The sequence below is a fragment of the Rhea pennata genome, chromosome 11 (assembly GCF_028389875.1).
Source record: "Rhea pennata isolate bPtePen1 chromosome 11, bPtePen1.pri, whole genome shotgun sequence".
Classification (NCBI taxonomy): domain Eukaryota; kingdom Metazoa; phylum Chordata; class Aves; order Rheiformes; family Rheidae; genus Rhea; species Rhea pennata.
The window spans coordinates 23,947,941-24,074,222 of record NC_084673.1 but is presented as its reverse complement, the minus strand read 5'-3'; the positions used below and the strand labels follow the sequence as shown (position 1 = coordinate 24,074,222).

Below are 126,282 nucleotides of genomic sequence, written 5' to 3'. Positions count from 1 at the left end.
AATTCCGGCCCTGCTGTCCACATCTTGTCGCTGCCATCCGCATTCCAGCCCTGCTGTCTATACCTTGACCCTGACATCCACACCTCTGCCCTGATGCCCACATCCTGGCCCTGCCATCCACATCCCAGACCTGCCACCCACACCTTCATAGAATCACAGAATTACAGAATGGTTGAGGTTGGAAGGGACCTCTGGAGATCATCTAGTTCAACCACCCTGCTCAAGCAGGGTCACCTAGAGCATGTTAGACAGGATCATATCCAGGTGGGTTTTGAATATCTCCTGAGAAAGAGATGCCACAACCCTTCTGGGCAACCTGTTCTAGTGCTTTGTCACTCTCACAGGAAAGATGTTCTTCCTCATGTTCCAGTGGAACGTCCTGTGTTTCAGTTTGTGCCCATTACCTCTTGTCCTGTTGCATGGCACCACTGAAAAGAGTTTGCCCCCATGCCCTTGACACCACCCCTTAAGATATTTGTATACATTGATAAGGTCTTCTCTCAGTCTTCTCTTCTCCAGGCTAACCAGGCCCAGCTCTCACAGCCCTTCCTCATAAGAGGGATGCTCCAGTTCTCTGATCGTTTTTGTAGCCCTACACTGGACTCTCTCCAGTAGCTCCATGTCTCTTTTGTGAGCACTGTCATGAGCACAGTGCTCTCTTCCATGAGCACTGTCATATAAGCTTTCCTAAACCCATTACCCCTCTGCTGCCTCTGTCCACCTATGCCCTGTCAGATAGTGATCTCAGAGCTCCATCAGCTAAACCTCAGCTTGCTTTCATCCCCAGCTGCCTCAGGGCTCAGCTATACTTGCCAGCTGCCCACTCAAACTCAGCTCCAGGGGACAGGCTGCCTTTCTGGCTCCCTTCCTTCCTCTCTCAGCCTGCTCTGGGACAGTCTTTGCTCCCTGTAATCCTCCTCTGCCCTGTGCCAATCTGGATTACCTGCTGGAGCTGAGCATACTCCAAAAGTCCCAGAATGCCTTGGTGTCATGGCATTGGTAAGTCCCTGCCTCTTCTGATATATCCTAGGGCTGTGCTTACCCTTTTGATGCCTTCGTCTTACTTCCAGTGTTGCCCCAGGTCAGCCAGCTCTCAGCTGTGGGCCAGATGAGCTCCCAGGAGAGCAGTGCCTCCCATGGCTCGGGGTCCTTGGTCCATGTCTGAGGCCACTGAGTCTCTCTGCTCCTCCTCAGTGAGATCCCAGTAGGCCAGGTCTTTGGAGGCTAACACCATGGCTCTTACGGGGACCAAGCTTGTGCAGGGTCTAGATATAGGAAAGGGAAGGATAGCAATTCTGGGCTGTTTCAGATCCTTGGCCAAGGATCGGGGTTGCAGGCTTGGTACTCTCAGAGTCGAGTGGACCAAACCACTCTTCTGACCACAGGTACTGAGCTGTTGTGTGACCTAGTGCATCAGGGAGAGCGATGGTGCCTCAGTTTCCCTTCTCCCCGCCTGTCTCTGTGAGCTGAGCACTCAGTGTAGGGGAAGTTTCCTACCTACCAGCAGCTGCAATGCAAAGAGCTGCAACAGCAGTTTCCACACAAGTTTTCCCCTAAGCCCCTCCTATTCACCCTCAGCATACTATCTTTAACACTCTTAAGCTCTTTGGAGCAGCAGTTGAGGATGGTTATGTATCGTACCTAGTACAAGTCATTCCTGGCCAGGGTCTCTGGACTCTTGTGTGATACAGGCTTGAACCAGTGTTTCCTGATGCAGTGCAGCAGTTCTTTGCTACCAGAGCCCACATCCCAGCACACTACCAATAGTGCCAGTCTGGCTAGGACTGGCACCAGTATGGATTCTGGCAGCACTAGAGGGCAGCAATGGTGCAGATATGAGCTGTCCAGCTAAGTGCGGCCTGTGAATGGCAGCAAGCACCTTGCTTGAGCTCCCTGTAATCTCCACTGAGAAACTTTAAATTCTGGCTGGCTGCCCACTCCAGAAGTCACACTACATTGCATAACTCCCTTGGAGCACAGAATGGTCAGAAGACTGCATGTCTGTGTCCTCAGATGCTGCTTTTCTTCCTCAGATGCTTTTTTTCTTCCCCCATGAAAACTGGCTGAAAACCCAGCAGGTTTCTGGAAATGTGGCTCGTTGCTGCTGGGAAACATCACAGAATAACACAAAGCTGTGATCAGGACACAGCAGGGTATTGGTGCTGGAACTGGAACAAAAACCTGTCTCATTCCCAGCAAGGGGCTAAACCCTGCAGCAGACTGCTCTGCAGGCTCCGTGGGTGTGAGAACCAGCAGTCAGGATCATTTGACCCTGGAACAGAGATCTGCATTGATCCTTGAGGATCACCTTGAGGTGATCCCAGCCCTGTCACAGGACGGAGAGCAGTTCCCTTGCTGTGTAGATGTGTTTGCTTCCCCAAAGGACATCTGCTCAATCCCTTCTGCTCCAATGGCACATAAAATGCCCTAAGGCTCTAATTTGAAAAACCTCCCACTCAGTGCCCAAGGTTTCCCAAGTCACATCAGGACGGGTAGCAGAGAGAGTGAATGTCGTAGTAGGGCTGGCAATGTTTCCATTTCAGGGCCATGGGAGAAGTCACACTTTGGTTTTAGCATACAAGGTGAATCAACATCATGCTGTGTAAGTAGAAGTTCTTTAGAAGAGGAAGGCCCTATCACGCTTCCTTAAGGGTGGAACCTCTGGATTTATCTGATCTTCTCCATGATAATGCAGGTTGGTCAGATTCCCCTGTAAGGGGAAGAAGGCTGGGTAATTAGTATCAAGAAACAAATACGACCTCCTCTGGTCTCAGTCCCAGGCCACTCTCTCAAATGCACACAGCCCTACTACATCCTTGCACAACCCTGCTGAACAAGTATAGCATGGTGGATGTTGTTGCCATCATCTTTGAAAGGTCTTGGAGAGCTGGACAACTGTCTGAGAATTTGAAGAAAGTCAGTGTCACTCCAGCCTTCAAAAAGGGCAAGAAGGAGGACCCAGGCAACTATAGGCCAGTCAGCCTCACCTCCATCCCTGGAAAGGTGATGGAACAGCTCATTCTGGATGTCATCTCCAAGCATATAGAGGAAAAGAAGTTGGCCAGCGGTAGTCAGCATGGAGGGGAAATCCTGCTTAACCAATCTGATAGCCTTCTAGGATGGAATGACTGGCTGGGTAGATGAGGGGAGAGCAGTGGAGGCTGGGTACCTTGACTTCAGCAAGGCTTTTGACACTGGCTCCCATAACATCCTCCTAGGTAAGCTCAGGAAGTGTGGGTTAGACGAGTGGACAGTGAGGTGGATTAAGAACTGGCTGAATGGCAGAGCTCAGAGGGTTGTCATCAGTGGTGTGGAGTCTAGTTGGAGGCCTGTGGCTAGTGGAGTTCCCCAGGGCTCAGTACTAGGTCCCATCCTGTTCAACTTACTCATCAATGAGCTGGATGAGGGGACAGAGGGCCTCCTCAGCAAGTTTGCCGATGATACCAGGCTGGGAGGAGTGGCTGACACACCTGAGGGCTGTGCTGCCATTCAGAGAGACCTGGCCAGGCTGGAGAGCTGGAAGGAGAGGAACCTCCTGAGGTTCAACAAGGGCAAGTGCAGAGTCCTACACCTAGGGAAAGATAACCCTAAGCACCAGTACAAGCTGGGAGCTGACCTGCTGGAGAGCAGCTCTGCAGAGAAGGTCCTGGGAGTGCTGGTGGATGACAAGCTGACCATGAGCCAGCAATGTGCCCTTGTGGCCAGGAAGGCCAATGGTAACCTGAGGTGCATTAGGAAAACTGTTGCCAGCAAGTCGAGGGAGGTGATCCTGCCCTTCTACTCAGCCCTGAGGAGGCCTCATCTCAAGTACTGTGTCCAGTTCTGGGCTTCCCAGTACAAGAGAGACATGGAGCTATTGGAGAGAGTCCAGCGTGGGGCTATGAAGATGATCAGAGGGCTGGAGCATCTGCCCTACATGGAATGGGTGCAAGAGCTGGGCCTCTTCAGCCTGGGGAAGATAAGAGCCTGGGGGATCTTATCAATGTGTATAAGTACCTGAACGGAGGGTGTCAAGGGGACGGGGACGAACTCTTTTCAGTTGTCCAGTGTGACAGGACAAGAGGCAATGGGCAGAAATTGAGGCACAGGAAGTTCCGTCTGAATGTGAGGGGGAATTTCTTCACTGTGAGAGTCACGGAGCACTGGCACAGGTTGCCCAGAGAGGTTGTGGAGTCTCCTCCTCTGGAGATATTCAAAGCCTGCCTGGATGCAACCCTGTCTAACATGCTCTAGGTGACCCTGCTGAGCGGAGAGGTTGGACTAGATGATCTCCAGAGGTCCCTTCTAACATTACTGATTCTATGATTCTATGGTAAACTGGATCATTTCCTCTTTATGTATATGCAGAGCTAATGCATACTCTCAGCTGCCTGCTCTGCACTGCCTGCTTCCCTGGGAGCAAGGGCTGCTGGATTTGGCCTTCTGCCTTCTTCCGTTCATGCTCAGTGCATCAGGACTGATGGAGAAGGGCAGACAGGCAGCAGGTCCCCTGGCCTCAGTGGATGGCTGGATTGGAGAAGGCAGCAGTACCTATGCTCTGCCCAAAGTCCTAGTACAAGCAACAGTGAAAAGGTCACTCCTGTCCTGTTTGCTGTTTTGGTCCTCTCCTCACAGTCTGAATTACTGTCCCCAGGCTTGTGGACATCCCAGGTGCTTTACAAAGGAAATTCTTGCCATCAGCACTCTTGAGAGCAGTCCCTTGTGCAGCTCCCTATGGGAATGATGGCCATGACATGCGGCACTCTGCACTCCTCCCATCACCAAGTGCCCAAAGAATGACTTCATAAAAAACATGACCCCTGAGCCAGACAAGGCCTTTGTATTCTGCGTAACAGTGTGGATCTTCTCCAGAATTTAAGGACCTCATCCTATTACCGTTACTGCAGTCCCAGCCTCTTGCCTTCAACAGACCAGTGAGTGTTCCGCCATCCTAGTGGATGTTCAGCCAATCCCTTCCCAAACCACTTGATGGGGAGATAACTTGCTTTCCTGGATATCTCTCCCAGTGCTTTGTCAACTTCCCTCTTCGCAAGTTACCACCCATGGCTCAGGAGAACATCTCCAGCTGTCTGCCAGGAGGCTCCTTGACATCCAGCCTGGGTAGCAGGGATCCTGAGGCAGGCTGAAAATCTCCCATTAGTATGGTTTCCAGGTGAGAAAAGAGTTTTCCATTAAATGAACATCTTTCTTTCTTCTTCTTTCTTTCTTCTTTTCTTTTTCTTCTCTTCTTCTCCTTTTCTTTCTTTCTTTCCTTTCTTTCTTGCTTTCCTTCCTTCCTTTCTCTCTCTCTCTCTCTTTCTTTCTTTCTCCTAGAAGCCAGTGGTTTCCACAAATACAGAATTTATTTTCTCATTTATGTAGCATGCAAAAAACCTGGAACAACTAGAGACAAATGGGTCAGGGAGATGAAACTTGGCAGCCTAGGCCGGAAATAGACTTCCTGCAAAGCAATAGTCTCTGAGAGGGAGGAGCAGGTATGTGGAGCCATAGAAGAGAGGAAAGGAGAGGGTCTGCTCTGGCATGTCACTGTCCTGCTCATCTCAGCAGAGACAAAGACTTCTGCAGTGACAGCACTAGGGGGGAATTGCAATAACAGAAATCCAGACCTTAAGCCCGGAGAGAGAAACACACACACACACAAGCCAGGAGAGGGGAAGGCAGTCTTTTTCACCCTTTTTCCTGTCCATTGTTTTGTACACTACTCGCCCAAGAGCTTCACCACAGGAAAAAATTCCTCTGGCTGAATGTGAACGTCAGTTCTATCACGTGAGGAGAGTGACAGCCTGCAGTTGCCTATTTTGTCCCCCTTGTGCTGGGAAGCTGCTAGGTTTAGGGAAATAGGAAGCCCTGAAATAGCAGAAGCTGGAAACACGTGGCTGGCTGGGGCAGAAAGGGAGGCAGGGAGCAGAGCTGGGAGCATCCAGCCTCCCACCACCTCCTGTGCGCAGCACACAATTTACCCCATGGCATCATTTTGTGATGAGCCTCCTGCCCCTTCCCACTCCTGCCATCACATTTTCCTCATTTCCCATCTACCCTGTCTGATACAGGCATCTGTCCAAAGCACCACCTTCTCCAAGATGAACTTCTGCCATGCTAGGAGCCACACTTGATCTGAAATCTGCCTCAGAGAGCACATCCAGAGAGACGTATCTCTGAAGGGTACAGCCTGTTACTGCGACCTGCAAAAGGCATGACCTTGTCCTGTTGTCTAACAGAGCTCAGCTCCATTTCCTTGAGGTGGGGATAAATGGAGATGATCCTCAAAAAGTAAGCAACCAGCTTCTTGCCTGTCCCCACAAGGACCCTGTTGATAGACAGAGCTGCTGACCCGGTGTAGTGACCTGGAGAAAGCAGAAGGGAACCTGGATTCAGGGCAAGCTAACCATGCAGAGAATGATCAGGAAAGAGCCAGTGCTCTGGACCACACAAGGCTGCAGGGAGGATGCTGCAGTACCTCCTGCTGCGTTGTCCACCTGATAATTGCATGCAGTGGACAGTTTGACCAACAGCCACTGCATAGCTGGGAGGCGAGACCAAGGAACACATTCAAAAAATATCCCACAAGTTTCACAACAAAATGTGAAAAGAATTGAATTTTAAAATCTAAACATGCCCTACAGGGAGTAAAAAAAGACAAAGTAAAAGGACACAAAAACTCACATGATACAGTCAGAAAAGGAGTGTGGAGATGGTCCTTATAATCTTTAAATCATAAACAAGTACAGGAAGAAAACATATATCAAGTCCAAAGATCACTGTAAAGGATATGAGTAGCCTAGCCTCTAAGTGCAAAAAAATCTTAGGTAATTGTGTTGAAAACCCCAGCAAGGAGAGTTTTGAGTATTGACAGACTTAGTTCTCTTTCTAAATGTAGGCTCGGTGCCAGAGGAATGGTGACATGGTGCCGGACTCTCCTGGTATGAGTTTGATTAGTTTAATTATATGATTAATGCCAACTAAGCCAGCAGGGAGCCCCAGCCAGGACCAATTCTGTTCCAGTCTCTTCTTGCTGGTTGTAACCAATGGGCTTTGACTAGGATGGAAATCAGGCTCCTGCCCCGTGCTCTAGGGGCTGGCTGACATTGTCTTTGGCTGGGATTGCAGAAGAACAGCTCCTAAAGAAGTAGAGGGAAAGGTGGCAGGAACCAGTGGAGGAACAGGGTGACCTTTCCCTGCTGTTGTCTCTTGCCCCAGACATGCTCTGCTTTTGAGAGTAATTCCACCAGCTGAGAGGCATGCTGCATTCATCTGTCCCCAGGGATGGCCAGCAGCCAGCGCCTGTCCTAGCAGGGCAGAACAATCCAGGGAAATGACCCAGCAAGATGAGAGGACAGGATGCTGTGCTGGCCACCACCACCTGCATTGTGTCTTTGGATACCTCGGTGATGAAGTCAGCTCCAGGCTGCTACAGAGGAACATGGGGTGGGGGTTGCAAGGAGAACAGCTGCCAGGAGAAAGAAGCACAAAATCCCTGTGATTGCCGGCAATCAGTTACCTCTCCATCACAGAATCACAGAATGGTTGAGGTTGGAAGGGACCTCTGGAGATCATCTAGTTCAACCACCCTGCTCAAGCAGGGTCACTTAGAGCATGTTAGACAGGATTGCATCCAGGCAGGTTTTGAATGTCTCCAGAGAAGGAAACTCCACAACTTCTCTGGGCAACCTGTTCCAGGGCTCTGTTACTCTCACAGTAGAGAAGTTCTTCCTTATATTCAGACGGAATTTGCTGTATTTCAGTTTGTGCCCATTGCCTCTTGTCCTGTTGCACGGCACCACTGAAAAGAGTTTGCTCCCATGCCCTTGACACCACCCCTTAAGATATTTGTATACATTGATAAGGTCTTCTCTCAGTCTTCTCTTCTCCAGGCTAACCAGGCCCAGCTCTCACAGCTGTTCCTCATAACGCAGATGCTGCAGTCCTCTAATCATCTTTGTAGCCCTACTCTGGACTCTCTCCAGTAGCTCTATATCTCTCTTGTACTGGGGAGCCCAGATCTGGACACAGTGCTCCAGGTTTGGCCTCACCAGGGCTGAGGAGAGGGGGAGGATCATCTCCCTCAACCTGCTGACAGTCCTCTTCCTAATGCACCCCAGGATAGCATTGGCCTTCTTGGTTACAAGAGCATATTGCTCATGTTTAACTTGTCCACCAGCACTCCCAGGTCCTTCTCTGCAGAGCTGCTTCCCAGCAGGTCAGCCCCCAGCCTGTACTGGTGCATGGGGTCATTTCTCTCTAGGTACAGGACCCTGCACTTAATTCCTTCAGATTTACTAGCTGAAACCTTAGAGAGGCCCTGGAGAAGATCATCTTCTCTTGTTCAGGGACATTGATGTTCCCTGGAGGAAACGCGCCCACACCACACTGTCAGTTGCTGTTAATCTGACATCGTAGTGATCACCAGGCCTCCAGGCAATGTAGCAAAGAAATTCAATGGGGATATTTTCACGGGTCAGAAAGAGCAGTTCCATCATGGCTAGGGAAACCTCCCAGCCCTGTCCCAGAACCTAAGAGTGATGATACAAGCCTCCAGGCCATCCCATACAAACCTGGCCTACCATCTGTCTTTGCAGCCCTTAAGTATACCATGTTGTCTCCAGATACTGCATGGAGGTTTGCTGCTGACCCTCTCTAGGGCACTTGGAGATGAGGAGAGTCCTTGGGATGTCTTTGAGGCACTGGTGATGAAAATCAGGGCTGCGGATGTAAACTAGGATCAAAATTCTGAGCTCCAGCTGATAGCAGGACTGCAGGACTGATAGCAGTCTGGACACAGAGGGATTGCAGCCAGTCCTCCACTGTTCACTACATAGGGGAATTTGGGTACTCAAGGGGTTCAAATTAGGAAAGCCCTTCAGGCTCTGGATAGAGTAGGGACATAGCTCATATGCCCTAAAGCATCCTCACAGAGAAAGGTGGTCGAGGAGAGACCCACTGTTCATTGGCCAACATCTTGATGTGTTCTGGTAGAATGGCTCTGGGGACATCTCTGTGAGCCATAAAGGTCACTGTGACATGCTCAGCCTGGTTTTCTGAACACTCTGTGTGTGATGGAGACTCCCCTCCTCCCCCGCTGCCCATTCCAGCTTTGGTAGCCTCATCCTTGTGCACCTCTTCCTCACAGGTAGGTGAACCCATTATGGCAGTTGAAGCCTCTGATTTCTTGCCTTGCCCATAAGAGACCTGAAGCCATGTTCCTTTCACTTCTGGCCCAGATCCGAAAGTGTTCATCCTAAACTGCAGCTCCCTTTGAAACTCTGCACTGACCAACCAACCTTCATCCTGTGAGCCTTTCTTACTGAGCAGCTAGGCTGGCTGCTCTAGGGAATCTCCAGCACAGGGCACCTTGTGAAATCCCAAATCTTCTGCGTCCCTGCTGAGCCTCTCCATGGTTTCACTTTCCTCTATGGTCATGTTTTGCACCATGGCTGCTGAGATATGCTGTCTTGATGGCAGAAGCTGTGGTCAAGGACAGCAGAGAGAGGATGGGACTAGGGACTCCAGGCTACATTGTCCCTTTCAGTTCTGTGGAGGAAGTCAATTTATGATGAATAGTTTCAACATGAAGAAACAGTTAAAGACTGCCCTCATTCCTCCCCTTGCCTAAGCACAGGTTTCCTTGGAGGAGGCAAAGCCCACCAATCCACCTCATCCAGCACAGCAGCATGTCCACAGTATGAAAAGATTAGGGCCCTTGTCTCAAGAGCTGAGGATAGTTGGATTCATTATATCTGGAGACAGGTAGGCTCACCATGTCCATCCTCCATTGGTCTCCCAAAACAACACGTGTCCTGGAGTCCAGTTCTGGTTACATTGAAGAAGTGGTGAAGGTCAACTAAGGGAAGCAAGTCCACATTTGGGGCACTGGGGATCTGCATTCCCTGTGAAAAACATCTAGGAGTCTGCAAATAGGCAGGGGCCAGGAAGTAGCTAAGCAGGTACAGGTAGGACCAGCAAGTACTAGCCCTGCCTTGCCAAGGCAAGGCAGTTGACAGGTGTCTGCAGTCCTGCCAGTCCTTGACCTCTCAGCAGAGATTACCAGGGAAAGGGATCAGGTAGGGATTTGCATAATGAAGATCACAAGCAGATTCAGCCAAGAGTCCAGATCATCAGGCAAGATCATGGTGACAAGGCAGGCCCAAGGTCAGTCCATGGCTGGACATGGCTGTAGCTGAGCAAGAGACTGGCACTTCTGCAGCACAGCTGGGGCAGAGACTGATGGCCCAGAGCTGAGCTTAAATAGGCTCCTGGGCCCAAAGACAGGATGTGTTTGGAGGCCCCAGGTGAGGTTGCTCAGGGCCATTAAGGCCTGTTAGTGTCCTCTGGGCCCTGATACCTTGGTTTATAGGCAAAAGACCCTCGTAGGTTTGTAGCTCAGGCCCCAGGTTGGGGCAGATGAGATAACACCATGGCTGGCACTGCAAAGTGGCTGAAGCTTTGGTGACTGTACCCTCATACACAAGGACACAGTTTGGGGACACAGCATAGCTCAGCCTGCAGCAACAGGGAGCTGAGCTGCATGACACTGCACCACATGGAACATGTTTGCTGCAGGCTGAGCACAGACATGCAGATGGCTGCTCTGGCCCAGCTGATGTGTGGCAATGTCATTCACAGCCCTTGATCATGGATTGCTGGTGTTGCCATAGGTACATCCTGGAGCTTCATCTGTTGCTGTCAGGAACACATGAGTTTAAGTCACTGTTTGAGAACTGAACTGCTACAATGCAGCTGCATGTTGTTTCAGATAAAAACTCTTGTTATGAGGAGGAAACGGCTGATGGGGATCTGGAGCCTGAGTCATGCTGTGATCAAAGTCCACAAGCCAGTGCTCCTTCCCGCTCCCTCAGAGCAAGAGCACAGCAATATGCACTTGCTTGTCTGTTACAGATCTGTTCAGCTCCAAAGAGGAATTCAGGTCATAAAATCAACACAGGATAAACTGGGGTCTTGGGAAGTAAGTAATGATGAGCCGTTCTTTTGAAGGGGAAATATGTGAAATACAAAGAGATTACTTCCTGCCCTCTTGTACCTCTCTAGCTCCAGTCAAAAAGCATGCTAGAAAATATGTTTTTAATTCAGGATCTAAAAGGGCCCTCCTTCCTTCTCCCCTTCCTGTAAGGGTGGGAAAATTCCCCTAAACCACACAAGAAGGCTTATCAGAAAAGAAAGGAAGCAGCAAACTGCATCCCCAGGACTAGGTTATTTTCCAAAAGTAGTAACAGCATTTGCATAATCAAGGCCAGCCTGAGCGTCTGGGCAGCCAGATACTTCCCTCTCCTAAAAGGATGTGGCTACTTCCCGAAACAGCATGGCATAGAAATCCCCAAGCCAGAAAGTGCATGCAGCCCAGACAGCACCATGCAAATGTCCTCACTGGGTTGCAGCTGTGTTGGCTCCTGCTAACCCTGCTCCCTGCACCTGTGTGGGCCACAGTGCAGCCCACTCACGTCTGGCTCCCTGGCCAAAGCAGAGCAGGTCTGCATCTGTCAGTCCCCACTGAGAAAAACGCTTCAAAGGAGGTGCAATGACACATGCGGAGATGTCACTGCAGTAGGGCTGCTGGATGAGAATGCACCCGCCACAGCTGGCAGTGATGCTGTCTGCCCAGTGGGAGCTGAATCAGAGCAGGTCTACGCAGTCTCACTGCTGGAAAGGAACAAAGAGCTACAGTCACGTGTGGACGAGGGAGAAGTTTTGGTGAGACTGAGCTTCCATCCCAAATCTTTCTATAGTTAGACAGTGAGCTTCTCTTGCCACTTGATGTTAAGCTCAACAAGAGCTCAACAGTGCTTTGCCTCAGTGTCTTGGGGGAGAAATTCCTCCTCCTATGTTCCTTTCTCAGGGTCTATCCAGCAGGGTGTGAAGGAGGAAATTCAGCCCATAGTATAATGTTTTAGGGGATACAGCACTCAGTTCACCTCTGAAAGCTGTCTTCACCCTCGCAGAGGCTGAGGAGGTCCTTGCAAATGGGATCAACTTCATCGAGAAATGTCAGATTTGAAATGTGTTGAAAGGAGTATGCCCCCGTCTATCAGCCTCTGTGCTCAGACATGAGGCTGACATCTGCATGCCACCTTCCTCCCGCCACATGAGCCTGAAGAGTGGCCTTATTCTAGTTGCAGGGCTGCCAAGGAGTTTTCTGGCAGCTGTGCAGCTAGGGAGGGAGTTAGCTCACTCATCTGTAGCCAGCACACATGCGGCTACAGGCCATCTCTGCTAAATCTCACCCCTATGCCATAGCCAAGCTGTTCAGGTGTGGGATCCCAGCACATCAGCTCCTCTGGGGCCTGGCCCTGTGGTCAGAGCTGGATGCCCCCAGCTCAGTGGGACTCACCAAAGACCCTAAGGAAAGCGGGTGTGGGTCCTGCAACCAGAGCAATGCCTGCTCTGTTAGTAAATAAACACCATATTCTCTGGAAAGGCTGGGTTTGCACCTGGACTTGTAGAAGCTGGCACAGCTAGGAGGCCTGTGTGATTACCTCAGTTCTAGTGAGCCACATCCTGTCCTCTGGTAGCCCAGCACACGCTATTACTGCTTCTAAGAAAATGAGAAAACAGTTACCAGGCAGCAGACCACACCATAGCAAACATGTGGCTGGAAGCAGTGCTAGCAGTGCACGTGGCCCTGCGTAGACACCACATGGCTGCTCTGATCTGGCTAGGGCTGAGTTTCTCCTCAGCCAGCTACAACTGGACAGGGGTCTACAGCATGCTCTCCCTGTCCTCCACTATTCATGCCCCAGCTCAGTGTGGAGGACAAGTGGAAATGGCACCCCAGGAACCCTGAGAACTCCAATTTGCTCTCTGCCAGACTACTAGCCTCTCTTCTTGGTGGGGGGAAGAGTCTCTCCCCATTTTGGGTCAGACTAGGACCAGGATACAGTATCTTCAGTCCCATCTGGCTGGGCTGGTAGGCCCCAGTTTGTGCCATAGCACCCAGCCTCTGTTGAGTGCAAAATGACACACAGCAGGGTTGCTCTGGGGCTGACTGTGACCAGCTTCTCCAGCACCCTAAGCTCTTGATGCCTCAGGCCCCACAGAGCATGAATCCCTGTCCAGCCTAATACAGCTCTGGGGACCTTCTGCAGAGCTCCACACAGAGTACAGCTCAGCCTTGCTGCTCCCAGGACTTGTTGGCGCTGGTCCAGTCTCCTCTGAGCTGGCCAGAGGGAGGAAGTAATGCATCTCTACATCTGATTATTTTTGTAGCATCCCCACCACAAACACAAAAGGGACATCTGATTTTCTCCTCTGATTGCCTCTGTCAACCTCAACCTCTCTCTGCTCTTATATTTTAAGCTACTTAGGTGACTGGAAGGCAGCAGCCCTTTCAGGCTCATGTTCCTTCAGGTCAGCAGATGCCGTAGCCCCTCTCTCAGTGCCTCCCCATGCTCTGTCATGCAAGTGACCCCTAAAACCCTATCCAGGAAAGTCTCCCCTGCCATCCTGTTGGAGGAGCTGCTGGAAGGACCATGCCTGTAGAGCTCAGAGCACAGCAGGAAGGCCAGCCCACTGAGCCCTTAGCAGCATGCTGGGGCACATTACCACCAAACTGGTGGCAGCTGGCAGCGATGTCTTTTGAGCATGCCCAAGGGACCCCACACAATGGCTGTTTTTCCCAGTGCAGATTTGGCAGGAATGTGCTGGCATTAGCTCTATGCTACCCTGTTCTGATGGAGGAGGCAAGAGATGCCCATTAGGCTCCTGGATGCAGGGCAAGAGTTGCTCCTCTTGGACCAGTATCTCCTTTTAGTCTGACCTAGATGGGGATTTGCTTAGGATAGCTGCAGAGGTCAAGCTGCACAACGATTAACAAAGTCCATCACTGGGGCTGGACATTTCACACAGCATTACACCTCCTTAACACCACTAGCACTTGATGGTGCTTTATGCTGCTGGGCCAACGATACAAACAGGAGCCAGCCATACCATCCCGAGAATCATATGTGGCACCAGCGCTGTGGGTTGCCCATTGCTGCCCCTGGCTCTACCTTCCTTCTGGCATCTGTGGCCTTTTCCTGAGCAGGCATTGGTGAGCATGTCACAGACCCTGGAGGTACCACAAGCTCTGGAAAGGATCCTGCAGTTGTTGGGATAGTTGGCCTTGCAGCATGGGCTACACTGATGTGGTCCACATGACTCAAGAGACTGGCCAACCCCTGAAATCCCAAGTGCAAACCAAGCCTCTCTCCCAGCAACATGCTAAACAAACAACCCATCCGGTACATCACTGGGTCTGTTACTTTGCTGCAGGGGTGTATCAGGCACAGCAGAGTTTGAATTTAGAGTTTGAATGTATTTATATATGTAGTTGCTTGGTAACATTTTCAGTCATCCTGCTGGGGCAGGAGCTGGCAAATGGCCTCCACAGAAGGCAACCGCATGTGGTTCCCACAACAGGAAGTGAATGATTCCCATGTTGTGCATCACAACAACTCAGACAGAAAGCTGGTTGTCAACTGGGCTGGAGGGGGAGGGCTTCTAAAAACCACCACCCTATACATTGCAGTACCTCAGCTCATGATGCCCAAAGAGGTAAAGTGACTGTGGGTGGAATAAATACGAGACTCAGACTGCAAGGGTGAAACCTTTGTGCAATGACTCACAGGGGAAAGAAGTCCCAAGTGACATTAGAGTTGCCTTGGTCACCAGCCACCTACTACATGCAGGACAGACAGTCCCAGCAGCTTTTGCTGCCCTGACTCCTTTGATGTCAGATTATTCTTTCCACAGAGTAGGGTGCTCTGGTCTGGCCTGATCACTCAAGTGAGCATCATGGAGCAACACCTCCACTCCCAGCCCTAGTGCATCACCATCACCCCCATCTTTCAGCTGCCCTCTGAAGGCTTAAGGGCCTGCTTGGGAGGTATATCAGCACCCACATCTGCAGCACAAAGAGTGATGCCGCCAGTGTGGCTTGCTGTACCCAGGGCTCATCTAGGACTGCTTAGAAATGCCAGCTGAGCTCTAGAGTCCTGCAGTTTCCAAGGACAGTACCTATCCAGGAGGACCAAAAGCAGAAAAGCACAATCTCATCCCATCCTGGGCTGTCTTACCTCCTGAGCACTCAAGTTTGCATCATTAACATCCATTCAGCTGACTTGGGGTCACAGGCCCAAGTTGATAGATCATATGACCAGCATCCTCACAGACAGCACACCTCATCAACCAAGTGGTGGGGGAGAGGCAAAGTCCACCTCATTTCCTGCTTAGGCATTTGCAACAGCAGTGCACATTGTATTGCTCCACAAGGAAGTCATAGGGAAGGAAATGTAGCATCACGAGACAAGAAGCAAGCAGGATCTCTCCACCCTCCCTCCATGAGTTCCTCCTGCTCATCAAACATTCAAGATGCAGTTTCTATGGGAGGGGGGAACCTCTTTCAGGTGGACTGAGCATCCCTCATGACTGCCAAATCTTATCAAGCCAGAGGGCTGCAAACATATGTCCCCTAAACTTTTGTTGCCAAGGTTGTTGCAAGTGGCAAGCGACCAACAAAACATCCCCAGGGCACATCCTTCACCAAGTGAAGTCTGTGGAGCAACATCTGTATATGGTGTCACTCACAGACATCTCAGCCTTTCCACTGGGAATAAAACCATGGCTGTCAAGGAGTTCAACTATTCTCTTATTTCTTTAGGTCAGTCAAGAAATACTGTGATATATCTTTAGAGCAAAGCAGGTGGCTTTCAAGAAGAGAATCAGGCCTACAGATGTTACTCCCAAAGCTGGGGGATGTGAAACACACACAAGCCATGCTATAAAACAGCACAGCAGCCAAACTAGCCTGACAACTTCAGGCCTCCCAACACACAAGAGTCAAGCCTAGAGATGCTGCAGAGTACATCCCTCCACAGAGCCCCCACAGCCACCCCAGGTGCCCTGCAAAGGTTCAGCCATATCTAGGAGAAGGTCCTTGGGAGCCATCCCAACCAGACAACCAATACATATTGTCATTACAGGCTTGTAGACACCAAGCACCTTCCTTAGACACTTCAGCATACCCTGAGGGATAGGGCATAAGCAGCCATCAACTGGTGTGAGACCTGACCCATTGGCATGTGCAGAGAGGGAGTGGGGACACTTCCGCCTGGAAGTGGTCCAGGCTCCACAGCACTCCAGGGTATCCTTCCACTAGGACTGGGTGGAGGGGCTCTTGGCCAGCTGATGTACCAAAGAGACCAGTGTCTTGCCTCCCCCAGCAGAGGTTGAAAGGAAGTCCATGCTCAAGAAAACATCCACTCAGCCCACCCCACACCCTGACTGGCTTCCCCATCCTGCTCCAGAGCCAGAGCCCATACAAAGGGACATCTGAGCAGCTGCACTGGTCATTTACCCACCCTGTTCCCTTCCTGCAGCTCCTGATGAGCCTTCCAGCGGTTTAGCTCCAGCCTTCCTCTCCCCTGCCTTTCCAGCAGGATCAGGACTAAGGTAGGGTAGATCCAGCCCCACTAGAACAGCATGGCTCTTCATTTCCTGAGTTTCCCTAGGGAACCCAAGCTCAGCAGAACTAGGGCTTTGTCACTCTGTTCATGCATCCACTTCTGAGGACAGAGCTCAGATCAAGTCAGGTGGAGAGCAACAGCTTAGGGACAAATTAACCTAGCCTCTCCCAAATTCTGCCCCAGCCATATGCAGGCAGCTTGACCACAAACATTGGGCTCTGGTCCTTCTCTCTGCCATTCTCCTTTTATCTCCCTTATCTTCAGGCAGAGAAAAGCTGTTTAATGTCATCTTCCAAAATCTTTCCCCGAAAGATCCCATCTCATCCCACACTGGATGTCAGCCACTAGAGGGGTCAGCCCTCCCATCTCAGCAGCCTGTGGCTGCCCTGTGCTGCACAGGCATCCCTTCTCCCACTGCCTGCCTCCTCATATCAGCATTGCTCCCACCCCTGTGCCTGCCCCACAGCTCTAAGCAGATCAGGAGAGAAGGTGATGCATAGGAACAAGCTGGACAAAAAGAGACCAGTGCAGAGACTTAAATTTCTATTCATAACATACAACATCTGTACACTGTTAAATGCCATTTTTACACTATTTACAGCAACAGTCAGGGCAGAGGCACTTAGCATCCAGGCAGAGCAAAGGGCCAGCAGTGGATGTCATTGCCTGCAACTAATACCACCATAAGCATAAGGTACACAGCTCTCCTGAAACAGGAGAGGACACCAAGGTTTCCAGTGAAGTGCTGCAAGCAGTTCTTCCCCAATCTCAGCCATAGTTTCTCCCTTTGGCTTCAGAGGCAAATACCTCCGAAGTCCACTGAGTCACAGCAGTTGGCCAGCCCTTGTAGGGCAAAGCTTTGCACCATCACCAAGAACTATTCAGATCTCATGGCTGGCCAAGTCCTGCCCTACCCATGGAAGCAGAGGCTTAGCTAAGTTTCAGCACAGTCACCTATGCCATTTCCAGTGGTCAGCAGCCAGCAAACACCAGCAGATCTCCTGGCACTCCCAAGGCAGTTTTGAGGACAAGGCTGCTCTGTGGCTGCATCCACACCACCAGAGAGGAGCAGTATGGCACCCTCAGCCTCCCACCACTCCAGCTGGCAGCCTGCCCAGCACAGACACAAGGGTCTGGGAGCTGTACTCCTGCTCCTTTGGGCCCTGGCATCCTGTCTGGAAGCCATGAACCCTGCAGCAGGGGATGCCTACAAAGCATTGGGAGCCCTCCTAGAAATCAGCTGGAGTAGTAAAACAGAATAGTGACCATCCAGCTCAGTCAGTTTACTACCTAGCACTTGCTGTTCAGCTTATGCTCACCAAGACCCACCATCACCACATGCACACCACCCTCTTGAAGATGAAAGTTCTCTGGCTAGTGGTCAGACAAACTCTGAATACATGAAGCTGCCACAGATCAAACTCCATCACTGCCAAAAGGCTAGTACAAACAGATACTCTAGAACTCACACCCCAGAAACCCAGATATAGCATCCCTGTTCTCTTGCCACCAGTCAAGGAGGCAACTGTAAAAGCAGGTTGGAAAAGGCTGGTCAGCTCAGACAAGATCAGTCTATACTTGTAGTTGAGGCTATGCCAGAAGATGGTGTCTGGTGCTAGGCAGGCTCTTTCCCAGCACGGAGTAAGACCATGTGGCATGAAGTGCTGTCCTCTGCACAGACAGTGAGAATAAGGAGGCCCAGAAACAAGGTACATCATGGAGGCTCTAGGCTCATCTGCTGTGGATACTGCTCTCCAAACTCTGCACCAAAACCATGGCTCACATCTCTGCAGGACAAAGAAGGGGATAAAGAAAAACAGTGAGACCACTGCAGAGTTGCAAGGGGCTGCACAACACAGTGAAAATCCTGTTCCAATATGACTAGCAGTGAGTGCTGGAACAGAAACCTGGATCAGGTCTTTGGCTCTTGCTTGTAGCAACTTTCAGTATGACTCAGGGCCCACAAATGCAACATTTCCCCACCAGTCAACTCATTTTGGACACTCAGTAGGGAAAAAAAAGGATACTGAGAGTCAACTCATTGTTACCTGCACAGCTTATGTGGGGGAAGGGGAGTTCTTACTGCCTCTAGCTTGCTACCCAGAGCCCCTTCGGAGTGGGATTATGGCCACCTTGCCTCAGGTTCCCCAACTGTGAGGCTATGGGGACTACCCAATCTAACAAGGCTGCAGAGCTGCCTGGGTAAACTTTCTGTGGTTCAGCTACTATCTTCCCAATGGTCCCTGCTACCAAGCCCTTTGTCAGGAGGAAAAAAAAAAAAAAAAAAAAAAAAAAAAAATTTGCAGAATGAGGTCAGTTTGCCTGTGCTTTCAAAGGACCAGGATCCCATAAGCAGATTGTTCCAAGGGTGGGAAACCTAGGCTGGGCCACATCACCAGGGAATGAGTCTTTCCCTCAGCTCTTCTTGCTGCTCAAAGGCTTTTCTTTGCAGTCAGAGATATTCAAGGCAGAGCCACAGCAACACTTGTAGGTCTTCCTACAAATGCCAGCCTAATAGCTCTGTATAATTCACTGTCTAGCCATCTTTACTTCAGCCCCTCATTGTTATGCCCAGGCTGGGCTTCACAACCCCAGTCCCCTCTGGCAGGGCAGTACTGCCCTCCCCCACCTCAAATTGGTGCAACTAAGGTACAAGCAAAGGAAGATGCTCAAGCAGGTGGATTTTCTTCGCCAAATGAAAAAGCTTGAAGGTACACAGGCCTGACAATTGGATAGGGCCCAGAACCAAAGTTTACTATGGGACTAGGATGCCACCCCTGCTAACTCTTCTGCAGTAGGAATCTCAACTATGAATAATGCTAGGCAAGGCTCTTCTGAGCAAGATGAAGCTGGCGCAACACCAGTCCAGGGGCTGTGCCATGCTGGATGCAGCCTGCCAGCTCCCAGTGTTCCTGGGACAGGAGAAGGGTAGTAGAATATAGCCAGACCTGCCATGTGGCCAGGCATCCAGACACGAGTTCAGAGATAGAAGGGATGATTTGTGCCCTGACTCAACACCAGTGTCACAGCAGTTAGCTCCAGAGAAACTTTACTGAGATCACAGGCTGTCCCATGCCTGTGCCAAGTCATGGTGATCAGGGCTGTATACGTACCCTCTAACACTTTGTCCAGATTTGCAATGAACTCTTCCAACTCTTGTGTGTCTCCAAGCTTAGCTAGAGGACAGAAAAACACTGTCAGACCTTTCATTCTCCTCCTGCTTTAGTTTGGGTTTAAAAAGGGTCCTTGCCCCTTATTTTGATGAAAATTGCTCAAGCTACCTACTGTTTTTTTTTTTTTTTTTTTTTTTTTTTTTAAAAAACAGTGAGTCATGCGCACATCTCTGCAGGCCACTCAGGAACATGTGGGATGGCTGTTATGTAACAGCTGCATGTGGAAGGGAAACCAAACACTGCACAGCTCTTCAATAAACCCAGGCAAATGCCTGTGAGCACAGCATCAATGTGGGTCAATGCATCTTTCCATGGGATTAAAGCTCATATTTGTATCAGGACACTGAGGGCAGCACAGATATGCAATATTTAATCTTTCAAAGCAGTTCAGCACTGCCAGGTTCTGGACTCTTGCATTCACAAGGGGCTTAATACCTTATCTTGCAGGAAATTTATCAGTGTGTTCCCTTCCACATATGCACAGGGGTTCCTGATCAGAGCTGGGAGTTACAGGTAAGAAGCAAACTTACATAGAACCTTGCCCAAGAGCACCATGGAAATGAAATCACTAGGACTAATTCTGACCTAAAGACAAAACATCACCCCCACCACCAGAACTAGATTTCCTCAGAAGGAGCTTCACTCCCCTCCCCTCATCCCCTTTAGCTCCAGACTCTGGAGGCTGGGACATTCTCAGAAGGTATCATCCAGATCAGCACCCTGAAACCCAGCCAAGGGCAATTCAGGCTGAATATCAGGGAAAACAAAGGCAGGGCCACATCCTCCCACTCACATGAGTTAAGGCAGCAAGGTTAGAGTTAGATCAGTGTATAGTAGAAAGAAAACTAAGACTTAAATTCCCTACATTGTCTAATCCCTGCAAGATGCTGCCCTACTTGGGATCCCCTGAATGGGATGCTAGGTCACTCTAGTCTTCATTGATAACATGCCAGCCCAGTTTCACATCTGTTGCAGGAACCAACCACGGCCTCAGATCCCCTTACTTCTTCAGATCCTGCAATGCACCACAGGCATGCACACACAGCCCTTCACAGGGCAGGTGAATGCCTATTGCTACTGAATGAGGAGGTGATTTCAGGTGCTAGGTACCGGACTTCCCTTATTCATTTAAGCACTTCTCACACAAAGCAGACATCGCCAAGGAAACTCTGGCAAACCACCTTCCAGACATATTTCAGCCTTACCTTTAGAAGGGTAAGCATTAGCAGGATCATTGAGATCCTCCTCACTGGAGCTTAGACTGCTTCCTGGGGATATGCTGGTACCTGTGGATGCAAAGCATCAGTCACTGGCTAAGTCACAGGGGCCTAGCTTGTACATGGAAGACGACCCCCAGCTCACCCACACTCTTGGCCAGTCTAACTGCACTTTCGCTACAAGGAATGCTTCGAAAAGGGAACTGTGCTTTTCTACCAGGCCTCAAAGCATCAGAAGTTCCCTGTGCATAGCCACAGGGAATCCCTGGGGTTATTACAGAGAACAGGGAAGATTAGAGGGAAACAGTTATCTCAAGCCTGGTGCAGTTTTGTAGCAGCCAAGCCAGCAGAAAAAGTGCCAGATGCTGACAGGCACTGGCCAAGGAAACTAGATCCAATGGTCATTGCAGCCCCCCCAAACAAAGCCCAGTATTATTCATACAACCCTCTAAGAGATGAGTCAGACAGCTCAAAGGCTGAATCAGCAGTAAGCTTAGTGGTTTACCACAGAACCACCCCAGAGCTCTCAAAGTCATGCCATCCTGACAGCAAATCTATCCTCCCCCACAGCAACTTGCTGCTCAGCCCCAGACTCACTCTCCAGCTCATCAATGCCACTGTCGTACACAGTGTGGCCTGCTTTCCTCTTCAGATCCTCCAGATGCTGCTCATACTGACATGCAGGGCCCCTGTCAAATTCCTCAATCACCACATCAAATTCCCGCAACAGGTCACTTAAATCGTCCAGTAGTGCTGTGGGACAAGAAAAAAAAGCAGACTCAGGTGTTTTGGACAGGAACCAGGCAAACAACCCCAGCCAGAACTTTTCAGAAGCAATAACAGGCTGCTGGCAGAACAGGCCCAGGCTCTGGACCACAGGTCAGCTGAGCTGCTCCAACAGCCTTGCAGAGGCAGGGCAGAAACTCTTGTTTGGTGCAGTAAGCTTGGGCTTGGCATTTCCTCTCACTTTTCCAGTAGAGCTCTCAGCACATCCAAATCCTTAGAAAGCTCAGTAGTCATTCCAGCTCATCCCACTGCTGAGCAGGGACATCCCAGTAATAGCTAATCCTGAGCCGGCAGCAGGCAGTTCCTGCCTACTTATTCCCCTATTCCACTCCCAGCCAGGTGGATGGGGCAAGGCCAGAGAATAAACAACAGACCAGAGAGCCTTGTTTTCAGGAAGCTTCTATCCCCCTAGTACAAGGAACAATCCTTCTAGGCCAGAGACCCATAGACAACAGCTTTGGTCCTGGACCCAGCTTCTCCTTGTGACTTCAGGCAAGGCTACAGCAGTGCTGAACAAGGGCCCTGACATATTTTGGGCACAGCTCATCAGCTTAAATATACTATAGCCTGTAACAAGGCATCAGGGCCATGAAAGGACCTTTTGGGATCTGGTGGCTGCTCCATAGTGATGTATCACAAGAATTTTCCCAAGGCAGACAGCATTTACTCCATCCCTACCTGAAAGCAGGGAGACTCCAGCATGCACAAGGAGAGCCCACCTCACCAGACTCCCCTGGCCAGATTGGCCTGGCTGGAAAAACCAGACAGTTCCCACCTGTATCTCCACTCCACCTGTGTTACACCTGTTTTACCTCCATCTGTTTTACACCACAGAGCCAGCCTGGGCAGTGCCACTGCACAGAGCTGAGAACAACAGTGCCTTCAAAGGAGAACTAGGCAACAACCAGCCCTGATCTCTGGGCACCTTCAGAAAGGATCTCTTAGACAAGGGCCATCAGAAACACACTCACAGCCCAGGCATGCTGACAGAGCACTACAGGAAGAGCTGGTGTGGCCTCAGGTGGCACATGCAAGGCCAAAAGGCCCAGCTAGATCAAGGTAAGGCCAAGGTGGAAAGCCAGCTGGGGAGAGAAGGTTTGATCTTTGCTTTACAGCTTTCAAATCACATCCTTCCCATAGGGCAAACAATAGGCATTGTGCTGGGCTTTTATTGACAGGAGTCATTGCAAGATATATAAGAAAGTAGATGCATATGCCAGCCTCCTTCAAGGGCGAGGTGCACGGGGCACTCAGGTGGCACAGGCACTATGCAGAGGACCACCGGCATACCATCCACCGAGGGCACCTACCCAGCACAGACGGGGCAAGGGGCGAGCTGACGGCGCGGCCAGCCTCGTGGCACTGGCAGCCAAGCGAGCGGCGGCACTCACCGGGGGTGGACTCGGCGGCCATGGTCTCGGCGGCAGCAAGAGAAGGAAAAGACGCTGCTGCGGTGGTGGCGGCGGCGGCGGCGCCCGCTCCTCGCCACACCTCGGGCAGCAAAGCGGCGCGACACAGCGTGGCGGAGCGCGGCAAGTTTTATAGCAGCGGTCCCGCCCCGCGCGCCGCTTCAGGCCAATCAGCGGTGGCAGCCGGGGCGGGGCGGGGCCGCGCTCTGGGCCGGGTGGAAAGGAAAGGCCGCGCCCTCGGGGCGGCCGAGGCGGCGTGTGGCCGCTCGGCAGCGCCCGGCTGTCAAGGCGGTCCCGCAACGGCCGGGTCCCGGTTGGATCAGCTCCGCCCTGCTCCTTTTCCCCTCAGGTTGCCCCTTGCCTTTCCGCTCAGTCCACCCTCAGCCGAGGGGCCTCTTTACGCACTCTCCTCAGCTGCCCTGAGAACAGCCGAGCAGAGGGCCAGGGCCAGCGTTCTCCACCTTACTTCCTAGTCTGGAAGTAACTTACCTTCTTCAGATCCTCAGATTTCCTCTTAGGTACTCTGTTTCTCCATACATCACACTCAAGCGCTTGAAGTCTCTTAAAATACAGGTTGAGTTCTCCATGTTGTATTCCCTTGTTTTCAGCCAAGCTTCACCTCCTTCACTTGGGGCTAGTATTTGTGAGTTGTCACAAAGATGCAGGTAGGACCATATGCTTGGAATTTTGCCATAACTTTAGGAAACTGACCTACAACAAGACTGAAGGGATATGCTCACACACTACAGGAGTGCATCTGCTTCTCTGCACTCCTGATTTGTATGTACATCTTCTTCTACTGTGAATGACCAGCCATCAATACATTCTGACCTTGTGTTTGCCTTGGGGAATGCGGGCAGTGTGCTCCCTAGCTCTAGTCTGCTGGTTTGGGAATGGTGAGTTTAGGCTATGATTGCTTTTTACAGAGTTGCATTCCCCTAACTACTTAAAATCTCTTTAGACTCTCTCAGTAGATCTTTTCTGTGGAGGGATACCTGTGTTAAAGATAACTTTATTGGAAATCCTAAGTATTTTAAGGCTGAATCCAAATTTAAAGACCACCGTTTAATATAGGGGAGGGAGCTGAAAGCTGGTTTGTCCTCTCTAGGTTTAAGATGATCAGTGGTTTTGACTTGGTACATGGTTTCAATCCCCACGCTGCTTTGGTGGATTCTGGAGTCGGTCAAGAGCTGTGAAATGCTTTTCGTCAGTCCTGAATCATCAAACTGAACACCCTTCACTTCGGGAGGGTGAGCATATCACAGGGGGAGACTGTAGTCTGCAGAGACCAAGCAAGTTTGCCTAGAGCACATTGCTCAGGACCCTGTCCAGATGGCTTTTGAATATCTCCAAGGATGGAAACTCCACAACCTCGCTGGGTAACCTGTTCCAGTGCTCAGTCACCCTCATAGTAAAAAAAGATGTCTTCCTTATGCTCAGGTGGAACTTCCTGCATGCAGTACTTGTGTGTTTTGTAGCTGTACTGTTTTTGTAGTTTTAGCTCTTACTCCTTCTGTACATAACCGTCAGCTGATGCTGACACCTTTGCAGCTCTGGATTTAAAGCTAGAAAGGAGAGGTTCTCTCCTTCTGTTTTACTTGTGTTTTTTCTGACTTGAGAGGTCTGCTTCTGGATGACACTCTGGAACAAATTGCCATTAACAACAGCTGCAGCAAATACCACTGTTCAGCTCAGTGCTGAGTAATTTCAGCAGCAACAACTGGCGAATAGAAGAAATCCTCAACCATTAACCTGTGGTTTGTTGCTTGTTTAAGTGACACCAAAAAATACTAGAACATCATCCAGAGATGTTTACCTTGTGACTGTTTCCTCGTGGTGTCAGGGACCCTTCAGTTTACTGGTCTCAGTAAATATGCACCTGAGAGCAGAGCAGGGGATTCACTGCCCATTACTGATAATTGCTGATTGTAGATGGGGACAGTACTCTGTCATTGTGGATCAATTTCTGCAAAACTTAGCCACTTTGATGGGTTCCAGTAGGTATAAAAGACAGTTGTTTGCCATCTTGATGGCTGTAGGAGCTCAAGTGTTACATGGTAGTAGAGTCTAGTTCATTGTTGCAGCTGGAGGTTATTTTTATTGTTTATTTCCATTTTTTAATGTTTGGCTAAACATACCAATAAACTGCTGATGTCAGTGGCATTTTTTGGTGTCTCTAGTTCTTTTGACTGCAAGGTTCGGCAGAATATGATTTCAGACCTCACTATACATAACCTACATTTAAAAGAAATTGCTTTTTGTCATTTGAGATGATTATGGGAAGCAGTATTAGAGTGAAGTCACCAACTATGATGGAAGTGACCAAACTCTGATCCGCTATGCCCCGGTAATCCCCTGTTCTGGGATTTTTACTGTGAATGATGCAACCATGTTAGGAGCTGGAAACATCCTCCACCTTCCCCACCTCCCCTCTGACATTTCTTCTCTTGCTGTGTAGTGACAGGCACTGGCACTCAGCTAGCTTTGGATTGTTCTAGATCTTTTGCTCATACTATAAAACCAAGAAAAAATAACAAAATTAATTTGTGTTCCACACTGCTCCTGTTGCCAGTTAGTCCCCTTGAACTGATGGCTCTTTTCAGCTTCAGATGTACTCTCACTGACTTTTTAGGTCCTCTTGAATGTGTTCAGGTATTGATCCCTCAGTACTCAGCACTGCTTAGAAAGTTTGAGGCACTGTTACTTGCCACATGAGTGTGACCCCTTTCCCCTCTAGATTTAAACCTTCGCATAGTTTCACTGACCTCAAAAATACAGAAAAAGCAATACTTTTCTTAAAATTGGAGGAACTGTCTTTAAGTTCTTTCCATTTACTATGGGAACTGGACTTGAAGTGTTAAGTGATGCTGTACACTATGCTTAATTACATGTGTATCCTTATCAGCTGTGTAAGGAAGATGCATAGCTTAAAGAAAAAGAAAAAAGATCCTCATTTTTGCTGGTGGCTATACTACCATATACTTGTTTGTGAATCGTAGTAACTTGTTGCAAGATATTCCCTGTTTTTCCTCTGTTGCTGGTGGTGTTTGTGGGACCTTGTCCTATAAATGGTGGTAAAAGAGTATTCTTATAAAGCTGCTAAACAGGAACTAGATCATGAAAATTGTGTAGGGAGTTCCTACTTTTGCTTACCTCCCTGGTAACTATTGTCGATTATATCTTCAAGTCTTGAGTCAAGTATATGTCTTGCCTCTAATGCTTCCCTTTAAAGCAGATGTCAAATGCTTTCAAACACACATTGGCTAAGTTATAGCATGGCTTGAATTCAAATGTTGTCATTAATAAAACAGATTCCCTAAAAGACTCCTAAACTTGACTAGCTGTAAAAACCCCTCCAGTGATGAGTGATCTGGACAGAAACTCCCAGATTATTTTAAAAGATGAAACTATGGAGGCTTTCAAATTTGAGCTATTTTTTTTAGCTGGGGGCATGGGATGGGGGGAGGAGAGGAAAAGAAGCCAATGATAACTAAATCTGAAGCCTAACAAAAAAGCTGACCAGATTTGCCAGAGATTTACATTTATCCTTAAATCTTGTATCTATGTAATTTCTAAAGGCAGGCCTACTTGGCCAGTACCTGAGCAGGTACAGAGCAGTGTCAATGCTTGGTGAACAATGGCTCTTTGCTACTGACTTGTAAAGTGCTATTTATTTTGTGAGGCTGAAATAAAGCAAGTTATAAACGAAGGTTTGTGCATGGCAGTTGGTGAGAGTTGGTGCACTTTTGAGGGAGAAAAAGAAGTGTATGTGTTGCTCTTTAGAAAAACATTTGCAAGATTGGCCATGGTATTTATAACGGAATGATTAAGGACTCAACAACAATAACTAGTCAGCGGTGTGGTGTTGCCCTCAAGTGGAGATTTTTGTAATATCCTAATTTTCTATGTTGTCCTGCCCTGAGCATTTCTGAAGTTTTGTGATGGGCTTCAAGGAAAGCCCTTAAAACCACAGTGATTTTTCCCCTTTTTTTCAGTTTATTAAATAAATAGAAATTGAAAGGCAGATTTGTTTGAAGTGACTGGTAAGATGGTATGTTACCTGATGAACCCTCAGTAACTGCCATTTCCCATTCCATGTTACAAAGTTTGGAAAACAAACTTTAAAAGAAATATTCTTGCTAAGCAATGAAAATAGCAACCTAGAGTTTCAGCATACCTTCATGTTTGGATTATCATGCCTCTTGGACTGAATGGTATAAACAGTATCTTCAGGTGTACCTGCTGGGCACAGCCACATGAATTCTTTTCATCTAAATTTTTGTCTCCTTTACTTTGGAAGCTCTGTTAAGCAAGTCAGGTTATGATTTTCACATTTTCCCAAATCCTTCACCATCACTTGGAGAGCACTGGAAATAGCAAGCAGGAGTTACAGGTTGGGATTTTATACTACCCATTCAGTCTTTTGATTGGAAAACTTTCCTCACTACACCAATACTAGCAAGGATACCAGTTTCCTATAGATCAGGATCATTTGAGATGTCTCCATTCAAAGCATCATTATCACCATCAGCCAAAGTCTACCAGTCTGCAGACACAAATAAGCCATCCCTTACTACTGAGGATATCTGAGCATTTTTGAGTTGTTTCTGTAGCGCACAAATTCACAAATCACTTGTGATCCCTTCTCATCCTCTCCAGTTCCCTAAAGTGATGAACCCTTGTGATACACCCACTTGCTCCTCCTATTCCCTGTACTCTGATGACTCCTGTGTAGTTGTGACTGCACAAGCTTACAAATCTGGCATATGATCTTGCAGTCCATCAATAAGAAGCTGCAGCTTTTGGTTGTTCTATTGTTGATGTTGTTCATCTGTTTGACTTACGTCTGCTAACAATCAAGTATTCTCCCCTATGTGACTTGATTTTTCCAATTTTTAGAAGGCGTGCCAGAGGCACTGCACAGCAGGTGCCACCATTTCTCTTCTTCCTCTTCATACAATGTACAATAGTTGTTAAAGGCATCCTCTAAATCAGACACGTTATCTGGCAAAGTTCTCTCAATCCAGGACTAGGTCTCTGATCTTTCTGATCTATGTCCGAATCAGGCTATAAATCTCCACCACCAGTTCCTTTACCTGATTTCCTCTTCAAAATACTTCTTATGAATAAATCCTACAGAACCTGTCAATACATTTCCAAATGCAGCCTTTTGCTAGGCTCAACTGGCATCCAAGTGGTATACACTTAATCAAGATCCCACAGATTTCAAAATTCTCAGCTGCAATCACTCGCAAAGATCCTACACACTGCGTATTCACAAATAAAGCAGATGTCAGGCCTTCTGGCCCCCCTACTACTCCAGACAACTGTAAAAACTCCCTAACAACTCCCTAAGGAGCCACCCAGTTACTATTTCCAGAACAAGTTTATGAACCCTACTTGACAAAACCTCTTACATTCTCCACTATTTAAATGTAGGGAAATTTGTGTAATAAAACCCAATGAGAAATTTTATGGAAAGGGAAGATTATATTTGTTTACAAAAGCTCTAAACCATGTCCTGAGACCAGTGTCCTCCTTTATCAATATAGGCCATTCTTTTATCCTTTTGCTTTATTGTTTCTTCCTGTGCTTTCACACACATCTCCATTATACTTCGATCATACCAACCTCAGTATTTCTGTTACAGATGTCTGCACTAGGAGCTGCTCACTGCTTTTCTGTTCCACACATCTCTCAAGGCTTTGCTTACAGATGCTCGTGCCACATGGCTTTTTCTCTAATGAACACCCTGCTGTTAAGAGCAGTCTCTGCACGCCCAGGGCTCAGCTCCCCTCCACATTAGCCTGCCATGGTTCAGCCACAGCTGAGCACTGCCTTGCCCCTGACATGTGCTGAAGGGACTAGGTGCTCTCCAGCCAGCCTTGTGGGATGAATCCCCCCTTACCTGTTCTGGTGGCACAGTGACTGTATACATACCAGCACCCACAGCTTTGCTCCAGCAGGCAATTGCCTCTGACAGTCTCCACGCATTACAAAGCGGACAGAGGAGTGAGAGGGGTCCTCAGCTTCTCCCAAGCCAAGGATCCATCTCCATACTCCCCCTCAGGGAGGCACAGGAGGGGAATCCAAGTGTTGTACATTCCCTTTTCCCTCATAGAGGCTCAACTCAGAGCCAAAATTTATTGGAACATCTTTTCCTCGTTAGGGTGTTACTACTAACAGACTCCAGCTGCTATTACCAACAGGAGATAACTAGGCTCAGAACACACTCACTCACTCATATGGGTCATGCAGTTGCCCTCAGAGCTATGCAGGGACAGCAAGGCCCAGGAGGCTGACCCTGGCAGTCTGAGGAACGAAGAGTTGCATCAATGCGCCAGAGGCTTCTAGGAAGGCATTCAGAAAGTCCCTCAGGATCTGCTTTTCCACCAGGTGCAGGTATGATCCCATAGTCTGTCTGCACAGAGCCGTCACTGCCTCCTTGGATGTGGTCTGGGTTATGCAGCAGCTGTGCTAATGGTCTTAGACTGATTCAGCAGACTCATGCTGTCCTGAGTTTATCAATTCTTGCAGATTCCACAGCACTGCTAGTCCCCAGAGTTTATCAATTCTTGAGAGACTTCCACCCGCTATCTCCTAGCGCATACTTTTCCTCTCTTCAGACTGTTGTTTTCTGAGAACTGTTTCTCCATCCACCCTGACCATACCCATTCACAGAGAAGGGGCATCTAGAACACAAGATTTCATCCCTGAGCAGCACAGCTACAGCTGTGAAGGTGCAGTACCTTGTGACAGTTCCCAGGTACCAACTGCTGGACGCATGGCTGAGGCTGGTAGCAAAGAAAAGCTCGTGTACTTGCAGATAATCCTCTTGATGCTATGAGGGGTGGCCAAAGCCACGGAACTGTGAGGGCAGCATGGAGCACACTAGACGAGCCATGGACTCCCTGCTCACAGACAGAGCTGGACACTAGGTGCATTGTTGGAGCATGTGTCTGAAAAGTGATTCCCTCTCAGCATGGCTGTTGGACAAACCAGCCCAGCTCTCCTTAGACTGGTCCCTGGCTGCTCCAGGCAGGAGACCCTGAGGAAACAGGGCTGCAGAAGGGCAAGTCCTAACACATGGGACCACAGCTGGACCCTGCTAGCCTTGGTGGTTCTTACCTTGAGACTTGACTCTGTACTCTTACTTCCAGCTGCCTTCACTTAGTTTGATATGGGGCCATTTCCTTTCAAGTAGACTCTTCTTCAGACTGCACGAGCTGGTTACCTTGGGCTAGGAAGACCCTCTGTCCATGAGGACTCAGTCCTCACGCAGGACTTACTCTGAGCTCCCGCACCCTTGAGAGGACAGAGCAATGGGATGGACAGTGCTCTGGCATCAGCAGGTTAGTGCAAGGCTGCCAAGCAACCCACCACCAGTCCCAACCCCCTGCCTTCCTCTCTCCAGCCCCTCCTTGGGGAAAGGGCACCTTGATCCCTGCCATGGGGCCGCCCCACACCTCTACCAGCTCTTGTAGGGTGGTGCTGGGCCACCCCTGCCTATCTCCTTCCCTCCCTCCTTGCCTCCTCTGGGGTGGTGGGGATTCCTAGCACTGGGGAGACAGAGACAGTGGCCCCACATGACAACCCCTGCCATGGGACTTGACTTCCCCCACTATCGCTCGCAGGCCTCCATCCTTTCCTGGGTCCCCTCACCAGGATCCCCCTTCCCTGGAATACTGCTCTCCAAGGTCCCTTCTGGGCTAGGGGGTCCCCTTCACCCCACAATAAAAAGTCAGGCCCAGTTGTTCTCAATTTATTTTAGTTGGAGGGGAGCAGCAAGGATCCAGCTTATGGGAGGTGGCCCCTGGGGGCAACATGTGGTGGGTTTTAGGGTACATATGGGCCACAGTGGTCTCCTGTGCCCTCAGGTGAAGTACCGGTGGTACAACAATTTTGGATGCACCTGGATCCCAGATAATGCTGAGTTGCTTCCCAGCTTTCCAGGTGGAGTAGAACTCCTAGGGAATCCTGCTCTGGAGGCCTGCACAGCCTTACTCAAATCTGTCCTAAACGCAATCAGAGTAAAGTGTGAACCATCTCAGCTCCCAGTGCATGCATGTCTGTGTGAGAAAGCTCATGCACTGACCCTAGACTTAACCCCAAATCCTACCCTTATCTCAGTGTAATCCTCTTTTAACCTTAGTCCTAACTATAGACCTAATTTTTCTGTCTGAAACACCTCTCCAGCATCATAGTTTGAACCTGAGTGTGTGCTGTGCTCCAGAACAGCAAAGAAGTTTAACTATAACATGAAAAGTGTCCCTAATCTGGAAGGCTGAGTAACATCAAAGAACTTTCCCTAGGTCCCAAAGTCACCCGAGTACAGAAGATTATGGACCAGGCAAGCCCTAGCCATACTGAAGCCCTGAACCCTAAGCAAAACCCTCAGCCTAATCTTGAACCTTATTCATAAGCCAAAACTTAAACTAACTCTTAATGGAAACCTACTCTGAGGGTATGGTGATCCCAAAATATTTCCCTGTGGTTACAGACTCCATCTGAGCATGCTGAGGGCACCTAAACTATTTGTGAGAGAGCAGGCCCAAACACTTATTTTGTCCCACTCTGTCCTTAGCCCTTACAGTCACCCTATTCTCAGTGCCAGCCATAGCCCTAACCTACAGCACAGACTGTAATATGTTGAACTGCATTTTCTACCCTCATTATCCTGCTTACAGTCTCCATCCAGTGCTCCTGCCTCAGTCCTGTCCCTGTAAGCCGCAGAAAGGCAGGGGAAGCTCCACCGAGCCCAGGTGCACCTATCCCAGCAAACTCCTGCAAGTGCAATAGGTGAGGGCTATTTTGGACTCTGTGTCCCATCTGCTGGGTAGACATGGAGCTTATGTGCAGCCCTCCACTTCAGAGATCCCCTCTGCTGCTCCTCAATCTGCTCCAGTTGGCTGCCCTATTGCATTGGCCTGGCAGTCATTTGGAGGGTGAGAGGCTGTTCTCCCCAGGCAGGAATGTGGTGAAGCCACCTGGCAGTCTGCCACCCTGTCTGTTGCTAAACCTGAAATGCGAGCTCATGCACAAATGTGTTTACATATTTCTCACACAATTCCCTATATCAGCTGAGTGCCCTCTTCAAGTGGCCTGGATGTGTGAGCTTCCAGTTGCGTAGGGCAGGAGAAAGTCAAGTGGCCCAGCTCTGGGAAGTGAAGTCTCAGACACTTATGAGGCAAACCACAGACCACAGAGGCTCTGCTGTGCTGAAGGCACTGCAACATTTCAGACTTGCAAATAAGCTACGGCATGTGCCAATGGCTTTTTGGCCTGCTGGCAGGGCACGCTCACCTACAGCTATGAAGCCACGCATGCACAGCCACAGTTTTTGCCACACAAGCATGCAGTTCTTTGTTGTCATATAGCAACAAACCCATGCTCTGGAGCCCAAGCCTACTGTTGCAAACCTGCAAACACATCTCCCACTGTAAGGCTGCTACTAGAACAATTTGTCACATTTACTGTTAGCAAAGATGTTCCCACAGAGATTCATACTTCCTGCCCTTCTCTACTCCTTTGAAGTGGGATAGAGGACTTATTTTTGTGGCAGAAAGCTTGCCCAGTTCTGTCCATGGAAAGTAGCACTGGGGGCTATCCCAAGCTTGCTACATGCCAACATCCAGGTTTAGGAATGAGACACTGCTGTAAAACTCTGATGAGACCTGGTTTCTTTCCAGGGTGCAAGACTGACTGGGCAGCAGGGATGGTGGACTCTCCTCTGTCAAAGACTCGCTCTCTGTGTTCCTGAGAAAGGAAAGAAAATACAGATGCTATTTGTAGACTGCTTCTATTGCTACCCTCCCTTCCAAATGGGCTGCAGCAGTGACCCCAAATATTGGCCATATCTTTGTACAATTTCAAAAGGGACATGAAGTAAGATTGTCTGCAGTTTGACGTTATCTTAACTTCTCTCACAGATTAAACAGTTAATTTCACTGGGCTGGAGTTTAGGAGTTCTATTATGATTTCTTGTACTGACTTTTCCCTATACTGTTTGTGGTGTAAACACATAAAAGTCCTCAAAAGTAGTTCCATATACCCAGCAAATGGATGGATCACAGACAACCTCACAAACTGTTTTGTTTTCATCATTACATAATGGTATTTCATCAAAATGTACATCAAAATTTATCTTACCATGACATATATTATCTAATATCCAAGAGTCTCACTCCAGCCTTTTTTCAGTCTTGGCAAAAATGTTCCTGTCTGCTTCCTGACACTGAGAGCTTGAAACTATTTTATTATGACTTTCCTTTTTTGTGATTATGGTATTTTGATATTTTTGACCAAAAGATATCTTTAACCTTCTTTTCCTTCCCATTTTCCCCCATTTTTGGGGGCGTGGAAGAGCTATACATTGATGTGTGGCTGTACCATCACTGCTTTGGGAAATTCTCTGCATGAAGCCAAGGAGCATCTCTAAGTGTCACAGTAAGAAAATAGGAAAGCAGAATACTGAAATGAACTTAGTGTCTAGTATTACTTTGGTTGAATCACAGAAGGCTGAAGATTTCAGGGTTCAGATGCCCTCAATGAATGACCACGAAAACTATGATCTGCCATGACCCATACAGCAAGATGCAAAGTGATCTTAGGCAAAGGGCAAGCTCTAGGCACACTGTGTCTTTAGGGGCTGGCATGCACACTTCATAGGGAACTGGCAGAGTCCTAAGGTGGCTCTGCTCCTCCCTGAACTGTTGTGGTTCTCTAGGCTGAGACGAGTAACCAGCTCCTGGCTTGAACACCAAGCTCAGGAAAACAGAGTGCCAGAAGGATGGAAGGGACTCTCACCTTCAACTGCTCTCCCGGCAGTCAACCCCCCCCCCCCCCCAACACACACACATGCTCACGCCGATTCAGATGCACAAAGGAAGGGTAAAAAGTGCACAAGAATGCAGACAACACCACGGGTGAAGAAAATTTGGAGACTGATAATGGAGCTGAAAGTAGAGCAGGCAATGGTGTATGACTCCGAGAAGCTGGGGCAGTGAAGAGGACTGGGAAGCTGGCAGGACAAGAGCTTTTTAGATACACATATGAAAAGAGGTGTGCAATGGAGGAATTCTTGTGTAAGGCAGATTTGGGAGAAGGAGAGAGTATGACACAGGCTGGGGAGAAAGGGGAATAGGAAGTTCCAAGAGAGAGAAAAGATCTGGGATATTTCAGCTGATGGAAGGCTCTAGCGCAAAAATGAAGAATTTTAGATAGGGAGTTCATAAATGAAAGTGATAAAAGGAATAGGAAATATTGGTGGTAAGAAGAGCACATGAAAGACAAGGAGGATTTGTCTGTAACTTGCCAGCAGTGTTACTGTATGAGCCATGAGTGTTGCTGTATGAAGGCTTTGCCCCTGCACAGCAAGGCACCCTCCAGCAGCACTGCACAGTGTGTCTCCAGGAAGACTTACAGCACGGTTTTGAACTTCCTGCGCAACAGGTACTTGATAACATCGGGGTCTGTCTGAAAGAGTCTCCTTAAGATGTCATGTTGCATTTCTGGAGAGACCTAGGAAAGAAACACAGATACACATGACACCTCCTCCTCTCTGAGGGAAAACAAGCAGTGATAATCAAGGCAATAAGCTGCAGGGCCAAAAGGACTCCATAGCAATACTTGCTCACAAACACTCTATATTGATGTCTCCTAGGGAGTCTGTATAGAATCCTATCCCATGCTCTTCCCACACTAACTCCCAGTTCTCTGTAGACATGGGAGAATTGGTTCAAGGCTTTTCAGGGGCCTGAGAGGTCACATTCCCATAGATCTACAGAAAATGGCCATTTCTGATATTTCTGTGAAATTTCCCAGGTCCTCTTGAAAACCGAGGCCAGAAGTGCTTAGTGTATATGCTGCTTATCCAGAATATTTCTTCTGGGGTTTAGAAACAGCTACACAGTCTCAATTAGGTTGTTCCCAAGGAGAATAGACTCTGCAGAAGCACTATAGTGCAGCATCCAACTGCATCACATCCTTTGGGGCCTGCTTCAGCATGCCTGAGCCCATGCAAAGCACCCCATGAGACCTCTTTGGCTGCAGGCCTCAGTGCATACCCTGTAGAGCCACTTGTGCTTGTCTGCTGCTTCCACCTCATAATCTACGCTAAAAGTGACCCATCTAGTGTTCATGCATGGCATTACACTCTTCCTGACCTGCATGAGCATCACCAGGAAGGTGAGGAGAAGCACTGAGCCTACAGGGGGGATCCCAGCCTATCATGCCTCCCCAGTACCTGCTCTGGACAAGGGCAGAGCAGAAAGTGCTACGATGAATGCTTAAAGTCCAGCTGAACAACCGGCTAGAGCCGGACTTCCCTGGGCCAAAACTAACAGTCACAGGCTATCCAGCATCTGTGCCATGACTGCTCCAGGAACCTTTTCCTCAGAGGGACATGCCTATGTGAGCTCAAAAGAGCCTCACTCACCAGCCCTTGAGCACAACATGGGCTTGAAGAAGACAGTTGGGAAAGTGGGTGGATTAGAAGAGAAGGGCGGTTGTCCCCTGCTCCAAACCAGGCACTTGGTAGGCAGTCAGGTCTGGCTGTTTGGGCCCCATCAGATCTATAACAGAGCCACAGTGCTGGAGTCCCATCTGCATCCATTACCCTGGCATTGCTAGCTCTACTTCCTGAACAGCTGATCTCCCAGGTAAAAGTTGTGTGTGCCATCAGTGACGTAAAATCATTTTGTTCAGCAATGGTAAGGCCATATCTAGTCACTGAGTTCAGTTTAGGGCTCCCAATACAAAATACATTGCCATTGCCAATGGTTGAAGGCTGGAACACAGGTGGTACAAGGAGAGGCCAAAGGCACTTGGTCTCTTCTGGCCAGAGAAGACACAGGAGGATCTTACTGCTGCCTGCTACTGTCTAATGGCAGAGGGTGAGAGAGAGTGGAGCCAGATACTTCCCAGAGGTGTCCAGGGACAGGATGAGAGGCCATGGCATAAACTGAAGCAGGAGAAATTCTGATAAGGGAAAAATTCTTCCCTGAAAGATGGCACAGCCCTGAGACAGGACCCAGTCAGGTCAGGGATCTCCTCAACTAGAAATGGCACTGATCTAGCTTCAGAGTGAGCCTTGCTCTGGTTGGGCTAGAGGCTGCCCACATGTCTATCTGAACCTTAGTGCCTTAAAGAAAGCTATGCTGATGCATCCTAAAGTGTCTCTCTCACACACACACTGCCTCTCCCCACTGTTACTTCCTCCCCCCTCATCAGTCTAAGGCTGCACTGCCTGCTCCCCATGCTACACGCTATCACCTTTCAGATCCCTTCTTCTAGGATATCCCATTCCCCCCATCACCACCACCAACAGGGACATTGGAGGTCAAGTGCTCCTGCAGCTGTTGCTAGTTAGCCATTTCCTGTCCCAAACTAGCTCAGTCAGATATCACAAGGATGGAAGATGTGAGAGGAGAGAGGAAAGAGGAGAGCGGACATGTTCATGGCATGACCCAGCATTTTAGGGGCCAGTAACAAGCCATCTCAAATTAATATTTACACTTGACATGAGGAATGGATCATATCTTTGCAAACTAGCTCCAGTTACCTGCTACTAAGTGCAGCTAGAATACATCCTCATTTGTACTGCCATTAGAAAAGACTTCAAAGTGGAAGAAGAGGCTAGAAAGGCCTGCTCTGAGAAAACCTCACCTACCATGAACAAGGCCTGGTAGTGCTCAATCAACCTCTGGAGCACCAGTATGACAGCAGTGCTATCTTCAATGTTCATGGCACCAGACTCCTTCTCTCCAGGCTTCTCTTTCTGCAGGATGTTGGGGCCAAAGATTGTGGCCAGGTTTGAGACTGTCATTTTATTCCCAGGAATCTAGCAAGCAAGCACAAACAGAAATTGCAGATTACAGATGCAGTGGCATGAAACATCCTTGGATACCCCAACCCACCACTGGTCAGGGACATGAGCTACAACATAAGGAAGGGATGTTGATCTAGGTTCAATCTGGCTACAGGGCCAGCACAAAAGGTTTGTGGTGCTGAAGCACCACTGTCTCCCTTTCCTTGCATCAGGGCCTCCATTCCCATCTAACTCACTTTCATAACCCATATCAGAAAATAATCAGCATCTTTATATCAGGTGGAGGGATAGTGTAGTGGTTATCACATCTGCTTTATGTACTGAAAGTCCTGGGTTCAAGCCCTAGTGGAACCAGCACCAGGAAATGTTTGGGAGGTTGGACTAGATGATCTTCAGAGGTCCCTTTCAACCTTTGTGATTCTGTGCCATACAGATCTTGTGTGCACAAAGTATGTTTGCAAATGTTTTGGTGACTTAGGTTTAGCTCAGTTGGTTAGTGCATGGTGGTAATAATGCCAAGGTTGTGGGTTTGATCCCCGTACAGGCCACTTATTTGAGGGTTGGACTAGATGATCTCCAGAGGTCCCTTCTAACCTTACTGATTCTATGATTTTATAATATAGGACAAAGCCTTTGTATCATGCTGAGACTTAGAGCTCTGATTGTCCAAAGAAACTAAAATCAGCCTCAGTACATGATAAATTACTAATGAAAGTTGGAGGTGGAAAAAAAAAAGGCCACAAAAAAAGCCTTTTGTGCTGCCTGAGCAGACACACAGCCAGGTCTCTCTGGGGTTACTACAACCCAGAAAATCACTTAGCTGAACTGAGAGCAACCCAAAAGACAAGACTCATCATAAAGGAGGAGATTTAGTAACAATTTTGGTTTTGTTTTTATCTCTAATTCTCTCTCTCTTTTTTTTTTTCTTCTATGTTTTAAAATGCTGCATGTACCAGTTTCTGTAAAACAAAACTCAACCCTGAACAACTTTCCTTAGCTCTTTCAGGGGCATTCACTGTTAGGACAAGGCCTAGCACCTGAGGACTCTGATTTAGAGCTCTGGTTTATGTAGGGTCCCATCACACTCCTGGTTTAAAGAAGTCTTTCTTATTCCAAACTGCATTTTCTGCAATTGCTATAATCCAGGTCCAGAAAATGTAGCTGAGCATTTTCTGATGCCTCAGGCAGCTTTTAGTTGAGGTTAATCTGGACTCTTCATTCTCTAATTTCAATTTTTCAAATACAACCCAGCACCACAGGCAGTTGCCATATTTTCAATCTCTGCTATTCTTTCACCTTGAGTTTGGGAGCATTTGCCATGTTGGTTTGTTAGGGAAGTGGAGTTGCATCTCATACATGAAATTGCTGGAAGCAACTCCAGCCTGTGTCAGTATTTTTGGAGGACAAAATTTCCTCTGTGTGCTGACAGGCCTCACTATCCTGGAAAATGCCCCCTATATGTGACTCCATGAGCTGTGATATCCCCAGAACTTCAGCACAGTGATAGACCTTTCCCAGGGCTCAAAATGTACATGAACAAACACCAGGAGTCTGAGCTGCCAAAGGACCAAGCCAACCTGGGCTTGTGAAAAGCTCTCATTTCCCACAGATGCAGGCAGGATGAGCATAGGAACCCAGCTCAATAACCTTTAGGAATTCCTGGCACTTGTACATTGTTTCAGCTAAGAAAAAAAAGAGTGCTAAAAAAACTTCCTGAAAATTTGAAACAAAGGGTTTCTGGCTTTTTTTTTTTTTTTTCCTTAATAAAACATTGTTGTTTCTCTAGTCAGTGTGATACTTCCTTCCAGTGCCTTTCATTTTAGTGAGGAATAGTAAAGTGTTCAAAACCAAGGCCGGATATGCCTTTTCCTATCAAAAAACGTATTTCCCTGAACTGGTTTTTCGTTTTCTTGAGAGTTGCCCTAGAACATTTTTTAGTCCTGTTTGGTTTTGGCCAACAATGCGAAACAACTCCTTCTTTATGCTGTTGACCTTTCGGGCCAGCCTTACCTCTTGGCCATCAGGGCCCTGGGAGCTCTCAGCATGCTGGGCCACCTTGTTGAGGAACTGTAGAAGCCGGTGCAGCGTGTCGCTGTGGCAGGGGGGTAGTAGGAAGAGCAGTAACTGGAGTGTGGCAAGTTGCACTGGACCCTCCATTGCTAGGTAGAGAGCAGCCTGTTACTTAGTGCAGATCCTCTCCTGCCCAGTACCCATCTCCAGCTGGACAGGCTTAGACACATCTTGCCCATTCTTTGAATCCACAAGATCTGGAGGGAGTCAGACTATGTCCCACTCTTTAGCTAAAAACATGTGATCCTGGCCAGTATGTCATCCTGAACATCTAGGACACTCTAGAAAGGGCTGCGACATGATTGCGTTTGGTACCATACAGCCCAAGACTGTCCTGGGCTGGAGGGACTGGAGGGATTATAATGCAGTTACAAAACAAAGAGAGCAGAGACTGCAACAACCACACACGGCAATACCATCAGATCAGTCAAGGCAGTTACTCTTCCAGTGACTTGGTATAGCAGCTCTTCCTCAGATTTACATTTCATGTTTCCTGCCTGTTCTCCACATATGCTGTTTACTCATAGCTCAACTCACGCATATACACCTGCTTTTGTTTAAGACATACAAGAACAATTTGTTTTTTTTTTTTCATTTTCATATGTGGAAACTTTTGATTTATATGGGTTTTCTGGAAATAAATACCACTGGCTTTTATTTTTTGACAAACTTTGCACACAACAGAGCAAGAGGAGAAACTACCTTTCTTTTCACAAACCTAACGTGTTTTGCACACCTTATTTGACATTCATTCATCATAGGGGTTCATCATGTGTGCTCAGAGAACTCACAAACCATGATATTTCTGAGAAACAGTGATCTACTGCAGCCTAGGTGTAGCTTGCTTAAAGTGGAGGTGAAATGAGCTTCAAATATGATATCTTTTTATTCCACTTCCAGCTCTTTTATTGACTCTTACCTGCTCCTGGTGCGCTGACCAAGAAGTTTGGAATTAGGCCATTTACACAGTTTATAGCCAAGATGCTAGGGTTGTTTCAGGCAGAGCTCTGAATCCATCCTCAACCTCTCTGGCATTGCTTGTTTCCCTAACTCAGGGATTCAGACACTGAGGCTGTCAGAAGCAACTGCCTTCACCGTGGTTAAGAGGAGAGGCTAGACAGGGCAAGCATGCCACATAGCTGCTTCCTGGGCTCCAACCCCAAAGCAGACCTCAGAGGGATCATTCTAGCCCAGTCATTTTCTGATCTCTTACTCATTTTGAGTGCACCTACATCTTGTACTGTGGGGTTGGGTGAGTAAGATTTCTTCATTCATCTAATTCCTTTGCAGTTTTGTAATCTTGTTCACATCCTCCTCAGCCTTCTCCTCTCCAGAGTGAAGAGGCTCAGCCTTGTAAGGCAGTTTCTCCACCCCTCAGTTATTTCAGTTGCTTTCCTTCACTACCTCTCCGAAGAGATGGGGCATCCAAAACTGTGCACAACTCTCCAGGTGTGGGTGCCCCAAGATTTGATGTAGCAGCTAAATGGCTAAAAACACTCAGTTTTGTTCTCAATATCCTCTCAGATGATGTCCAACCTTTTACTGCTTTTTCTGGCTGCACACTGAGCTGATGATTTCAGAGCACTGCCAGTGATGGCTACACAGACTTTTCTGTGCTGTAACTGCCTATTCCAAGCTCAGTACTGCATAGGCCCAATTCAGTTTGGTTTTCCCTTGATGCATTGCGCCACCTTTATCTACAGTGATGCTCACCTGCTGCCTATTTTTTGCTTACTGATTTGGTGAGGTCTTTCTGGGACTCCTCAGGATTAGTACAATACCTGGCTACTCAGCAAAGCTCTGTATCATCCACAGACATGGAGACAACACTACAAGCTCCCTGGTCACGGGTGGAGACGTTGAATAAAGCTGGCCCCAGCACCAATCTTTCTGGGACCCCACTGCTCATTCTTCTCCATCCTAAATAGTGGCCACTGAAGCCTGTTGTGGCCTCTCCTCTAACTCAGCTCGCTGACCACAAAAGGACCTTCCCTCCTATCCTATGTCAACTTAATTTTTTTTTAATAAGCTGTCAAGGGACACTTGTCAAAGGCTTTTTGAAAATACATTGACCACTGGATCTCTTTTATCCCCATGTTACTAGTGCCCTTATAGAGTCCAGCAGGGCAGGATGGTGGGATTTCCCTTTGCAGAAGCCATGCTGACTCTTTTCCAGCAGACTATGTTTATCTCTGTGCTCCCTGATCTCATTGTTCATTGCAGACTCAGCCTTCTTGTCAGAGATGGGCATGGCTGGTCCGTAGCTTCCCAGATACACTCTACAGCCTTTCTGTAGTTGGGTCTTACAAAATCCTGAAGGAGCTAGCAGCTCAAATTATTGCAGATTTGCAAAAGACCTGATCAGCAAGCTCAGATCAAATACAATGTATGAGTTCACATATAACTTTGCAAATTCTACATCTAGGACTTCAAATAAAAGACTATAAACTAGAGACAGCACAGCCACCTCCAGTGAGGATGCTGTACTGGTCTGCTTTTTATTTGGGAATCTATTTGCTGTTTTTTTTCCTTTGATATAGGTTTCCCCTCTCACCTGCTGAGACACAGACCACTACTGCTTGTTGTTCAAAGTACAGCACTGCACAAACAGAAAAGATGGGCACTGCAGTCAGCCTTCCATCTTCATCACTATCCAGGCTTTTCCGAGCTCATTGAGAAGATCCCATGTTGAGACATGCCTCAGCCTCAGGATACATTTACCCTGAAGGAACTCAACAGTACATACCCATGACAACTAGCAGACATACCTCTAGCCCTATGCCTTTGCTCTGGTGGTGATTTCAACAAAGACAGCTTTAATTGTATACCTGCTTTGCAGTGTAGGTGTGCTGTATGCTTAGGTACTTCTGCTGGAGAAGGGAAAATTGCCTCATACAGTCTCCCAAGCCCCTGTACACATCTGTTCCCTCCACCATGTACCCTGTCTTGCTCTCTGACATTGCACAGTGCCTGAAGCAAGTCCATTGGTATTCAGCTGCTCAGTTTTGATGTGGAAGCAGGAATTCAAGGATTTGAGAAATCAAGTCTGAGGAGATAAGAATGAAAAAGGGGAAGCAAAGAAGTGATGAAGGGACCCAAGAAAGACTGAGGATGGGAGCTGTGGAATCTGCCTAAAAACTCAGTCACCTGAAACGAAGACGGTGGCCAGACCTAAGTAGAGCATTTGCAAGGACGCCTTTGCAGATAGTGCAAACATGCAAAGGAATGCCAGCACAGCCGGGCTGAGCTCCCACATAGCACAGACTGAATTGTGCTGGGGCCTAGGACTGAGCCAGGCAATTGCACAAGAACTAAGTTTCCTCAAAGATCTTTTTCCTTACAAAATCAAGACTGCCAAGTGCACTATGCAGAATGGGAGCAATACATCCTGGGTACTTACATGCTGTGCTGAGAAAGGCTTCATAGAGCTCTCTGGGAATCAGTGAATCTGGCATGTCACGAAGAAACTCTTTGAGCAGCGCGGCCACATCATGGACGCTTTGGTGCTCATCCAGAAAAACATCCAGTCCTTGGTCAAACTCTTCCCTCAGCTTGAAGATGGACAAAATGAGAATAATAAAAGCAACCATTAATTATTCCTTTTTATATGAGCTATGATCAGTACATGAGCTGGCTGGCTACATTCCTGGTTGGCCGGGCTGCACTCCCCTGATGCAAGAATGTCTAGAGAAGGCAATCCTACCAGAACCTAATAGTCTGCTTCTGCCACAAGGAGGACTAGGGGACCAGGAGCTCCTGGGTGGTGAATGGACCCCACAGGAAGCTCTGAAATGCCCACGAGGGGACACAGGCTTATCTGCTTAAGGCAGCTTGGAGACAAAAAGCAGAATGAAGCCTTCTCTCTATGGCTTGGAAAAGTCTCCAGTAGCTGGCAGCTGGGCCACTGTGTCTCCCTGTACTACCTGAGCAGCAGTTTGCAGCCTGTCAGTGCTCCAGACATGCCTGTGATATTTTAGACTTCCATATGCCAGTCTGCTTTATTCATTCCCCTGTCATACAAGCGTCTGTCCTCTGAATGAAGTACTGCTACAGAAGGTGCAGTAGGTGTTTTGCTTTACCTGCTGAACTCTTTTCTTGGAGCTCCCAACTCGGAAGATGCCCACTGTCTGGAGACCTGGGAAATAAACGGATTAATGCTCTGCATACACACAACTCCCCACAGTGCTGGCTGGCCCTCAGAGCACCCCAGGTAGGTTAGCATCATGGAAACAGGTCTGTTTTACTGCATGTGGGGCAGTCCGTCCTTCCTTGCTTCCAGTAGAAAGGATAAAAATAAAAGTTTCAGAGCCATGAGATTTACCTGGGATTAACAACCTGTGGGTCAGGGACAAGAACTCACCTTTAGTCATTTTGAGCTTTAAACTGAATTCACAGGGGAATAAAGGCCAGAGGACACCAGGAGAAGGTCACTGTATGGGTGACATTTACTTCTCTGTCCAGAGGCTGCATCTAGCTGAGAACTCTCCCTGAGGGGCAGGAGATGGCAGTGCAATCCTCCACAAAATCAGCTACCTCCTCTGCTCTCTAGAAACTGTGAGGCCAGATTGCCCCAACTGAGCGCTTGCTGCATGTCTATTCTGGGACTGGCCATTTGGCTGGAGAGAAATGCTTCTTTACCATGCATTTCAATGTGTTGGCAACATCTGTCCACAATCCTTGGGACCTGCCAAGTGATAGGGTTGAGGCTCAACATCTTTTTCTTGCCCCGGCTTCTCTGCAGATCCAGCTCATGGGGATGTGACAACTGCAGCGCCTCCAACAGTTTGGAAGTGTTGTCACTCAGGTCAGTGATGGAGTCCACGGACATTGCCCCCTGAGATAAAGAACAGAGGCAATTTGCAGGGTGGCAGAAACTACCCCATGAGATCCCAATACACCATAATTACTGTCACTGCAGAAGTCTGTGGGAAAGGCAAGAATCACTTCTGAACAAATGCAGAGGACTACAAAGAGCCTATCTTGAGTTGCAAGAGAACCAGAGAAAGAGACCTTTCATCTCCCAAGTATCCATTTATACACACTGCTCCTAGCTGACATGTTTCTAAACATAGCTTTTTTAATGAGGCACAGTCTATGTTACAAGATGACACAGGGAAAGAGGAAACATCTCCACATCTTTCTTCTTTGACTGTGCAACATGCTGGATTTAGTTACCCGTACTAGAGCTGCTCTACACCAAGTGTTATAGGCGCTTAGCAAGAAGCAGGCCTAGGTCTCTGCTCCAAAGAGATGAGTCAAACGAAACCTGAGCTATTACCCATTTCCCCTCACAAAAAACCAAGATTAATATCAAGAAGAAGGTGGCCAAGGCCAACCAGCTGCCCTGTCTTCCTTGTCCTTTGATGCAAAGGGAATCACTAGTGAAAGCATAGCAGTTCAGAGACATAGTCCCCCCACAGTAGTGAGGGACACACACAGCTCCCTGCTGTGAGGCCAGGGAGCCAACATGACCCACCATCAGTGACCGCAACTTCTGATGAGAATTCAGCCAAAGAAACAACTGTTCTGTGGAGAATTCATACCTGTTCATAGTGTTGCTTGCCAAGTCTTGATGCAATGGATGAGCAGAAAAATCCACACTACTGATGATGGATCTATACTCATCTCCAACAACTTTTGGCACCACAGCCAGGTCTTTTGGTAACCTTAGCTTTCTTCAGCTCTCAGGCTTGATAAGAGCTGAGCTATCAGACAGTGGTGTACCTTCCATCAACCATCTTTTGGATGGAAGTGGCCCCTGAGTGTGTGAACCCTGTCCATCCCATTTCCTCCAAAGCAGACAAGGACCAACCCAGCGTGCAGCATGAATAATTCACATTCATAGAGACTAGATCCTGGGAAAATAGGTTAATTGCTGAAGTCAGGGCCTTCCTCAACTTGCGGTGCCATCATAGCATGAGATTGCCCCACAGTTTAATTCATTTTTTCAGTCATACCCTTCTCTGGCTCCAGGAGCTGTTGTCACGAAAAGTAGGGGAAAGCGGCTCCTCAGAGAATATCTTGCAGGGCACCAGCCCACAGCTTCTGTCCAGCGGAGACCTCTTCTGGATCTGAGCCCGAAATCTTATCACTGTCGCTTCCACCTCCAAGCAGAGCCGACGACTGCTCTTCACTTCTTCCTGCAGTTGCTTATACATGCGATCATTGTCAATGACTTGGAATAGTGGGATCCCAAAAGTCTGAGGAGAGCCATCTAGGGAGAAGCACAGGATAAATGGAAAAGTATTGCTAGCAGCAGAAACAAAAGGGAGCTGCAATAGCATAGGACAGCTGCCAAGAACACATGTGCATGCCTGGCTAAAATAAGCTGCATCAGCTGTGTCTGTTTGAGGGTGATAGTCTTGATATTCATGGCATTTTTCCCAAATAACCTTTCCCCCTGCTGCACCTCCTTGTAGATTAAAGGAAACCCCTGTCTTACTTCCAACCCCCACTTCCACCCTGGGTCAAGGGCCTTGCAACTAAAGCATGAGACATGTGAAAAAGGAATTCCTTTTGTAAAATATCAGTCTGCTGCTTAATAATGTCCTTCAGTAGACTTTTCTTCATATGAATATAACTGGTGACTGTTAATTCCCACCAGACCATGCTCTATGCTTCCATTTTCCCTGGGTTTGTGGCTGGCATCCTTCAAGGGACAATAAAACCAGAACCAGTGAGACCGAGGGGTGGAATACACAGGTAGAAATAAGTATTATACCTACGTATGTGAACATCTATATAAATGCATCAGTGCATACACGCGCATGCATCTTTTTCATATGCTCTCACATATTTGTATACATATCATTACTCTGGAGAAAAGCAAGACAACACGGGACAATGTATCTTATTGAATTTATGCAGGCTGGGCTTTGCAGTTCAGCTCCATCACAAATCACGAATTCTGACATCAAGGCCCCAAAAATCTAGGTAAAAGGGAAACTACTCACCTTTCTTCTCCTTGGAAAAGCTCTCCAGTTTCTGGCGGATGGACTTACTACCTTTAGGGCCAGCTGTGGGGAGAAAAGAAAGCAAAGGTTATGTGACATATGTGACAGTGGTATAGCTGCTTATTAAGTACACTTGACCTGCACCCTCAGCATAGCTACAGGCATCTCACTAGGTCAAAGAGATGATGCATGCCTGGGAGGGCCCTAGCCATCATCCAGAGGGGAAGCACAGGGCCATGTAGGATGGTGTGGTGGACATCAGCTACCCAGGGGATACAGCCCCAGAGAGGAGCCACCTCCCTCCTGAGGAGAAGAGGGGACTCTTTCTGCACTCCGACATCCAGATAGCAGGATCTCATGGTGCCTTGCGTTAAAGACATTCCGCAGTGTGGGATTCACACCATCTGGCCCAGACTTCAGTCCTATAAAACTCTCTCCATCAGGGCTAGCAGCAACAATAGGGACTTGCAAAGTGCCTGTTTTGCTGTCACTCCAATGCCTCCCAACCATGTGCCCGGGAAGACTTTCATTGCCATGGGGCACATCCCTGAGGATTATTGAGGTGCACATCAGCAGGGAGAGAGGGGCTCCTTGATGCAAGCATGACTGAGACCCATCACTATTTCTGAGGTGCAAGTTTGCTCCCTGCCTGCAGGTACCCAGCAGTGAGATAACCCCAAACAAGTACCACAGCATCTCCCATGAGTCATCTCCTAATACCACAGCTCTCCAACACTCCCACAAGCTTCTACCTCTTCTGCAATGATGCCAGGCCCCCTTGGGTCCACACGTAACATGACAGACAAGGGCAACACCCCCCCACCAACATCCCATCCTCTACATCTCCCCATTGCACTCACAGCAATTTCTCTAGCCCCCCCCCCATCATGCCTTACTATCACCTTCTTAGACACTAACCTGAAGGAGTAATCCAGCAATGCACAACAACTACAAGTTAGGGTGAATTACCGAGGAACCATCAGACAGCCAGCAAATTAACTGGCACTACTCAGCAGAGTCAAAGTGAGCCACAGTTGATCTTTCAGGTGGCACTCTAGCTTCCTACACTCAGCTGGAGGAAACTCCTGATGCTAGAGTAGCTACAAATGTAGTCTCTGTACAAGACATGCTCTGGACGACTGTGGTGGGCAGGACACAAAATGTAGCTGAGAACAGCAGCCATCAAATGAGTTCTCACACACCAAAGGACAGAGCTGTCTTAGCTGTCCAAATCTTAGCTGTCCAAAGGTTGTAGCTTAAAACTGTTCTGGTCACCTTTATATTCTGTCTCCATGTTATACATGACCCTATATTAATGGTGATGGTCTAAGAATTATTTAATGACTTGGAAAGATAAATCAGTTCAGTCTCACTACTGGAAAAAAAATACAGCCCTGGAAAAATGTTTGTGAATTATTTATAGAGCATAGACAAGTGAAGTTAGACAAAATAACATACCATCCAGAATCCCATACTTGTCCTAGTCATACCCCACTTCTAAGTATTCCTCAATTTGTACAACCAAGGATTGCAGTCAGCATTTTTTGCCACAGCAATGAACTGAAAATTCATTCCTTATACACTTTGCAGGATGCATCATACCATTCTGGCTTGTGTTCGTTAGTCTAAAGAATTCTCTTCTTAGATACAGCTTATATAAATGTTTGGGTTATTTAGTAAGATTTGGAAGAGAACTGTTAAAGTTGGTTGAACAGTATGTGCATAAAAGAATAGCACAGTTTAACTATTACACAGCATCATATGTGTTGTTTCATTCAAATGACCAGATAGCAAGAAGATAGAGTACAACTTGGTGCCATAAAATACCCAGATAAGGAAACAAAAGGCCAGCAAAATTCAACAATTCCAGCACAGAGCCAGGAGGGGTAACGCAAGGCATTGAGGCAGAACATCACAGTAACTCTCTGCTCCTAAAGAGTGGAAAAGGCCTATCCAAAAAAAAGAGGTTGCCATCTCCAGTCATGAGGGAAGAGAGAAAGCCAGCTGAAAGCCTAGAAAATCATATCCTGAGTGCAGGGCACATGCACCTGGCCACCTGCAATGTGGATTCGCTGTCTGAAGGGGAAGACTGTGTTTCAGGATGCTTCATCTCTTAAGAGTTTGAGTTCTTAACAGAAACAAACCAGGAGACAACAAATATTAAATAAATATTAAATAAACTGTTATGATCGCCTTCTCCAGAAAGCCTGAACTGGCATCTCCAAGACAGAGTAATGCATATGACCCACTACAGCCTCCAAAGATTTCATCTTTCTGATTGAACCACAGACTTGTTCCTGCAGGAGTGGCAGGATGAGATGTAGTGTCCATTCCGTGTTTCCTCTATAGCTGAAAAGAGCCATCCTGAAAAGCTATTTGTTATTAAGGTCTCAGATGCTGCAGAAGTTTGTTGCGACAGAATGAGGCAAGGACCATGGGAAGGAGAAGAGCAGTGGCAAGGGTATCAAAACTGAAGGCTACCCTGAAGGATGGTTCACAGGGGGCTGCACACCTTGTGTTCCTGGTAGTCTAGGCCCTCCCTGGAAAAGTGAGGGTTAAAAGAGGTGCAGAATACCTTTTCCTTTATGAAAATAATAACAGCTACTCAATAGCTGTCTATTAAGGCAGGAATTTCACATTGGCAGCTGTTGGAGAACAAGTACAAGTACAGGTCAGTACATGGACCAAACAGGCATTTCCTGATTTTGTAAACTTATCTGTAAAACACTGAGATGGAAATGCAATGTTTTGGGTGCAATATTTTCATACCTAATCTTCAGCTGGAATCTTACACTGACCCCAGCCAACTGCAAAAAAGCAATAGCAGATAGAGATCTAAGGGCTACAAAGATGGACCAAAGGGTAGAGGAATTCACCAGGCAGCAATTGCTTCCTTCAGAGATCAGCTGAAGGTGGTGCCCAAGCACACACAAGGATGAAGATCAGGATTCTTCAATGCCCTGTGCTTATCCTGCAGGAAGAGAGGAGCCCAATGAACAAAATGCAGCACATGTAAAAACAAGGAAGGGAATTTTATTTATTTATTTATTTATTTATTGCACTGCACTATTCCCTAGAGAAGTTACTGCTGTTGCATATCACTGAAACCAAAATCAAAATGGCTCAAATAAAATAAAATAAAAATAAAAATAAAAATAAAAATAAAAATAAAAGGAAAGGAAAGGAAAGGAAAGGAAAGGAAAGGAAAGGAAAGGAAAGGAAAGGAAAGGAAAGGAAAGGAAAGGAAAAGAAAAGAAAAGAAAAGAAAAGAAAAGAAAAGAAAAGAAAAGAAAAGAAAAGAAAAGAAAAGAAAAGAAAAGAAAAGAAAAGAAAAAACATATGTGGCCAGAGCCCCCTCAGAGACTGTAATATGGCCTGTGGTGGGTGGTCCTGCGGCCCTGGGTCAGTCGAGCATTCTGGGAATAGTGGGGGGGGGGTGAGGGGAGAGCAGTCTCTCATTTTCTCTTCTTGAAGCTATTTCATTGCACAAAATCTTTGAAATATTAATTAAAACATGAAAAACTCAACTCTTGCCCTTACTACATAGATGCAGTTATGCTCTGGTATCTATTCACTGATGAGTGTGAGGTTGACGTTGGGCATTAGTAAAAGTGCCTTCCCTAGACGAGTGGCACGGTACTGGGACAGGTCCCTGGAGAAGTTAGGAGGCTCTATCCTTGCGGGGGTCTCAGCCCCAGAGACCCTGGGCATGTGCTGATGGCAGCCCTGCTGTGAGCACATAGTCAAGCTGGCAACCCCTGAGTCCCTTTGTCCATGAACTGCTGAGAATATGCAACTGTACAACTAGCGAGCTATAGTCATCTTCTGCCCTGCCTTGATACCAAAGTGTGTCCCAGGGAGGAAGCATTTGAAGCTGGTCTCCTGTCAACTCTTGCGTAACAAGTACAATTTGGAAGAAGTCATCCAGTCCCTTGCTAGCTACACTTGCTTGATTAGATGTGTGGACATCTGAGCATATATCCCAGCCATCACAGGGGACGGAGGTAGCTATGGGAACACAGAAAATGACTGTATTTCTATATAGGTCAAGATAGAGGATCACAGTCCCTATGGAGCTTCTATGTTTATCTGACCATTAATTTCAGTAGCCTATTTTCTAGTCTTGTATAAGCCCTATCTCAGCATCAGGACTTCATGCTGAACATTAATCCACAAATCAAAGCAAAGCTTCCCAGCCCAGTAGCATTAATATGGCCCCATTGGAAGACCTTGCCAAATCCTGTTGCATCTGTTTTGGATTAGGAGACTCAAAAGCAGACAACAGGCAAGGTCACATTCTCACACTCCTACAGATGCAAAAAGCCTCCTTCAGAAGGCTGATGAGACCTAAGAGGCTCAGAACAAAGCAAGGAAAAAAATGAATCATAAGTAAGGGTCACAAATATCATCCCATAAATATCATCATAAGTATCATGTTATGAAGTGCAGGAGTGTGGGGCTCAGAGGCCAGCCCTCCCTCAGCAGGAGCTGTTTTCTCTCATTTTCTACCTTTAGTCAGGCTGAGATCTCCAACAAGCAGCTTTTCCTGCAGATGGTAGAGGGCAAGCTCTTGCAGACAGGCTCTTTCCAACTCTGAAAGGCTGTGCAGGGGCACGGGTTGCATTTTGGTGCTATGTCCTGGCAGAAGAGCTGAGCTACAGTTCCTCTGAAAAGCAAATATGTGAAAATTCTTTAAAAAAAAGAGTCAGAAGCACATCATTGACACATTTATTCTGCGAGAAAAGCTGCTGATAATGCCATGCAGCATCTTCCCCGTGTGCAAAAGACACTTGCTCCTTCTTCTTCCTCTCTAAAGAGTCTGCTGAACTTCAGGCATCCCCAGCCACATTGTCTCAGCTGGAGCTTCTAAGTGAAGGACTTGGAGTAATTGGAGAGGGCACAGGAGATCTTAGCCCTGGCTCCCAAGACACCACAAGCTCCTTGAGGCACTTCATTCCTTGCTAGAGAGTTTCCTGGCCAATTCTGGTCACATCTTCTTCCACATGAAGCCCAAGACCAGCAGGTCTTGGACTTGCTCATGTACATTAAATGGGTCATGTCCTGATTAGCACATCCTGGAATATAGTTCCTGGCTAAAGTAAGCCCCTGGAGCATGCTTCATGGGAGCAAAGTCAGGACAGAGGCAAGTCAAACGATCTGCTTACCAAACCCAGATGGGTAACACGGTTCCAAAGCTCAACAAAAACTCATGTGAGAGAAATACAAGTAAGCAGCACTTAGCCCTATCTGATTAACATTATCTGTTAGACCTAACAGTCTAACATCATGTCTAACATGCTTCTCTTTCCCTCTCTCCATCCAAGAGATGCTCAGCAAATATACACAGTCAGGGGTTGGCCCTCTATCCCAATGCATCCTCACACTGCACTTGCAGCCTGAACCCTGAGCTGCATAGGTTTGTGGTCATTGGGATTGGCCCTAGGTTTGTTCAAATTCAGACCTTCTTCACTCCCCTCCTGGAGCAGTGGCATTTAATGAAAAGTTTCTGGCTACGGCGGCAACCTGAGCGTTTCCCAGTTCACTTCACTCTTGCCCTCCAACGCACCCCCTGAATCTGCATCTTCAGGGGTCTGAATCTTGCAGGGATCTTCTCATACGTGAATGCTACATTAACAAAAATCAGCAGCAGCAATCAATCTTAATACAAAACCAGCTGAATGCTACTCCTGATTCAACACAAGCATAACCAGCTGCTCTGAGCAGGAGTTGGGATGTGTTACTAGGCTCAGACTAGTCTTTTTAGGATACTTTATGGGCACAGGTTACTCCTCTCATTCATCCAAGTCTTCAGTTCCTGTCACACACTAGATCCTCAGGTACAAAGAGTAACTGAGAACTGGCAAATTCCCAAGAGCAACTGCAGAACGGCTCTGACTCATGCTCATTTGTAGTGGCTATTTAACCTGGGAACATCTGGGCAGCATGCACACCACCACTCCCTCTCACCTCTTACAATATATTGCCTAAGTCAGAGAGAGACTAAATAGATATTTTCCACTCTGCAAAAATGTAGATTTAGCAATTTGCCATTAGGGTGATTAAAAGACTAGAGCATGGGGGAGTTTTCAGTCACATAAAACTTCTAAAACCTGAAAATCAAGGGACACTCCATTAAATATGACTTAAGGTCTTATTTTGTTTAAGCTGTTCTTCTCTATTGTTTTCCCCTATTTTAAATTTTTATTTTTTTTTATTTCAGCACTTAGCACTGAATGTCATTTCTTCTAAATCATTCACTTCCAGTATTGACCCATGCATCCAAAGCCTTATCATTACAGCCCTTACTCTCACACAGAAAGAACTACAGCTAACAGCAAATAGCCCTGGGCAGTTTTCAGTTGAAAACCCAGCTGCCCTATCTCCAGCAAGGAGGAGTTTCATCAGCTTTGAGGCAGTGATCACTGTTGAGCTTTTCTCTCTAGCTAATCTTTTCTTCTCCCTGCTGTTTCCAATGTCCTTGAAAGGCCAAGGACAGATTCACACCGTCTTCCCCAATCCTTTCCTGTACTAACCTCTGTGCCTGTTCTGAGATGGTCACAGCAACTGCCTGGGAGTGTTGCTCCTCCTGCTGCAAGAGCTCAGGAGCCTGCCAGCAGCCCTGGTCCTGCTAGCATGCCTCTTCCGGTGCCTGGTGAACCAGAGGCACAGTCCATGGAGCAAAAAGCAGTAGTAAATGGAAGAAAGAAACCAGGTTATCAGCATGTATGCAGCAAAGACAAGTGGTCTAAGTACAGAATACAGAAGGAGACTTTGTAAGGAGGGCTTTAAAGCAATAGCAAAAAAAAAAAAGGAAAGAAAAGAAAGGAGGGAAAAGAAAGAAAGGAAAAAGAAGAAAGAAGAAGAAAGAAGAAAACAGCTGGAAGTCTCTCCTAGGGCCAGTGACCAGTGATAAGGTTGAAAACACCCAGGAGTACTAGTCCAGGCAGCGCAACAGAAAGCAGTCTGCACAAGTTCTTGTATTAGCCTCAGCATGGTATGAATGGAGCACCTCTGTCTGTCCCCTCTGCCTGGAGGAAGAACTTTGTGGCAGTGTTTGATTTGGCCAGATTTTCAATTTTTAAGGAGATTTAGAAAATTATGTAAGTTCAAAAAAAAAAAAAAGAAAAAAGAAAAAAAAAGAATGAAAAGAAAAGAGAAAGTTATGAGGCTCCACAGAAGGGCAAGCCATAAAGGGAATTCAGCCAAAACCAAAGATATTCTTGAATTATTTCAAGTTTATTGAAAAATTATGAGCTTCTGCATGGATGTGGTGACAAAAATGAGATGCAACATAGCCACAGTTTTTTGGTTGCAGCTTGATGCCTTTGTACGCTTAAAACTTGCCACTGAGGTACACAGGTGCCAATGACTGTCTAGTACAACTAGACTCATGGCTAAATACCCAAGAAGAGCTGTGACATGCTATTAATATAGCAGCTAATCTTCCAAGCCACTGGATTTAGTACTGACTCCTGTATGAAGTTTGCAGCTCAGGGGTCAGAAAGTCGTAATACCTGATTTTGAGATATTTAGCTTCTAGCTCAAGTTCAGTCCATGGGGACCTGCCTAAAAAGCGACTTCTTCATCATTAAATTATTAAACAACAACAAAAATATGTTGTTTAGTCATGCAGCTTTCTTCCACCCCTTTAGTTTAATCCAAAGTGATGCCTCCCTGTCGAGGCCTGGCGGAGGCCCATTGTCTTGAACTCCACACATTGCTTTCTGTAACATTTGACTATCAGAAAAAAAAAAAAAAAAGAGAGATGGGGAGAATTTGTGCCTAAGCAGGGGGATGATGTGGGGCTTCCCAGCAGGCCATGAAGTGATCCATTACCAGCAGATGCAGCAGATGGGGCAGAAAAGCCCTCAAGCCAGGCAGCCCAAAGGAAATTACCTTTCTGCAGCTGAGGCTCACAGCTCCATACAGAGCCACCAGATGCCATGTTCACAGCCACTCTCTGAGCTACAGGGTAGGTAAAGCAAGAGGGAATCTGATTAGAGAAGGGAGAAGAACAGAGAGAAAGCAGGAAGGAGAAGTGAGGACACACAGCTGCTTATCTGGCCCCTAAGCCCTGCAAGAATAGCCCTGCAAAATGACACCATCGCCAGTTCGCTGCTAAGCTTTCATAGAGAGCGTTAACACAGAGGTTTTTCTCCGTACTAACTCTCCATGCTTATTTTTAGGACTAGGACATTTTAAAGCTAAGTCTCACGGGAAAAGCTCAGCTCAGCTGCCCCCCTCTATTCCCGTAGAGCTACATTTGCTCTCCCATTTTCAGCAGCAGTTGCCCTCTTTTTGGCTGGAGCAAAGGAATTGTATTTACCTTCCTCGCTTCCTTGGCGCAGTGTGACCAGTGATGGCCAGGCCCCTTTCTCTTTCTTCAAGACGATGACTTTGAAAGCAGCATCTTGGCAGTGTCCTGCCCCATATAGAGGGTGAGGGGAGCCTTTCCTGCCTGCTAGGAGGATAAGGAGCAAAGAAGTGGTGGAGAGGAGAAGGCTGCAGCTGAATGCAGCCACAGGGATGAGAGGAGTGATGAGAAAATGAATTTCCTGCCAAGAGAACTGAGAGCCAGAAACAGCATAGAGATAGAGGGCAGGGTTAGATGGAAAGGAATGGCACTTCCCACGCCCGACAATGTTTATTTCCTAGCAGAAAGGCTTGTTGCTCAATCACTGCTACCCCTATACTTTCCCTACCCCTAGCTCTAAACAATTAAGTCATCTACCAAAGCACTAGACACTCCAGTAGGGGAAATCTGAAAGGGAAATTTGCTGCTCAAGTGCTAGTCGATGAAGGGATATTGCCATGGCTCTCCGTGCAGCCCTCTGCACTGCTCCATCTCAACATCTTTGAAATGCCCGAGTCTCCAAAGTGGTTCAGCCTGAGCGTGCTGGGCCAGGCATGCATGGCAGAGGGCTGCCCTCTGCATCCATGGTGGGCCCAAGAGGTTGCTTGTGCTTCAACAAAACCTTCATTTTGAAGAGCTGGCAGAGTTGATGTGCATTTAGCATGGTGCATGACATGTCATAAGTGGTGGGTTACAGATGCTGGAAGGCCTTACAATCCAACAGCAACCCACAAGATGTGTATGTTCACACCAAGAATTGGTACCTCCTGCACCACAGGCCAGGCTCCCAGTCTGTGACCTGCTGATGTGGGTGCAATGGCACATTCCCTTAGCCAAGCTATGCTGCTTTAGTTCTCTCAGGAGCTTGTGGTCCTGCTGTAGCAGTGGCCACCACTGCACATGGCTGGGGAGAAGCTGAGCCGAGCTGGCCCTCCCCATCCCATCCTGCCCCGCCATGGCGCAGTGTCCTGGGGCTATGGGTTACTGCTCTGGGCAAAGGAGAAGCCAGCTGGCAGATGCACTGCATGAGTCTCCTTGCAGTGTGGAAATCAGTGACTACCAGCACAAGGTTTAATGGAAGAGCGACTCTGCTCCCGCCCCAGAAAAGAGGGGTGACATTTGCAGCCCCTGCCTTTGCTCCAAGCTTGCCCACAGAGCTGCATGGCAGGTCAAGCACTGACCTGTTTTTTGTCTCACAGCTGACAACAATGCTAATAGAGCAGCTTTCGCCCATGCAAAGGGACACTCCCCTCTGTCCTGGCACCATCAAGGCCTCTGCTGTTCCTCTACAACTGGAGCTGCTCTCCTGGTGACAGGAATGCCAGGTGGGGTCCCAAACAGGATGTCCCACCACATTCAGCATCTGCTCACTGGCGGTCTTCCTGTTACCAGCAGGATTGCTAGAGCAACTTTCCATGTAGCAATTCAAGCTATATGAAGCTCAGATGTGCTCTTGGGTCCACCTCCTGCATGAATGCAAGGTGACTTTTAGCTTCTACAGTCCATGGGGCTATCCTTACACAGTTTAGGCCAACTTACTTCCTTGCTCCAAGTGGATTTGTATTTACTCAAACCATTTTTTCCTAAACTTGACTTCTGTCATATCTTTTCTCTAGACCACGCTTTTTACTTTGCCCTCAGTATGCACATCAGCCCCGAGTGCATGCCTTTGTGTTGCAGTCCTTATTTTTAGTTTTTAAATCCTCCTGTGCTGATAGCCTGGTTGCATTTTGGTATAGGCAAACCTATGTCCTGCCCAGCCATTCTCTATCTGGCTTCTCTATCTAGCTTTGTGTCAGCTACGAGATAACCCTAAACCTCTCCTCTCCTACATTAGTTTGCCACCAGAAGCAGATTTTTGCTCTGCTCAGCTGTGGTTGCACCCCTGCCTGAAAGGAGCTGGATTTTTTGAAGATTCTGGTTCAGAGGCCTTGTGCTGAGGAAAGACAGACCTGAACCCCAACACCTCTATCGGTCAATACATGTGGCTTTCCAGAGTGGGTAACCTTGCACCTAAAACAGTCCCAGGCCACAGGACTTTCATTCTGGATGTCATCTCCAAGCATATGGAAGAAAAGAAAGTGATCAGGAGTAGTCAGCATGGATTCACCAAGGGGAAATCCTGCTTAACCAATCTGATAGCCTTCTAGGATGGAATGACTGGCTGGGTAGATGAAGGGAGAGCAGTGGAGGCTGGGTACCTTGACTTCAGCAAGGCTTTTGACACTGGCTCCCATAACATCCTCCTAGGTAAGCTCAGGAAGTGTGAGGTACATGAGTGGACAGTGAGGTGGACTGAGAAGTGGCTGAATGGCAGAGCTCAGAGGGTTGTCATCAGTGGTGTGGAGTCTAGTTGGAGGCCTGTGGCTAGTGGAGTTCCCCAGGGCTCAGTACTGGGTCCCATCCTGTTCAACTTACTCATCAATGAGCTGGATGAGGGGACAGAGGGCCTCCTCAGCAAGTTTGCTGATGATACCAAGCTGGGAGGAGTGGCTGACACACCTGAGGGCTGTGCTGCCATTCAGAGAGACCTGGCCAGGCTGGAGAGTTGGGCAGAGAGGAACCTCCTGAGGTTCAACAAGGGCAAGTGCAGAGTCCTTCACCTAGGGAAAAATAACCCCAGGCACCAGTACAAGCTGGGGGCCAACCTTCTGGAGAGTAGCTCCGCAGAGAAGGACCTGAGAGTGCTGGTGGATGACAACTTGACTATGAGCCAGCAATGCGCCCTTGTAGCCAGGAAGACCAAAGATATCCTTGGGTGCATTGGGAAGACTGTTGCCAGCAGGTTGAGGGAGGTGATCCTGGCCCTCTACTCAGCCCTGGTGAGGCCTCATCTTGAGTACTGCGTCCAGTTCTGGGCTCCCCAGTACAAGAGAGACATGGAGCTACTGGAGAGAGTCCAGCGTGGAGCTACGAAGATGATCAGAGGGCTGGAGCACCTGCCCTATGAGGAACAGCTGCGAGTGCTGGGCCTCCTTAGCTTGGAGGAGGGAAGACTGAGGGGGAATTTTACCAATAAGTACGTGAAAGGAGGGTGTCAAGGGGATGGGGACAAACTCTTTTCAGTAGTGCCATGCGACAGGACAAGAAGCAACAGGCACAAACTGGACCACAGGGACTTCTGCCTGAATATGAGAAGGAATTTCTTCTCTGTGAGAGTGACAGAGCACTGGAACAGGTTGCCCAGAGAGGTTGTGGAGTCTCCTTCTCTGGAGATATTCAAGGCCCGCCTGGATGCAACCCTGTGACATGCTCCAGGTGACCCTGCTTGAGCAGGGGGGTTGGACTAGATGATCTCCAGAGATCCCTTCCAACCTTACTGATTCTATGATTCTATGACTTAAAGGTGATGAACTCAACTCTGGTCTTGTCAAGGAGTAGCAGGTGAAGACATGCAGAGCATGAAATCTGACATCTAGACAAGCCATAGGGTAGAGACCCAAAAGTAGATGTCTGCCACAAGGACAGTGAAGCTCCAGGCTTTCAGAGACCTTGGTCTCACATTACCGATTGAGTTACCCTCCTTCCCAACAGCAGGCAACGCAACTTACATGAGTGAAAGGAAGCAGCAAGGATAAGACCTGAACATTAAAAGAAAAAAAGTTTATTGCTTAAAAATACAATGTCCAGCTGCAGTGACACAAATATTCGCAGAGGATTTCTTTAAAAGGGTTTTCAGCTGCTTCCAGTGTAGCAATCCTTCCATTTCAGAAGCAGGCAACCAGCCAAGTACCACACAAAAGGTTCATTTCACCTGTTCCTGCTGCCTGTGCTGGAAAAAAACTGTGCACAGGTCCCTTACTAGCTGCTCCAACTCCAGGAGGCATCTATTCCCAGAGCCCTCTGAATTCAGAGAGAGGGTTTTTTTTTTTCTTTTTTTCTTTCTTTCTTTCTTTCTTTTTTTTTTTTTTTTTTTGTTTCTTTTTTTTTAAAGCATTTTAGCCTATATCTTACTAACACAGAATTGAAGAGTCTGGAGTTTAGTAAGAACGTAAGGAATAGCCTTTGGGAGATTCAGGAGGCAAAAAGCCCGTGTTGTCTCAGACACTTTTAGAAGACCAGTCTCAAAAGCAAAGTGGGTGGAAAAATTTGATGGTAAGCCAGAAGAAACCATTAGCAAAATACAGATCTGAAGTAGGCCCTCTACCCCACGCAGATCAGTAGAAAATTAAATACCCTTCCCATGTAAAAGATTATTTACAGACTGATTCTGCAATGCACAGACCCAGAGGCACTGCCATTATCCCATGCTGCTCCTAGTGACACTGTCTTCCTATTAACTTAACTGTTAAATCATTAGTAGAGAAAATAGTGTGAAAAAGAACCGACTGTTAGGCTCAGAGAGACTCTGAGTCACCTACATCTCTTTTTTCTGTTTAAACAGAGCTCAGTTTTCAATCATATAAACGTCTAAAAGAAAAAAAAATGTTTTTCTCCTTTTGGTGGTTCTAGAAATCAGGAAACTTCTCTTTGTTGTTCTTTGGAGAACAGTCTATGGTTGTTCTTACTAGTAAAAACAAGGTACAAGAGGAGAGATTTGGGCATGTAAAACATACACATTGGCAAAACATATAGTTAATATTCTGTGCTTAAAAACATCAGATGTGAACTTTGTCCACAAAATATATCAGACAGCACTTGTTCGTTACCAAAATAACTGATCGGAGAAGCTACAGCACTTGAAGTTTTTTCCAGGTGCTGCTCTGGACTTGTGAGTTCACTTACATATTATTCCACCCGAGTCTGTGACGCGTGCAAGGTAATCATCATGAACAGAGGTTAGAGGCATCCTACATTTTCTTGATCCACATGTTCTGCTGTTGTTTTCAGTGTTAAATCAGTTAGGCTGAAGCTCAAGTCATTTTCAATCCATCAAAGCCACAAAACTTCCATCTTTTCTCTAGACTAGCCCCAACCCCACTCAGCTCCTGTTTGAAGGTATGTTGAAGGCGGGTCATGAGAACTTCCACTTCTGTGGTGCAGATCTGTGAAAAGGAAGGGAAAATTTCATTGAACGTTAACAGGCTCTTGGTCAGAGAAGCTTTGTAATCACTGGCTATATTCAAGCTCAACACACATTTCATTCACTAAGCATATTTAGGCTTTCCCTAGATACCCATCCAAATACTAATGGTGATAGGCTTGGGTGCAGCATGTGCTGTGTTGTTGTCAAACTGTATCTGCAGCCAACTTGCTCCCAAAACAGTACTAGAAATAAGGTGAAAAGGACTATCCTAATTTTTTACATTTTGAAATGCAAGATAATGGATTAAAAACTCCCAAATATTTAAATAATTGAATAGTGAGTACTTTTACCACTGATTTAACAATAGAGCTCTCAGCTAGTGGGGTACAGAAACCAGGTACATGAGGAATTTTGATTCATATCCTGAACAGTTACATATGCTCTTCTACAAGGTGGCTACCATGCCCATAACAGCAGGCAAGTTGCTCGGAGAAAAGAGATATCAAATCCAGAATTTATAGTGGTGCAGAAAAGTAATGTAAACATGAAAGAAGTCTAGAATTGCTAGAGCAGGTCAGACCAAAGATTTGTCAAGCCCAGAGTCTTGTTTCAGATAGCGACCACCAGTGGAGAAATCCTCCTCCCAATTCCTGCCCCTAACAGGTCCCTGGGGCTGTGCCAGAGCTCTGGTCATCACCTTGCCCTGTTTTGAAGGTGACTGTTGGAAGCTTTCTTCAGTAACCACCTTCTGCAGTAGCTTTTTACACTTTTGTAATGCTGCAGCTGGTAGGAAGTGTAACGTCTATTATATGGTTTCACATACCATTGAAGCTCACTTGTGAAAACACTCTGGCAAAGTCTGAGTGTTTCCTCCTTGGCACCATCTCCAGTAAGTGCTGGAGAACCTCTGTATCATTTTCACCAGGGTTGAAGGAGGATGTCTACCCGCTAGCACCTTTACCTCAGACAGAGAGGTGTGCATGTGTATGTAGCACAGCAGGCATAAACTGTGTTCAAAGCCATAATCAGATTGGCAGGAAGACCCAGAAATGTCACTATTCAAGCACTTACTAGATGTAATCAAATTTCAGCAAGTGAAAAAAGCTAAGGTGCTGCAAGTTAACAGATTCAGGACTTAGCAAGACTGGAGAGGCAGCGCACACCTGCAGTTCAGGTGCATACAACTGTTTAACTGCAACAGGAAAACTGAAAATTTGTTTTTATTCACTAGAATTGAAAATTGCCTCTGCTATGTATTTCAGACTACTCTGACACACAGTCAGAGCTATCACTGCACAATAACTTCATACACCTGCAGCTCAGGCAAAGCATTAAGACATAGTTTGGGGGAAAAATAAGGATATATTCCAAGATTGCACAGCATTTCAATATCATTTGTACATGTTCCGTTGATGTACCACAGCTAGAGTCTCTAGTTTTCATTTTCTTTACATTTTATGGAGTTTGTGGCTCTGTAATTGCAGTACTATGATTTTCCAGGCATTGTGGAGCTAGGTTCACATCAACTGCATGCCTCAGCAGTGCTTCCTGTTGCTGACATTCATATTCATCTCTGTCACAGTGGATTGAATCATTCTGTAACTTCAGGTCTGATCCCACTGCATGCTCTCTAAAGCATAACTGGATTTTCAAAGAGATAATCTTGGGTTCTTTCTCCTACCATCCTTCCAAACTCATGTTTGACTCTAGCCTTCTCCAATAAGCAAAACTCTTTCCAGGACACGCTAAAACATGTCATGAAGATCATCAGCCTTGCAAAATGGATTTGAGTTTGGCAGTTACACTTTTGTGATCACTTTTTTTTGAAATCAGGTAGAAATGACAGTCCAGGTGTTATGAGAGACAGAAAAACAGCACAAGCTCAGGTTGGCAATGGGTTTGGTAAGGCAGGAACAGCCTAAGGCACCAACCACAGGGTGGACAACCCAGGAGGTGCACTTCCACACCTGTATTATCCAGCAGCTGCAAGGCTCACACCTGTGTTATCCAGCGGCTGCAAGGCTTAGAGCACTACACAGAAGTTTTATTGGTATTGCTTCATGACTTCAAACTGATTTGGAGGCAGGATCTTAGCTTTTGCACTGTCTGCTGACCTGCTGGGCTTCTTGGTGAGATTGATGGGCAGGGAACAAGGGAAATGTATTCTTATTTTCTTCTTTCTTCCCTACTGGCAGCTTCAAGAAACCAAGTTCTGCCCATAAGTGGAGAGGCACATGCACAGACACACCACTTTCTCAAGCCTAAAGTTCTGCTAGACTTTAAAAACAAATGTCCTCCACTAACACCTAGCTCTCATGGTAATAAAACGTAAGACAAGAAAGCTAAGACGTAACTTGAAGAACAAACAGCAGGACCTCCTTTCAAGCAACCATGTGCAAAAGACCATTGAAAGATAGCAAGCTGAGGAGTTTACCAGAGTGGCAGGGAAAAATAAGAGATTTGCGACATTCCACAGAGGTTAAATAACATGTTTTTCAGAGTGCTCCTCTCTGATTTGCTCCTGAGCCTCATGTAGAAACTTCTGGTAACATGAAGCGCTTTTCTAAGCTGCAGATCCCAACGAGGAAGTGTCAGAAGTGAGATGAAATACAAGCTGGCAATTCTTTAAGAGCTCCAAAGAAAAACATAGGCAGCTGTTTGCCTCTTAGACTAATTCAGAACAAATATGAAAAGAAAATATTACACTCATCTTCAAACTAAAGGGCTAGAGTGATCCTGGGAAAATACAAGCCAGCAAGTCTTGCTTTCTTAGAATGGGGAAAATTAAACAGTAAGCTATAAACAAAAGCAGCTGAAAAAGCTCCAGTCACAACAGATGATTCCTATAATGGCAAATCTCCTATTCTTGAAGCACTTTAAGGAAGACAACAGAAGAACAGTAGAGCAGAAGATCACGAAGGAATCTGTCTTCAGAACCCTTTGCAAATTCCCTATCTATTCTCATAAGCAGTCTGAAGCCATCAGGACACAGAAGTACTGCATGGAATAGCAGCTCCTCATTGTACTAAGGAAAATGCCTGAGTGCTCTTTTTACTATCACCTCCTTGATTCCCTGCACCAAGCACTTGATCCCTCCACTTGGCCTGCTCTACAGCCCAGCCCTCTGTGGCAGGGACTGCAGTTCAGTGCTTATGCTTCTGTAGTATAAAGATGCTTGCACAGCATCCTTCTAAAAACAACTTCACTTACAATATCAAAACAGAGGCAGAAAAGGCTATGTTACAAGAAACATAAAAAAACTGTTGTGCATAGAGGCAAAAAAACCATGGTGACTGTTCAGTTTGGAGAGAAGATACATAAACAGTGGCATAGCAGATGTTATAAAATAACAAACAGTATAAATGAGGTTAAAATTAAGCTGTGTAAGGGCCAAGACAGAAGCTGAAAGGAAAGTTCAGTCTCCTCCTTGCAAAGACAACCTCCTTCTTCCAGTAAATTCTTCCACAGTTAAGACCAATTCTTACTTTGCAAACCCACATAAATATGGAAGCAATGATCCCCTTTACCCGAACCACACAGACCTTAACAATCAGACTCAAGAGTACAAACATCCTGCCCCGGTTTGCTTGAGGAGATGTAAATATCCGTACCCCTACCTTGCTGTCCAGGCGCTGCAGGTAGGAACAGATATACTCTATGCTGGCTCCAAATGGGTGCACGTGAAGAAATGTTGAAATTATTCCTGGGGAAAGAATACCACAAGCGTTATTCTCACGAGATAAGAGCCAGCTGGGAACATCAGCATTCTCCTACTCCTGCCACAGCACATGAAGATGTTTTGCAGGGGGCTTGGGGGGTGTTGGTTTTAAATACAGTGCAGTTTGGCCCAACGGCTGCAAAGTAAAGAACAGCTACCAACGCTGCTAGTTAGCTCTTAAAACAGGCCTCACCATTTCTCACTCCTTCGAAAGCGCTGGTAACATGCCCACAGACAAACCATGCTGAGATTCAACAAGGGGTTACCATCAACATGGGGATACAGAGCTCAAGGAGAAGAAAAGCGTGCAAGGTCCTGGGTTCAGTCTCCCCCATCTCCACATGATCTTTGCCCTGAACTTCCTGAAGTCATGAGGAGAAAGGGGATGGCAGCAGTGGTATGTGTGCCCCATTTCAAAAGTACTGCAGCACTCAGATTAAAAAAAAGCAACCTAAGTTTTATTGGTCTCATACAGAGGCTCCTTTCCAGCTCATAACCAGTTCTGTGCATCAAAAAGATTGACTTGTATTTCTTACCATCATCTGCAGGAAAAGATAGTGCCTATGATCTTTCTCCAAAGCTTCCCTCTTCCAGCCCAGGAACTGGCACAAACAGATCCACTGGACAGCAGTAAATGATTTACTGTTACTCTCAAATCAAATGTAGAGGGATGACTAAGGGGAACTAAGCTGAGTGACAAGAAATCAAAGAAACTGTCTCTTCTGCAAGACAAGAATTTCTCCTCCCCTTTTTCAGTGTTCCAAAAAATCTATCCACTGCCAAAACTTTGGGCTAAAAACCCCTTCAACTTTAGACCCTGTGGGGACTAACTTTAACAACATGTTGCCTAAATAAAAGGTCAGGGTCAATGTATACAGTTCTGGGGACAGGACATGCCCCAGAATGACTGGGCTAATAGCTGGTCAACAGCATTCACCTCTTGGTTTATGCTGCTTGTTCTGAAACTTTGCACAATTTGTTGCACACAGTGTGAGGCTATTTTTCATCATTACTAGAAATAACAAAGGGGAAAAGAGATGAAAAGGGTAGTATATACGCCTACACTGTAAATCAGAGGTCACCAATCCCTTTGTAGCTAAGCATCACGTGAAAGTGCAGGCAATGTTTCACATTTCACTGAGCCAGGCCCTCCTGTCTGTGCCACCTTTCTCTATCCTTTCTTCTCCTTCTGACTACAGCTTCTAAAGTCAGGAGAGCTTATTCGCTGCGGGTACGTGGCACAATGTGCCTCATCTAATGGGGTGCCTCACTGCTGTCTAGGGTCCATAAACATCGTCCGCAAACTAGAAGGTGCTGCAATGCCCAGGCTGGTTAAAGTCTCACAGTCCACGACACTGTTTAGGATCCTGCAAAGTGGATCTAGCCCTAACTGAATGCAGAGAGACCCTGCTCCATAACTTACCTTCAGTGACAACTTTCAGCAGAGCTACTTGCACTCTGGTACATGCTAAACTGTCACTAAACACAAGTCTACTTTACATGTGTGTGTCATTGAGTGAAAGGTGCATGGCACAAGGTTTCCACATGAGCAACGTACAAGATGAAACCCTGACCCTACCCAAAGTCAGCAGTTTTCCTTGATTCTAGGATTCCCTTCTCTGTTGGTATAACCAAAAGAAAGAACACAGATGGTGGGAGCTGCTACATCATCTTCAAGTAATTCCTGTGCAGTTCAAATCCCTAGCAGTGTCACTAAGCTCATCAAAAAACCCACTGTCCTCTTGGTCTTACCAACTAATAGAGCTTCTCGTTCAGATTTTACAGGACTATTGCTCAGTGTTTTCTCAGCTGGACATTCCTTTTCCTGGCTGCATGCACAAATCCTGGATGTACTGCTCTCCTGCAAAAAACAACAGGGTCCATTCTCCATACTAACAATACAGCAGGCATTCTTACACACCAAACAGCACTTCAGCAATACTTGACAGAGTCTATATTTTTGTTCCCCTGTTTCTGTGAGTCACTGCATTCATTGCATTGCTCCATCTATTATTATTTTGCAAAATGCCTCTGGCAAAGCACCATGGACATTCATGTTGCTGTTGGAATATTTCTGAATACCATGCTACATGAAAGCCCAAGAAGTTAAGTAAGATGCCACAACATGCACTTCACCATTCCTGCCTCACTGGTATGATGTCTGCTCTACAAGGGCCTATCTTTCTGTTTTACCAGTTTATAAAGAAAGCTTTGCAGTGACTAATTGAGACACAGATGTTTATTTTCCAGAATTCTAAATTGAAGTGATATGATTAATTCAGTGCTCGTTGATTGAAAAAGGGTTTGGAATCTGACTGTCTTTGACTTGAGTTTGCAGTACTATATTAAAACAGAATTTTGCCTAATTTACTAACCCCCAAATAAACTGGTGATTCAAAGACTTTGTCCTTGCACTAAAAGCGTGATTTTTTTTTTATTCCTAAGCTGTATCCTGAATTCCAAGGGTCTGAGAGCTATAGACAACTATAATTGGAAATAGCCTCCAGTCACTAGTGAAATGGACTGGAGTTGAGCCAGTAACAAAGACAGAATGCAATGGTCCCCTGGGTTTGCTTTGCTTCTTGTGCCAGTACAATTTTGAATTACACAGTACTGAAAATGTGTAGTCCTGGACTAAGTAGGCTATAGCTTGCTTCTACAGGAGAAAACAAGGTTCTGCACTCTGAGGAAGCAGAGCTAGCTTCAAACAGACACAAGGACTGCAATTCAGCCAGCAGCATTTTCAGAAATGCATGAGCCACTTCTTCTTGGCAATCCAACAACTACATTTGAAGGCTAGATGAAATAAAAGTGCAACAAGTTATCTGCCACACCAGAGGCCATTTCTACATCAGAGGTGTAAACATTTACTGTTCTTCCAGCCAGAAGCTGGTAGTAATGGATAACTGAATGATTTCAGTTTGTAAAATTACACATGGTCTGTATGTACCATGCTTATACACTTCACAAGAAATCAGACTAAGGAGTTACTCATTTTACCATGAGCCGTCACTACTTCCCTTAACAAGATGTTTCAACCGAAGTAGCAGAAAAGAAACTTTTTGACTTACGTTTCCTTGACAATCAATTGCATCTCTCTCCTTGTCTTCTTCATCTGCTAGGCTTTGCTATGACAGTTGAAGAAAAGTGAAGGATTACTGACGATAACCAACTATTTCTGTTCTTTGATATTAGGCGTTGAAGTTCCTAGGCTGGAAATTACTGGGACTCAAATCCTCCTTTAATTAGTATAAAGGTAAGTATTTATATTCCACAGCACATGGCACAAAACAGTGAGGGTAAAGTTTGAAAACCAGAGGAGAGCCCATCTGTTTCCTAGCAGAGGTTCTACAGTCACTAGAGAGAAGTGGTGTTCTGTCATGTCTCCTTTCCATCTTGAGGTATATAAATAACTGAGTATGCACTACAGAGGAGACTATTAACAAGCAAGTGGATGTTCCCGTGTGGGTCTATAAACAAAATACAGAGCAGATCACAGCTGACCAGAAACAGTATCTATTCATGGCACCAATGTCTGCTAACATCTCAACTTTTTCCACTCTGACTGCAAAGCTCTGAGTTCTGTGCCACATGGATTCAAGTTATCAGCAAGAAGACATTAACAAAAAAAAATAAAGCAACAGAAGAAGATACAGAATCTGCTAATGTAAAAACTTTAATTCTAAATGTTTTTATCAGTTCCCACATTAAATCCAGCAAGTATATTATAATACCACTACAAACTTTAAATTCATTAGAGCTTTATGGATGTCAGATTAAAATGTCTTTAAAACGCAAATCTAAAAATCAATGCCTGGTAACTGAGACTTTTGCTAAAAAATGAACTAATCTGTTATTTATATAATTGCTTATGTAGCCTGTCTCACTGTAATAATGAAGCAATCAGCAAGTTCACTATTCATATAAATCCTCCAATTAAGCATGCAAATTTGTCTTACTTTATAAGATCACTGCTTCTAAGCCAAGACTATGTATCTTCTACACTTCTGTCCTTCACTACACTCATGATGAACTATGAAATCCAAGGACTGCATTTAGTACCGAGAATAACAATGCACTGAGATTGCACATACCTGCTCCTTAAGGGTTTCTAATAATTTTTCTATTTTCAGTTTGTCTTCTCTCACTTTTTCTAGCTCAGCTTCTCTCTTTTTATATTCATCTTGCACTTTCAAAAGATGCTGGAAGAGAAAAGTTAAACACAATTCACATCCCATCTATCTCATTCCACTATTTAAAGAATACAAATTGAATTACCACTCTTCCATGAAGACCAGATAGATCATATTCAAAACAATTAAAGGTTATGTATATATAAGGAACAAATCTTTTCCACAAACCACCTTGAGATATTCTTTGCTTGGTAGTTTATGTAAAAAAACACAACTTTGGTAAACACAAGGCAGTAATTCCATAATCACCAAACCACTGCTATCCATGAAATAAAGTACATGTTGTGGACCAATCCATATTAAAGCAAGATATTCCTCTCCTGCAGTCTGGTTCACTGTATGGCTGCACACAGTCAAACAGGAAGAAGTAGCATAGACACAAACAAGTGACCTGGCGGAGCTGCCTTAAGGTCTTCCTAGAACTCTGGTGCCATGTTAGGACCAAACTGTCTTGCAATTTAGCAAAATATTCCAAAATATCTAGTAGATGGAGAGACTTGTGCTGCTACTTGCATAATTCTGCTTAACAGAAAAAAGTGATGACTGCTCCCACATCCCAGGCATCAGCCTCCTGACACAGGATGCTTGCAACACACACCACAACCAGCTGTGCACACCCTTGCTAGCAAAGTTAAGAAAGACTGGGTAGTGAATCACCAACATCATCTTAGAGGTAAGCAGAAGAAATTTCTCAAGCCCAACCTCATGTCTATCAAAACGACCCAAATGGTGGTTGTGGGTTGTGGGAATCCCATGGGTTAAGGCTCTAGAAGGAAGGGAAGTCCAGGAGAGCTGGCTAACAGTCAAACATCACTTCCTCCAAGATCAAGAGCGGTGCTTCCCAAGGAGAAAGAAGTAAGTTCAGCAAAGGGGGCAGGAGACCTGCATGGGTGAGCAAGGAGCTGTTGGCCAAATTCAGACAGAAGAAGAAAATACAGAGAATGTGGAAGAGGGGACAGGCTACTAGGAGGAATTATCGGAATGCAGTCAGAGTATGTAGAGATGCGACAAGGAAGGCTAAGGCCCAGTTGGAATTAAGTCTGGCAAGGGATGTTAAGGACAACAAGAAGGGATTCTTCAAATACGTCAGCAGCAAGAGGAGGACTAGGGAAAATGTGGGCCCACTGCTGAATGGGGTGAGGGCCCTGGTGACAGAGGACACAGAGAAGGCAAAATTACCGAATGCCGCCTTTGCTTCAGTCCTCACTGCTAAGGGAAGCCCTCAAGAACCCCAGAGCCTGGAGACAAGGGAGAAAGTCTGCAGAAAGGAAGACTTTCCTTTGGTTGAGGAGGAGCATGTTAGAGATCATCTGGGCAAACCTGACATCCACAAATCCATGGGCCCTGGTGGGATGCACCCACGGGTACTGAGGGAGCTGGCGGATATTGTTGCCAGTCCACTCTCCATCATCTTTGAAAGGTCTTGGAAAGCTGGAGAGGTGCCTGAGGACTCGAAGAAAGCCAATGTAACTCTAGCCTTCAAAAAGGGCAAGAAGGAGGATCCAGGCAACTATAAGCTCATCAGCCTCACCTCCATCCCTGGAAGGGTGATGGAACAACTCATTCTGGATGTCATCTCCAAGCATATGGAAGAAAAGAAGGTGATCAGGAGTAGTCAGCATGGATTCACCAAGGGGAAATCCTGCTTAACCAATCCGATAGCCTTCTAGGATGGAATGACTGGCTGGGTAGATGAAGGGAGAGCAGTGGAGGCTGGGTACCTTGACTTCAGCAAGGCTTTTGACACTGGCTCCCATAACATCCTCCTAGGTAAGCTCAGGAAGTGTGGGTTAATGAGTGGACAGTGAGGTGGACTGAGAACTGGCTGAATGGCAGAGCTCAGAGGGTTGTCATCAGTGGTGTGGAGTCTAGTTGGAGGCTTGTGGCTAGTGGAGTTCCCCAGGGCTCAGTACTGGGTCCCATCCTGTTCAACTTACTCATCAATGAGCTGGATGAGGGGACAGAGGGCCTCCTCAGCAAGTTTGCTGATGATACCAGGCTGGGAGGAGTGGCTGACACACCTGAGGGCTGTGCTGCCATTCAGAGAGACCTGGCCAGGCTGGAGAGTTGGGCAGAGAGGAACCTCCTGAGGTTCAACAAGGGCAAGTGCAGAGTCCTACACCTAGGGAGAAATAACCCTACATACCCATATGGGCCACTCACTTGAGGGTTGGACTATACGATCTCCAGAGGTCCCTTCCAACCTTACCAATTCTATGATTCTATGATACCAGCACAAGGTGGGGGCTGAGCTTCTGTAGAGCAGCTGTGCGGAGAAGGAGCTGGGAATGCTGGTGGATGACAACTTGACTATGAGCCAGCAATGCGCCCTTGTAGCCAGGAAGACCAAAGATATCCTTGGGTGCCTTAGGAAGACTGTTGCCAGCAGGTTGAGGGAGGTGATCCTGACCTTCTACTCAGCCCTGAGGAGGCCTCATCTCGAGTACTGCGTCCAGTTCTGGGCTCCCCAGTACAAGAGAGACATGGAGCTACTGGAGAGAGTCCAGTGTAGGGCTACAAGGACTGCAGCATCTGCCCTATGAGGAACAGCTGCGAGCGCTGGGCCTCCTTAGCTTGGAGGAGGGAAGACTGAGGGGGAATTTTATCAATAAGTACGTGAAGGGAGGGTGTCAAGGGGATGGGGACAAACTCTTTTCAGTAGTACTATGTGACAGGACAAGAAGCAACAGGCACAAACTGGACCACAGGAAGTTCTGCCTGAATATGAGAAGGAATTTCTTCCCTGTGAGAGTGACAAAGCAATGGAACAGGTTGCCCAGAGAGGTTGTGGAGTCTCCTTCTCTGGAGATATTCAAAGCCCACCTGGATGCAACCCTGTCTAGCATGCTCTAGGTGACCCTGCTTGAGCAGGGCGGTTGGACTATATGATCTCCTGAGGTCCCTTTCAAAGTTACCCATTCTGTGATTCTCTCGCTGGGTGTGCCAGCCTGCTTTGAGAGTGAACTTGTACTCTTGAATGTGTCTGTAGTGGAAGTACACAAGTACCAAGACCTAACTGAACAACGCAAGAATCTGACACAGGCTGCCGAGAACAAGCATGACAGATCTTCCATAGGAGCTAGAGGAAAACAATACTCGGCAAACTGCTACCAGTACAGGACCTCTCAGAGAGAGGCAAGTCTAGTCACCAAGTTGTCCAGCACTGTCCAGCAAACAAGCCCTGGTCTTCTCCATTGACATTACAACTGTCTTTGTGAATGTAAGATGGGCAGATGACCAGGGCTCTACCCAAAGCCAAAAGACTAATTCACTGATTACTTTGATCTTTTCAAGACACTTACCACATGGACTTGTGCCAGGTCAGAGAAGACACCATTATTACCTGAAAGAGGCTCCTTTTAAAGCAATGTTCATTAATGCTGTGTAACATACTAGTTTAACAAACCAAGATACGCTCATTTTTCTGATAGTTAAGTTTGGGGTCCGGGAGACAAATAATGATTTGTTACATTTGCACCCACTTCTTAATTACACAACATAAGAACAGAATAAAATACCAAAGCCGCAAGACCTTATTAAGGAGGAAATATTTAAATATTGATGTAGCTAAACTCCTAGCCCAGCAGCTTTCCCAAGTCCAATTAAGAATCATAAACATATATTTCAGTCAGTCCTTTTCTCTGTGCTTAAAATATCCCCAATCAGTCATTTATTTTAGCTTTTTTCTTCCTCATTAGCAAAATAATGATTCATAACACTGCTCATTAATAAAACTACAGACAAACAGCATCTTTTTGCTTCAAGGCAGCTCCTCCAGACTATTCTTGCACCACCACTTATCTAGGCACTTTCAAGAACTAAATTAAACTTCCACCCCTGGTATATATGAAAGAAAGCCTAGGTTCCTGCAGGCTGGCTGGCTGGCAGACTCCTTCCAAGTTACTTCTTCTACCATAATGGTCTGAGGTAGTTCGGCCTTTAGCAGTCCATTCTTTTTCCCTACAGATTGAGAGCTTTCCTCATGAAGCAGCTGCTAACCTTTGGAGGCTAGTGTCAAAAGCAGGAAAGATAGCAGTTTTGTCTTACTCTTTCTGAAGGAAAGTTGTTGATATTTCAAAAAAGACAAATAACAGGTTGTAATGAACTTTTTTTTTTTTAAGTCGAGTTACTAACCACTCTTACTGATTCTCAGAGCCCTTCCCATTTATGCACTGCAAGGTTGCTGGCTTAGCCTCTTTGAAAAGTAAAGACTTCTGAGGAGTCTGGTCCTGGGTTGTTAGTTATGGAATAATTCATTTGCCACTTAAATGACGGTTACAGTGGGATAAAGGTAAATCTTACCTGACACCTGTAGAAAGGAAAATCTGTTATATCCTGCAATCATTGCCACTTCCTTCCTCCCAGAAAGCTGACAATGGCTTGAGAAGGTTTTCCATACAAGCTCCAGTGCTACAAACACCAGTACCTTCAATACATACTTCAGGTTCATCCAGCGCACTATCACAGCCTTCACCCTGGATCTGCAGATTCTTACGTTAACTGAATGCTTAACTGAACTACTATATCCTTCATGTATTTTGAATATCAGCCTGGCTTCATATCCAAGGAGCTACTGCTGAGGATTACAAGGACCCGAAACACTTGATATTCAGCCCAGGGAAATTCCAAAGAACATCATAAGCCCTAAACATATCTGTGAGAATGAAAATCCAGTAATCTTCAGAAAAGGTGGCAAATACAGCACAGGAAATCCCTCTTTCCTGCTTATGCTGGTTACTAATATTCACGGATGAACATTCTCACATAGTTACTGAAGTGGTAAGCACTGACTCAGTACTTCAGAAGTTATGGTGCAGTCACTGAAGAACATGCAACGAATCCATAAACCATGAACTTTTTTCCACATGACTGTTCTCAGTTCATACACAATCCATATTTCAACTGCCCTTTCTTTGTAATACTGGAAATGACGAAGCTGCTCCTGTTTGAAAATGATCTTTTCAGTGGCACAATTTCATCTTGCTGAAGTATGTGTTCCTACTCCATGTGACAGCCCCTTAGCCTTCATAGCAAGGCTGTAACTATAGAAAAGCACAGACCTACCTGCTGCATTCCCTGCAAAGCCTGCTGGAGGAGCTTCAGCTGCTGCTCTTTAGTTGTGTCTTCATCTCTGCTTGCTTTGCCTTGCTCTTGCTTTAGCAGTTCTACCTCATTTCTGTAGGCGTCCAGCTGCCAGCGCAGACTGTCATTTTCTTCTTTCAGGGCTTCCACTTGCGATACCAGTGCTGGAGAACAAGGCAGATAGGAATGGAAGGTCAAAAAGCTGTGATTAAGATCTCCCTCTGTGGTTTACTGGGGTAGAGCACAGTGGGCAGACTACTCAGTGGCTCCTGACTCCCTGTTGCAAACCCAAGGTACCAACATTATTTTCTCTCAACCACTGTCTTTGGCATCTCTTTAGAGCACAAGTTCCTCTGGGCAAAGACCATTTCTCAGCAGTAAAAGCAGCACTTAAGTTGGGGGTGAAAGGGAAGAGAGAAGACTAAAGAACATACTGGGGTAAAATGACCAGGCAGGCAAGGAAGTAGTAAGTTACTACTCAGGCACGGGGCCTGATAAGTTTATGAATGGGATTCCATCACATTATTGCTGCAAAGACAGCTTCAGCAGGTTCAAAATGTATTCATTATGTGGAGCGCACATCCCACAGGCATGCCTTATACCTCTACTACAAGGGTGGGGGGGAATAACTTTTGACAGATCTAGACAGAAAAGGCAGTTTCTATGGTGAACTCCAGAAATGCTAAACGCAAAGAACAGTCGCAGATTTTTAATAAAGCCACCGATTTTGCCTGATTGTCAGTCGGATATATTCTCTGCTCCCATTCGCCATTGAGCCACACAGAGCAGGAGCCAAAGAAGGGGATCATCTAAGCTGTCCTAACAGTTGAAAAATATACATATAACCATGCCTACAGCTGCACTGGCCAGTTTAGGGAGTGTGAAAGGGAGGTGGAGGCACCTTTGGGGAAGAAGAGCCTTCAAGTAAAGAACAAAAAATCTCCCAAGCAGAGCAATGGCAATGGGAAACAGGCCTGAAAAAATCACAGAAACATGAATGTAGTCAGCAAGATCTGGACCTATTTACCAGTTAAATAACAATTTATTTAACTCTAGCTCTAGCTCTAGCAATAACAGAAAATGTCACAGTGCTTTTGAAATGGTGAGTTGGTGGGGCAGGGGTGTTCCTGTTTATTTCAAGAAAGGAAATTAGAGAGCAGAAAAGACTAGATGTTTTTAGCAAAAATCTTTGTAGAATACGGTGCTTCACTTTTTTTTTTTTTTTTTTTTTTTTGAGACAAAAGATAAGTTAGAAACAAACTATATTGTTTAGGACAAAGATAAAGACCTGGCTGCTTCTCTTTAGACCAGCTAAGCAAAGCATGATGAGCAAATCTGAAATCTTTAGTGTCTGCCAAAACAGACTGTAATTTTGCTTGGAGGGGAGCAGGGGCTGAAAAATGCTTTGAAAGCATGGAAGAATTGTTAATTCAACTTGAACAGAAAGGTTGCTACAGTGAGATCAGCCCAGGCTTTCATCCAGAGAAGATAAACTGGAAGCCATCTTGATTCAAGATTTTTCTAACTCCTTTAAAACATGATAGCAGGAAGACAAGAGACCAGGACAGAAACCTCAAAACGTTCAGACAAGGACACAGAAGACACTGAGTGAATCTAAATGATTCATAGGATGGCAAGACAGCCCCTGCCAGATCCTAATGGGTACAGCAAGGCAGACCCCAAACCAACACAGGTCACCAACCTACTAAGGATGCATAAGACATAAGGAGAACTCAACAGCTGGTATCCCTTGTCCTCCACAACACCTGACAGAATCTCAAACTGTCCAACTGGACACAAGCATCTTCATGCCGGCATGTTTGGCAGACCTTTTGGACACACATCCTGATGCCTGATGACTGGACAGGCAGACTACTTGAGGACTTATTTTGATGCTTGTGAGCATGTGACTACAAAAGCATTTGTGTGAACCAGTGAAATCAGTCTTGCTCTGGTTCCCTAATAAAATAATAATGATATCTTCCCCTTGTACAAAAGCTGGCATTGAGATTTCCTATACTGTTGTTACAGCATTGGAACGCTATTTCCTGCACAACCTTCACAATGACATTTGCTAATCTGAATGTTTGACTTTGTAACCTCAAAATCCAGAAAAGGCCTTCAATACACTTCTGGACTATTCAGCTTTTATTTCCTGCATGCAAGTATTAAACTCCTAGCATACAACAATGGCTAGAGAACCGCGAACATGGAGTAAAGATAGAACACAGTTAAAAATACACTCAGACAAATAAAATTATATAGGAAGAAACAAATAAAAATACACAGAAGTCCCTGAATTAAGACAAGTGAAGGGTTTTCCAGGGGAATGGTCACTAACCCAGATTAAGTATGTGCCAGACAGAACCCATTTTTTTAAAGATACAGCTGCTATACAAGACAGGAGAGAAAACTGCTCTGAAATAACTTGTCAGGGTGTTTCCCCCTGTAGTAAACATATTTGAGGAAGCCAGTAGTGCTCTTCATGCTAGATATTCGGGGGGGGGGGGGGGGGGGGAAGAGCAGTAGTATATGCTGGTATTTGTTATTTAAGCTTGGATTCATTCTAGAAAAACAGAGGGAGAAAGGACATTTGGACAGCATAGTTCTCGCAGTAGCACCAGCATTTGAAGCTGTATGACTCAGGAGCACCTCAGTCCACCACAGAGCCATGCACTGAGACTACAGCCATGTCCCATACTGTACACCTCCACGGCAGTCTCTCCAAATCCTGCTCTTGGCCAAACTGCTGTTCAGAGCACGGCTATAATCAAGCACCTTAGGATGTCGCTGTGCAAACAGGTCTCGGGTGCCGTGCGGACATCACCAGGGTTCTGAAATGGGACACTACAAGTCAACTGCAGCATGGCTGCAGAAGCAGCGAGCTCAGCCACGCACTGCTGCGTCTACATCGCTTTGGCCATCCAGCTCCTCCACACACAACTCTATGAACTGCAGGTTCTCTGGAGACTGCAGCTCAGACATAGTTTTAGGTCACTCTGACCATCACAGGTGAGGAGGGACGAGCATTGGCTACAGCACCAGGCACTGAGAGGAAAACAATTCCAGTACGTTCAGTACTAGACCTGCTTCTCCTCCTGCTAGAGTAACTGTGTGTGCACACAAGCAGGTTATCATTGAATAGCTACTGTAGTAATTTGCTGCAGGGAGACTGGACACTGGGTGTACTGCAATTAAGAGCTCAGGAAAGAAGCGTCTCCCACTGCAGACTGTGGTGGACTTAAGCTCTACCTTTGCTAGAATGAGGTTGGTCCCTCCTGGGAATCCCAACCATTGCACCACACTCAATAGTCAATATTAGTAATGGGAAAGTAGGTAGGGAAAAATACTTTGATGAAAAACTACTCAGTTAAAACATGAAGCTTCCTCAAAACCAGATTATTCCACTGAATTATTTTCTGAAGAAAAATGTTAGAAGATTTTTGTTCTGGGAGGATATACTGGCCACTGTTTTGATGTGTTCTCTGTGGACTTTGCACCAAATAAGCGTGTTAAAGTATTATTTTATGCATAATAGTGACATGAAACAGGAATTAAAGGATTTTTATAAAGCAAGCTGCCTTAATTAAAAGAAAACATTTTGCATGTTCTAAAATAATTTTCTCAAAACTTCTAGGATGGAACGTTTGAATGGTTCAAAACTCAGTGTGACTTATCTTGGAAAAGTTTCAAAATACTGGAATTTTCTACAGAGAAATTGTGCTTATCTCTAGTAGCAAGCTTTCCTTCAGGGAACAACAGAGAATGAATCCGGGATATTGCAAAGCAGAAGTCCACAGCAGTTTCCATCACAGGGAGTGGATGGAACAATGTGAAGGCAGGAGAGCAAGAGGTAGGGGGCTGTGGCAGGCCAAGGCAGGAATTTTTTGACTCAGACTCTACACACACTCAGTAATTTATCATAACAGTGTTAATCTAGGAGAAAAATTTTGGCAAGTTCAAGTCTGAAGCTGCAATAAGAACAAGAATGTAGAATATGAAGAGATATGGAAAGGGAAGGTGGATAATATAGAAGATAGTCTAATATCAAGAACATCTCCAGCAGTTAACTAAGTTCAGTAGGATATGACAAAAAATGATCAGAAAATTACAGGAATTTGGAGCTTTACAACCACACATAGAAATATGCGTGAAAGGAGTAACTGAGAAGGCAGGAGTTAAATGGGACCACAACAAACGTATATAAAATAACTTGTGGTTGGGAGAAAGGCCTTCTGTTCTCTCTGCCTCATAACATATAATGAAGTGGAGAGTCAATAAAAACTGAAGAATGACAAGTTCAAATCCAAAAAAGAAATAATGTTTTATAAATATGAAATTAGATTGTAGGACTTGGTACTATAGGATATCATAATAGCAAATTCAAAAAGGGACCAAAGGGTTGGAAGAACAGCAATAGGCAGGGAAGAGCAGGGAAATGATTTTACCTGATTCTTCTGTTTCTTTCATTTCTGATGGATCTTCTATTTCCTCATCAGACATTTCCATTTCTTCCTCTCTTCGAATACCCATTAGTTCATCGTTATGAATGTTACGAATTTCCTACAGTTCAGAAAGCAGATTTTTTAAATACAGATTGTACGGAACACATTGGTTGCATAAAAAAATGCTGAAATCTAGGGTCTGCAAACAAAACTCCATTAATACAAGAAAGGAGAAATGAGAGAAATTTTTGGCATAAACTATTAAATCAAGAACTATGTCGACTGTGAATTAATCTGCCAGTACTGCTGGCATTACTGACTCTTCCATCGTCCATCATGCTTCTCCTGCTCATTACCTCTTCCTAGTGATGTTCCCTCCTCATATACACAGCACCTGCCAATAACAGGCACGTGTCTTCCTGGCATTTTTCTCCTGCCATTACAAGGTATCCTGCACCTTCCCACGAACTGCCTGGCCAGGCACCTCTTTTACTCTGCTGTAGCATATCTGTCCCCTAGTGCTACCCCACTTCTCTCCTTGCTGCTACATGCCTCTGACACACAGTTGCATGGCTATTACAACACACAGCCCACCTGAGATGAAAGTCATGCCAGTTAGAAAAAGAAATTGCAAGTAAACATGTAGGAGCAAGAGACTGCCCAGCCATCTCCGTACTCATACCAAACCTAGTGAGCTTCGAGGTTTCTCTTCCTTCTGCCCTTGTGCCTACCAGTGGTAAGCTTGCACCACACTGACTCTTCTGCTGCTGGGATCCTCTCCACTCTGTCACAGCCTTGGTTGCATGAGGCATCAGAAGAGGAAGAGAACAGAACAAAGATATTGCCTCCTATGTTGGCCGCCAAACCACACCAGGTCCTGCTTCACTTGTCTGTGCTCTTCCCAATTCTTTCACCTTGTACAAGAAGAGCCAGACAACCTCACCTGCTCTTTGCAACAAGATCCCCTATTCTGTTCTCTGCTCAGTTTAACTCACATTGGGCACAGTGACAGATCTCTGCACATCACTCCCTGTTTACAAGACAAGGAACTATCTAACCCCCATCTTCCTTCCTTGTGCAAACCAGGACAAAAAATATTCAGAAAGTGATGAACAAAAATTCAGGAGATGGAGAGGCCAAAAATACTTACTAGAGGCTAGCACAGGCTGCTAAGTGTCCCTACCCCATGTTAGTTTATCAGAACTTCACCTAAGTTTTATGTCCCAGAAACACCCATAGGAGAAGACTGTCTCATGAAGTAAGTCCAGCTCATTTCAGGTTTTACTTGAAACACCTGGCAGCACTCAGAAAGCCTGCTTGCCAGTGCCAAGGACACCTTCACTGAGAGCAGCCAATTGGGGAAACAAACATGCTTGTAGCTCAGAGAAATTGAGACCTTCAGGGCAACAATGTGGAAAGTGTATGAACAACAAGCTCCCTGACCATGCTACACTTAGAGCTGGCTACATTTCCAAAAGAACTGCTGCCTGCCCTTGAAACAAAATGGAAAGTTGCAGCTGGGTTCAAGTCCAAAGAAAAATCTTCCCACGGTCTTCAACTGACTCTGCCCAACAGCTAGGATCTCAAGCAGTCCTTGAAACTGGAAAAGCCTCCACAAAGCAGAGCATGCAGAGGGCAAACGTGGCTTGACTGCACAGCAAGATGGGCCACTGTTTACCACTACCCTGACCAAGCAGGCAAGGACTGCTCAGCATCCAAAGGGGAACCTTGGATGGGAAAGGGAAAAGCATCAAAGATGCCAAATGCTGAAGTGAGACTCTTCCTAAGCAAGGAAATAAGCTGGCTGGTAGCTACGATAGCATAATGTTTCACCAGATCTCAAGCTGCTGTGGCTCTTTAATGAAGCACACTCAACTACAACGCATGCCTGCACTGGTTGGCAAAACTGCATTAAATCATCACTGACAGAGTACTAAAAAGCCCTAGCCCAGCCCAGTGACTCCCCAGCACACACCCATTCCCTGAGCTGCCATTACACTTTCATCTGATACCATGACTTGTGAAATAATTAATTTCTACCAAACCCTGGACCAGTATGATGCATATTCTGGGTCACCTTTTTTAAGAAAAGTCCCCAGTCTGAGGCAGAAAGCATGCTGAGCCAGATAGTAAATATTCCTGCAACAACATCACTGGTCTTACAGCCTCTTTACACTAGAAGAACTTACCTTGAAACAAAAGACAGCTCCAAATGGAGAGAGAGCTCCCACCCCAATCATGTTAAGCAATCTCAGGTAAGCAGAAATGAAAACAAAAGCAAACAAGAATACTAGGGCTCAAAGTGAAAAAATAAAAATAATAAAAAATAAAAATAAAAAGGAAAGGAAATTCTCCAACAACTGGCTTATCAGGTATATATACAAAAAAAACGAGCTCCTCCTTTAACGCCAAAGAAAGGTTCAACTAAGTAGGCTTTGGAAAGTCCTAGAAGTGCAACCTCATGGGGAAATTCACAGTTGTAAGCTTCCCAAGAGAGAACAGTCATTTAGAGTTTTCCAAAGTTGTGCAATCTCTACCATCTGCTTTTTACCAGAAGGCCAATGGTTGGCTATTATCCAACGTTAAAGATAGCAAAATTTTTTCAGGATAGCTACGCGAAAGGGTGGCCTACATAAACACACCCCACACACTGTTTCCTCAAAAATCGTTTGTGTATCACCAACTCGTCAACTTTACTCAAATTTACTTTTGACATTAAATAATCTGAAAGGTGAAAAATTGCTCTTGGCTTTGCTGGAATAGACTTATTTCCTGTAAGGAACTCAAGACATGAGAGAAATGTAGAATCACGGAGGATTGTAAGGAACCTCTGGAGGTCTCTAGTCCATCCCTTCCCTGTTCAAAGAAGGGCTGCCTACAAACCTAAATCAAGTTGCCCAGGGCCTTACTCAAAACTCAGATGAGTCTCTCCAAAGACAGAGATTCACCCACCTCTCTGTGTCTTATCCCAGGATTGCACTGCTCTTATGGGGTAGAATTGCAGCCTTAAATCTAACCAGATTTTTCCTTGTGGCTTGTGTCCATTGCTTCTGGCCCTCTCACTACGTGCCTCTGAGAAGGGGCTGTCTCTGCCCTCCTTGCAATCCCCTTTAGATAGTGGAAAGCTGTTGTTAGATGCCCCTTCAGCTTTCTCTTCCCCAAATGAAACAATCCCAGTTCTCTGGGCTACAGTCTTCCACTGGACTCTCTCCAGTTCTCTGACATCTCTTTAAGAGGGTAAAACTGAACACATCTGGAGTGCTGTGGTCTCACTGGTGTCAAGTAGAGGGCAAGAACCACTTCCCCTGCCCTACTGCCTCTTGCTGATGCAGCCCAGGATGAGGTTGGCTGCCTTTGCTGCAAGGGCACGTTGCTGGCATATATCCACTGTGTTCTTCTCCAGGACCTCAGGTCACCTTTTGCAAACCTGCTACCTGGGCAACTGGTTGCTAGCCTGTACTGCTGCACGGAATTATTCTGTTGCAGGAATTTATATTTATTTTGGCTCATGCTGCCATTCAATGCAAATGTGCAAGCATATACAATACCTTCTCCGCCCTAAGGCATATATTTAGTATGTTCCTTTCAGCTTAAATGTCTTCCTGTAAGCAAAAACATTTTTAAAACTACTACAACAATTTATAGACTATATATCAAGAAAAGTATTCACTGCTCAACTCTCACTTTATACTCAGTTTCCAGTTTACCATGTACAGAGGCTATGTACAACCTGATATGGATGACAGAAGAAAAGCACTTAAAAAGCCACATCTAAATCACCTGCCTCTCCTCACTCCCCCTACTCTTTACTACTTGCAGTGAAATCATGAAGTGGCAGAGCATTTCCCACCATCTCATTTAGAAACTCTCACATTCAGCAGACTGAGTTAGCAGCAGCTAACTCAGTTCTTTAACTGAGCTAACTTAGGTTTTTTAACTCTCCTTGCCAGCACACAGCCATTCAACTGAGACCACTAAAAAAGCCACATGCCTAAGTTAGGTGTTGCAACACTCCCTGCTATAACATGTAAGTCTTCTCTGTGAATCAGTTCCAACTTTGTCTCAAAACACAGATTGGATAAACAGTGGCACTCTCTTTTAAAGAGCTTCTCTCCAACAAAAAGTCAGTCTATGAATGAGTATTTATAGTGAGCTACGCTATTTTCATATATTGCTTTTAAATGCCAGTGAGCACATATGCACATTAACTTACTGTTTAACCTGCACATAAATCAGGATTGTGATATTTCTCACTGATCAGCCTTTTATATAAATTTCCTGATTTACATCCTCATAAAACACAAAACATGCTCATTTAAAATTACTGAGAATAACACAGCTTATTCTCCCAGAATCCTGAGCAGCGAAGAGTAGCATGCTGATGTATACGAGTATGTCCACACTCTCATACAATTCTCATTTACCTACGATTGCTACGCTATTATAGATTTGATGGCATGTGTCACTCTAAGTATGTGCTCCCCACTAGGCAAGAGCAGGATGGTAGACAAACCTTCCAAGCAGTCTAATGAAGGTTCCTAGTGTAAGAAATGTAAAGAGAAAACTTGATCATCTTTCTGCTTTGCAGACAAAGTTTGTTCTTTATTATTACATCAGGAAGGTGAAGAAAGCCAAACCTACATCCCTGTGCTTGTGATCTCTTTTCCTCTCTTGAATGACGATGAATGATAGAGGTACAACCCCTTCCCAGAAAAGTAATTTATTCTGCCTATAAATCATGTTCTTGTCTCAAATCTGTCATTTATTTATGCATTTGCAGATGGCATCATCATATGCAGGTGACAGAGGCTTCAGATACTTGATATACTCTTTTTGTCTTGGTTAATATTATACACACATCATAGTATCACTGCATCAACATTTTATTACAGATTAACTAGCTCAAACAATCTTGTCTTTCACAGAAACTAACATCCTTCAGAAAACAGGCCTCTTTTTAGATGTTCACTGTCACAAGTGGACCTGTATCATGAGCTTGGTAAGCAGTAGCTACCTACCATAAACAATAAAGTCATTTAATACTGTATGTTTAATACAGGTGTGTTCAGTGGAACTAACTGAATATTTTAAAATATCTTTAAAATAGTATTGTGCTGTTTTTTCTCCCCTGTTGCTGAGAATTATCACTAAAGAAGAAGAAACGATGATGCAAGTCGTGCCCTCCAGATGTCTCACAACATACCATATGGCAATCAGGTCATCCCCATCCCAAAAGGACTTTGGTGCAACCAAGCCTTTATAGTCTCTAAAAAAATTAGCATCCAAGTTGTGGGTCACAATGTTCAATGACAGCCAAAGCGTCTGAAAGGTGCAGAACTGCCCTGCAGAGCAGCTTTCTGGCATGCTCTGAGGATTTTGGTGGAATTCAGGTGCTCTCAAGCTTAGGTCTCTACCATGACAAGCCTTTGAAACACACACCTGAACACTGCAGATGAGGGATTTGAGAAGCAGTAGATGAACAGGATTTCAGCAACCCTCTGGAGGATTATCCGAACAAGATACTACAGTAAAAGTGTCAACCTTGCTCTTCACTTGCTAATTCTACTGTTTGTATGTTTGACTCCTTTTCACTAGGAATTAAATACTTCAGAATTTCTCTTTTGCCACTGTCTTCACTTCGGAGCAGGGGTCACAAACTGTTTCCAAACTTGCAGTTCTAAATGATCTACACAGAAGCAGGCATGCCCCCATATGATAGTCACATGCAAGAAATACTGAGTGTGATCTAAAACAGGGAGTCACAAAAAGAGCATTTGATCTTCAAGAGAATTACTGGGCAACATCAGGCAACCATTTCTTCGCTCTGTGCTTTTGCTTTCCTCACAGCATTGTTATTTCCCTATCTCAAGGGGATAAATTCATTACTGATGGCATAGGGCTCCAGAAAGTCATGCAATGAGGTCCAACAGTCAGCAAACTGCTTTCCAAGTCAGGAAACCAAGATAAAGAACAAATGAGGTCCAAAGCTATCAAATAGACTAGGATCTCTCATCCAAATCTGACTAACTGGCACTGTGACCAGATAAGACCATTTTACCTGTTTACCCATCTGTCACTTGAGACAACAGGGCCAAAGGCCCAGCTCATTTCAAATCCCTCAGCCAAAGCTGCAATTTTATACTTCCAAATTGATATTCCCAGCATGGGTTTGCTGAATGCTGGTAACCTGCTGGGCTGGAAACCTGGTTATGTTGAGATGGGAAAGCATCTGCTTTGTTTTTGATATATGAAAGACATCATCATCTCCACACTGCCAGCACTGCCCAAGTGAACAAAGAATATCTCCAAACACAAAAGTATCTCCTTGCATTAGTATATTCTTCATAGTTCTTTTTTACACTTCAGATACTAATCCCACTACCTAAAGGAAGTCTTTATTGCCAGAAAGAAAAACTGAACCACCCTACTTTAATGAGCTGCCTTTTCCCTCATAACTATTCACACCCCTACTCAGTGACAACACTTTGCTGTCACTATGGACATTAACCCTCCCAGGGATTAAATATATTAGTGACACTCCACAGGGGAGACCAAGAACTCTGACCAAGGGGACCCACAGAGCTCTTCTGCTGCTCTTGCTAGACCCTCACATTTCTAGAAGTACAGAAATCTCCTCCAGTCTTCCTCAGGCTAGCCAAAAAGACATCCAGATGGCCCACTGCAAGATGCAACCAAACAATGTGATATCCCTACTGCTGAGGTGATATAGAACAGTATGTATTTCATCCTGAACTCTAGGAACAATCTCTGGCATACCATCATTTTCCTAGGAAACAGGCTTTCTTTATCTTAGTTTTTTTTCTCCAATATTGTGCCTGAATCAAATAGGATTTGATAATATCAAGTAAGGAACTAATTAAGAACTATCTTTGTCTTGCAGGAACAGTAGTTTGAGTGACATTCCTCCCTCTATCATCCCCATTCTTGCCTCCAGCTTTAAATTCTGTATTTCATTTGAAACGCCACTGCATTACATAAGTACACAACTACAAGGACATCCTCCCTCAAGCTTTCTGGACTGCCCAATTGCAATTGTTTTTATCTCTCAAGTCTGCCAACAGGAAAGTGGTAAAAACAGATTTCTCAGTGATGTTGTTCTATTTTTGTCTTAGTATTTCTCTAGAAATCCCTCTCACTTTAACGTTAAAAACAGTGGGAGACGTAGATCAACAGTTATTATTCTGTACAACTTGAAACAGCACACAGAACTCAATGCATCTTTACTAGTCACATAAATACTAAGAGCAAATACCTGGAGCACAACAGACGACTGAGTAATTCCCATCTTACACTGTTGAATTAAGATGTTACCATCCACATGAGCATCGTGCAAAGTTAAAAATCAATATCCTGACAAGAAACAGACTGTGCTGGAGGATCTAACACAATAAAAAATTACCAACCTCTGCTTGTTTGCACCACACGCTGATGTTCTTACGCTGAGCTTTCGTGAAATGGTCCCAAGCCTTTTGTTTGGAGGCAGAATGGTACACGGCCACTATCTGCTCGACTGTAGTATCAAATCAGCAGTCATATCAGGCCAGAATATCATCCAGAGAGGGCGAACAAGAGGAGTAAAGGAGTAAAAGAGTGGAATCAGGCAGGTGGTTCAGCTAACCTTTTGTTATAACACTGCACCGTGCTGAAGCCATGCTCAGGAAAGGGACTCTGCCTGGAAAGAAAAGTATGGACTTCACCAGGCCAGTGCTAAACACTCACAGAGTAATGACCAACTAGAAAAATCTGCTCTCAATTGGGAAAAAAGAAAGGCACGCGTTGCCATGAAAATGTTTGAACACTCTGTGCAACACCACCAAGGAGTCTAACAGGAAATGTTTGCTCTTTAATTTGGGATGATTGAGTAAAACTGTGGAAATTGGCACTTAGAATGTTGTTCTGCCCAGTGGTTCCAGTCCTAAAGAACAGTGCCACACCTTGAATATTACAGCATCCCATCAATGCGCTCAAAAAAAGGGCTTCTGGTATCATCTATCAAAACCTTTTTTTTTCCCTTAGGTGCATTTCTTCTAAAATATTTTTCTAAGAAATTTGCAGAGATTTTCAGAAATACAAAATGCCTCTTATGGAATTAGAATCCATCTAGTGACAGAAAGCACACCTAGCTGTTTTTTTCACACTTGGGATATTGTAGTAGGCATAACAATTATGCAAAAAAATGGCTCTCTGCTGCTTACACTAGTAAAACTACAAGCGGCTGAGATACCAGCAGGCGTTTTACAGAGATGAGTTACATGCTGTCTACTACTACTTACTCTGTAGTGCTTACTGTGTTTCCTTCTGGATCATGTGCCCATATATTTTATCATGAACACAGAGAATCAAAACTAATTAAGTAATAGCCCAAATAACTGAGTGTAAAACTGAAGTGAAGGATGTTCACATCCTAGCCAAAGGACTCAAGGAGACTTGGTACATTTATGGAGAAGGCAATCTTAAAAACAAACAAACAAAAAAAAAACAGGCTTACTAAAGACTGAATGTGTAAGAGGCTTAAGAAATTGTTACAAATCAGATGCTGAAACTAATACAGCCTATGCCTCTTACTTGACTTCATGGTTAAATAGAAGTCCTCTGGGATGTGAAGGATCCAGGTTCAAACCTTACTCTGTATATGGTTTACTCTGTAACTTAGGTTGCTCCAAACAGAGCATTGGGAACATTCTACTGCATCCTACCTTTGGTGAATAAATCCTGCATACTTCGCTGAGGCACCAGATTACCAGGAACTTACCTTGATTGTGCACAGAGGTGCAGAGTGTGGAAAAGATGACAGAATTACTAACAGACTATTACTAAAAGAAAAAAATAAATAAATAAAAAGATCATTCTCCTCTTCCCCTAGATGTGGACTCTTACTTCAATAAAAAGCTACCACAAGGAACTTTTGCTAGGTTACACTTATAAATTAGCTGTAGTGGCACAAAAGTGATTGCTATTTCTTTTCCTGGAATTCTTTCTGTATGGCATCTCCATGTTCCAGAAACTGAAGTGTTCTCCCCTATAACAATAGACAACTGACATTCAGTGCGGAAATATTACTCACACTGAACTAGAATCCCTGAGAGGGCAAGTTTGAATTTCTCTTTAGCTTCTTCCATCTCTTTCTCATGAGTTGCTTTTTCATTCACTAATCTGCGAATGTGGCTGTTGGCTGACTGAATCATAGAGTAGAAGTTGTTTGCAGTTCTTCTGTTCACTTCTCCACGCTCTATCCATGTTAGCAAGGTCTGTACAGCTTCTGAGAACTTTGTGTCATCTGCAGCAAGAAAGGATATCTTTAGACCAGGGAAGTACAAGGCTACCGGCACAGCTTTCAGGGGCTTTCTCTGGCACCAGTGAACTGCTTACTTAGGATCACTAATCTGGATTCCTGAAAACACAGTTATTAACTGAACACAAGACTATAAAGGGGAAGGCAAGTCACAAATCAAGTTAACTGAACAAGCTTTGTTTACTGAAACACAGCAAAAGAGAGGAGAATCAACTGCTAGAAACCTGCTAAAAAGCCTCATACACCTACTTTGATCCATTCTTTCATGAAATAAAGCATCCTGGGACTCGGGAAGAATCAGGCCAAGGACAGGTTTTAGGCTTCAAATAAAGTCTTTGGATTTAAACTAGTTGTTCTAAAGGGGAAAAAAAAAAAGACTGTTTATAAGAAAATGTTGCATTCTAGATCATCCTTCTGTACAAACAACCCCAAATATACAATTCTGATGAACAGCTGTTTGGGAGAGCTGTTCACAGCATACAGCCGAGAACAGGGCATAGGAGAGACATAAGTGCAGTAGCCTTAATAAGGAACCCAGCACTATAACAGGATAACAGCATTTTTTCTATAGTTGCCATTTCCTTAATATTAAATAGCAGTAGCTATTCTTTGAGTTAAAATTAACATATAGTGTGAAACACCTAGGAAGTTACAAGGTCTAGATAGCACCATCATCTCGGCTTCGAAAGAAGACCACTGAAGAATACAAGCCTCTTTCTCTCTCAGCATGTGCGCAGAAGGGTGACCACATCCCACAAACCTACTCACCTTTAAGTTTCTCAGCAACAATGCTGCATTCATGGTCAGAGTAATGGACGACAGGAGGTGGGGACGGAGGGCGGAATCTCTCCTCTTCCAGCCTTCGGCGATGGCGTTCCTCTCGTGCCAGCATTCTCTGTTTACATTCCCACTCATACAGATCATCACGTGCCTGAGCAAAATCCACATGCAGACGCCCAGTATCCTTTTTGTCAGTGCTGGAGCCTAGCCTGATACGATAACCTGGTGGTCGTGACAACAATGTTTAAAAAGGAAAAGTAAAGATGGGAGCAGTATTTGGAACAGGTCCTGTCACCCACAGCAGGGACTAGGCCAGCAAATGTGCATGTCGATTGCGTGACAGCTTTTCTCGACAGTGTAGTCTGCACAGCCCCTTTTTCCTTGATGCATATCAAATGTGATAGAAGGCTTTCCTCTGTGTTTAATAAAAATGTAGGGCTTTGAGAAGAAGGAACTACAAGCAAAAAGTTCCTGGAACTAAAGAGGCTGCATTGGCATTCATAATAGGAATAACCAAAGAGACACAACTCTTACTAACAGAGCATTGCAAGTCTAACCCAATTCAACAGTATCCAGAAAAGAGCGTTCCAATCAGTTCCTTCAAAAACAAATAAAATACAGAAAAAGTTTCCAGTGTTTAAATGACAAAGAGAATTTCCCTATCTCTCTGGAGAGAGTATGGGTCTTGGAGACAGTACACTGACTTGTGAATGAATTCAGACAGAATTCTAGCACAGATGAAAACATTACAGTATTTTCCTAGAATGGTAGAGAGTTTGGGCTGTTCAGTGCAAATGTAACAGCACAACACATGCAGGCTAGGCAGGAAATGCACAATTTGCCAATTATGTGGGTTGCGAGCCATGAGGCCCCCATCACGCATGAAGCAGACCTCTTAAAACCCCGCAGAGATGGGACAGAGGATCCCTACAAGTCCCAGTGTTTGTGCTCTGGCTGCCAACAGGAAAAAGATACTGATGAAAGTCAGGCACATCATCCAGTGAACAAGCACTTGAGTACAACTCTAAATGTTTAAGAGAGTCTTAAGGAATCCTGCTTTTATGCTTATATTCCTGCTGGAACATAAAATGTGGGAGATTTATCCAAGGAAGAAGGATAGTTTTCAGATATTTAAACAGAAATACAGTAACAGCTGAAAAAGAGGCAACTCTGATGAAACATGGGACAAATCTTCCAGTGGCAACAAAAGCCTATTGTTGTAACTGTAAAGAAATCATCACATCTCTACTCCAGAATTTTAAGTTGTCATCTCATATGCACCTACCGGAAAGATAAAGTGCCTTATCTACCATGAACTCCTCAGCAAAGCGAATGTGACAGAAATTCTTTTTACTCTTCCGAATAGCTATAACTTCTCCACATTGTTCAAAAACCTCCATAATGATCTGTTCAGTTCCATTTTCCGGCAGTCCTCCAACAAACACTGTCTTACATCCAGGGGGCCTCTCTCTTGTTGCTGGAGGAGGAAGATCTGAAAACAGTGAGAGAGAAAACAGGTCAGGTTACAGAGTCCCTGTGTCCCAAAAGACACCTATACCTTCTTTGCCTCCTTCAAATACACACTCAGCTACAGTGCATTTCACTTTATCAAGTAGTAGATCGATAGCATTGTTTAGGTGCCACACACAGAAAAAACATATTTACCAGCCTATTTCTAAATAAGAGATCTCAGCAGCCCAAAGTCTCCCAGGCATTTTCTCTACTGCAAGTAAGAGCTCACGTAGTTCCTATTGTAGACTTTGAGCAGTACCCAAGACCTCAAAACCCTGTCAGAGGAGAGGCTATACGAACACAGCTTAAAGGACTGCTCCTAACAAAGAATCAGTAGAAAACATATCTAAAAAGCATAAAGCTATATTGCAGTCTAAAAAGCATACAAAAACACTAACATCAGGAAAAGCTGCTAATCAAATACTGGATCTTTACCAAAAGAGATATAATGGGAAGAAGGGTAAAAGGAAATGGGCATAGCCAAAATGAGGTAGAAGGAATCCATTTTCTACCTGCATGGCTAAAATCAATCACAGAATATTAAAAAGCAGCTGAAGGTTAAATCCAGTTTTCCTAGAAACAGGATATTAAGTATGCTCACTTACCCTACCAGGAATATCATAGCACACAAAATGTAGGTTGACTTAGGAGAAGTGTTTCTCCAGCACTGAACTCATTTCTATGCTTAGGTTGCCACTTGGCAAGTGCAGTGAGACCCTCACAACCCAACATGCAAAGGCTGAGAGATGTTACAACCTTGATGCCTGGTATTTCTTAATACCTGAAAAATCTTAAATGAATTTCAGTGCTAATATCCATTTCCTCCAGTTAACTTCATAGTATTAAATGAGCTACGTGTATTATGGTCATTTAATCCTGTGGCATTCTAAATTCTTTGAAAGCAGTTCTTTGAAAATATTCTATTTTCTTTCAGAAGAGGCTCCTTCTGGCTCCCAAATCAAGTCTGCCTTCTCACTTGCTACAGCCTTATGAAACAAACAGCTTTCTTCCCTGCAAGCCTCATTCCTGTTGCAGCAACATTCCCTTTAAATCTTCTGCTCTTATTTTAAAAGACCAGAAATGGCAAGGTAGCACCCAGATAGGGGCCAGCTAGTCCAATACCCAGAGCAAGCCTGAAGCAAAGGCCTCCAAGGGATAACAAACCGCAAGTGAAGATATCGCTGCTAGACTAAAACTGATCCACAACCATTAGGGTTCCCAAAACCTGACATCTGAGCTTTATCTCTATTCCAGTGTTCTTTCATAACCTTAACAAATATTCCCTCTGCCTACTTTTCTATCAATGTATCTTCTCAATTTTCCTTGGAAAATTCAGAATTATTAGCATTCATCACATCACATGAAGTAAGCTTCACAGTTTAATATTTGTATGGAACCTGGTTTTACATAGGCTGCATTGCAGCTCAAAGATACATTGTTGACTCATTTTAAGTACGTGAAACACAAGATAAGTCACTTAGAGGGTGTGAAATGCATATTCTTCCATATTCCACTACAGTAGCTCAAGGGAAAACAAATTTGCCTAGAAGCACAGAATGCTTTTTCTAGAAGTTCTTTTTTTATCCACTCGTGTATTTCCCAGAAATTAAGATTTCAAACTATATTCATTCAGAAGACCAGACTAAAGGAGGGATTCAAGCAGCAGGAGAATTAGAGAAGGACAAAAGTCACATGGACAGCAGGACTGATCACACCCCATGTTGCTGATGATGGAAATGTATAGGCCTGGATGAAATCAGATGGTCTGTTAAAAGAAGCTTCACTGAAATACAAAGGACAAAGGCTGCATGGGGAGGACTTGGGATACAGGTAGGAATGTGGTCAGTGGAGCACACCAACAGTGGGGTGAGAAGAGAGGATAAAGCTGGCTTTCTTTGGGAAGGGAAAGAGCAAGAGGTTAAGAATAATGCATGGAAGCATAAACATGGATGTGAGGTGAACAGGAGATGGAATAGGCTGGGATTACAGGATAAAAGTGATGGGATTAGAGAAGAAATGAAAATCCTTCAGCTGTGACACAGGAAAGAGGTGGAAGAGCTGTAGGAAGGGAGGGAAAGGTCTTCAAGCAGATAAACTGTCACTGGCACACACAAGAGAAAAAGGCAAAGGATCGACATGAGATGTTGAATGACTGGGTGACAACAGAAGCAGAGCCCAGCAGCAGAGATCTGGAAAGAGGAATGCAAAGTGAAAATAACATTCAGTAAACAGCCACTTTGGTATGTAAGACCAGACCTGCAGACAAGACATAAGCTGAAGGGAGCCCATAGGAGAAAGTCAGTTAGCAAAATGGAGGTAGAAAGAGAAAAGAATCAGAGGCCAGCAGAGGAGAAGCAGTGAGAAGAACTGAAGAGGGTGGAGGAGCAGGAAGAGAAAAGGAAGTAAGATCTCCTCTTCCCAAACCCAGGTTCCTCATGACCTGCGACCACTGTATTAAAGGAAGTGGTCTATACATCAGGAAATGGCAGGAGTCCCAACAGATGAGGAGGCAATATCAAGAGTAGAAACACAGGAGAGGGAAAGCAAGAGGAGACATATTGGCTGCAGAAGAAAGGATGTGGAAGTTCAGTCAACCTCACGTACAGAAGCCTTAGGCTGAGAAACTAATATGTGTGAGGCTACAAGAAACATGTACCTTGAAAGCAATATCTGAGTGTTTTTGTGGCAGTTACTTGTTTGCCCAGCATCAGGAGAATCTTCCTTCTAATGTAGCATTAGAAATTCTTGAATAGTCATCAAGTATTTGATTTAAAAAAAAAAAAAAAAAAAGCTTTCCAGAACCAGTCAATGGTACTGAGAGTGGTTTTTTTCCGGCAGTGGTTTACTGAGATGTATTGGCAGATCAGGAATTACAAGAATTTTGTTTTAAATACTAAGTAAGGAGCATCATAGTTTCTCAATCCTAGGAAGTCATGAGACTCAAGTGCCATCTACTGGTATCTTGTTTATAAACCCCTTTACATATACAGAGCTACAAAAGCCTCCTGCAACTTCTCTACATAACGAAAGTGTCATCTTTCCAGTGAACAACACTGTCTCTGAAAAAAACAGGCATTTTTTCCCATAACCCATTTTTTCTATAAGCGATGTCAAGTCTCTTATGTCCTGACACAGAGCCACAGATTTCTGTACGGCCATGACACAACAACTGAGCTACGCTTGAGACTGCATTTTTTTGGTTCCACTTTCCCCAGTTCATAACTTCTGTCAATTTTGTTATTGAGATTCCATCTTGACATTTTGAGTACACTGCTTTGCATTCTTTGTTTGCCTGGTAGTAAGCACTGCTCATAAGAAGCTAACATATTATTGCTTCTCTGAAGATAAAAGCCAAGTAAAGCTTCTGCTTGCAGGCAAGGCGCTGGCTACTTAGAACACAGTGATCCCAGGATCACCAAGATTTGGGGAAGCTGCTTGCATTAATCTGAGAGCCAGTACCAAGCAGGAGGTGCTCCACTGCATCTGCAGGGGAATAAACAAGCTATTACAAGCTATCAATTTTTTTTCACAAGTCCCCTTGCAAGTAACTAATCTTGTAGTGGGAAGGGTGATGCAGAAATACAGGTTCAAGGCAAGTATGGTGGAATGGATGCCTTGGCATTCATAGACAGGAAAGATGGTCAATGCCTATGTTCTTCATATACAAAACTCCAGAGACTCACACTCCCCCTCTCTACGAGCACCTCCCTGCACTCAAATCACACTCAATCTAGAAGAATGGGAAATGAAGCAATGGGGGTCCATATCACACTTTGATATCACTGTAGAGCTACCACCTCTGACCCAACTAAGCTGTCTATGAGTAAGTGGAATGTGAGACCAGCCCCTGTAGCCTGAGTGCATAAACTCTGCTGACAGTATGTACAAGAAGATGCAAGAAGGCTAATGCTATCCTGGAGTGCATTAGGAAGAGTGTTGCCAGCAGGTTGAGGGAGGTGATCCTGCCCTTCTGCTCAGTCCTCGTGAGGCCTCATCTCGAATACTGTGGCTAGTTCTGGGCTCCCCAGTACAAGAGAGACATGGAGCTACTGAAGAGAGTCCAGTACAGGGCTACGAGGATGATCAGAGGGCTGGAGCACCTGCCCTATGAGTAACAGCTGCAAGTGCTGGGCCTCCTTAGCTTGGAGGAGGGAAGACTGAGGGAGCCAGATCTTATCAATAAGTACGTGAAGGGAGGGTGCCAAGAAGATGGGGTCAAACTCTTTTCAGTGGTGCCATGCAACAGGACAAGAGGCAACAGGCACAAACTGGACCACAGGAAGTTCTGCCTGAACGTGAGGAGGAATTTCTTCCCTGTGAGAGTGACAGAGCCCTGGAACAGGTTGCCCAGAGGGGTTGTGGAGTCTCCTTCTCTGGAGATATTCAAAGCCCATCTGAATACAAGCTGGTCTAACATGCTCTAGGTGACCCTACTTGAGTAGAGGAGTTGGACTATATGATCTCCAGAGGTCCCTTCCAACCTTATTGATTCTGTTATAGGCTTCTACAAGCACAAGATGCATTCTTAAAATCTTCATTTGACAAAGAACCAAGCCCTTGCTCATGCTTCAACATCCTCCACTGCTACTGGTCTCCTCAAAGTAGTAATACAACACTACACTGGCACAGCCCAAAGCTCTGCTCCAAGGATAACGTTAGTCATATTGGCTCACAGGCTCCTTAGTTTTCCAAGTTGAGTACAATTATTGTACTGCAGACAGTCATATAACAAGTAACACATTGCTGTGATCTAGAGATCACATCAAAACAAACCGTCCCCATGGAGTTCATACATTCTTTCTGTTGGGGAGGCAAAGTTGATCATTAGTACAGTTAATTCAGTTATGGGGTTAAGATGTATACTAAGGTACCAGGTCTAATGGGCCCATCTGTGCCCTTCATAAACACAGCCTTATGCTTCTAGCCTCTCAGATGCGTGCGTATTTATATGCAAAGTACCCCAAGTTGCCTCAAGTATAACAGAATACTTAAGATCCTTGACTAAATTTGTGCAAGTATAAAGAGCCAGGGAAGGTTGTTTAGTTGGCAGTGTTGCTTAGATGTGATGTTGAACAGAAACCCATTATGTGGCAAGCCGCATATTATCTACTCTGAACACAGTTCACACAACTTATATTTATTATCATACAAGGGATAAGAAGCAGCTTCTCCTAAAGTATGGTTTATCTTGAAGGTAGATGTCTAGAATTGGTCAGGTGAATCATAACCAAATGCTGACACAAGCTAGTGTCACTCTGCAATCATTCTGCGATTCCCTTACAGTCATGGGAGAGTTAGGCAGCAGAGACTGGGGTGATTCGTCTTCCTCAAAAACAGACACAAATATTTGCTCAAATGAATTGCCCCCAAACTCCACTGACCATTCTTCAGTGATGATAAAGGCATGGCAGGCTCCAGACAGAGAGGTTCATGGTGAGGACACACCTAGAAAAGGTAAATGAAAGTCCACCTAGACCATCTCAGATTCCTGATAAGCAGTCATTCCTGGTATTATAATTTGTCAGGATTATACTGACAAATATAATGACAAAGTTGGTGTGTGCCAAACCATCTCTGCCTTGCAAGTTTGTCACTTGGAGAAAACTCAGGCAGTAAATGTCAACACAGGATACTTAAACAGTTGAAAGAATGAAGAATGAGTAATGAACTGACATCAAGGAATAAAACTTTTTGTCCAAAGAGCCTGCACATATAAAATACTTAACAGCAGAGTTACTCCCTTCCTGTTGACTGCTCCAATACTGCAGTAGCAGGATGAGGGATACAGTACTACCATTACACAATGTGCCAGAACGCTACCCTGCATCCTTCCAAGAAATGGTGAAAGCCAACATAACATGCTCAATGAAGTTTAAGAATTATTTCAAACAATCCAGGTGGAATCCACAAAAAGGCTAAGTGCTGATGGCCTATTATCTCTAAAATAAATCTCAGAAGACAAAAGAGAATTCTGTCCCTCAAAGCTGTTCTGATGAGGAAGGTGCCAATGGAGTCCAGACAGAAAGTACTATAGAGATTGAGATCTCTCACTTACTGGCCATGAGATGTCAGATTCACAGAATCACAAAATGGTTGAGGTTGGAAGGGACCTCTGGAGGTCATCTAGTCCAACCTCCCCCTACCCAGGTAAGGTCACCTAGAACATGTTAGACAGGGTTGCATCCAGGCAGGCCTTGAATATCTCCAGAGAAGGAGACTCCACAACCTCTCTGGACAATCTCTTCCAGTACTCTGTCACTTTCACAGAGAAGAAATTCCTCCTCATATTCAGGCGGAACTTCCTGTGGTTCAGTTTGTGCCCATTGCCTCTTGTCCCATCACTGGGCACCACTGAAAGGGGTCTGGCCCCACCCTCTTGACACCCTCCCTTCAGGTATTTGTAGACACTGAAAAGATCCCCCTTCAGTCTTCTCTTCTCCAGGCTAAGCAGGCCCAGCTCTCGCAGCCTTTCCTCGCAGGGCAGAGGCCGCAGCCCTCTGATCATCTTTGTAGCCCCACGCTGGACTCTCTCCAGTAGCTACCTCCATGTCTCTCTTGTACTGGGAAGCCCAGAACTGGACACAATATTTGAAATGAGGCCTCTCCAGGGCTGAGTAGAAGAACAGAATCACCGCCCTCGACCTGCTGGCAACAGTCTTCCTAAGACACCCAAGGATACCATCGGCCTTCCTGGCTACAAGGGCACATTGCTGGCTCATAGTCAAGTTGTCATCCACCAGCATTCCCAGCTCCTTCTCCGCACAGCTGCTCTACAGAAGCTCAGCCCCCACCTTGTACTGGTGCCTAGGGTTATTTTTCCCTAGGTGCAGGAGTCTGCACTTGCCCTTGTTGAACCTCAGGAGGTTCCTCTCCTTCCAGCTCTCCAGCCTGGCCAGGTCTCTCTGAATGGCAGCACAGCCCTCAGGTGTGTCAGCCACTCCTCCCAGCCTGGTATCATCAGCAAACTTGCTGAGGAGGCACTCTGTCCCCTCATCCAGGTCATTGATGAATAAGTCGAACAGGATGGGACCGAGTACTGAGCCCTGGGGAACTCCACTAGCCACAAGCCTCCAACTAGACTCCACACTACTGATGACAACCCTCTGAGCTCTGCCATTCAGCCACTTCTCAGTCCACCTCACTGTCCACTCATTAACCCACACTTCCTGAGCTTACCTAAGAGGATGTTATGGGAGAGAGTGTCAAAAGCCTTGCTGAAGTCAAGGTACCCAGCCTCCACTGCTCTCCCCTCATCTACCCAGCCAGTCATTCCATCCTAGAAGGCTATCAGATTGGTTAAGCAGGATTTCCCCTTGGTGAATCCATGCTGACTATTCCTGATCACCTTTTCCTCCATATGCTTGGAGATGACATCCAGAATGAGTTGTTCCATCACCCTTCCAGGGATGGAGGTGAGGCTGACAGGTCTGTAGTTTCCTGGGTCCTCCTTCTTGCCCTCCTTGAAGACTAGAGTGACATTGGCTTTACTCCAGACCTCCTATTCTCCAAGACCTTTCAAAGATGATGGAGAGTGGCCTTGCAATAACATCCACCAGCTTCCTCAGTACTCATGGGTGCATCCCATCAGGGCCCAAGGATTTGTGTGTGTCAACCTTGCCTAAAAGATCTCCAACCCAGTCCTCTTCAACCAAGGAAAGTCTTCCTTTCTCCAGATTTCTGCAGAACATCAGTTGGAGCTCACCATCCCAAGCTCATACATGTAGTAGACCAACACAGAACATGGTTAGTAGCCTGCTCTTGAGTTTTGTTGCTGCAGCATGCATATAACACCAACTATCTTTGCTCAAAGATGCTTTGCTTTCTGAATCAGTCACTACTTAGTCTTAGAAAGCTGGCTGGAGCATTACGATTTATGCTTCCTTTTTTTCTTGTACCTGAAGAGGGAAGGACCTTTTTTTTTTTTAAAAAAAAAAAAAAGCTAATTGATGACCTGAAGTCATCTGTTCTCTAGAATATCATAATCGGTAGATAGATGTCTTAAGCAGGTCTCCACACTGCCACATGCACATCAAAACTTGACAGAAGATTAAAACTGGTGTCACTGCAACACTCCCCCAGAGGCATATGGGACTGCAAGGATGGGATGTGATACAGGTTCCAAGGTTTTGCCAAGCACACTAGAGAAATTACCATTGCAGCTGACACTGATGTCTCACCACTACTTATTTTTGCAGTTGCCACTCTGGGCCAACTTTGTGGACTGGGAGGAGATAAAGGCTGAAGCCTTCCAGTCCCACCTGTTTTCCTAGGTGCTATTTAATACTGATTTTTTTTTCTTTCCCTTCAGAGAAGCAATAATGGTGTTCCTAAGAGGGGTCCAGCTGGACAGTTTACCACCAGGGATTCTAACTGGAACAGGGAAATGAATCAGAAGGCAAAGCAACACACTCCAGAACAGGCAGGTTTTAGCAGCTTGTCAGCTAGCAACTTACAGACAAGAGGTGATAACTTTTAAGAAAGTAACCAGCCAAATTTAAGAGTTTTCACAGGAACAGGAAAAAGGTACCCTTGATCCAAAGAGACTGGCCCAAAAGCTCAGTACTGCAGCTATCCAAACAGACCTAGCTATGAGAAATTCAGAAAATTCTAACCTGTGCAAGAGCAGAAAAAAAAATGAAGAAACAACTGCCCTTGCTTCAGCTAGGAATTTAGATGAGAGAAGTTAAAACTGCTAAAATGAGACACAGAACTAGGTTTTACATGATAACAGAATAGTTGTAGGAAGAACAACAGGCAAGCTCTAAACAGGGTGAGTAAAGTGTACATGCAGGAAGAATAAGAATTAGTAAAGTAGCTTTGTAGTTCAATTGGGAAATGCAGTGAAGAAAGAATACCACAGATAAAATCAGATTGTATTTGGATCACACACTGCTTCACGGAAGGATTTGGATAAAATCAGAAATCTTTTAATATTCTAAAAGGATATCACACTATGAAGAATTGTATTAACAGGAGAGACTTCACATTTCTCAGAAAAAGGCTGATGAAAAAATTATCAGTAACGCTATTGCAAATGACAAGTTAATGATAAAGTTCATTGGGTAGTTCTGAACCAACAAGTAGTGCTACTTGTTGTAAATGGGGGGAAAGGAGGAGCCTATGGATATTCAAAACATTACAGAACAGCTAGAGGTAAAAAATCTTGATGGTGTAACCATGAACTAATCCAGTTTAAATAACAATGAAAAGCTCAAAAAAAAGCAAGGTTTTTGCTAGGAATTTTGTAACTAAGGAGTTTTTATTTCCAAGGAATAACTTGGAGAAATTAAAGGAACTGATCTGAAAAGTTCTCAGAACTTGAATGTGATAGAAGCTTCGAAAAAAATTAATTGTACCTCAAAGCAGGAAGAAAAAAGCCTCTTCCTTCAAGCCCAGTAGGAGGAAAAAGCACTCTGAAAGGCTTGAAAAGTACACAGAACTCACAAGACACAGGAAAAAGATTGGTTAGCATAGAAAGAAAGAGTAAGGATAAAGCAGTAACTGTTAGAGAGCACTAGAAAGCTCATTTAGAATTTTTTTAATGGTGGTTAATACAAGTATCCAGAAGCATCAGCGTGAAAAATCAAAGCCTAAAAAAAACCAAAGGATTGGGACAGACTAGATGTTAAGCATATAATCTGTGCATGTTTCAGCATAACAGTAATGGCTAAGGACCAAAGGACACCTCAGTAACAATTTCCTACTTACCTCTATCACATGTGCAGTTTGTTGTTCATTTCATCTCCCTCATCTTTCCCTGCACAAGACCTAACAGCTGATTTTTGTAACAAAAGCCAAGTAAAAGTGAGTCAGCTAATTTGAAGGCAATTCCTCTTTCTTGCTATACCCAGATGCTGAGTCCTGAATGTCTGTTATCTTAAGGTTTTCTGCCTTATTTCAAGTTGCCTCTGCTCTCCTTCCCTCATTTTCAGTAAGACCCTAGTGCTTTCATCTCTCACCATCAATCACATGGGCTGATCCTGTAAGCCTTACTTCCAAGAATTTGCTTCTTTGAAGCCTTAAATAATGCAAGAATCACCCCAGGAAAATTAGAGTCCAAATATCTAGGGACTAGAATATTTTATTTTCTGGTCCTTATCTAACAACTGAAAAGACTATTTATTGAAATGACAAACACTCAGCAACAAGAATAGAACTTCCTATTGCTCTGTCACCTGTTTGTCAGCATCTAGACCATGGTGACCATGGCATCTCTATGGGTAAGAAGTCAAGCAAAGGAAGCAGGAGACCTGCATGGATAAGCAAGGAGCTCCTGGCAAAACTCAGACAGAAGAAAGTACACAGAATGTGCAAGAGGGGACAGGCCACTTCAGGGGAATATAACAATGTTGTCAGAGTATGCAGGGACGTGACAAGGAAGGCTAACACCCATTTGGAATTAAATCTGACAAGGGATGTGAAAGACAACAAGAAGGGATTCTTCAAATACATCAGTAGCAAGAGGAGGACTAGGGAAAATGTGGGCCTGCTGCTGAATGGTGCGTGGGCCCTGGTGATGAAGGAGACAGAGAAGGCAGAATTACCGAATGCCTTCTTTGCTTCGGTCTTCACTTCTAAGGCCAGCCCTCAGGAATGCCGGAGCCTGGAGAAGAGAGAGAAAGTCTGGAGAAAGGAAGACTTTCCTTTGGTCGAGGAGGATCATGTTAGAGGTCTTTTAGGTAAACTTGACATTCACAAATCCATGGGCCCTGATGGATGCACTCACGAGTGCTGAGGGAGCTGGCAGATGTTATTGCTAGACCACTCTCCATCATCTTTGAAAGGTCATAGAGAACAGGAGAGGTGCCTGAGGACTGCAAGAAACAATTCCTCAACACCTTTGAACACAAAGAAGACGACAACGCATAAGCAGGCTCTTACGTGGGTTAGGTGGGAAGAGAGTGCAGCTTTTGCAGTGAATGATCTCCTTCACAGCAGGCATGTCTGGAGGGATGGGAGGCGGGACTATCCCCAGGCCTGGCATCATGGGGTTGATTGGAGGGATTCCAGTCATCATGCCAAGAGCAGGATCAAAATCTAAGAGGGGAAGAAAATTAGTCAGTTATCATTTTGGACTCATATGAAAAACTGTTCACTGAGATTGTACTCGTCGTCTGTGCCATGGAAAATTAGCTGAACAAACAGCTACAGCGAGGGAATACCACAATTCAACTCACCAGAACTTTCAATCTGTACTCTGGAAACTTTTTTTTTCCCTGGAAGTTGATCATCTCTGCAAAATAAACTTCCTCTGTTCAAATTACATCCTTCTCTACTTCATAGATACTACTATCTCACATCTAGCGAGAAAGTCTTTCCCAATAAATACTCTATTATCCAGATGAAGGAAATCTGTGGCATACAGGAACAGCATGAAACCAAATTCAGTGGAGTATCAAAGTAAATAGCATAGACATAGCTTATGACATGGGATTAAGAGCTTCACCTTGCAAACTAGACAAATATGAATTCTAGTTCCCCACTTTGTGCAACTAAGAACATGCCAGAGGAATTCTAGGTGAGATGCACAGAAGAATTTAAGGAAAAACTTTATTGTTAAATGTCATCTAGAGTGGCAAGATACATCTTATCCCGTTCAATTTGTTTCTAGGCTTTTAGTTAGCAATATTTAGACTAGATCTGCATAAGTAGCATTTTATTCTGGTTTTACTCTTTCATTATCTTCAACATCAAATAAAACTAAGCAAAGTTGTCAGATGAGGGGTGTTTTATCTCTTTGTAAGTAATGAGCCCATGGAAAGCAATACTCGCAGGCAGATATATGGAAACATCACACTTTATACACTACGAAAACTCAAATTATGAGTCTGAGAATGTCAGTGGTAAGATGTAAAGACAACTGGTACCATCAGGGCCAGTTTGTACTATCAGGCTGAGATTTGAGGAAGAATTTCCTCCTGTAGACACAAATCATCATCTTCTCTACCCTCTACCATCATTTTCAACTTTGCAACACAAGAAATCTTGAAGATCTAGGCAGTCTCAATATCACAGGACACTACCACAGAATGTGCAACCCTGAGTGCTACAGAGCCTTGGAATCTGGTTACCTATTTCAGATGCAGAAAGCTAAAATTAACTTTGGAAGACACAGGGAAAAATTACAAATAGGTGGAACTGAGTGAAATGCACCGAGATGCGGCATTTTCCTTTGATGCTAAGCTGATATCAATTCATATGCTATTCATATCCCTAAGGCAGGAGAACTATCCTGTATTCTTTACTTTGTAAACACTTCCTACAAAAAGCTACTACTTTGGCTGAACAGTCTGGACGCAAGACAACTTTTAGTGTCCAGACTGAATACCTGGGTTTGGTAGCCAAATTTTATCTTCCTTTTTACTTAGAAATATTTTACTTAGGGTTACTTAGATTTGCTTGCACTCAGTGCAAGTCTTTCTGTTCATTTTATGCCATATAGGAATAGTTACCATAAAAACATAGATTTGAGAAGTCCTCTGCCATGAAAAAGTTTCAGAGGCAGCTGGGATGGGAATGCTGCAGCTGCAGTTACCACAGAGACAAAGCTTGCTTAATCTCTACTCTAGACAACTTTTCTCCTTGCAGATCCTAGATCCTTAACCGTACAAGTCAGTCACTCCACTGCCTCTTCTCATTGCACAGGCATATCCACTGAAGTAGAAAAAATTACATGTTATGAAACCTTTGGAACAAATTATTACATCAGATGAGACTCAAGATCCCTTTAGATTACAGTGCTAGCATAGCTAGGAACAGAAAATTAATTCTTTTCCAAATACATTTGTTTATAACCACTACTTATCCACAGGGTGCTTATGTTGGTATCCCTAGCCTGTGACACCTGACTTGCAAAGTATGACATTAAAGTTGTGCAATTTTAAACTTTCATTAACAGGTTTCAGAGATGATACTGTTGAGAAGGCTAGGCAAACAGCACTACTTTCAGCTATTCAAAATAGTATTTTCACCTATTTCTCAAAATAAAATCAGCACATAATCAGTTCATAGCTTCCTAGAAAAAAAATTATAATCAATCTTCCTATCTATAGATAGAGCCATGTTCAACAGACCAGACAGGCAGCCTTACTACTTCATACAGTGATTCCACTGCACTTTACATGGGATTCAGGTTCCCAAGGTAAAGAGGCTTGTAAGGCTTGACTTTTAGGGTGAGGGTTGGACTCAGGCAAAATGATTAATGTTATGCCTGTATTACTACTATTTTTGGGTACAATTGTCTTCTGCTGCAATTTTCTACAAAATTAGAAATATTTGGAAGTTCTTTGAGCAGCAGCTTCATTCACAGGATCTAACTAGGAAAGAGAACATTGGGAGAGGGTACCCCATCCTAGATCACTGCAGGCTGAATTCATGTATTCATAAGTTGAAGTCTGAGATGAAGGTTCTCTTTTGGGTGGCTGTGACACAGGGAAAAAAAAAAAAACTCATGAAAATATGAGGAGCTGGGGAAAAATTATAAAACCAAGTCCTGAACGAGTAACATCCTGATACAATCTGAAGTAAACCTTGCTGAAGGCAAACTGAAGTTCAGCAAAGCACAAAATACCCCCTTTCTTAAAGGGCTGGAAGAATACCTGCCGAAGGCAGCATCCTAAACTTCAATTTACTAATACAGCTTTCAGATTCCAAACCTTTAGACTGGGATACCAGTTATATCCCTCCCTTTTTTGTAACACTTATACTAGCAAACTCAAACCCAGTCGAGAAACTTTACACCATTTTCATGGATACTTCTGGCCTGTGCCAATATCCCTAGGCATGTTGCAGGTTAGTGGTAGTGGCCCTGACATACCCCTTTGTAAACAATACAGACAAAGCCATATCACTTGGAAACGTGCCCTGAGAACACTGTCTCTCTGTAATCCAGCCCTGTCACTCCTATAAAAATCATAGCTGAGATGGTAAAACTACCCTTGCTATTTTCCTACAGTTGTACTCTAAAATCTCAGCAGGGAGTAGATAGCAGCTTGCTCACAGTTGCCTTTTAAGAGGAGCTGTAAGGAAGAGGAAAGGTCAAAGCTCTTGCTACTAAAACAGTGTGGAAGGTGGAGATGGGGAGCTTGAGTGATCTGCTGTAAAATGAAGAGAAAGGTCAAGTTTAAAATGACTCTCCCTAAGAACCAGGGCTCCCAATTGTCATTTCAGCACAGCCGGACATAAGTCAAGACCAAGAGTTTGGTCTCAGCACTGGCTGGCAAAAGACAGGGAGAAAAGGGGGGGGAAGGAACAGAGCACAATATCATTAAACATCAGAGCTGAAGAATGCCAAATCTTCTTCTGTCTTTGGGGAGCAGAGTACACCATGTTCCTGCAGGGAAGCAACACTAGTTGACAGCAAGAAGAGCAGAATAAGATGCATTTCAGTCATTTCCAACTATCTTTGGCATGGTAATGACTGTTCTGCCTGTCCTTACAGCCAAGAGCACAGTGGGTCTAGCTGGGTTGTCTGCCACACGTCCAGGGCAGTCAAGCACACCCACCCTTCTACTCTCCTCCCAGCTTCTGGAACTCTCTAAACTCAATCTCTTGGGATTTTGTAATTCTTCATGCTAATGAGTGTAAGCAATCATCTCACTCTCGTAATCTGTTACTGGTTCAAGGTTAGTTAACAGTAATGAACATGGAGACCAACCAGAGAAAATTCTCAGGGCAGGAGCAAAAGTGCAAGTTCTGTCAAATAACATAGGAGTTTTAGAAATCTGAGGGAGGAGAAAGCTAGGCCAGTTGTTTGATTGAGGTAGGCCTACAACCTTTGGAAAAGTGTGAATGGATATAATAACCAGAAACAAAAGATTTAGCAAGATTATAATTAAAGGTACAAAGTATGTATACAAAAAGAAACAGAACCCATGGCCTTTGAGTTTGTGGTGGCTGGAAAAGTGAGTCGCACTGTTTATTGCTAAACTAGCACTGTGCAAGTGCTGGGCAACTTGCCAGCTTGCTTAAAGATCTGCTTTTTCTGTTAAGAAGCAGAGCTGATGGCTAGAGGCCAGCAATGGAGAGGATTAAGCAGCAAATGCAGAACAGCCAATCTCCATTTGTAAAATAAATAAATAAATAAATAAATAAATAAAATAAAAAGGAAGAAAGTTCTCAGGGGCTCTAAAGAGTTCAAAAGCATCACACTCGGCAGGTACTATTTGATGAAAGCTGCGACAACCTTTTTTATATAAAGCTGGCAGCACCTAGATGGAGTGACAAATGCAGCACATTCATCTTAGATGTTAAAGTCCTGTCAAAGCATTCCACAACAACACATTTTACTTCACCTGTAGGAACAGAAATAGACTAGTAAACTCTTAAGCACTTTTAGATATTCTTTACTGAGACCTGAAATTTTAATCACACATGGCTTTCAGCAAAGATGGTCCAGGGCATATCAAGCTCCCATTACTTCTCATCTTTTAGATTAGTCATTTTTAGAGTGTCATTTAGAGCATGAACTTAAAACTATCATTGTGGTCAAAAACTGGCCCATATTCACCACTCTGCTGTTTTGCAGTCAAATCAGGAAAAGTCACTGTGTTCCTAAAACATTCTCAGTGTCTGTGTTGTTTGCAGAACATCTGATCTCAAAGTCTGATCTCAAAAGGATCATAATTAACCTCAGTCAGCATGCCAAAAGCATTCTTTATTTTTATAGCTGGGAACAGGAAACTGGATTCAAACTTGTATACTGTCCTAGGATAGAGCGGATTATTTCTATTAATTTTACTTGACAGAAGCATGCAAGCAGGAGAAAGACATGAGAACAAAATCTTTTATAGCAAAGACAAACGTGAAACAAAGCCTCAAGGGCAGAAGAGTATAGAGTACATAGAAAATATGCTAAGTTAAATGATGCTGTTATTTAAATATAGTATCAGTTGTACAGCAAACCACCTGCTCTGTGCCATAAGAGCAGAACAAGACTGTAGAGTGCTGCCAACACAGACATTCTCTCCCCAGGTGAGTAGGCTGATTACTCAGGCAGGAGACAGTATCTTTAGAGAGCTTAATATAGTAAAGCACTGAAACATTAATTTTATTTCAAGATTTTGATGCACAGTGCCACTGCACTGAGAAATCAGGCACAGCACAGCTCTGTTACCAATGCAGTTCTTTAACAAATCCTAGATAGGCTGGTGCAACCACAAACATGTACTCTGTACTGCAAGACAGTTATTTCTGAAGCAGAACCCTCCATTAACTTCTACCATATCCATCTTACTGCCTTACTGCTTTTTCTTTATCCCCCACATCCTTCAGTCTAAGCAGTTCCAAGACAGTTCAGCTTAGAAAGTAACATTTACTTTGAGCTCTGCAGATGCCTCTCAGTGCAAGGCCCTGCTCTTGCTGGCCCACTGCAGGTATCTAGTGGGTACTCCACAAAAAAAAAAGGTTTTGGTCAATAAATACATATTCTCATTTCTTCTGAAAACAGTTTTACACCACTGACTTCTGAATTAATCGCTTGTAGACATTAATGCATTTTAAACACAGTCAATAAATGCTCTAAGGCATTAAAAAAATAGTAAGAACAACCTTATGCAGTTGAAATAGGACCTCTCTGAAGACATATCTGAAAGGAAAACGAGGACAAATTCACATACCAGGCAGAAGTGGTTGTCCCGTCATTCCCATAGGAGCCATCCCAAGGTTGTTCATCGCAGTGGCCCAGGCAGCTGGGTCTGACATCGGCAAGCCCATCGGTATGGAGTCCAGGCTTAGATTTCTGCCACCGTCTGCAAAGAATAAAAAAGTGAGTAAGAGCTCAGAGTATATTCTTCTGCACGTTGTCCAGCAAGGCTCTGCAGTATCAACAACCAAAAACAGATTTGATCCTGACACATAAGAAAGAGCTAAGTAAAAACAACACTGAAGTCCCTATCAAGTAGAGGGTATTTCATGGAAGCAAGGTCTATGAAAACACTGCCTTTCAAGCATATCTAAATGATGGTTCCTGCATAACAAAGAACAGCTCTAAGAGGCCTTGAAGGAACACTGGTTGAAGGTAAGGGGTACCTTTTAATTTCCTCCAAGAAATTTATGAACTTAAGACAAAAATTCAGTAAATTGCACTGAATTCAAAGATGACCAATATATTCTATCAGAGAATGCTTTCATTGTCATTTGAAGACATTTCTTCCATGCTAAAACAAGAAATGAAGCAAAGAATAACTTTTTAAAAAACCCTTTCTCTTCTAAGCCCCAAGTTCAGCTTAATATAAGCAAAGCCAAGGTCAAAGCTGTAACTCCATTTCTCCCTCTTTCCATCTCCATCACCTTTGCAATACCGCCCCAAAAACACAACAACAACAAAAACAACACACATTCACCACTTGTTTTATTTCTTACATTGGCAAAACTTTATGCAACTAGCCAAAGGTCCACATTACATTTAGACTTAACCTACTTTTAAAATACCAATCATATGCATCTATTTCTTCCTTATCTGACAAATCCCACTGACTAGGGAAAAACAGAATATTCTTTGAAATAGCCCCAATGATGCACAGAGTAATGCACAATAGTCAGTAAACTCTGAATATGCAACTCAGTCAAGTCAAATATGAGTCAAGGAAGCAGGAATAGAAGGAAAACACACACCATCTGAAGAAAGGAAGGAAAATGCAGCTCCTCTAGCTATTAGTGATGAAATGTGCTTGGTGATGAAACACTTGTTTTTGTAATATGGTCACTGCTGTCGGTTCATAAGGGCTGTGTTACAACGCAATTAGATAGGTTGTAACACAATAAGCAGGATCTACAGCACATTATAGTCTTTGAGTGAAGGAAATATGTACTTACAGTATCTGTTCACCAATCAGAGGAAATGACACCATTGTGGATTAAATAGATTACACAGTAACATGGGATTCATGTTCACAGAGTGCTTTTCAGTAAGTTAGAGAAACATGCTCAAGAGCAATCATTTTGTTTCTGCTTAAGAACCCTTACAATTTTAATTCCTTTTGGACTTGTATTTGCTTTTGAGCACTATAACAGCACTATCTAGAGAGGCTGTGGAGTTTCCATGCTTGGTGATATTCAAAAGTCATCTGGACACAATCCTGGGCAACATGCCCTCGGTGACCCTGCTTGAGCAGGGGAGTTGGACTAAAATGATCTCCAGAGGTCCCTCCCCACCTAAGTCATTCTGAGGGGGGGAAGGAAAAAGGCGGCAGGAAAAAGGCGGCAGGAAAGGAAAGCAGAGTTGCTTTTCTTTTTCAAAGAAACAGCAACGGACAATCATCCAAGGCCATGCAAGCTTGGAACCAAGAATACTGTAAACAGGAGTTAGCATTTGCAGAAGAAAAAGATCTGCCCTTGGGGATGTACCTGATCAGAAATTTATTTATCCAGCCATGGAACACATTCTACTTTAATGTCTTAGCACAGCAGCTGATTTCAGTCTATGCTTAAGTAATTTCCTTCTCTATTCCCAATGACTGAGTTTCTACATGGCTCACCTGGAGGAATGTTAGCTCTCTTTCTCTTCTTGCCTGGGTCACCTCCATTCTCAGCTGGGCTTTCTGACACCCGAGGACCAGTTGCATTGCTGAACTGCAAAGATTTGTTATTGGCAGGATCAAAGGACAGCTGGTTTAAGCCTGAAAGAAAGAAATATGTTCAGACACTTTCTTTAAACTAGTTAGTGATGCTTCAGGACTGCAGTAATAAAAATAAAAATATATAGTTTTAAAACACCCAGTCCCATATACAACGAGCCCTTCAGGCCGCTGAAAGAACTTTAACTCCTGCTGCACTTGATCTTAATATTACACTGGTGTAAGTCTAAAACATTATTCACAAACATTACAGAATCACATAACAATTAAGGTTGGAAGAGACATTCAGAGATCATCAAGTTTAAACTCCCTACTCAAGCAGCATTACCGGGGCAGCGGGGTATGCTGCCCCGGACCCTATCTGGAGGGCTTCTGAACACCTCCAGGGATGGAGTCTCCACAACCTCTCTGGGCAACCTGTTCCAGGGCCCAGATAGCCTCATATCAAAGAAGTTTTTCCTCGTATTCAGATGGAACTTTCTGTGTTTCAGTTTGTGCCTGTTGCCTCTCATACTGTCACTGGGCACCACTGAAAAGAGTCTGGCCCTTTCCTCTTGACACTCTCCCTTCAGATGATAATACGCATTGATAAGATCCCCCCTCTCTTCTCTTCTCCAGGCTAAGCAGGCCCAGCTCTCTTTCTTTCCTCATGTGAGAGATGCTCCAGTCCCTTGGCCATCTTAAGTGGCTCTTCACTGGACTCGCTACAATATGAGAGAGACGTGGAACTACTGAAGAGTCCAGAATTGGACAGAGTACTCCAGATGTGGCTTCACCAGGGCTGAGTAGAGGGGCAGGATCACCTCCCTTGACCCACTGACAGCACTGCTACTAATGCAACCCACCACACCACTGGCCTTGGCCACAAGGAACACATCGTTGGCTCATGGTCACCTTGTTGCCCACCAGGACTCCCAGGTCTTTCTCTGCAGAGCTGCTTTCCAGCAGGTCAGCCCCCAGCCTGTCCTTGCATATGGTCCTGTTCCTTCCTAGATGCAGGACTTTGCACTTCCCTTTACTGAACTTCATGAGGTTCCTCTCTGCCAATCTCTCCAGCCTGTTGAGGTTTCTGTGAATGACAGCACAGCCCTCTGGCATATCAACCACTTCCTATTCCGCATCATCAGCAAACTTGCTGAGGGCGCACTCCGTCCCTTCATCTGGGTCATTAATGAAGAACAGGACTGGACCCAGTATTGACCCCTTGGGTACACCACTAGTTACTGGCCTCCAACCAGACTTTGCGCCACTGACCACAGCCCTCTGAGCTCTGCTGTTACTGGTCATCTTTGACATTCTGCCAACATATCAATACCCTTATTTTAAGGGCCACGGTAGTGAGAAGAACAGAATGCTCTGAGACACTTGGCTTCTTTATCAATAAGATCAGATTTACAGGTAAGTCAGGTTTATTCAAGAACAAACCAGAATAGTTCAGATTATACATACCACTGAGATCCCTTTTGCTTGTTTTTATGTCTTGGGCAGCTCCCACCTCTTTTCTCCTACTGTAACCTCTACTCCATGCTAAAAACTCCCAGTTTAGAATGGCTGCCTCCTCCCTTTCTCCCTCAGCAGTGAGGAGAGGGTACCGAGCAAAAGCTATATATTTTTTTTAGATCTGGTTAGCACAGCTAACAGCACAGTTTCATATCCAAAATTTGCTGTAAACAGAGACTCTTGATAGCAGGCTAGATGTAGGCTTTAGATAGAGCTGTCCATCCTACGAGCAGCCATTAAACACCTTAAGAGTCGAGTTACTCACAGAATTCTGGCAAATACTAACATAACTCACGTTTTCCTTGATGTTTCCCTCATCAGGATCCTTCCTAGAAGGCCTGGAACTTCTAGTCCCTACCTTTAAAATATCTACCTATTTATACAAAGGTCTATAAATGCCAGAGTAAGGTTTCAAAAAATAAAAGTAATTTTTAACATTTTCATTAGCTACAGAACACATCTTGAAATATCAAAATACTCCAAATATTCCTCAAAAATTCTTTCGCTGCTCAGAGATTTTTTTGTATTCCTTGAAGGTTTTGAGTCCCTTCACTCTGAATATTCATATCTTTCACAAGATACAGTATTTCTGCATTGAGTCTGAGCCTCATAAGAAATATCCAACAGTATGCTTACCACAAGCCTAAAGAAAAAGCAACAGTTAAGGATTAACTGTGAGGAGAGTTTCATTAAAGCAGAGGAAGAGCTTCAAGCAGGAAAGCAAATGCTTGCTGGCATGGTGGCTGTTACGTTGCCTCCCACCTTGCCACAAATCTCCACGCACTTAAGTGAAATGTATGGCTAAAGTCTGGACATCCATGTCCACAAAGCCTCAACAGGTTAGCAGTTATGTCAGAGAATAAAAGTGACTGATTTAGTGACTAAATAAATAAATAAATCTTACAACTACCAGCTACAGTCAATTAGTCATTAAATTGGTTACCATATATCTGTAAAAGATCTTGATGTCAGGTCCTGAAAAATCAGATGATGTATGGAAAACTCAGTTATGAAATAATAGAAGACAAAACTACAGAGGAACACAGCCTGCTGATGTGTAATTGATACAGTGAAAATGAGGAAAGGAATCAGGTTTTTTCCATCCAAAGAGGCATGTAAATGAGAGGGCTTTAAAGCCCTGAGACAGTTTTAGAGAAACACGTACACTGCACAGTTCAGGTTATAAAAGGACATGTTTGAGGAAATACTGTTTAGAGCTTTTCCTAAGACCACAGATGAGTATTATTGGGGAGGAATAAAATAGAATTGATACTACTGAATCCCAATCATATGGCTTATAAGTTAGGAGACAAAAAAAACCCATCTCTTCCATCTTAAGAGGCAGAGAGTGGCAGCCATCACAATTTGGAGATAGTGTTCAGGATAATTCTAGGCTACATTACCTTTTATATAATTGCCATCCACAGATCAGTGGTGGCCAAAATGCAGGTGATGATCAACAAGTTGCATTTAGGTGCCAATAGAATGTGGTCCCAACCTCTCATGGCTCTCTAAAATAGTTTGCTTTTCAAAACTAGAGGTAATGAGAAAAAAGCATTTTGTAAACAATTCCAAATAACTTTACTGGAGGCTTCAGAAATGCAGACTGTGGTGACAGAGAACTTAACAGTAACTAATAAATACTTTCTTCTCTTCTTGCCTTACGTAATTTCTACCTGAAAATATCCATACCTTCAGACACTGCCATTAAGCATTCCCCCAAATGCAGCTAGCTGAAGAATAATGAAGAAATACATATATATATATATATATATATATATATATATATATATATATATATATATATATACATATATAGCCATGCCTTTGGAGAGGCAAGTTAATGAGAGAATACCAAGAATGTCCAACACAGATGGGCACAGGACAGTATGCTGTGAGCACCTGTCGTAACAGCATTTTCAAGAATTCATCAAAAGTTTAACAACACAAACTTAGCATTAACTTACACCATATGAAGAAAGCACAAAACAGTTGTTGTTAACTGAAGAATACAAAAGCCTTAAAAAGTGGCCACAAGTTGGATACTTAGAGAGGTAACTTCTTTAGTTATCTAGATGTTATATCAAGGGTCCCCCTAGAGAAGGGGAACATGTGATCTTCCATATCTGCAAGGGAGCTCTCTTTCTTCACTGAATATTGAGGGAGTCCTCATAACTACATTTTGGACACTAAACTTATCTTCTAACACTAGGCTAAAAGTTGGCGCAATTTTGACATATTCCATTGTGCTGCACAACCGTAAACCTCAAGATAAGAGCATCATCTTTAGGACGGGGGTTCTTCCTGCAGTTTGAATACACAGGCACACTGACTCAAAACTGTGACACAGTTGCTGCTCTGCTTAAAAAAATCAGACAATGCTATCCAAAAAAAATAAGCACTAGTCTAATGCATCTCATGTCCTGCTGAATTACAGTGACACATCATAGTGACACAACAAATTTCTCACTGTAGTATTTTACACTGTTTCAACGTCAGAGGCTTTTCCGCTATACAAGGTGCTATGAAGGTCCCTACAAAAGGGCAGCGTTTTCAGAACTCTCACCGCTCTCAGGGCCTTGATAAAGACCGTATCTGCTGTTAAAAACTGAGTGCATACAATGTAAACCAGCCTTTCCTTCCAGTGCTATGGTCTTGGACTTCATTGAGATTTTTCCTTTTCACTCTTCTCAAAGATAGAAGCTTGAAAAAAAAAAAAAAAAAAAAGAAAGAAAGAAAAAGAAAAAAAAAAAGGAATGAGTTTGGGTATTTTGTTGTCATTGTTTTTAAACAAAGTAAATTGAGGAAACCACTTCCTATTAGGCTCTCTCAGTCACACCTACCATGGACAAGCTGTGCTGTCTGCATAATAAGTTAGCTTGTCATGGCCATAGTCTTATCAAAAACGTAAGAAATCACATTGGACTAACTACCAAAATCCAGCCAATGATCCTGAGTTTTCTAATTCTGGACAGCTTTGTATTGAATGAAGATGGAGCTCTGCAGTTTCCTGCTGTTCTAGATGACTTAATGAAAGCCTGCAGATTCCCCCAATCACCTAAGCATATAGGTACTGACAGCTTAAAGCAGCCATTCAGAATCTTTTGCAAGGAAGGACATCTCATAATAAACCAGCCTGTGTGTTTTCCCTCCAAACACCCATATGCATCAGAACAGCAAGGACTAGTTTGCTAGTATATGGACTGAGGCTTCAAATGCAAACTTATGAAGCTGACTTTTGATTTGGTACTTAACAGGCAGCAAAAATAAAGCTAAACCGGCATAATATGATCAGTGTGCCATGCCAGTGATTTAACGTGGTGCTCCATTCTGAACAAGACAAGGGTGATAGAAGTCCTGCTGAAAACTCCAGAGAGCAGGATCAAGACATGCCATCAAAAGAGGATGCATTTATAACTGTTGCACCACTGTCAAAAGAAGTAAAAGGGCAGCTTCAACAAGCTGTGCAACTGTCTTCACATAGTCCACCAGTGAAAGTAAGGCACAGTCTATGGGGCAAAAAGCATATATAGCAAAAATAACAACAAAGTAGTCTTGGTTTCTTGGCCAAGTCTTGGTATCTTCTCTGATAAGTAAAAGTGAATAGAATATTTCAGATCACATTGCAATGTCTTGCACTCCATCGATAACATTGATTTGAAAACAGGGCTTGAAATTACTGGAAGTATTATTAGCATGTCTGAAGCTATCTCAAATGAACCAAAAGTCCACTCAGAAGTTCAGATATGAATAAACAGCAGAGTGGACACCTACAAGGACTGGGAAATCCAATCATTCCCTTCTCCTGCAGCACATCCCAGAAGCACAAAACTGTTGGGGTTGGAAGGGATCTCTGGAGATCTATTCTACTCCCCTGCTTAAAGCAAGGTAAGCTAGAGCAGACTGCCCAAGACTGCATCAAGTCAGTTACTGAGTATCTCTAAGGATGGAGATTCCACAATCTCTCTGGACAACCTGTTCCAGTGTTGGACCACCCTCACAGTAAAAATAAATAAATAAAAATAAATCTGTGTATCAGTTTCCATCCTCCCTTGACCTGCTGGCAACACTCTTCCTAACACAGCCCAGGATGCCAGTAGTCTTCATTGCCACAAGAGCACATTGTTGGCTCATGGTCAACATGCTGTCCACCAGAACCCCCAAGGTCTTTTCTGCAAAGTTGCTTTTCAGCAAGGCAGCTCCCACACCATCCCTGTCCATGGATTTATTCCTCCCCAGCTAAGGGACTTCACATTTCCCTTTGTTGAACTTCCCCAGATTCCTGTCAGCACACTTCTATCCATTTATCAAGTCTGTACTTCATTATTTTGTCTATATGGGTGTTATGATAGAGAGTTACGGATCTACTATTACTACCAGGTGTCATCTTTCAGCTGTGAAAGTTTCTCTGAAAGAGGAGTTCTACATAAATGGTGGATGCACCCTGAGTCAGGAAAACTAGTTGACAGGCACATTATTCCAGAAGTGTGTCAATAGTGCCATTCAGAGAGTTAACTCTAAGCCATAAGCATTACAGTTTTGGTATCAGTCTTTACAATAATGCCATGGATTGGGGTTTCCTTCAAAAACAAACAAACAAAAAAACCCACATACTCCTAGGACAATTCTCAGCTTTGCGATCTTCAGTCACCTTTTCTCCTGGCAGGTCTTCTACAGAGACAGATTGCCATCAACCCCAAGCCTGAGAGAGCAGTCACAAATTGTCCTCTCTACAGTGCATCTAACTCCTCACAGGGCCTAAAACCACATAGAGAACAAACAACAAGGTTAAACACCATTTTTGTTACTGATCTTTGTCTCTTAAATCCATGAAGTTCACATTTTGAAGCACAACAGTCTAATTCACGAATAAGATACCCCTTTCAGGTCTGAACACTAAATTTTAAGTAAATCATGTGCCAACCTGCCAAACATTTGGCAAAGAGCTCAGCAAAACACACTATGGCTTAAATCACACAGCACCTCACACACGCTCAGGAAGACTGAGATGATGCTCATACATAATCACCCTTCAATTTTCCGAACCTGACAAACAATAGGTTTCACAGTTTGGGTATTCAGCATAACTTGAACCAAAAACATTAACATCAAACTGCTCATTCACTAGGGCAGAAAAAAAATTCCTTGCTCAAAGCTGGGGCATAAAAGCTCACAGTTGTTTAGCTGTCCATACCAAAGCAAAGAGAGTGTGAACCAGAAGATGAGAGGTAGGAGAGGAAATACCAGAATGAAGCATCCCCCTTCCTGGTAAAAAGCAGAAGCAGCAGCTAGAACTAGAAACCATAGCCCTAGCAAATAACCACAGCAAGAGGAAAGGAGGTGCCTGGGACAGCAAGAAGAAATTTTGCCAATGGCAGTAGAGTAGAAACATCCTTAGACACTGAAAGTTTTTAGAAACATGGTCATGAGGTGCAGTACCTATCACAGACAATATATCATATAAATCTCCTCACAAAATGACCTAAACCCAACTTGAGAGTACTCCTCTATGAAAGGTAGAAGAACTCTCACAAACTGTCCAAGGGTAGCTGTAATATAAGTTACAGTTCAGGAGTTTCTCTGAAGTCAGATGAAGTTCAGTGACATCAACAACTATGTAAAGGGTAAGGATGCGTTCAGCTCAGGATCACTTCAACAAATGCACTTCTGATTACCAAGGTCCATGCAATAGCTGTGAGAGTTGTAGGCACAACAAAGCAAAAGCACCATGAAGACAACTGGGAACACTTCAATCCTGGGACAACTGTCCACAGGCTTGCTCCAGCCACATTACAGATATCCCACTTCCCAAAAAAATTATTATTTATGGACTCTCCATTAAGTGTAATCTAATATGCTCTCTAACAGATGCAACATTTGATCCCTAGACATGAATGTAGCAGCATTTTTGTGCTGATATAAATTCAAGTGTCAAATTAATGCTCAGCTATGAACACAGTGCATGATCAAGGCACTAGTGCTAGGAACCCAGACCCAGATTCACTGTGTCATCAAGCCATGGCTTAAGTTGTGCTATTCCATTTTTTTCTGGAGCCACATTAAGATCAGATCAGTAAAGAGGTCAGAATTAAAATCCTCATTTTGCTCCCACTGGAGGGGTTTGGCTTTTGGAGTTTGTTTTGGATTTGTTGCTTTTCTTCAAATTCAAACCATGTAACAGCCATGTCCTACCAAACAACCCCCAAACAGCTATTTCATAAAATGAGGGGACGATATGGAAAAAAAAAAAGCTGAAATTATTGTAGTGCTCATAGGTTTCCAAAACAAGCAATTCATTTTCCTACAGCTTTTTCCCCAACCAACACATCAGAGACAAAAGATGCACTTCCTGAGATAATGCTGAGGTGGCAAATATACCTCCTAATGCAGGGATTCACAGGAAGAAAAAGTTTAAGGAGCTAAAATGCTATCGCTTCAGTCCAAGTCTGAAAATATAATAAATCAGGTGAAGAGAGAAGGAATGTTAGCACCCTGACTGTAAAAAAATCATTAAAAAACATTGCTTTTTTTCCTTCCAAATTATCATTTCCCGGTACAAGAACGGTTTTAGAGCTACCCTCTCATTGTATATACTCTTTTATTTTGCCTAGACATCTTCAAAAGGTAAAAATAGGACTTTCTTGGTTTTAAAGCTAACTTTTTGCATCTACAACTTAATCACTACATGCAAAGCACATGTTGCGAGTGCTTTGGAAGAGAAGCATGCTGTTACCTTTTAGAAGACTCAGACTAGATTTCTATTAAGTCAGAAATATTCAAAAGTTACAGAAGCTGCATGCTGATGAGATTATTACCTGCTACCTTTTTCTTTTCTTTGCAGGCACAGCATAAAACCAGACTAGCTCCTTCACAAACAAAAGTGAATTTTTTTTTTGTGTAGTGTTGTTTAGGATTAACATCAGAGAGGATGCAGTTAACCCACACATGACAGAGCGTGTAAGTCCTCCAAACAAGGACTTCCAGCATCCTGAGAGCTACTTTCACAAGCATTTTCCCTTGTGTTGTTCCAGGCCCTGTGAGCAGAGAAAGGTAGGAGCTGCTGCCATGTACATCAGTCAGTTACTTAAGAGTCTGCTTGGTCTATATAAACAGTCTGTGTGGAGACACCCACCTCATGATACACCTCTAGACCTCCATGTGAGCAGCTATGATTGGCAGTAATTCTACAGGTGTCTTCTACTCCCAAGAGCCTGGGGAGAGCCAGCACAAAGACACTTACCAGCCATCAGCTGGAAGCTGGCTAGGTATAAGCGATTCAGGGCAGGCAGCCTTAATGTTACCTGCAAGCATCTGGGGCTTTCCAAGAAGGTAACAGCTACCATCCACAAGTCCTTCCTCCTTGGGCATGTACAGCACATTCAATAACGAGAAGCATGGCGTCTCAGAAAAGCTTTGCTCTCACTCCCCCAAGACAGAGAAGGAGTAACTGACCAGCAGGAGAAAAGAGCAGCATTAAGAAGTGGGCAACAGAGGTAGTGTTACGAAGAATGGAGGCAGTATTAGAAAGTGGGCACTTTGCCTACTGCTGTCCTGCAGTTTGGAGTTTGCTCCAAGAATAAATCAAGCCAGAGAAAAGTCTTCCAATGCATGTTGGAATTCATTTTTCAGTAGCTCAATACCAGAATTGGGTGTTACTAAACCCTTGTTATGTCAATTTTGCACTCTAAAACTGGTAAATGCCACAGACAGCAACCACTTCCAGCATGGATTTGCCTTATACTGTTTCTCTGAACTGTGATTCATTTCAATCCATATCCTGCAAAAAAAACCCTCCTCTCCCAAGCACAGAGAAGGATATCAAAAGCTAGAAGAATCAACCATTACAGCTATGTGAATAGTCCACAGCATAAGCATTTTTCCTTTGCTCTGATCTTAACAAAGCATCCTTAGCTATTTTGAGGTGGTCAATTTGCAAAGGAAGGGGCCAGCACAGGAGTGGACTTCAGAGTTATACTGAAGCTCTCTGTAGAGCCAGATGGGAAACACAGAAATAAGCAGAGCCAGTAAATTGCAGCAAAATGTCATGTAGAAGCTAAGAAGGAACAAAACAGGGCTTTTGATGATTGTCAGACTGATGTCAGCAGTTTGAGAAAACCACATATGGCACAGGCTTTAGTGCACTCTTCACCTCCAGGCATAGCCAATCTCTCTAGGGATTTTCAGAAGAACATACTTTTAGAAGCAAAGTATCAGGAGTTGCCACAATGGAGTGACTAAATCCATCAGCTGGACTAGAAGATGCCTTAATTCCTCACTAGGAAAATGGATTGAGGAAAAAAAAGTGATGCTTCAGGGCAAGTAGGAAATAACTATGAGCAGGTCTTCCTCAAACAGCAGCATCAGGAGCAGTAGGTTTCTGTAGGTGGTTTTTACATCTGGAAGTAGATGCTGAGTTGCACCTATTCAAATTTTAAGGCATACGGCAGTCTCCTGCTGGTACTAAATAACATTAATACTGCACAGATTTGCCAATCACTTTCAACAGACATTGATCTGAGTCTGTGCTGATGCTATATATGGCTGTAGCTTTCACAGCACAGGTTTAGAAAGGGCCTGAACAGAGATGGGAAAGATCTGAATGTTCCAGGCATAAATCAAGAGAAGTATCTATCCTTACTGCGTCCTGTGCCAGAGACTTGACAGTACTTCGTTTTGCAACTATAAGCTCCTGCTAACAGAACTTCATCATTTAGCTTTATGTACATTAAAGATCGGTGCAAAGGAAAAAAAAAAAAAAAAAAAAAGCTTATTTTTAATTAAAAAGCATTGTTTTTACACATAATTCTTATTACCAAGGGCTGAACATGCTGGCTGGCAACATTTCTACGTGGAAGGTGAGTTTGTACAGCTCATTGTACACGGGTTCTTATGGCAGGACCACTTAAAACAGTATCACAACAGGGTTTACACTTCAAGAGTTTTGCAAGACAATCATCCCTGATGGGTTTACGAAAATTCAGTCACATGACAACACAAGCTCTGTCCACAAGTGCCATGCTCTAACAGCAATCTTGTTACTATCATCATTCGGACTCTCAAACATTTCCTGATGTTCATCTAGTTAATAAGAAAAAGCAGGTACAAAGATCCATGTCCCCAAAATTCTAAAAAAAGAGTAGTGAGTGGAACCATGTCTTCTATATGCCTAAAAGCATTTTTTAATCTCACATTTAAATAGTGTATATAGATTATACCACCAACCAAGCTTAAGTTCTCCTTGAAGCAAGTGAAACAGAAGAACTGAACTGACACAGGCTTTACTATAAATATGGATTTACCTTTTGCCAACATTGGCAAATACTTGAAACAAAGACTGCACTTCTAAACATGCAAAAAAGGGATTGATATTCAGGTGGAACAATTAGAAAAACTAGATGCCAGAACACAAACTGCTATCTCTACTACTTGCTTTAAGGTCTAAAGACATGCACTTCAGGAAAAAAAGAAAAAAAATAAAAGTATGTATCACATCTCAAACTGCAACAATCTTATAGAAGAAAAAGAAAAGAAAAAATAACAAGGCTCTGCAGTTACATTTTGATGTAAAACATTTGCTTTCTGAGCCTACTTCCCAAATTAGAAGCTACTGTCTGGATTGTGCACTCTTTTCTACTGTACTCCTGACTTAAATATTGTGGTTAGAACTTTATAATTATTAGATTAACAGATAAGCATTTGACATAGAAGATTGCTAAGCATACTGAAGCAGCAGTCATGCCTTTGTTAGCTATCTTGTCAATCCTATATAATTCTATATTCTATCAATGCTCACCTAGCAAGTATCACAGAAAAATGCACTTTCAAGAAAAGGAGACAAAATATATACTTTACCTGTGTACTGTACCAGAAACATGGCAAGGTGCTGATAATACTTAAATATTTCAGCCACTTTTCCTACCACTCTCAGCTTTAAAATTTTTCTTTTTTTTTTTTTTTTTTTTTTTTTTTTAATGGCGGCGTTAATTTCAGGTCCTACCCAAGCCTTCTGTTTTAGCTCAGCTCCATGCAAGCCACTGAGCTCCAGCACTGAGCACAAAAGGAAGGCAGATCCTAACGCCAGTAAAACTACCACTTTGCTTCCACAAAAGCAGGCAGGGAAAACCCAGGAATCAAGAGCATACATAGGTTGGGACTAGAGCTTACAAAGCGCTGCTGCATGTGTTACCATCAGTCTCCAACGACTGACACTTACAGGCTGATTTTTGAATGCAGGGGAAGGAGGAGAAAGAGCAGGTGGAGAAGTGATTAGCAGTATGTACATCTGAATTTGCAAGGGATTTCATACATCAGTGCTTTAAACACTGGTATGCAGCTAAATAAACTGATCTGCATGCCTGAGATTAGTTGCCTTTGCACAGGAAGATTAAATTCCAGTAATCCTTGAAGATAAGGGGCACACAGCTCACTTTCCTTCACTCTGGAAGCTCATACTCAAAAGAAACATTAACTTCAGACAAGCTAATGATTCTAGGAGGGCACTGTAAGAAAAATGAAAAGTCATTTTATTTGAATCTGACACCTTGATATTCAGCCACACTAAAGTAATTCTGCCACGTTTCCAAGTAAATGGTGTCTATTCATCATTTCATGTATTCACAGTTACTCAACATAAATGCACAGAGACTTGATCAAGACATGTATGAATTGTGTTGAAGCAAAGATCTTGACTCATTTTGGTTTAGTGTTGTACAAAACCCCCTCAAAAAAAGAAAAAAATTATTTACCACAGTACATGTTTACAGATACAAAAGCACGCATTAGTCTTTGCTTCCCTGTGGTTCACCAGTCCTCACAAAGCCTGTATATCCTACTCACCATGTCAGCTTGATACAGATTCCACAGTATGAGTATTCTTAGGATACTCGAATCACTCAACCAAACCACCTTCCCTTTCGACACAGCATCCAGAAATTGCTCAGCACTAACCCCTGGATTTAGAGAATGTATATAGCTGGTACTCTGGAAGCTAAGGTGCACAACACAGAGTCTCAATCCTCCAAAAGGAATCTGCTTAATCATAGATAGCTCATAATTCAAGCATCCAGAATCCTCCCACTACAAACAGGAATAAGAGGGTTCTCTCCAGAGGCCATACTGCCAACATCACTCACAGCATGCTCCAAAAAGAATACATGTGCCTTTGTAAAAAATGCTCAAAAGCTCAGATTTTGAGGACATGATCAAAAATACATATATGAAAGGCTCAGAGCAAACATCTATTATTTCTATCTACACTGTTTTTAGTTTCCATTGCCTCAGCAGAATTCTTTAAAAGCAGAGCCGCCACACTCTATTGATGAAAGGATGCTGGACTAATGGAAACTCTGACACAGACTTACTGATTTTTTTAAAAAAAAAGACATGTCCCAGTAAAAACTCCACTCGAGTCAGTAGCCAGAATCACCACAAAATCTTACTGCAAAAATCAGGACTGAAGGATAACTGCTGCTCCCCAGACAAGGACCTTGTAGGGGGCAGAAGCAACCTACGCACTGTGAGACAGCCACAGAACCAGAGTGAAAACCAGGATGGCTAGGTCTTAGCTGACAGAAGAGCAGCTGGATGTGATGGGAAAGCACCACTTTGGAACGGACACATTGGCACTGGAAGAATGTCAGCAGAAAAATTGGGGATTAGGGCAGAATTCTCACACCATCTTTGGAAGGTATACAGAATGCCTCTCTAGCAACACCTTATCTTTGAAATCACTTGGAGCTTGAACTTCATCCCTTCCATGAGCTAAAGTCACTGACACCAAGAACGTGACCTTAAACTAAGAAACCTGACCTTATAGTGGCTCTGACAGAGCTTTCAACAACTTAATATAAGAGGTTTTTTAATTAGAAGCTACTAAACCCCTCAAATATAACATTAAGAAACAGAAAAACCAACTAGTCACTCTTCAGAGAGGGAAAGCTTTGAAAGGCTGGAGTAATAAGGAACCAAGGTTTACCAGATAAACACCTACCTCAGACTGTAGCACAGCAATGGGATGGCATGTGAAATGCTAAGGCAATGTTCTGCAGGCCTTAAAAAAATATGATGTCTAATTACTGGAACTGTGCAAAGCAAATACTGGGGAGCTAGAAAGTGGAGTGTGCAAATCTGCCGCAGTCAGAGGATTTTTATGGATTTGGGCTGCTGAAGACTTCAACACTCACTTTTGTCTGGTTACTGGTATGAGCGTGCCAGAGTCTAATAGCACTTGCTATGCACAGAGTTAACTTAGAAGAACAGACATAGCTTGAGTAAGTACAAGCTGAGGTATACAGCCAGGTAAGGTTGAGTTTGTCAGGTCTCCAGAAGACAGAACATAACCAATTACAGCTAGGAGGTGAGAAGCTGCCATCACCTTTCCCCTGGCCTCGCTGACCAGCCATTCTTGGAGAGCCAGGCTTGTGTAGGAGGCAGCCACTCAAGCAATTTCCTTACACTTGACTAGCTTTTAAAACCTGCCTGCAGCCCCCATCTTTGAGAATCATCACCCTTCATTTCTCCATCCCTTTTGACTGTTTACTTCAATAACTAAAAAGGCAGTCTAAAGACTTCAAATAATACATGAAATAAACCTTCCAAACCAGCTTTCCCTCTCTCCTCTCCTGCAAAACATCAAGGAACCAACTACTAAAGATATCGCCACCAGCAGGAATTCTCTTGATACGCTAAAGATTTCCAAGTCACTGTTGTGGGCAAAGCCATACTACTGCCTGGGACAAGCACACTCTGCAAAGCAACGATCGCCACGCCGCAACAAGGCCACCTCTTCCACCTTGCACTTCTGGGCTATGCATTCTCCACACGCACTGTAAAGCTGGCCACAGAAGGGAGCTGCTTGCAAGCAGTCTGGCGCTGCGGTCCACCAGCTTCCAAGCCGCGACAGAGCTGCTCGCAATGCAGTAGCACTAGGATCGAAAAAATAAGACTTTGGGAAGAGGAAGATAACAGCCGCCCTCTGCTACCATCTATTTTGTAACCGAGGGAACCTGCTAAAAGAAATGTTCCAATAGCAGAAGTTAAATTAACCCTCCACAGGGCAGCGAATAGCATAGGCACACTCAGACAAGGGCGGCGCTGGACGCAGCAGCGCTGGGCCGCGGGCGCCGCCGGCCCCTTCCCGGCGCTGCACCGGGCTCGCAGCAGGGAGGCGCCGCGCGGGGCGGAGCTCAGCGCCTGCGGAACGCTGCGGGATGAAACCGAAGGCGAGGCCGGTCTCCACTCGCCACGGCCCGGCCCGGCCCGGCCCGGCCCGGCAGGCAGGCAGCCCCCGCCCAGGTGCAGGCCGCCGCCGCCGAGCTTTGCAGGGAGGCAGCCTGGGCGGGGGGGGGGGGGGAGGGGGGCAGCGCCGCCGCCGCCGCCCCCCCAACTCCGTACTCACCGCCCAGGCCGCCGCCGCGACCACCCTCAGCGAACATCCGCGCCGCGGCGCCCAGCAGCCCCTCCGCGCCCGCCCCCGCGCAGCCCACCGGCGCCGCCCATTGGCTTCCGTGTCGCTAGGGGGCGGGGCCGTGCGCGCACAGCACGCCGGGACGCTGGCGCTTTCGCGGGCTGCGGCTGCCCACGCTGCGGAGGCGCTGGGGCGAAGGGGTTGGGTAGCGCGGCGGCGGCCCTCGGTGCGCCCGCCCAGGCGGGCAGAGGGGCTGGCGTCCTCGCTGCAGGGGCTGTTCTCCTGCATTCCTTCCTCTCGGCCCCGGGCCTAGCCCGCCCTCCTCCCAACCCGTGGTGCTCGGTGAAGGGGGAAGGCACCAGTCCTTGCTGCACTTCTGTCCCGCTTCCCGGCCCAGCCCGCAGGCCCTGGCCCCTTCGTGCCCACCCCGAGTCTCCACTGCCATCTTTAGTCTTCTGCCTGCACATCCAGTATCGGTACTGGGCCTCATCGTGTACCCCTGGCCTCACCCCGCAACCCTGAGCCCACTCCTCTGGGGTCACCGCCAGGCCTCACCCCGCAGCCCTGAGCCCACTCCTCTGGGGTCACTGCCAGGCCTCACCCCGCAGCCCTGAGCCCACCCTTCCGGGGTCACCGCCAGGCCTCACCCCGCGGCCCTGAGCCCACCCCTGTGGGGTCACTGCTGGGCCTCATCCTGCAGCCCTGAGCTCACCCCTGTGAGGTCACTGCTGGGCTTCATCCTGCAGCCCAAGCCCATCCCTTCAGGGTCGCTGCTAGGCCTCATCCCGCATCCCTGAGCCCACGTCTCCAAGATCACCACCAGGCCTCATCCTGCGGCCGTGAGCCCACCCCTAATTTGGGTTGCCAAGGCACAGTAGGAGAGCACACGAACTGCACCACAAGCACATTGGTGTCCACGTCCACCAGCCTTGGCAGGACCCCTGCTGCAGTGCTGGACTCCTCTGTGTAACCAGGAACACCAATCAGAGCTGGCAGAAATGTGATTTATTCAGCTGATATGACAGCAAGTAGCAGAACCACTCCACCATCTTCTCTTCTCCTCTCATGGCTTCAGGGCAGGAATAATCCTGTCCCTTCCCTCCTCTCCATGGCCCCAGACATGCTTCCGCCTTCCAACCATACTTCCGTAGCTTCTGGGTGCTGGGGCAATGCACAACACTGGGTAGCAGCAAAGTCACTGCATGGCTAGTGCAACAGTGGTACAGTAGGGATATAGATGCTCTCTGGGACAAGAGATGAAAGCAGACGTGGTCTTGCACAGGGAGCAGGAATGGCTTAGGCAGGAGATATATCTCAGGAATCAAGCTCTGACTATCACTGTCTGCAAGCACCTGCCCCCAACCCATGGCATGGATAGAGGAGATACAGAGCATCTCCTGGTCAGCACCAGAGTGCAGGATGCTCAGCGAGGGATGGGTCCTCCACCACAAGGAGATTCTCCATGTCCAGCAAGAGCATGTCCTCTGGAAGCACAAGAGCTGGGCAGAAGCATATTCCTCCCCATCCAGGTCACTACTCTAAGTCCCTGCAGCATCTCTGGCACTGGGGAGGCTACCTGAGCCATGATCCCCAGTGCAGATGGAGAAACCATGCTGGCTGCAGGCCTGCACAGCCAGCAGTACTGCTCCTGTCCTCACACTTGAGATTTGCAGTCTCATGTGGTCTTGTGCCTAGGCACAAACACTGCCCCTGGCCAGGCCTGCTTTGGGGTTGTGGGCCGCAGCATAGCAGCAGAGGCAGTAATCAGCACGCACGAGAAGTAGCATCACTTGCAAAGCATTCCTTTTCCCATTTGGATTCCTACACGCAACACCGTGTGACGTATTTTGCAGGGAGGCAGAGGACAGCTTGGGCATTATTAGATGCTCAGAGAGGATGGGTCAGCTTTGCAAAGCCACAGCTGGCAGAACTCAGGAGCTCCTGGGCCTCACCAAGAACAGACAGCAAACACATCATACAGACCAGATAACACACTAATCCCCAGAATAGATTCAGTCTAGATCCACTTACTAGATCCACCTACAAGGTATCAGTTCACCCACAGAGCCAGCTCTGCTTTATGTAGGCCTTATCTCAGGCTCATCACCAGGAGGTACAGCCAGGAGCAAGCTCTGCCACATAGTTTTGGTCTCAAGCCTTTCCCAGGCAAAGAGGTGAGTGCCGTGACAAGCCTTGTGTTCTGTAGGGTGCTTTTTGTTTGTTTCTTCTTCTGGGATGAGGTAGGCCTTAGGACCAAGGTAGATTCTGGCTGCAGACTGGATAGAGTCCTGAGCTTTCATATCTAGCAGTGGGGCGAATGGCAGAGGTGGAAAATTGCCATTTTGTGCATGAGATCCTCATTTTCAGATTAGGATGAGTTCTTATCCAAGAAGCCTGTTTTAAGGAATGTTTTCTTGCCATGTGAATTAAATGGACATGATTTTACAAAAAGCAATTAAAAGTCACCATAGCCTTTGGCAGGGTCAGTGGTCTGAACATCACCACAGTGTGATGAGACATGCAAGTGCTGTGCGCTCCCATCAAATGAGTCAGTGTGTAGGATCCCTCGCAGGCCCCAAATCTAGCCCTAAACCCTAGTGGGACACAGCAGCTCTTCTGTGCAGGGCTTTTCCCAGCTTCGAGGCAGCCATTCCTCTTGTTCTCCAGTTCAGCTCAGTACTCTGCCAGTCACTCATTAACTCACTTTACAACCTAAGGCAACCAGCAACAGTGCAGCCTGTGCTGTCCTGCAGCTCTCCCAGGTGTGCAGCAGGCTGTAGGACTGTCAGTTTGTTTTAGGTAGCTCAGTGACTGGCAATACTTGTGGTCCAGGACAGATATAGGCTGTGCACACACCTCCCAGGCTCCAGCCTCTGCCACCTGAGTGCTGCACCTGGCCAAAGGGCTGAAGACAATGGAGCTGATGCTACAAGAGGAGCCCTGCCCCAGGCACCTGGGGCTCGTGGCCCACAGAGCTGACATGGCAGGCAGACAGGAGGGCAAAGAAGGCTTCCATCTCTGGACAGGGGAAGCTGGATAGAGATGGAAAAAGGCTCATAGCCCGTGGGGCCAAGCAGCAAGGGTTTCGTCCCAACAGTCACCAAAGCCAATGTGTGCCCCAGGCACCTGCAATTTGGGGTGCCTTGGAGCTGGTGTCAAATGGGCTATGCTGTGGCTGCATGGGGTTACAGGCAAGCTTGAGTTTGGCCATGCCAGTGTCTGAGAATTAGCATCCAAAGTCTGGCCCACCCTGTCTGAGAGCCCATTCCCATCTGGCAGGCCTGAGTTCATGATTGTGATGGAGGAGATGAGCTGAAAAGCTGCTCCTTACCATGTCAGTCCTGGAGCCGCAAGCAGGACACGGTGGGGAGGGACTTGGTGCCTCTGCTGGGGAAACCAGGGCTATTCCCCAGGTGAAGGAGGACTCTCCTCTTCACACTGGCAGCCAGCTGGGAGAGCTGCAGACGCACGTCCTTCTGCCAATAAGAGTAGAGCAGAGGATTCAGGAAGGAGTTACCCAGTCCCAGCAGCCAGAGGTAGTTCTCAATAACTTTGTAGGGGAAGCACTCGGGGCACATGGTCTGCACAATGCTGGCAATGAAGAACGGCAACCAGGACAGTGTGAAGCACCCAGTGAGCACAGCCACTGTGCGCATGGCCTTCATGTCACTGGTAGCATGGGATGGGGGGCAGCCCCTCCCCAGTCCCGCGTGTTCCACCTCCCGGATGTGCTGCACATGCATGGCTGCGATTTTCAGCATGTCACAGTAGAGGTATACGAAAAGAAAGAGCGCTGGGAAGAAGCCGACGCAGAAGATGGCGAGCATGTAGCTTGGGTGGAAGACTCCGAAGAAGGTGCACTTGTCCTCAGTGGAGGTCTGCTGAAAGCTCGGGGCAAGGACTGGGAGGAAACCAATGATGGCAGCGAGCAGCCAGAGTCCCACCAAGCGCACTCCGACCCGCAGGCCAGTCACCAGCTGGAAGTAGTGGAAAGGCTGCCTGATGGCCAAGTGCCTGTCACAGGCAATTAGTGTCAGGGAGAGGATGGAGGCAGCAGAGGAGGAAGTCACAAAAGCCATTCTCAGAACACAGAAGGTCTGGGTATGATAAAAGGGCTGGGAAAGCTCATCCATGACCAGACCCACAATCGTGAAGCCAACCATGGAGTCTGCGACGGCCAGGTTAAGGACAAAGTAAAGCCCATTGCAGCTGCTCTTCTGGATGAGGCGAAGGAGGGCAATGGCCACCAGCGCGTTAGTGGTGATGATGAGCGAGGCTAGCACAGCAAGGATGAGTCCGAAGGCTGAAATGGCCATGGCTGTCCCCCACAGGGCATGGCCTAAGGACAGCGTGGTCCTGATGTAGTTCTAAGGCATCCCTCCCATCTACGGCCTTCCAGCTCACATAGCTCAGCTCCCTGCTGATGGGAGGCAGCAAGTGTGGCTCTTCACCCTCCAGGCAGTGCAGCAAAAGCTCTTGGTGCGGTGGTATCTCTCTCAGGCCAGGAAGTCAGGGAGCAGAGCTCTGCTCTGCAGCTGCCTGCCAGAAGTGAC

General features: G+C 45.2%; 4 protein-coding genes across 4 annotated transcripts; all 4 read right to left on the bottom strand.

The window, feature by feature from the left end:
* Positions 1-16,977: 16,977 nt before the first annotated feature.
* LOC134145190 (regulator of cell cycle RGCC-like) lies at positions 16,978-23,129 on the bottom strand. Its single transcript, XM_062584466.1, has 5 exons — positions 23,019-23,129; positions 21,439-21,594; positions 20,830-20,910; positions 19,565-19,627; positions 16,978-18,238 (listed from the first exon to the last, which is right to left on the bottom strand). The coding sequence occupies exons 1-5, from the start codon at positions 23,038-23,040 to the stop codon at positions 18,231-18,233; spliced, it is 330 nt and encodes a 109-aa protein (XP_062440450.1). The 5' UTR covers positions 23,041-23,129; the 3' UTR covers positions 16,978-18,230.
* Positions 23,130-27,518: 4,389 nt separating this feature from the next.
* Positions 27,519-53,832, bottom strand: ARHGAP36 (Rho GTPase activating protein 36). The gene is made up of 12 exons (XM_062585064.1): positions 53,784-53,832; positions 52,421-52,485; positions 50,397-50,553; positions 45,888-45,950; positions 44,892-45,148; positions 43,573-43,768; positions 43,014-43,069; positions 42,335-42,485; positions 38,875-39,023; positions 36,706-36,876; positions 34,459-34,556; positions 27,519-32,792 (listed from the first exon to the last, which is right to left on the bottom strand). Exons 1-12 carry the CDS (start codon positions 53,830-53,832, stop codon positions 32,654-32,656), a joined length of 1,551 nt encoding a protein of 516 aa, XP_062441048.1. The 3' UTR covers positions 27,519-32,653.
* Positions 53,833-58,161: 4,329 nt separating this feature from the next.
* ENOX2 (ecto-NOX disulfide-thiol exchanger 2) lies at positions 58,162-121,812 on the bottom strand. Its single transcript, XM_062584848.1, has 15 exons — positions 121,721-121,812; positions 106,726-106,866; positions 104,866-104,997; positions 99,131-99,286; positions 88,023-88,229; positions 86,726-86,959; positions 85,730-85,942; positions 84,069-84,175; positions 76,648-76,762; positions 72,182-72,363; positions 67,019-67,126; positions 65,996-66,052; positions 64,677-64,785; positions 62,824-62,909; positions 58,162-59,225 (listed from the first exon to the last, which is right to left on the bottom strand). The coding sequence occupies exons 1-15, from the start codon at positions 121,755-121,757 to the stop codon at positions 59,094-59,096; spliced, it is 2,016 nt and encodes a 671-aa protein (XP_062440832.1). The 5' UTR covers positions 121,758-121,812; the 3' UTR covers positions 58,162-59,093.
* A 3,252-nt stretch (positions 121,813-125,064) lies between these two features.
* GPR119 (G protein-coupled receptor 119) lies at positions 125,065-126,045 on the bottom strand. Its single transcript, XM_062584977.1, has one exon. It carries the CDS (start codon positions 126,043-126,045, stop codon positions 125,065-125,067), a length of 981 nt encoding a protein of 326 aa, XP_062440961.1.
* Between the last annotated feature and the right edge of the window lie 237 nt (positions 126,046-126,282).

What these genes read in the sequence shown, in the direction of transcription:
- LOC134145190 (XM_062584466.1), bottom strand. Translation starts at nt 23,040, where the DNA reads ATGGCCGCCGAGTCCACCCCCG. An exon ending in GGCCGCCGAGTCCACCCCCG is followed by an intron (nt 21,595 to 23,018) that starts GTGAGTGCCGCC and finishes CTTGTCCCACAG; the next exon opens with CACTACTGGACGATTTAAGT. An exon ending in TAATGCTTACCCTTCTAAAG is followed by an intron (nt 19,628 to 20,829) that starts GTAAGGCTGAAA and finishes TCTGTCCTCTAG; the next exon opens with CTAAGCTTGGAGACACACAA.
- ARHGAP36 (XM_062585064.1), bottom strand. Translation starts at nt 53,832, where the DNA reads ATGGCATCTGGTGGCTCTGTATGGAGCTGTGAGCCTCAGCTGCAGAAA. An exon ending in CTTTTCCAAGGAGAAGAAAG is followed by an intron (nt 45,149 to 45,887) that starts GTGAGTAGTTTC and finishes GCTTCTCCCTAG; the next exon opens with ATGGCTCTCCTCAGACTTTT. An exon ending in AGGAAGTTCAAAACCGTGCT is followed by an intron (nt 32,793 to 34,458) that starts GTAAGTCTTCCT and finishes TTCCTTTCTCAG; the next exon opens with GAACACAGAGAGCGAGTCTT.
- ENOX2 (XM_062584848.1), bottom strand. Translation starts at nt 121,757, where the DNA reads ATGTTCGCTGAGGGTGGTCGCGGCGGCGGCCTGGGCG. An exon ending in TCTCTTCCCACCTAACCCAC is followed by an intron (nt 88,230 to 99,130) that starts GTAAGAGCCTGC and finishes CACTGTTTTCAG; the next exon opens with ATCTTCCTCCTCCAGCAACA. An exon ending in TGTGGTGCAAACAAGCAGAG is followed by an intron (nt 76,763 to 84,068) that starts GTTGGTAATTTT and finishes TCTGAACTGTAG; the next exon opens with GAAATTCGTAACATTCATAA.
- GPR119 (XM_062584977.1), bottom strand. Translation starts at nt 126,045, where the DNA reads ATGGCCATTTCAGCCTTCGGACTCATCCTTGCTGTGCTAGCCTCGCTC.